The following is a 144,179-nucleotide window of genomic DNA, read 5'->3' on the forward strand; positions in this document are numbered from 1 at the left end:
ATCTATTTGCCTTTTTGGTTTACGGCATGAAGGGAGAGCGAAAACTCAAAGTTTTGATTTATGAAAAAAGTGTACATCTAAAGTAAAAATGCACAGTGCACATATGTAGAGCGAGATAATTCCAAAGAGTTTCTGTAATTTTTAGGGATTGTAAGCTCTTCTTAGTTTTTATATATCAGGTTTTACAATCGTCGGGAAAAAGGGGGAGGCAGGGATATTTAACTCAGTCTTGACTCCCAATCCATAAGTCATTTCTTAGGGTAATATAGCCCATTACGCATGATAAATCACTTTACAATCATCCATGATCTTTGGCTCCGCTTTTCGTAGATGGGCAAAATAATGGCTTGTTTGACTCGAGTAAATATCCCACCGCACGTTCACTTGAGAATTTAATGAGCATTTATTATTCTCTTCAAAATCTTTGGATCCATAGGTGATTTGCATCTTTAACATGTTTAAAACATGCAAATCCTTTTTTTAAGCATGTGTGGAGGAAATCTCTTTCTTATAAAATTCCAAGCTGTTAGGGTTGAACTAGTGGAATTTCCCAAACTTGGACAACAAAACTTTTGTGTTCATTTGTGGTGTGTGAATAAATTTTCTTTACTTACATTTGTTATTTTTTTAAATTTTTTTACGTACATGAACTCTAAAATTTTCTTTTTGTTGTGATCTGTTTGCCTTTTTGGTTTACGAGATGAAGGGAGAGCGAAAACTCAAAGTTTTGATTTATGAAAAAAGTGTACAACTAAAATGAAAATGCACAGTGCAGAAATGTAGAGCGAGAAAATTCCAAAGAGTTTCTGTAATTTTTAGGGATTGTAAGCTCTTCTTAGTTTTTATGTATCAGGTTTTGCAATCGTCGGGAAAAAGGGGGATGCAGGGATTTTTAACTGAGTTTTGACTCCCAATCCATAAGTCATTTCTTAGGGTAATATAGCCCGTTACGCATAATAAATCACTTTACAATCATCCATGATCATTGGGTCAACTTTTTTTATATGGGTAAAATAATTGTTTATTTGACTCTGGTAAATATCCCACTGCACTTTTAGTTGAGAATTTTATGAGCGTTTGTTATTCTCTTCAAAAGCTTTGGATCCATAGGTGATTTGCATCTTTAACATGTTTAAATCATGCATATCCATTTTTAAAGCATGTGTGGAGGAAATCTCTTTCCCATAAAATTCAAAGCTGTTGGGGTTGCACTAGTGGAATTTCCCAAACTTGGACAACAAAACTTTTGTGTTCATTTGTGGTGTGTGAATAAATTTTCTTTACTTACATTTTTTATTTTCTTAAATTTTTTTCGGTACATGAACTCTAAAATTTTCATTTTGTTGTAATCTATTTGGTTTTTTGGTTTACGGGATGAAGGGAGAGAGAAAACTCAAAGTTTTGATTTATGAAAAACGTGTAAATCTAAAATGAAAATGCACAGTGCACAAATGTAGGACGAGATAATTCCAAAGAGTTTCTGTAATATTTAGGGATTGTAAGCTCTTCTTAATTTTTATATATCAGGTTTTGCAATCGCCGGGAAAACGGGGGAGGCACGGATTTTTAACTGAGTCTTGACTCCCAATCCATATGTCATTTATTATGGTAATATAGCCCATTACGCATAAGAAATCACTTTACAATCATCCTTGATCATTGGGTCAGCTTTTTGTAGATGGGCAAAATAATCGGTTGTTTGACTCGGGTAAATATCCCCCCGTACGTTCACTTGAGAATTTAATGAGCGTTTGTTATTTTCTTCAAAAGCTATGGATCCATAGGTGATTTGCATCTTTAACATGTTTAAAACATGCAAATCCATTTTTGAGCATGTGTGGAGGAAATCTCCTTCTTATAAAATTCCAAGCTGTTAGGGTTGAGCTAGTGGAATTTCCCAATCTTGGACAACATAACTTTTGTGTTCATTTTTTGTGTGTGAATAAATTTTCTATACTTACATTTGTTATTTTTTTAAATTTTTTCTGTACTTGAACTCCAAAATTTTTATTTTGTTGTGATCTATTTGCCTTTTTGGTTTACGGGATGAAGGGAGAGCGAAAACTGAAAGTTTTGTTTTAGGAAAAAAGAGTACATGTAGAATGGAAATGCACAATGCACAAAGTAGAGAGAGATAATTCCAAAGAGTTTCTATAATTTTTAGTGATTGTAAGCTCTTCTCAGCTTTTATATATCAGGTTTTGCAATCGTCGGGAAAGAGGGGGGGCAGGGATTTTTAACTGAGACTTGACTCCCAATCCATGAGTCATTTATTAGGGTATTATAGCCCGTTATGCATGATAAATCACTTTACAATCATCCATGATCGTTGGGTCAACTTTTTGTAGATGGGCAAAATAATGGCTTGTTTGACTTGGGTAAATATCCACCGCAGTTTCAGTTGGGAATTTAATGAGTGTTTTTTATTCTCTTCAAACGCTTTGGATCCACAGGTGATTTGCATCTTTCACAAGTTTAAAACATGCATATCTATTTTTAAAGCATGTGTGGAGGAAATCCCTTTCCTATAAAATTCCAAGCTGTTGGGGTTGAACTAGTGGAATTTCCCAAACATGGACAACAAAACTTTTGTGTTCATTTGTGGTGTGTGAATAAATTTTCTTGACTTACATTTGTTATTGTTTTAAATTTTTTCCATACTTGAACTCCAAAACTTTCATTTTGTTGTGATCTATTTGCCTTTTTGGTTTACGGGATGAAGGGAGAGCGAAAAGTCAAACTTTTGTTTTAGGAAAAAAGAGTACATGTAGAATGGAAATGCACAGTGCACAAATATAGAGCGAGAAAATTCCAAAGAGTTTCTTTAATTTTTAGGGACTGTAAGCTCTTCTTAGTTTTTATATATCAGGTTTTGCAATCGTCAGGAAAAAGGGGGAGGCAGGGATTTTTAACTGAGTCTTGACTCCCAATCCATAAGTCATTTCTTAGGGTAATATAGCCCGTTACGCATAATAAATCACTTTACAATCATCCATGATCGTTGGGTCAACTTTTTTTATATGGGCAAAATAATGGTTTATTTGACTCGGGTAAATATCCCACTGCACTTTCAGTTGAGAATTTAATGAGCGTTTGTTATTTTCTTCAAAAGCTTTGGATCCATAGGTGATTTGCATCTTTAACATGTTTAAAACATGCATATCCATTTTTAAAGCATGTGTGGAGGAAATCTCTTTCCTATAAAATTCAAAGGTGTTGGGGTTGCACTAGTGGAATTTCCCAAACTTGGACAACAAAACTTTTGTGTTCATTTGTGGTTGGTGAATAAATTTTCTTTACTTACATTTGTTATTTTCTTAAATTTTTTTCGGTACATGAACTCTAAAATTTTCATTTTGTTGTGATCTATTTGCCTTTTTGGTTTACAGGATGAAGGGAGAGAGAAAACTCAAAGTTTTGATTTATGAAAAACGTGTACATCTAAAATGAAAATGCACAGTGCACAAATGTAGGGCGAGATAATTCCAAAGAGTTTCTGTAATATTTAAGGATTGTAAGCTCTTCTTAATTTTTATATATCAGGTTTTGCAATCGTCGGGAAAAAGGGGAGGCAGGGATTTTTAACTGAGTCTTGACTCCCAATCCATATGTCATTTATTATGGTAATATAGCCTGTTACTCATCATAACTCACTTTACAATCATCCATGATCGTTGGGTTAGCATTTTGTAGATGGGCAAAATAATGGCTTGTTTGACTCGGGTAAATATCCCCTCGCACATTCACTTGAGAATTTAATGAGCGTTTGTTATTCTCTTCAAAAGCTATGGATCCATAGGTGATTTGCATCTTTAACATGTTTAAAACATGCAAATCCATTTTTTAAGCATGTGTGGAGGAAATCTCTTTCTTATAAAATTCCAAGCTGTTAGGTTGGAACGAGTGGAATTTCCCAAACTTGGACAACATAACTTTTGTGTTCATTTGAATTGTGTGAATAAATTTTCTTTACTTACATTTGTTATTTTTTAAAATTTTTTTCCGTACTTGAACTCCAAAATTTTCATTTTGTTGTGATCTATTTGCCTTTTTGGTTTACGGGATGAAGGGAGAGCGAAAACTCAAAGTTTTGTTTTAGGAAAAAAGAGTACATGTAGAATGGAAATGCAAAATGCACAAACGTAGAGACAGAAAATTCCGAAGAGTTTCTATAATTTTTAGTGATTGTAAGCTATTCTTAGTTTTTATATATCAGGTTTTGCAATCATCGGGAAAGAGGGGGGGCCAGGATTTTTAACTGAGACTTGACTCCAAATCCATTAGTCATTTATAAGGGTAATATAGCCCGTTATGCATGATAAATCACTTTACAATCATCCATGATCGTTGGGTCAGCTTTTTCTAGATGGAGAAAATAATGTCTTGTTTGACTCGGGGAAAGATCCCATCGCACGTTCACTTGAGAATTTAACGAGTCTTTGTTATTCTCTTCAAAAGCTTTGGATCCATAGGTGATTTGCATCTTTAACATGTTTAAAACATGCAAATCCATTTTTCAAGCATGTGTGGAGGAAATCACTTTCTTATAAAATTCAAAGGTGTTAGGGTTGAACTAGTGGAATTTCCCAAACTTGAACCAAAAAACTTTTGAGTTCATTTTAGGTATGTGAATAAATTTTCTTTACTTACATTTGTTATGCTTTTAAATTTTTTTCCGTACATGAACTCTAAAATTTTCATTTTGTTGTGATCTATTTGCCTTTTTGGTTTACGGGATGAATGGAGAGCGAAAACTCAAAGTTTTGATTTATGAAAAAAGCATACATCTAAAATAAAAATGCACAGTGCACAAATGTAGAGCGAGATAATTCCAAAGAGTTTCTGTAATATTTAGGGATTGTAAGCTCTTATTAGTTTTTATATATCAGGTTTTGCAATCGTCAGGAAAAAGGGGGAGGCAGGGATTTTTAATTGATTCTTGACTCCCAATCCATCAGTCATTTCTTAGGGTAATATAGCCCGTTACGCATGATAAATCACATAACAATCATCCATGATCGTTGGGTCAGCTTTTTGTAGATGGGCAAAACAATGGCTTGTTTGACTCAGGTAAATATCCACCGCAGGTTCAGTTGTGAATTTAATGAGCGTTTGTTATTCTCTTCAAAAGCTTTGGATCCATAGGTGATTTGCATCTTTAACATGTTCAAAACATGCGTATCCATTTTTAAAGCGTGTGTGGAGGAAATCTCTTTCCTATAAAATTCCTGGCTGTTGGGGTTGAAATAGTGGAATTTCCAAAACTTGGACAACAAAACTTTTGTGTTCATTTGTGGTCTATGAATAAATTTTCTTTACTTAGATTCCTTTTTGTTTAATATTTTTTCCATACTTGAACTCCAAAATTTTCATTTTTTTGTGATCTATTTGCCTTTTTGGTTTACGGGATGAAGGGATAGAGAAAACTCAAGGTTTTGTTTTAAGAAAAAAGAGTAAATGTTGAATGGAAATGCACAATGCACAAACATAGAGAGAGATAATTCCAAAGAGTTTCTGTAATTTTTAGGGATTGTAAGCTCTTCTTAGTTTTTATATATCAGGCATAGCAATCGACGGGAAAAAAGGGGAGGCATGGATTTTTAACTGAGTCTTGACTCCCAATCCATTTGTCATTTGTTATGGTAATATAGCCCGTTACGCATGATAAATCACTTTACAATCATGGCTTGTTTGACTCGGGTAAATATCCCACAGCACGTTCACTTGAGAATTTAATGAGCGTTTGTTATTCTCTTCAAAAGCTATGGATCCATAGGTGATTTGCATCTTTAACATATTTAAAACATGCACATCCATTTTTTAAGCATATGTGGAGGAAATCTCTTTCTTATAAAATGCCAACCTGTTAGGGTTGAACTAGTGGAATTTCCCAAACATGGACAACAAAACTTTTGTGTTCATTTTTGGTGTGTGAATAAATTTTCTTTACTAACATTTGTTATTGTTTTAAATTTTTTCCGTACTTGAATTCCAAAATTTTCATTTTGTTGTGATCTATTTGCCTTTTTGGTTTCCGGGATGAAGGAATAGCGAAAACTCAAAGTTTTGTTTTAAGAAAAAAGAGTACATGTATAATGGAAATGCACAATGCACAAATGTAGAGAGAGATAATTCCAAAGAGTTTCTGTAATTTTTTGGGATTGTAAGCTCTTCTTAGTTTTTATATATCAAGTTTTGCACTCGTCAGGAAAAAGGGGGAGGCATGGATTTTTAACTGAGTCTTGACACCCAATCCATATGTTATTTATTATGGTAATATAGCCCGTTACACATGATAAATCACTTTACAATCATCCATGATCGTTGGGTCAACTTTTTGTACATGGGAAAAATAATGGCTTGTTTGACTTGGGTATATATCCCACCGCACGTTCACTCGAGAATTTAATGAGGGTTTGTTATTCTCTTCAAAAGCTTTGGATCCATAGGTGATTTGCATCTTTAACATGTTTAAAACATGCAAATCCATTTTTCCAGCATGTGTGGAGGAAATCTCTTTCTTATAAAATTCCAAGCTGTTAGGGTTGAACTAGTTGAATTTCCCAAACTTGGACAACAAAACTTTTGTGTTCATTTGAGGTGTGTTAATAAATTTTCTTTACTTACATTTGTTATTGTTTTAAATTTTTTTCCGTACATGAACTCTGAAATTTTCATTTTGTTGTGATCTATTTGCATTTTTGGTTTACGGGTTGAAGGGAGAGCGAAAATTCAAAGTTTTGATATTTGAAAAAAGTGTACATCTAAAATTAAAATGCACAGTGCACAAATGTTGAGAGAGATAATTCCAAGGAGTTTCTGTTTTCTTAGGGATTGCAAGCTCTTCTTAGTTTTTATATATCAGGTTTTGCAATCGTAGGGAAAACGGGGGAGGCAGGGATTTTTAACTCAGTCTTGACTCCCAATCCATAAGTCATTTCTTAGGTAATATAGCCCGTTACGCATGATAAATCACATTACAATCATCCATGATCATTGGGTCAGCTTTTTGTAGATGGGCAAAATAATGGCTTGTTTGACTTGGGTAAATATCCACCACAGGTTCAGTTGAGAATTTAATGAGCATTTGTTATGATCTTCAAAAGCTTTGGATCCATAGGTTATTTGCATCTTTAACATGTTTAAAACATGCAAATCCATTTTTTAAGCATGTGTGGAGGAAATCTCTTTCTTATAAAATTCCAAGCTGTTAGGGTTGAACTAGTGAAATTTCCCAAACTTGGACAACAAAACTTTTGTGTTCATTTGTGGTGTGTGAATAAATTTTCTTTACTTACATTTGTTATTGTTTTAAATTTTTTCCGTACTTGAACTCCAAAATTTTCATTTTGTTGTGATCTACTTGCCTTTTTGGTTTACGGGATGAAGGGAGAGCGAAAACTCAAAGTTTCGTTTTAGGAAAAAATACTACATGTGGAATGTAAATGCACAATGCACAAACCTAAAGAGAGATAATTCAAAAGAGTTTCTGTCATTTTTAGGGATTGTAAGCTCTTCTTAGTTTTTATATATCAGGTTTCGCAATCGTCGGGAAAGAGGGGGGGGAGGGATTTTTAACTGAGTCTTGACTTCCAATCCAAAAGTCATTTATTAGGGTAATATAGCCCGTTACACATGATAAACCACTTTACAATCATCCATTATCGTTTGGTCAGCTTTTTGTAGATGGGCAAAATAATGGCTTGTTTGACTCGGGTAAATATCCACCGCACGTTCACTTGAGAATTTAATGAGCGTTTGTTATTCTCTTCAAAAGCTTTGGATCCATAGGTGATTGGCATCTTTAACATGTTAAAAACATGCAAATCCATTTTTTAAGCATGTGTGGAGGAAATCACTTTCTTAGAAAATTCCAAGCTATTAGGGTTGAACTAGTGGAATTTCCCAAACTTGGACAACAAAACTTTTGTATTCATTTGTGTTCTGTGAATAAATTTTCTTTACTTATATTTTTTATTGTTTTAAATTTTTTTCCGTACATGAACTCTAAAATTTTCATTTTGTTGTGATCAATTTGCCTTTTTGGTTTACGGGATGAACGGAGAGCGACAACTCAAAGTTTTGATTTATGAAAAAAGTGTACATCTAAAATGAAAATGCATAGTGCACAAATGTAGAGCGAGATAATTCCTACGAGTTTTTGTAAGTTTTAGGGATATTAAGCTCTACTTAGCTTTTATCTATCAGGTTTTGCAATCGTCGGGAAAAAGGGGGAGGCAGGGATTTTTAATTGAGTCTTGACTCCCAATCCATCAGTCATTTCTTAGGTAATATAGGCCGTTACGCATGACAAATCACTTTACAATCATCCATGATCATTGGGTCAGCTTTTTGTAGATGGGAAAAATAATGGCTTGTTTGACTCAGGTAAATATCCACCGCAGGTTCAGTTGTGAATTTAATGAGCTTTTGTTATTCTCTTCAAAAGTTTTGGATCTAGAGGTGATTTGCATCTTTAACATGTTTAAGACATGCGTATCCATTTTTAAAGCATGTGTGGAGGAAATCTCTTTCCTATAAAATTCCAAGCTATTGGAGTTGAAATAGTGGAATTTCCCGAACTTGGACAACAAAACTTTTGTGTTCATTTGTGGTCTGTGAATAAATTTTCTTTATTTACATTCCTTAAACTTCTTTCCGTACTTGAACTCCAAAATTTTCATTTTGTTTTGATCTATTTACCTTTTTGGTTTACGGGATGAAGGGATAGCGAAAACTCAAAGTTTTGTTTTCAGAAAAAAGAGTACATGTAGAATGGAAATGCACAATGCACAAACGTAGAGAGCGATAATTCCAATGAGTTTCTGTAATTTTTAGGGATTGTAGGCTATTCTTAGTTTTTATATATCAGGCATTGCAATCGTCGGGAAAAATGGGGAGGCAGGGATTTTTAACTGAGTCTTGTCTCCCAATCCATATGTCATTTATTTTGGTAATATACCCCATTACGCATGATAAATCACTTTACAATCATCTTTAACAGGTGATTTGCATCTTTAATAGGTTTAAAACAAGAGAATCCATTTTTTAAGCATGTGTGGAGGAAATCCCTTTCTTATAAAATTCCAAGCTGTTAGGGTTGAACTAGTGGAATTTTCCAAACTTGAACAACAAAACTTTTGTGTTCATTTGTGGTGTATAAATAAATTTTCTTTACTTACATTTGTTATTGTTTCATATTTTTTCCGTACTTGAACTCCTAAATTTTCATTTTGTTGTGATCTATTTGCCTTTTTGGTTTACGGGATGAAGGGAGAGCGAATACTCAAAGTTTTGTTTGAGGAAAAGAAAGTACATGTACAATTGAAATTCACAATACACAAATGTAGAGAGAGATAATTCCAAAGAGTTTCTGTAATTTTTAGGGATTGTAAGCTCTTCTTAGTTTTTATATATCAGGTTTTGCACTCGTCTGGAAAAAGGGGGAGGCATGGATTTTTAACTGAGTCTTGACTCCCACTCCATATGTCATTTATTATGGTAATATAGCCCATTACGCAAGATAAATCACTTTACAATCATCCATGATCGTTGGGTCAACTTTTTGTAGATGGGCAAAATAATGGCATGTTTGACTCGGGTAAATATCCCACCGCACGTTCACTTGAGAATTTAATGAGCATTTTTTATTCTCTTCAAAAGCTATCGATACATAGGTGATTTGCTTCTTTAACACGTTTAAAACATGCAAATCCATTTTTTAAGCATGTGCTGAGGAAATCTCTTTCTTATAAAATTCCATGCTGTTAGCGTTGAACTAGTGAAATTTCCCAAACTTGGACAACAAAACTTTTGTGTTCATTTGTGGTGTGTGAATAAATATTCTTTACTTACATTTGTTTTTTTTTAAAATTTTTTCTGCACTTGAACTCCAAAATTTTCATTTTGTTGTGATCTATTTGCCTTTTTAGTACACGGGATGAAGGGAGAGCGAAAACTCAAAGTTTTGTTTGAGGAAAAAAGAGTACATGTGGAATGGAAATGCACAATTCACAAACCTAGAGAGAGATAATTCCAAAGAGTTTCTGTCATTTTTAGGGATTGTAAGCTCTTCTTAGTATTTATATATCAGGTTTTGCAATCGTCGAGAAGGAGGGGGGGCAGGGATTTTTAACTGAGTCTTGACTCCCAATCCATAAGTCAATTATTAGGGTAATATAGCCCGTTACGCATGATAAATCACTTTACAATCATCCATTATCGTTTGGTCAGCTTTTTGTAGATGGGCAAAATAATGGCTTGTTTGACTCGGGTAAATATCCCACCGCACGTTCACAATAGAATTTAATGAGCGTTTGTTATTCTCTTCAAAAGCTTTGGATCCATAGGTGATTGGCATCCTTAACATGTTAAAAACATGCAAATCCATTTTTTAAGCATGTGTGGAGGAAATCTCTTTCTTAGAAAATTCCAAGCTGTTAGGGTTGAACAAGTGGAATTTCCCAAATTGGCCAACAAAACTTTTGTGTTCATTTGTGTTGTGTGAATAAATTTTCTTTACTTACATTTGTTATTGTTTTAAATTTTTTTCCGTACATGAACTCTAAAATTTTCATTTTGTTGTGATCTATTTGCCTTTTTGGTTTACGGGATGAAGGGAGAGCGACAACTCAAAGTTTTGATTTATGAAAAAAGTGTACATCTAAAATGAAAATGCATAGTGCACAAATGTAGAGCGAGATAATTCCAAAGAGTTTCTGTAAGTTTTAGCTATTGTAAGCTCTTCTTAGTTTTTATCTATCAGGTTTTGCAATCGTCGGGAAAAAGGGGGAGGCATGGATTTTTAATTGAGTCTTGACTCCCAATCCATCAGTCATTTCTTAGGGTAATATAGCCCGTTACACATGATAAATCACATTACAATCATCCATGATCGTTGGATCAGCTTTTTGTAGATGGGCAAAATAATGGCTTGTTTGACTCGGGTAAATATCCACCGCAGGTTCAGTTGTGAATTTAATGAGCGTTTGTTATTCTCTTCAAAAGCTTTGGATCCATAGGTGATTTGCATCTTTAACATGTTTAAAACATGCATATCCATTTTTAAAGCATGTGTGGAGGAAATCTCTTTCCTATAAAATTCCAAGCTGTTGGGGTTGAAATAGAGGAATTTCCCAAACTTGGACAACAAAACTTTTGAGTTCACTTGTGGTCTATGAATAAATTTTCTTTACTTACATTCCTTATTGTTTAAAATTTTTTCCGTACTTGAACTCCAAATTTTTCATTTTGTTGTGATCTATTTGCCTTTTTGGTTTACGAGATGAAGGGATAGCGAAAACTCAAAGTTTTCTTTTAAGAAAAAAGAGTAAATGTAGAATGGAAATGCACAATGCACAAACTTAGAGAGAGATAATTCCAAAGAGTTTCCGTAATTTTTAGGGATTGGAAGCTCTTCTTAGTTTATATATATCAGGCATTGCAATCATCGCGAAAAAGGGGGAGGCAAGGATTTTTAATTGAGTCTTGACTCCCAATCCATATGTCATTTATTATGGTAATATAGCCCGTTACGCATGATAAATCACTTCACAATCATCCATGATCGTTGGGTCAGCTTTTTGTAGATGGGCAAAATAATGGTTTGTTTGACTCGGGTAGATATCCCACCGCACGTTCACTTGAGAATTTAATGAGCGTTTGTTATTCTCTTCAAAAGCTATGGATCCATAGGTGATTTGCATCTTTAACATGTTTAAAACATGCAAATCCATTTTTTAAGCATGTGTGGAGGAAATCTCTTTCTTATAAAATTCCAACTTGTTAGGGTTGAACTAGTGGAATTTCCCAAACTTGGACAACAAAACTTTTGTGTTCATTTGTGGTGTGTGAATAAATTTTCTTTATTTACATTTGTTATTGTTTTAAATTTTTTCCGTACTTGAAGTCCAAAATTTTCATTTTGTTGTGATCTATTTGCCTTTTTGGTTTACGGGATGAAGGGAGAGCGAAAACTCAAAGTTTTGATTTATGAAAAAAGTGTAAATCTAAAATAAAAATGCACAGTGCACAAATATAGAGCGAGATAATTCCAAAGAGTTTATGTAATTTTTAGGGATTGTAAGCTCTTCTTAGTCTTTATATATCAGGTTTTGCAATCGTCGGGAAAAAGGGGGTGGCAGGGATTTTTAACTGAGTCTTGACTCCCAATCCATATTTCATTTCTTAGGGTAATATAGCCCGCTACGCATGATAAATCACTTTACAATCATCCATGATCTTTGGGTCAGCTTTTTGTGGATGGGCAAAATAATGGATTGATTGACTCGAGTAAATATCCCACCGCACGTTCACTTGAGAATTTAATGAGCGTTTGTTATTCTCTTCAAAAGCTTTGGATCCATAGGTGATTTGAATCTTTAACATCTTTAAAACATGCATATCCATTTTTAAAGCATGTGTGTGGGAAATCTCTTTCCTATAAAATTGCAAGCTGTTGGGGTTGAAGTAGTGGAATTTCCCAAACTTGGACAACAAAACTTTTGTGTTCATTTGTGGCGTGTGAATAAATTTTCTTTACTTAAATTTCTTATTGTTTTAAATTTTTTCCGTACTTGAACTCCAAAATTTTTATTTTCTTGTGATCTATTTGCCATTTTGGTTTACGGGATGAAGGGAGAGTGAAAACTCAAAGTTTTGTTTAAAGAAAAAAGAGTACATGTAGAATGGAAATGCACATTTGCACAAACGTTGAGAGAGATAATTCCAATGAGTTTCTGTAATTTTTAGGGATTGTAAGCTCTTCTTAGTTTTTATATATCAGGTTTTGCAATCGTAGGGAAAAAGGGGGAGGCAAGGATTTTTAACTGAGTCTTGACTCCCACCCCATATGTCATTTATTAGGGTAATATAGCCCGTTACGCATAATAAGTCACTTTACAATCATCCATGATCGTTGGGTCTGCTTTTTTTAGATGGGTAAAATAATGGCTTGTATGACTCGGGTAAATATCCCACTGCACGTTTAATTGAGAATTTAATGAGCGTTTGTTATTCTCTTGAAAAGCTATGGATCGATAGGTGATTTGCATCTTTAACATGTTTAAAACATGCAAATCCATTTTTTAAGCATGAGTGGAGGAAATCTCTTTCTCATAAAATTTCAAGCTATTAGGGTTGAACTAGTGGAATTTCCCAAACTTGGACAACAAAACTTTTGTGTTCATTTGTGGTGTGTGAATAAATTGTCTTTACTTACATTTGTTATTGTTTTAAATTTTTTCCGTACTTGAACTCGAAATTTTTCATTTTGTTGTGATCAATTTGCCTTTTTTGTTTACGGGATTAAGGGAGAGCGAAAACTCAAAGTTTTCTTTTAAGAAAAAAGAGTACATGTAGAATGGACATGCACAATGCACAAACGTAGAGAGAGATAAATCCAAAGAGTTTCTTTAATTTTTAGGGATTTTAAGCTCTTCTTAGTTTTTATATATCAAGTTTTGCAATCGTCGGGAAAGGGGGGGGGGGGGGGGGGGGGGGGGGGGGGGGGGGGGCAGGGATTTTTAACTGAGTCTTGACTCCCAATCCATAAGTCATTTCTTAGGGTAATATAGCCCTGTTACGCATGATAAATCACATTACAATCATCCATGATCGTTGGGTCAGCTTTTGGTCGATGGGCAAAATAATGGCTTGTTTGACTCGGGTAAATATCCACGGCACGTTCAGTTGAGAATTTAATGAGAGTTTGTTATTCTCTTCAAAAGCTTTGGATCCATAGGTGATTTGCATCTTTAACATGTCTAAAACATGCATATCCATTTTTAAAGCATGTGTGGACGTAATCTCTTTCCTATAAAATTCCAAATTGCAGGGGTTGAACTAGTGGAATTTCGCAAACTTGGACAAAAAAACTTTTGTGTTCATTTGGGGTGTATGAATAAATTTTCTTTACTTACATTTGTTATTGTTTTAAATTTTTTTCCATACATGAACTCTAAAATTTTCATTTTGTTGTGATCTATTTGCCTTTTTCGTTTATGGGATGAAGGGAGAGCGAAAACTCAAAGTTTTTATTTATGAAAAAAGTGTACATCTAAAATGAAAACGCACAGTGCACAAATGTAGAGCGAGATAATTCAAAAGAGTTTCTGTAATTTTTAGGGATTGTAAGCTCTTCTTAGTTTTTATATATCAGGTTTTACAATCGTCGGGAAAAAGCGGGAGGCAGGGATTTTTAACTGAGTCTTGACTCCCAATCCATAAGTCTTTTATTAGGGTAATATAGCCCGATACGCATGATAAATCACTTTACAATCATCAGTGAACGTTGGGTCAGCTTTTTGTAGATGGGCAAAAGAATGGCTTGTTTGACTCGGGTAAATATCCCACCGCACGTTCATTTGAGAATTTAATGAGCGTTTGTTATTCTCTTCAAAAGCTTTGGATCCATAGGTGATTTGCATCTTGAACATGTTTAAAACATGCAAATCCATTTTTTAAGCATGTGTCGAGGAAATCTCTTTCTTATAAAATTCCAAGCTCTTGGGGTTGAACTTGTTGAATTTCCCAAACTTGGAGAACAAAACTTTTGTGTTCATTTGTGGTGTGTGAATAAATTTTAATTACTTACATTTATTATTGTTTTATATTTTTTTCCGTACATGAACTCTAAAATTTTCATTTTGTTGTGATCTATTTGCCTTTTTGGTTTACGGGATGAAGGGAGAGCGAAAACTCAAAGTTTTGATTTATGAAAAAAGTGTACATCAAAAATGAAAATGCACAGTGCACGAATGTAGAGCGAGATAATTCCAAAGAGTTTCTGTAATTTTTAGGGATTGTAACCTCTTCTTAGTCTTTATATGTCAGGTTTTGCAATTGTCTGGAAAAAGGGGGAGGCAGGGATTTTTAACTGAGTCTTGACTCCCAATCCATAAGTCATTTCTTAGGGTAATATAGCCCGTTACGCATGATAAATAACATTAAAATCATCCATGATCGTTGGGTCAGCTTTTTTTAGATTGGCAAAATAATGGCTTGTTTGACTTGGGTAAATATCCACCGCACGTTCAGTTGAGAATTTAACGAGCGTTTGCTATTCTCTTCAAAAGCTTTGGATCCATAGGTGATTTGCATCTTTAACATGTTTAAAACATGCATATCCATTTTTAAAGCATGTGTGGGGGAAATCTCTTTCCTATAAAATTCAAAGCTGTTGGGGTTTAATTAGTGGAATTTCCCAAACTTGGACAAAAAAACTTTTGTGTTCATTTGTGGTGTGTGAATAATTTTTTTTTTCTTTCTTACATCTGTTATTGTTTTAAATTTTTTCTGTACTTGAATTCCAAAATTTTCATTTTGTTGTGATCTATTTGCCTTTTTGGTTTTCGGGATGAAGGGTGAGTGAAAACTCAAAGTTTTAATATATGAAAAAATTGTATATCTAAAATGAAAATGCACAGTGCACAAATGTAGAGCGAGATAATTCCAAAGAGTTTCTGTAATTTTTAGGGATTTTAAGGTCTTCTTAGTTTTTATATATCTGGTTTTGGAATTGTCGGGAAAAAGGGGGAGGCAGGGATTTTTAACTGAGTCTTGACTCCCAATCCATAAGTCATTTATTAGGGTAATATAGCCCGTTACACATGATAAATCACTTTACAATCATCCATGATCGTTGGGTCAGCGTTTTGTAGATGGGCAAAATAATGGGTTGTTTCACTCGGGTAAATATCCCAACGCACGTTCACTTGAGAATTTAATGAGTGTTTGTTATTCTCTTCAAAAGCTTTGGGTGCATAGGTGATTAGCATCTTTAACATGTTTAAAACATGCATATCCATTTTTAAAGCATGTGCGGAGTAAATCTCTTTCCTATAAAATTCCAAGCTGTTGGGGTTGAACTAGTGGAATTTCCCAAACTTGGACAACAAAACTTTTGTGTTCATTTGTGATGTGTGAATAAATTTTCTTTACTTACATTTGTTATTGTTTTAAATTTTTTTCCGTACATGAACTCTAAAATTTTTATTTTGTAGTGACCTTTTTGCCTTTTTGGTTTACGGGTTGAAGGGAGAGCGAAAACTCAAAGTTTTGATTTATGAAAAAATGTACATCTAAAATGAAAATGCGCAGTGAACAAATGTAGAGCGAGATAATTCCAAAGAGTTTCTATAATTTTTAGGGATTGTAAGCTCTTCTTATTTTTAATATATCAGGTTTTGCAATTGTCAGGAAAAAGGGGGATGTAGGGATTTTTAACTGAGTCTTGACTCCCAATCCATAACTCATTTCTTAGGGTAATATAGCCCGTTACGCATGATAAATCACATTACAATCATCCATGATCGTTGGGTCAGCGTTTTGTAGATGGGCAAAATAATGGCTTGTTTCACTCGGGTAAATATCCCAGCGCACGTTCACTTGAGAATTTAATGAGTGTTTGTTATTCTCTTCAAAAGCTTTGGGTCCATAGGTGATTAGCATCTTTAACATGTTTAAAACATGCATATCCTTTTTTAAAGCATGTGTGGAGGAAATCTCTTTCCTATAAAATTCCAAGCTGTTGGGGTTGAACTAGTGGAATTTCCCAAACTTGGACAACAAAACTTTTGTGTTCATTTGTGGTGTGTGAATAAATTTTCTTTACTTACATTTGTTATTGTTTTAAATTTTTTTCCATACATGAACTCTAAAATTTTTATTTTGTAGTGACCTATTTGCCTTTTTGGTTTACGGGTTGAAGGGAGAGCGAAAACTCAAAATTTTGATTTATGAAAAAATGTACATCTAAAATGAAAATGCACAGTGCACAAATGTAGAGCGAGATAATTCCAAAGAGTTTCTGTAATTTTTAGGGATTGTAAGCTCTTCTTATTTTTAATATATCAGGTTTTGCAATTGTCAGGAAAAAGGGGGACGTAGGGATTTTTAACTGAGTCTTGACTCCCAATCCATAACTCATTTCTTAGGGTAATATAGCCCGTTACGCATGATAAATCACATTACAATCATCCATGCTCGTTGGGTTAACTTTTTTTAGATGGGCAAAATAATGGCTTGTATGACTCTGGTAAATATCCAACGCACGTTCAGTTGAGAATTTAATTAGATTTTGTTATTCTCTTCAAAATCTTTGGATCCATAGGTGATTTGCATCTTTAACATGTTTAAAACATGCATATCCATTTTTAAAGCATGTGTGGAGGAAATCTCTTTCTATAAAATTCCAAGCTGTTGGGGTTGAACTAGTGGAATTTCCCAAACTTGGACAACAAAACTTTTGTGCTCATTTGTGGTGTGTCAATAAATTTTCTTTGTTTACATTTCTTATTGTTTTAAATTTTTTCGTACTTGAACTGCAAAATTTTCAATTTGTTGTGATCTATTTGGCTTTTTGGTTTACGGGATGAAGGGAGAGTGAAAACTCAAAATTTTGTTTTCAGAAAAAAGAGTACATGTAGAATGGAAATGCACAATCCTCAAATGTAGAGTGAGATACCTCCAAAGAGTTTCTGTAATTTTTAGGGATTGTAAGCTCTTCTTAGCTTTTATATATCTGGTTTTGCCATCGTAGGGATTTTTCACTGAGTCTTGACTCCCAATCCATATTTCATTTATTATGGTAATAGAGGCCGTTATGCATGATAAATCACTTTACAATCATCCATGATCGTTGGGTCAGCTTTTTGTCGATGGGCAAAATAATGGCTTGTTTGACTCGGGTAAATATCCCCCCGCACGTTCATTTGAGAATTTAATGAGCATTTGTTATTTTCTTCAAAAGCTACGGATCCATAGGTGATTTGCATCTTTAACATGTTTAAAACACGCAAATCCATTTTTTAAGCATGTGTGGAGGAAATCTATTTCATATAAAATTCCAAGCTGTTAGGGTTGAACTAGTGGAATTTCCCAAACTTGGACAAAAAAACTTTTGTGTTCATTTGTGGTGTGTGAATAAATTTTCGTTCCTTACATTTGTTATTGTTCTAAATTTATTTCCGTACATGAAGTCTAAAATTTTCATTTTGTTGTGATCTATTTTCCTTTTTGGTTTACGGGATAAAGGGAGAGCGAAATCTCAAAGTTTTGATTTATGAAAAAAGTGTACATTTAAAATGAAAATGCTCAGTGCACAAATGTAGAGCGACATAATTCCAAAGAGTTTCTGTAATTTTTAGGGATTGTAAGCTCTTCTTAGTTTTTATATATCAGGTTTTGCAATCGTTGGTTAAAAGGGGGAGGCAGGGATACTTAACTGAGTCTTGACTCCCAATCCATAAGTCATTTCTTAGGGTAATATAGCCCGTTACGCATGATAAATCACATTACAATAATCCATGATCGTTGGCTCAGCTTTTTGTAGATGGCCAAAATAATGGCTTGTTTGACTCAGGTAAATATCCACCGCACGTTCACTTGAGAATTTAATGAGCGTTTGTTATTCTCTTCAAAAGCTTTGGATCCATAGGTGATTTGCATCTTTAACATGTTTAAAACATGCATATCCAGTTTTTAAGGCATGAGTGGATGAAATCTCTTTCTTATAAAATTCCAAGTTGTTGGGGTTAAACTAGTGGAATTTCCCAAACTTGGACAACAAAACTTTTGTGTTCATTTGTGGTGTGTGAATAAATTTTTTTACTTTCATTTGTTATTGTTTTAAATTTTTTCCGTACTTTAACTCCAAAATTTTCATTTTGTTGTGATCTATTTGCCTTTTTGGTTTACGGGATGAAGGGAGAGCGAAAACTCAAAGTTTTGTTTTAAGAAAAAAGAGTACATGTAGAATGGAAATGCACAATGCACAAACATAGAGAGAGATAATTCCAAAGAGTTTGTGTAATTTTTAGGGATTGTACGGTCTTCTTAGTTTTTATATATCAGGTTTTGCAATCGTCGGGAAAATGGGGGAGGCAGGGATTTTTAACTGAGTCTTGACTCCCAATCCATAAGTCATTTAATAGGGTAATATAGCCCGTTACGCATGATAAATCACTTTACAATCATCCTTGATCGTTGGGTCAGCTTTTTGTAGATGGGCAAAATAATGGCTTGTTTCACTCGGGTAAATATCCCTCCGCACGTTCACTTGAGAATTTATTGAGTGTTTGTTACTGTCTTCAAAAGCTTTGGATCCATAGGTGATTTTCATCTTTAGCATGTTTAAAACATGCAAATCCATTTTTTAAGCATGTGTGGAGGAAATCTCTTTCTTATAAAATTCCAAGCTGTTAGGGTTGAACTAGTGGAATTTCCCAAACTTGGACAACAAAACTTTTGTGTTCATTTGTGGTGTGTGAATAAATTTTCTTTACTTACATTTGTTATTGTTTTAAATTTTTTCCGTACATGAATTCTAAAATTTTGATTTTGTTGTGATCTATTTGCCTTTTTGGTTTACGGGATGAAGGGAGATCGAAAACTCAAAGTTTTGTTTTAAGAAAAAAGTGTACATGTAGAATGGAAATGCACAATGCACAAACGTAGAGAGAGATAATTCCAAAGAGTTCCTGTAATTTTTAGGGATTGTAAGCTCTTCTTAGTTTTTATATGTCAGGTTTTGCAATCGTCGGGAAAAAGGGGGAGGCAGAGATTTTTAACTGAATCTTGACTCCCAATCCATATGTGTTTTATTATGGTAATATAGCCCGTTATGCATGATAAATCACTTTACAATCATCCATGATCGTTGGGTCAGTGTTTTGTAGATGGGCAAAATAATGGCTTGTTAGACTCGGGTAAATATCCCACCGCACGTTCACTTGAGAATTTAATGAGCGTTTGTGATGCTTTTCAAAAGCTATGGATCCGTAGGTGATTTGCATCTTTAACATTTTTAAAACATGCAAATCCATTTTTTAAGCATGTGTGGAGGAAATCTCTTTCTTATAAAATTCCAAGCAGTTAGGGTTGAACTATTGGAATTTCCAAAATTTGCACAAAAAAACTTTTGTGTTCATTTGTGGTGTGTGAATAAATTTTCTTTACTTACATTTGTTATTGTTTTAAAATTTTTTCAATACATGAACTCTAAAATTTTCATTTTGTTGTGATCTATTTGCCTTTTTGGTTTACGGGATGAATGGAGAGTGAAAACTCAAAGTTTTGATTTATGAAAAAAGTGTACATCTAAAATGAAAATGCACAGTGCACAAATGTAGAGAAAGATAATTCCAAAGAGTTTCTATAATTTTTAGGGATTGTAAGCTCTTCTTAGTTCTTATATATCAGGTTTTGCAATCGTCGGGAAAAAGGGGGAGGCAGGGATTTTTAACTGAGTCTTGACTCCCAATCCATAAGTCATTTCTTTGGATAATATAGCCAGTTATGCATGATAAATCACTTTACAATCATCCATTGTCGTTGGGTCAACTTTTTGTAGATGGGCAAAATAATGGCATTTTTGACTCGGGTAAATATCCCTCCGCACTTTCAGTTGAGAATTTAATGTGCGTTTGTTATTCTCTTCAAAAGCTTTGGATCCATAGGTGATTTGCATCTTTAACATGTTTGAAAGATGCATATCCATTTTTAAAGGATGTGTGGAGGAAATCACTTTCCTATAAAATTCCAAGCTGTTGGGGTTGAACTAGTGGAATTTCCCAAACTTGGACAACAAATCTTTTGTGTTCATTTGTGGTGTGTGAATAAATTTTATTTACTTACATTTGTTATTATTTTAAATTGTTTCTGTAGTTGAACTCCAAAATTTTTATTTTGTTGTGATCTATTTGCCATTTTGGTTTACGGGATGAAGGGAGATCGAAAACTCAAAGTTTTGTTTTAAGAAAAAAGAGTACATGTAGAATGGAAATGCACAATGCACAAACGTAGAGAGAGATAATTCCAAAGAGTTCCTATAATTTTTAGGGATTGTAAGCTCTTCTAGTTTTTATATATCAGGATTTGCAATCGTCGGGTAAAAGGGGGAGGCAGGGATTTTTAATTGAGTCATGACTCCCAATCCATAAGTCATTTATTAGGGTAATATATCCTGTTACACATGGTAAATCACTTTACAATCATCCATGATCGTTGGGTCAGGTTTTGTAGATGGGAAATATAATGGCTTGTTTGACTCGGGTAAATATCCCACCGCACGTTTACTTGAGAATTTAATGAGCGTTTGTTATTCTCTTCAAAAGCTTTGGATCCATACGTGATTTGCATCTTTAACATGTTTAAAACATGCAAATCCTTTTTTTAAGCATGTGTGGAGGAAATCTTTTTCTAATAAAATTCGAAGTTGTTAGGGTTGAACTAGTCGAATTTCCAAAACTTGGACAACAAAACTTTTGTGTACATTTGTGGTGTGTAAATAAATTTTCTTTACATACTTTTGTTATTGTTTTAAATTTTTTTCCGTCCATGAACTCTAAAATTTTCATTTTGTTGTGATCTATTTGCCTTTTTGGTGTACGGGATGAAGGGAGAGCGAATACTCATTGTTTTGTTTTTAGAAAAAAGAGTATATGTAGAATGGAAATGCACAATCCACAAACGTAGAGAGAGATAATTCCATAGAGTTTCTGTAATTTTTATTGATTATAAGCTCTTCTTTGTTTTTATAGTTAAGGTTTTGCAATCGTCGGGAAAAATGGGGAGGCAGGGGTTTTTTTTTAACTGAGTCTTGACTCCCAATCCATAAGTCATTTCTTAGGGTAATATTTCCCATTACGCATGATAAATCACATTACAATCATCCATGATCGTTGGGTCAGCTTTTTGTAGTTGGGCAAAATAATGGCTTTTTTGACTCGGGTAAATATCCACCACACGTTTATTTGAGAATTTAATGAGCGTTTGTTATTCTCTTCAAAATCTTCTGATCCATAGGTGAATTGCATCTTTAACATGTTTAAAACATGCATATCCATTTTTAAAGCATGTGTGGAGGAAATCTCTTTCCTATAAAATTCCAAGCTGTTGGGGTTGAACTAGTGGAATTTCCCAAACTTGGACAACAAATTTTTGTGTTCATCTGTGGTGTGTGAATAAATTTTTTTTACTTACATTTGTTATTGTTTTAATTTTTTTCCGTACTTGAACTCCAAAATTTTCATTTTGTTGTGATCTATTTGCCTTTTTGGTTTACGGGATGAAGGAGAGCGAAAACTAAAAGTTTTGTTTTAGGACAAAAGAGTACATGTAGAATGGAAATGCACAATGCATAAATGTAGAGAGAGATAATTCCATAGAGTTTCTGTAATTTTTAGGGATTGTAAGCTCTTCTTAGTTTTTCTATATCAAGTTTTGCAATCGTCGGGAAAAAGGGGGAGGCATGGATTTTTAACTAAGTCTTGACTCCCAATGCATATGTGATTTATTATGGTAATATAGCCCGTTACGTATGATAAATCACTTTACAATCATCCATGATCATTGGGTCAGCTTTTTGTAGATGGGCAAAGTAATGGCTTCTTTGACTCGGGTAAATATCCCACCGCACGTTCACTTGAGAATTTAATGAGCGTTTGTTATTCTTTTCAAAAGCTATGGATCCATACGTGATTTGCATCTTTAACATGTTTAAAACATGCAAATCCATTTTTTATGCATGTGTGGTGGAAATCTCTTTCTTATAAAATTCCAAGTTGTTATGGTTGAACTAGTGGAATTTCCCAAACTTGGAAAAAAAACGTTTTTGTTCATTTGTGGTGTGTGAATAAATTTTCTTTACTTACATTTGTTATTATTTTAATTTTTTTTCCATACATGAACTCTAAAATTTTCATTTTGTTGTAATTTATTTGCCTTTTTGGTTAACGGGATGAAGGGAGAGCGAAAACTTAAAGTTTTGATTTGTGAAAAAAGTGTACATCTAAAATAAAAATGCACAGCGCACAAATGTAGAGCGAGATAATTCCAAAGAGTTTCTATAATTTTTAGGGATTGTAAACACTTCTTAGTTTTTATATATCAGGTTTTGCGATCGTCGGGAAAAAGGGGGAGGCATGGATTTTTAACTGAGTCTTGACTCCCTATCCATAAGTCATTTCTTAGGGTAATATATCCCGTTACGCATGATAAATCACTTTACAATCATTCACGATCGTTGGGTCAGCTTTTTGTAGATGGGCAAAATAATGGCTTGTTTGACTCTGGTAAATATCCCACCGCACGTTCACTTGAGAATTTAATGAGCGTTTGTTATTCTCTTCAAAAGCTATGGATCCATAGGTGATTTGCATCTTTAACATGTTTAAAACATGCAAATCTATTTTTTAAGCATGTGTGGAGGAAATCTCTTTCCTATAAAATTCCAAGCTGTTGGAGTTGAACTAGTGGAATTTCCCAAACTTGGACAAGAAAACTTTTGTGTTCATTTGTGGTGTGTGAATAAATTTTCTTTACTTACATTTGTTATTGTTTTAAATTTTTTCCGTACTTGCACTCCAAAATTTTCATTTTGTTGTGTTCTATTTGCCTTTTTTGTTTACGGGATGAAGGGAGAGCGAAAACTCAAAGTTTTTATTTATGAAAAAAGTGTACATCTAAAATGAAAATGCACATTGCACAAATGTAGTGCGAGATAATTCTAAAGAGTTTCTGTAATTTTTAGGGATTGTAAGCTCATTTTAGTTTTTATATATCGGGTTTTGCAATCGTCGAGAAAAAGGGGGAGGCAGGGATTTTTAACTAAGTCTTGGCACCCAATCCATATGTGATTATTAGTGTAATATAGGCCGTTACACATGATAAGTCACTTTACAATCATCCACGATCGTTGGGTCAGCTTTTTGTAGATGGGCAAAATAATGGCTTGTTTGACTCGTGTAAATATCCCACCGCACGTTCAGTTGAGAATTTAATGAGCGTTTGTTATTCTCTTCAAAAGTTATGGATCAATAGGTGATTTGCATCTTTAACATGCTTAAAAAATGCAAATCCATTTTTAAGCATGTGTGGAGGAAATCTCTTTCTTATAAAATTCCAAGCTGTTAGGGTTGAACTAGTGGAATTTCCCAAACTTGGACAACAAAACTTTTGTGTTCATTAGTGGTGTGTGAATAAATTTTCTTTACTTACATTTGTTATTGTTTTAAATTTTTTTCGTACATGAACTCTAAAATTTTCATTTTGTTGTAATCTATTTGGCTTTTTGGTTTACGATATGAAGGGAGAACGAAAACTCAAAGTTTTGATTTTTGAAAAAAGTATACATCTAAAATAAAAATGCGCAGTGAACAAATGTAGCGCAAGATAATTCCATAGATTTTCTGTAATTTTTAAGGATTGTAAGCTCTTCTTAGATTTTTAATATCAGGTTTTGCAATCGTCGGGAAAAAGGGGGAGGCATGGATTTTTAACTGAGTCTCTACTCCCAATCCATATATGATTTATAATGGTAATATAGCCCGTTACGCATGATAAATCACTTGAAAATCATCCATGATCGTTGGGTCTGCTTTTTGTAGATGGGCAAAGTAATGGCTTCTTTGACTCGAGTAAATATCCCACCACACGTTCACTTGAGAATTTAATGAGCGTTTGTTATTCTCTTTAAAAGCTATGGATCCATAGGTTATTTGCATCTTTAACATGTTTAAAACATGCGAATCCATTTTTTAAGCATGTGTGGAGGAAATGTCTTTCTTATAAAATTCCAAGCTGTTAGGGTTGAACTAGTGGAATTTCCCAAACTTGGAAAACAAAACTTTTGTGTTCATTTGTCGTGTGTGAATAAATTTTCTTTACATACATTTGTTATTGTTTTAAATTTTTTTCCGTACATGAACTCTAAAATTTACATTTAGTTGTGATCTATTTGCCTTTTTGGTTTACGGGATGAAGGGATAGCGAAAACTCAAAGTTTTGATTTATAAAAAAAGTGTACAACTAATGTGAAAATGCACAGTGCACAAATGTAGAGCGAGATAATTCCAAAGAGTTTCTGTAATTTTTAGGGGTTGTAACCACTTCTTAGTTTTTATATATCAGGTTTTGCAATCGTCGGGAAAAAGGGGGAGGCAAGGATTTTTAACGGAGTCTTTACTCCCAATCCATAAGTCATTTCTTAGGGTAAAAATAGCCCATTACCAATGATAAATCACTTTACAATCATCCACGATCGTTGGGTCAGGTTTTTGTAGATGGGCAAAATAATGGCTTGTTTGACTCGGGTAAATATCCTACCGCACGTTCACTTGAGAATTTAATGAGCGTTTGTTATTCTTTTCAAAAGCTATGGATCCATAGGTGATTTGCATCTTTAACATGTTTAAAACATGCAAATCTATTTTTTAAGCATGTGTGGAGGAAATCTCTTTCCTATAAAATTCCAAGCTGTTGGGGTTGAACTAGTGGAATTTCCCAAACTTGGACGACAAAACTTTTGTGTTCATTTGTGGTGTGTGAAAAAAAATTTATTACTTACATTTGTTATTGTTTTAAATTTTTTCCGTACTGGCACTCCAAAATTTTCATTTTGTTGTGATCTATTTGCCTTTTTGGTTTACGGGATGAAGGGAGAGCGAAAACTCAAAGATTTTATTTATGAAAAAAGTGTACATCTACAATGAAAATGCACAGTGCACAAATGTAAAGCAAGATAATTCCAAAGAGTTTCTGTAATTTTTAGGGATTGTAAGCTCTTTTTAGTTTTTATATATCAGGTTTTGCAATCGTCGGGAAAAAGGGGGAGGCAGGGATTTTTAACTAGTCTTGGCACCCAATCCATATGTGATTTATTATGGTAATATAGGCCGTTACACATGATAAGTCACTTTACAATCATCCATGATCGTTGGGTCAGCTTTTTGTAGATGGGCAAAATAATGGCTTGTTTGACTCGTGTAAATATCCCACCGCACGTTCAGTTGAGAATTTAATGAGCGTTTGTTATTCTCTTCAAAAGCTATGGATCAATAGGTGATTTGCATCTTTAACATGCTTAAAACAAGCAAATCCATTTTTAAGCATGTGTGGAGGAAATCTCTTTCTTATAAAATTCCAAGCAGTTAGGGTTGAACTAGTGGAATTTCCCAAACTTGGACAACAAAACTATTGTGGTCATTTGTGGTGTGTGAATAAATTTTCTTTACTTACATTTGTTATTGTTTTAAATTTGTTTTCGTACATGAACTTTAAAATTTTCATTTTGTTGTGATCTATTTGCCTTTTTGTTTTACGGGATGAAGGGAGAGCGAAAACTCAAAGTTTTGTTTTAAGAAAAAAAAGTATATGTAGAATGGAAATGCACAATGCACAAATGTTGAGCGAGATAATTCCAAAGAGTTTCTGTAATTTTTAGGGATTGTAAACTCTTCTTAGTTTTTATATATCAGGTTTTGCAATCGTCGGGAAAAAGGGGGAGGCATGGATTTTTAACTGAGTCTTGACTCCCAATCCATAAGTCATCTCTTAGGGTAATATATCCCGTTACACATGATAAATCACTTTACAATCATCCATGATCGTTGGGCCAGCTTTTTGTTGATGGGCAAAATAATGGCTTGTTTGACTCGGGTAAATATCCCATCGCACGGTCAGTTGAGAATTTAATGAGCGTTTGTTATTCTCTTCAAAAACTTTAGATCCATAGGTGATTTGCATCTTTAACATGTTTAAAACATGCATATCCATTTTTAAAGCATGTGTGGAGGGAATCTCTTTCCTATAAAATTCCAAGCAGTTGGGGTTGAACTAGTGGAATTTCCCAAACTTGGAGAACAAAACTTTTGCGTTCATTTGTGGTGTGTGAATAAATTTTATTTACTTACATTCGTTATTGTTTTAAATTTTTTCCGTACTTGAACTCCAAAATTTTCATTTTGTTGTGATCTATTTGCCTTTTTGGTTTACGGGATGAAGGGAGAGCGAAAACTCAAAGTTTTGATTTATGAAAAAAGTGTACATCTAAAATGAAAACGCATAGTGCACAAATATAGAGCGATATAATTCCAAAGAGTTTCTGTAATTTTTAGGGATTGTAAGGATTTTTTAGTTTTTATATACCAGGTTTTGCAATCGTCGGGAAAAAGGGGGAGGCAGGGATTTTTAACTGAGTGTTGACTCCCAATCCATCAGTCAATTATTAGGGTAATATAGCCCGTTACGCATGATAAATCACTTTACAATCATCCATGATCGTTGGGTCAACTTTTTGTAGATGGGCAAAATAATAGCTTGTTTGACTCGGCTAAATATCCCACCGCACGTTCACTTGAAAATTTAATGGGCGTTTGTTATTCACTTCAAAAGCTTTGGATCCATAGGTGATTTGCATCTTTAACATGTTTAAAACGTGCAAATCCATTTTTTAAGCATGTGTGGAGGAAATCTCTTTCTTATAAAATTCCAAGCTGTTAGGGTTGAGCTAGTGGAATTTCCCAAACTTGGACAACAAAACTTTTGTGTTCATTTGTGGTGTGTGAATAAATATTCTTTACTTACATTTGTTATTGTTTTAAATTTTTTTCAGTACATGAACTCTAAAATTTTCATTTTGTTGTGATCTATTTGCCTTTTTGATTTACGGGATGAAGGGAGAGCGAAAACTCATAGTTTGTATTTATGAAAAAAGTGTACATGTAGAATGAAAATGCACAGTGCACAAATGTAGAGTGAGATAATTCCAAAGAGTTTCTGTAATTTTTTGGGATTGTAAGCTCTTCTTAGTTTTTATATATCAGGTTTTGCAATCTTCGGGAAAAAGGGGGAGGCAGGGATTTTTAACTAAGTCTTGACTCCCAATCCATAAGTCATTTATTAGGGTAATATAGCCCGTTACGAATGATAAATCAATTCAAAATCATCCATGATCTTTGGTCAGCTTTTTGTAGATGGGCAAAATAATGGCTTGTTTGACTCGGGAAAATATCCCACCGAACGTTCGGTTGAGAATTTAATGAGCGTTTGTTATTCTGTCCAAAAGCTATGGATCCATAGGTGATTGGCATCTTTAACAAGTATAAAACATGCAAATCCATTTTTTAAGCATTTGTGGAGGAAATCTCTTTCTTATAAAATTCCAAGATGTTAGGTTGAACTAGTGGAATTTCCCAAACTTTGACAACAAAATTTTTGTCTTTATTTGTGGTGTGTGAATAAATTTTCTTTACTAACTTTTGTTATTGTTTTAATTTTTTTCCGTACATGAACTCTAAAAGTTTCATATTGTTGTGATCTAATTGCCTTTTTGGTTTACGGGATGAAGGGAGAGCGAAAACTCAAAGTTTTGATTTATGAAAAAAGTGTACATGTAGAATGAAAATGCCCAGTGCACAAATGTAGAGCGAGATAATTCCAAAGAGTTTCTATAATTTTTAGGGATTGTACGCTCTTCTTAGTTTTTATATATCAAGTTTTGCAATCGTCGGGAAAAAGGGGGAGGCAAGGATTTTTAAATGAGTCTTGACTCCCAATCCAGAAGTCATTTCTTTGGGTAATATAGCCCGTTACGCATGATAAATCACTCTGCAATCATCCATGATCGTTGGGTCAGCTTTTCGTAGATGGGCAAAATAATGGCTTGTTTGACATGGGTAAATATCCCACTACACGTTCACTTGAGAATTTAATGAGCGTTTGTTATTCTCCTCAAAAGCTATGGATCCATACGTTATTTGCATCTTTAACATGTTTAAAACTTGCAAATCCATTTTTTAAGCATGTGTGGAGGAAATCTCTTTCTTATAAAATTCCAAGCTGTTAGGGTTGAACTAGTGGAATTTCCCAAACTTTGACAACAAAATTTTTGTGTTCATTTGTGGTTTGTGAATAAATTTTCTTTACTTACATTTGCTATTGTTTTAAATTTTTTTCCATACATGAACTCTAAAATTTTCATTTTGTTGTGATCTATTTGCCTTTTTGGTTTACGGGATGAAGGGAGAGCGAAAACTCAAAGTTTTGATTTATGAAAAAAGTGTACATCTAAAATGAAAATGCACAGTGCACAAATGTAGAACGAGATAATTCCAAAGAGTTTCTGTAATTTTTAGGGATTGTAAGCTCTTCTTAGTTTTTATATATCAGGTTTTTCAATCGTCTGGAAAAAAGGGGGCGGCAAGGATTTTTACCTGAGTCTTGACTACCAATCCATCAGTCAATTATTAGCGTAATATAGCCCGTTACGCATGATAAATCACTTTACAATCATCCATGATCGTTGGGTCAGCTTTTTGTAGATGGGCAAAATAATAGCTTGTTTGACTCGGCTAAATATACCACCGCACGTTCACTTGAAAATTTAATGGGCGTTTGTTATTCACTTCAAAAGCTTTGGATCCATAGGTGATTTGCATCTTTAACATGTTTAAAACGTGCAGATCCATTTTTTAAGCATGTGTGGAGGAAATCTCTTTCTTATAAAATTCCAAGCTGTTAGGGTTGAACTAGTGGAATTTCCCAAACTTGGACAACAAAACTTTTGTGTTCATTTGTGGTGTGTGAATAAATTTTCTTTACTAACATTTTTTTTTGTTTTAAATTTTTTTCCGTACATTAACTCTAAAATTTTCATTTTGTTGTGATCTATTTGCCTTTTTGGTTTACGGGATGAAGGGAGAGCGAAAAACTCAAAGTTTTGTTTTATGAAAAAAGTGTACATCTAAAATGAAAATGCACAGTGCACAAATGTTGAGCGAGATAATTCCAAAGAGTTTCTGTAATTTTTAGGGATTGTAAGCTCTTCTTAGTTTTTATATATCAGGTTTTGCAATCGTCGGGAAAAAGGGGGTGGCAGCGATTTTTAACTGAGTCTTGACTACCAATCCAACAGTCATTTCTTAGGGTATTATAGCCCACTACGCATGATAAATCACTTTACAATCATCCATGATCATTAGGTCAGCTTTTGTAGATGGGCAAAATAATGGCTTGTTTGACACGTGTCCAACCGCACGGTCAGTTGAGAATTTAATGAGCGTTTGTTATTCTCTTCAAAAGCTTTAGATCCATAGGTGATTTTCATCTTTAACATGTTTAAAACATGCAAATCCATTTTTTAACCATGTGTGGAGGAAATCTCTTTCTTATAAAATTCCAAGCTGTTAGGGTTGAACTAGTGGAATTTCCCAAACTTGGACAGCAAAACTTTTGTGTTCATTTGTGGTGTGTGAATAAATATTCCTTACTTACATTTGTTATTGTTTTAAATTTTTTTCAGTACATGAACTCTAAAATTTTCATTTTGTTGTGATCTATTTGCCTTTTTGGTTTACGGGATGAAGGGAGAGCGAAAACTTAAAGTTTTGATTTATGAAAAAAGTGTACTTCTAAAATGAAAATGCACAGTGCAGAAATGTAGAGCGAGATAATTCCAAGGAGTTTCTGTAATTTTTAGGGATTGTAAGCTCTTCTTAGTTTTTATATATCAGGTTTTTCAATCGTCCGGAAAAAGGGGGAGGCAGGGATTTTTAACTGAGTCTTGACTCCCAATCCATAAGTCATTTCTTAGGGTAATATAGCCCGTTTCGCATGATAAATCACTTTACATCCATGATCGTTGGGTCAGCTTTTTGTAGATGGGCAAAATAATTGCTTGTTTGACTCGGGTAAATATTCCACTGCACGTTCGCTTGAGAATTTAATGAGCGTTTGTTATTCTCCTCAAAAGCTTTGGATCCATAGGTGATTTGCATCTTGAACATCTTTATAACATGCATATCCATTTTTAAAGCATGTGTGGAGGAAATCTCTTTCCTATAAAATTCCAAGCTGTTGGGGTTGAACTAGTGGAATTTCCCAAACATGGGCAACAAAACTTTTGTGTACATTTGTGGTGTGTGAAAAAAAATTCTTTACTTACATTTGTTATTGTTTTAAATTTTTTCCATACTTGAACTCAAAAATTTTCATTTTGTTGTGATCTATTTGCCTTTTTGGTTTACGGGATGAACGGAGAGCGAAAACTCAAAGTTTTGTTTTAAGACAAAGGAGTACATGTAGAATGGAAATACACAATGTAAAAATGTAGATAGAGATAATTCGAAAGAGTTTCTGTAATTTTTAGGGATTGTAAGATCTTCTTAGTTTTTATATATCAGGTTTTGCAATCGTCGGGAAAAAGGGGGAGATAGGGATTTTTAACTGAGTCTTGACTCCCAATCCATAAGTCATTTATTAGGGTAATATACCCCGATACGGATGATAAATCACTTTACAATCATCCATGATCGTTGGGTCAGCTTTTTGTTGATGGGCAAAATAATGGCTTGTTTGACTCGGGTAAATATCCCACCGCACGTTTAGTTGAGAATTCAATGAGCATTTGTTATTCTCTTCAAAAGCTTCGGATCCATAGGTGATTTGCATATTTAACATGTCTAAAACATGCATATCCATTTTTAAAGCATGTGTGTAGGAAATCTCATTCCTATAAAATTCCAAGCTGTTGGGGTTGAACTAGTGGCATTACCCAAAATTGGACAACAAAACTTTTGTGTTCATTTGTGGTGTGTGAATAAATTTTCTTTACTTACATTTGTTTTTGTTTTAAATTTTTTTATGTACATGAACTCTAAAATTTTCATTTTGTTGTGATCTATATGCCTTTTAGGTTTACGGGATGAAGGGAGAGTGAAAAACTCAAAGTTTTTCTTTAAGAAAAAGTGTACATCTAAAATAAAAATGCACAGTGCACAAATGTAGAGCAAGATAATTCCAAAGAGTTTCTGTAATTTTTAGGGATTGTAAGCTCTTCTTAGTTTTTATATATCAGGTTTTGCAATCGTCGGGAAAAACGGGGAGGCAGGGATTTTTAACTGAGTCTTGACTCCCAATCTATAAGTCAATTATTAGGGTAATATATCCCGTTACGCATGATAAATCACTTTACAATCATCCACGATCGTTGGGTCAGCTTTTTGTAGATGGGCCAAATAATGGCTTGTTTGACTCGGGTAAATATCCCACCGCACGTTCACTTGAGAATTTAATGGGCGTTTGTTATTCTCTTCAAAAGCTTTGGATCCATAGGTGATTTGCATCTTTTGCATGTCTAAAACATGCAAATTCATTTTTTAAGCATGTGTGGAGGAAATCTCTTTCTTATAAAATTCCTAGCTGTTAGGGTTGAACTAGTGGAATTTCCCAATCTTGGACAACAAAACTTTTGTGTTCATTTGTGGTGAATGAATAAATTTTCTTTACTTACATTAGTTATTGTTTTAAATTTTTTTCCGTACATGAAGTCTAAAATTTTCATTTTGTTGTGATCTATTTGCCTTTTCGGTTTACGGGATGAAGGGAAAGCGAAAACTCAAAGTTTTGATTTATGAAAAAAGTGTACATCTAAAATGAAAATGCACTGTTCAAAAACGTAGACCGAGATAATTCCAAAGAGTTTCTGTAATTTTTAGGGATTGTATGCACTTCTTAGTTTTTATATATCAGGTTTTGCAATCGTCGGGAAAAAGGGGGAGGCAGGGATGTTTTACTAGATTCTTGACTCCCAATCCATAAGTCATTTCTTAGGGTAATATAGCCCGTTATGTATGATAAATCAATTTACAATCATCCATGATCTTTCGGTCAGCTTTTTGTAGATGGGCAAAATAATGGCGTGTTTGACTCGGGTAAATATCCCACCGCACGTTCAGTTGAGAATTTATTGAGCGTTTTTTATTCTCTTCAAAAGCTTTGGATCCTTACGTGATTTGCATCTTTAACATGTTTAAAACCTGCATATCCATTTTTAAAGCATGTGTGGAGGAAATCACTTTCCTATAAAATTCCAAGCTGTTGGGGTTGAACTTGTGGAATTTCCCAAACTTGGACAACAAAAATTTTGTGTTCATTTGTGGTGTGTGAATAAATTTGCTTTACTTACATTTGTTTTTTTTTAAAATTTTTTTCCGTACGTGAACTCTAAAATTTTCATTTTCTTGTGATCTATATGCCTTTTCAGCCTACGAGATGAAGGGAGAGCGAAAAACTCAAAATTTTGATTTAAGAAAAAAGTGTACATCTAAAATGAAAATGCATTGTGCACAAATGTAAAGCGAGATAATTCCAAAGAGTTTCTGTAAATTTTAGGGATTGTAAGGTCTTCTTAGTTTTTATATATATGGTTTTGCAATCGTCGGGAAAAAGGGGGAGGCAGGGATTTTTCTCTGAGTCTTGACTCCCAATCCATAAGTCATTTATTAGGGTAATATAGCCCGTTACGGATGATCAATCAATTTAAAATCATCCATGATCATTGGTCAGCTTTTTGTAGATGGGCAAAATAATGGCTTGTTTGACTCGTGTAGATATCCCACCGCACGGTCTGTTGAGAATTTAACGAGCGTTTGTTATTCTCTTCAAAAGCTTTGGATCCATAGGTGATTTTCATCTTTAACATGTTTAAAACATGCAAATCCATTTTTTAACCATGTGTGGAGGAAATCTCTTTCTGATAAAATTCCAAGCTGTTAGGGTTGCACTAGTGGAATTTCCCAAACTTGGACAACAAAACTTTTGTGTTCATTTGCGGTGTGTGAATAAATATTCTTTACTTACATTTGTTATTGTTTTAAATTTTTTTCAGTACATGAACTCTAAAATTTTTATTTTGTTGTGATCTATTTGCCTTTTTGGTTTACGGGATGAAGGGAGAGTGAAAACTTAAAGTTTTGATTTATGAAAAAAGTGTACATCTAAAATGAAAATGCACAGTGCACAAATGTAGAGCGAGATAATTCCAAAGAGTTTCTGTAATTTTTAGGGATTGTAAGCTCTTCTTAGTTTTTATGTATCAGGTTTTTCAATCGTCTGGAAAAAGGGGGAGGCAGGGATTTTTAACTGAGTCTTGACTCCCAATCCATAAGTCATTTCTTAGGGTAATATAGCCCGTTTCGCATGATAAATCACTTTACAATCATCCATGATCGTTGGGTCAGCTTTTTGTAGATGGGCAAAATAATGGCTTGTTTGACTCGGGTAAATATTCCACCGCACGTTCACTTGAGAATTTAATGAGCGTTTGTTATTCTCCTCAAAAGCTTTGGACCCATAGGTGATTTGCATATTTAACATGTTTAAAACATGCATATCCATTTTTAAAGCATGTGTGTAGGAAATCTTTCCTATAAAATTCCAAGCTGTTGGGGTTGAACTAGTGGCATTACCCAAAATTGGACAACAAAACTTTTGTGTTCATTTGTGGTGTGTGAATAAATATTCTTTAGTTACATTTGTTTTTGTTTTAAATTTTTTTCTGTACATGAACTCTAAAATTTTCATTTTGTTGTGATCTATATGCGTTTTAGGTTTACAGGATGAAGGGAGAGCGAAAAACTCAAAGTTTTGCTTTAAGAAAAAGTGTACATCTAAAATAAAAATGCACAATGGACAAATGTAGAGCAAGATAATTCCAAAGAGTTTCTGTAATTTTTAGGGATTGTAAGCTCTTCTTAGTTTTTATATATCAGGTTTTGCAATCGTCGGGAAAAAGGGGGAGGCAGGGATTTTTAACTGAGTCTTGACTCCCAATCTATAAATCAATTATTAGGGTAATATAGCCCGTTACACATGATAAATCACTTTACAATCATCCTTGATTTTTGGGTCAGCTTTTTGTAGATGGGCAAAATAATGGCTTGTTTGACTCAGGTAAATATTCCACCGCACGTTTAGTTGAGAATTTAATGGGCGTTTGTTATTCTCTTCAAAAGATATGGATCCATAGGTGATTTGCATCTTTAACTAGTTTAAAACATGCAAATCCATTTGTTAAGCATGTGTGGAGGAAATCTCTTTTTCTAAAATTCCAAGCTGTTAGGGTTGAATTAGTGGAATTTCCCAAACTTGGACAACAAAACTTTTGTGTTCATTTGTGGTGTGTGAATAAATTTTCTTTACTTACATTTGTTATTGTTTTAAATTTTTTTTCGTACATGAACTCTAAAATTTTCATTTTGTTGTGATCTATTTGGCTTTTTGGTTTACAGGATGAAGGGAGAGCGAAAACTCAAAGTTTTGATTTATGAAAAAAGTGTACATCTAAAATGAAAATGCATAGTGCACAAATGTAGAATGAGATAATTCCAAAGAGTTTCTGTAATTTTTAGGGATTGTAAGCTCTTCTTAGTTTTTATATATCAGGTTTTTCAATCGTCTGGAAAAAAGGGGGAGGCAAGGATTTTTACCTGAGTCTTAACTCCCAATCCATAAGTCACTTTACAATCATCCATGATCGTTGGGTCAGCTTTTTGTAGATGGGCAAAATAATGGCTTGTTTGACTTGGGTGAATATTCCACCGCACGTTCACTTGAGCGTTTGTTATTCTCTTCAAAAGCTTTGGATCCATAGGTGATTTGCATCTTTAACATGCATATCCATTTTTAAAGCATGTTTTAACATGTTTAAAACATGCATATCCATTTTTAAAGCATGTGTGGAGGAAATCTCTTTCCTATAAAATTCCAAGCTGTTGGGGTTGAACTAGTGGAATTTCCCAAACTTGGACAACAAAACTTTTGTGTTCATTTGTTGTGTGTGAATAAATTTTCTTTACTTACATTTGTTATTGTTTAAATTTTTTCCATACTTGAACTCCAAAATTTTCATTTTGTTGTGATCTATTTGCCTTTTTGGTTTACGAGATGAACAGGGAGCGAAAACTCAAAGTTTAGTTTTAAGAAAAAAGAGTAGATGTAGAATGGAAATACACAATGCAAAAATGTAGAGAGAGATAATTCCAAAGAGTTTCTGCAATTTATAGGGATTGTAAGCTCTTCTTAGTTTTTAAATATCAGGTTTTGCAAACGTCGGGAAAAAGGGGGAGGCAGCGATTTTTAACTGAGTCTTGACTCCGAATCCATAAGTAATTAATTAGGGTAATATATCCCGTTAAGCATGATAAATCACTTTACAATCATCCACGATCGTTGGGTCAGCTTTTTGCAGATGGGCAAAATAATGGCTTGTTTGACTCGGGTAAATATCCGACCGCACGTTCACTTGAGAATTTAATGGGCGTTTGTTATTCTCTTCAAATGCTTTGGATCCATAGGTGATTTGCATCTTTAGCATGTCTAAAACATGCAAATTCTTTTTTTAAGCATGTGTGGAGGAAATCTCTTTCTTATAAAATTCCTAGCTGTTAGGGTTGAACTAGTGGAATTTCCCAATCTTGGACAACAAAACTTTTGTGTTCATTTGTGGTGAGTGAATAAATTTTCTTTACTTACATTAGTTATTGTTTCAAATTTTTTTCCGTACATGAAGTCTAAAATTTTCATTTTGTTGTGATCAATTTGCCTTTTCGGTTTACGGGATGAAGGGAGAGCGAAAACTCAAAGTTTTGATTTATGAAAAAAGTGTACATCTAATATGAAAATGCACCATTCACAAATGTAGACCAAGATAATTCCAAAGAGTTTCCGTAATTTTTAGGGATTGTCTGCACTTCTTAGTTTTTATATATCAGGTTTTGCAATCGTCGGGAAAAAGGGGGAGGCAGGGATTTTTTACTAGAGTCTTGACTCCCAATCCATAAGTCATTTCTTAGGGTAATATAGCCCGTTACGTATGATAAATCACTTTACAATCATCCATGATCTTTGGGTCAGATTTTTGTAGATGGGCAAAATAATGGCATGTTTGACTCGGGTAAATATCCCACCGCATGTTTAGTTGAGAATTTATTGAGCGTTTGTTATTCTCTTCAAAAGCTTTGGATCCTTACGTGATTTGCATCTTTAACATGTTTAAAACATGCATATGCATTTTTAAAGCATGTGTGGAGGAAATCACTTTCCTATAAAATTCCATGCTGTTGGGGTTGAACTTGTGGAATTTCCCAAACATGGACAACAAAAATTTTGTGTTCATTTGTGGTGTGTGAATAAATTTGCTTTACTTACATTTGTTATTTTTTTAAATTTTTTTCCGTACGTGAACTCTAAAATTTTCATTTTGTTGTGATCTAGATGCCTTTTCAGTCTACAGGATGAAGGGAGAGCGAAAAACTCAAAGTTTTGATTTAATAAAAAAGTGTACATCTAAAATGAAAATGCATTGTGCACAAATGTAAAGCGAGATAATTCCAAAGAGTTTCTGTAAATTTTAGGGATGGTATGGTCTTCTTAGTTTTTATATATCTGGTTTTGCAATCGTCGGGAAAAAGGGGGAGGCAGGGATTTTTAACTGAGTCTTGACTCCCAATCCATAAGTCATTTATTAGGGTAATATAGCCCGTTACGGATGATCAATCAATTTAAAATCATCCATGATCGTTGGTCAGCTTTTTGTAGATGGGCAAAATAATGGCTTGTTTGACTCTGGTAAATATGCCACCGCACGTTTAGTTGAGAATTTAATGAGCGTTTTTTATTCTCATCGAAAGCTATGGATCCATAGGTGATTTGCGTCTTTAACATGTTTAAAACATGCAAATCCTTTTTTTAGCCTGTGTGGAGGAAATCTCTTTCTTATAAAATTCATAGCTGTTAGGTTGAACTAATGGAATTTCCTAAACTTTGACAACAAAACTTTTGTGTTCATTTGTGGTGTGTGAATAAATTTTCTTTATTTACATTTGTTATTGTTTTAAATTTTTTTCAGTAGTTGAACTCTAAAATTTTCATTTTGTTGTGATCTATTTGCCTTTTTGGTTTACGGGATGAAGGGAGAGCGAAAACACAAAGTTTTGATTTATGAAAAAAGTGTACATGTAGAATGAAAATACACAGTGCACAATTGTAGAGCGATATAATTCCAAAGAGTTTCATTAATTTTTAGGGATTGTAATCTCTTCTTAGTTTTTATATTTCAGGTTTTGCAATCGTCGGGAAAAAGGGGGAGGCTGGGATTTTTAACTGAGTCTTAACTCCCAATCTATAAGTCATTTCTTAGGGTAATATAGCCCGTTACGCATGATAAATCACTTTACAATCATCCATGATCGTTTGGTCAGCTTTTTATAGATGGGCAAAATAATGGCTTGTTTGACTCGGGTAAATATCCCACCGCACGTTCAGTTGAGAATTTAATGAGGGTTTGTTATTCTCCTCAAAAGCTATGGATCCAAAGGTGATTTGCATCTTTAACATGTTAAAAACATGCAAATCCATTTTTTATGCATGTGTGGAGGAAATCTCTTTCTTATAAAATTCCAAGCAGTTAGGGTTGAACTAGTGGAATTTCCCAAACTTTGACAACAAAACTTTTGTGTTCATTTGTGGTGTATGAATAAATTTTATTTACTGATATTTATTATTTTTTTAAATTTTTTTCCGTTCATGAACTCTAAAATTTTCATTTTGTTGTGATCTATTTGCCTTTTTGGTTTACGGGATGAAGGGAGAGCGAAAACTCAAAGTTTTGATTTATGAAAAAAGTGTACATCTAAAATGAAAACGCACAGTGCACAAATGTAGATCGAGATAATTCCAAAGAGTTTCTGTAATTTTTAGGGATTGTATGCTCTTCTTAGTTTTTATATATCAGGTTTTGCTATCGTCGGGAAAAAGGGGGAGGCAAGGATTTTTAACTAAGTCATGACTCCCAATGCATAAGTCATTTCTTAGGGTAATATAGCCTGTTACGCTTGATAAATCACTTTACAATCATCCACGATCGTTGGGTCAGCATTTTGTAGATGGGCAAAATAATAGCTTGTTTGACTTGGGTAAATATCCCACCGCACGGTCAGTTGAGAATTTAGTGAGCGTTTGTTATTCTCTTCAAATGCTTTGGATCCATAAGTGATTTGCATCTTTAACATGTTTAAAACATGCATATCCCTTTTTAAGGCATTGTGTGGAGGGAATCTCTTTCCTATAAAATTCCAAACAGTTGGGGTTGAACTAGTGGAATTTCCCAAACTTGGACAACAAAACTTTTGTGTTCATTTGTGGTGTGTGAATAAATTTTCTTTACTTACTTTTGTTATTGTTTTAAATTTTTTCCGTACTTGAACTCCATAATTTTCATTTTGTTGTGATCTATTTGCCTTTTTGGTTTACGGGATGATGGGAGAGCGAAAGTCAAAGTTTTGATTTATGAAAAAAGTGTACATCTAAAATGAAAATGCACAGTGCACAAATGTAGAGCGAGATAATTCCAAAGAGTTTTTGTAATTTTTAGGGATTGTAAGCTCTTCTTAGTTTTTATATATCAGGTTTTGCAATCGTCGGGAAAAAGGGGGAGGCAGGGATTTTTAACTGAGTCTTGACTCGCAATCCATAAATCAATTATTAGGGTAATATAGCCCGTTACACATGATAAATCACTTTACAATCATCCATGAGCGTTGGGTCAGCCTTTTGTAGATGGGCAAAATAATGGCTTGTTTGACTTGGGTAAATATCCCTCCGCACGTTCACTTGAAAATTTAATGGGCGTTTGTTATTCTCTTCAAAAGCTTTGGATCCATAGCTGATTTGCATCTTTAACATGTTTAAAACCTGCAAATCCCTTTTTTAAGCATGTGTGCAGGAAATCTCTTTCTTATAAAATTCCAAGCTGTTAGGGTTGAACTAGTGGAATTTCCCAAACATGGACAACAAAAATTTTGTGTTCAGTTGTGTGTCTGAATAAATTTTCTTTACTTACATTTTTTATTGTTTTAAATTTTTTTCCATACATTAACTCTAAAATTTTCATTTTGTTGTGATCTATTTGCCTTTTTGGTTTACGGGATGAAGGGAGAACGAAAAACTCAAAGTTTGGTTTTATGAAAAAAGTGTACATCTAAAATGAAAATGCACAGTGCACAAATGTAGAGCGAGATAATTCCAAAGAGTTTCTGTAATTTTTAGGGATTGTAAGCCCTTCTTAGTTTTTATATATTAGGTTTTGCAATCGTAGGGAAAAAGGGAGTGGCAGGGATTTTTAACAAAGTCTTGACTCCCAATCCATAAGTCATTTATTAGGGTAATATAGCCCGTTATGCATGATAAATCACTTTACAATCATCCATGATCGTTGGGTCAACTTTTTGTAGATGGGCAAAATAATGGCTTGTTTGACTAGGGTAAATATCCGACTGCACGTATAGTTGAGAATTTAATGAGCGTTTGTTATTCTCTTCAAAAGCTTTGGATCCATAGGTGATTTGACTCTTTAACATGTTTAAAACATGCAAATCCATTTTTTAAGCATGTGTGGAGGAAATCTCTTTCTTATAAAATTCCAAGCTGTTAGGGTTGAACTAGTGGAATTTCCCAAACTTGGACAACAAAACATTTGTGTTCATTTGTGGTGTGTGAATAAATTTTCTTTACTTACATTTGTTACTGTTTTAAATTTTTTTCCATACATGAACTCTAAAATTTTCATTTTGTTGTGATCTATTTGCCTTTTTGGTTTACGGGATGACGGGAGAGAGAGAACTCAAAGTTTTGTTTTAAGAAAAAACAGTTCATCTAAAATGGAAAGGCACAGTGCACAAATGTAGAGCGATATAATTCCAAAGAGTTTTTGTAATTTTTAGGGATTGTAAGCTCTTCTTAGTTTTATATATCTGGTTTTGCAATCGTCGGGAAAAAGGGGGAGGCAGGGATTTTTAACTGAGTCTTGACTCCCAATCCATAAGTCATTTCTTAGGGTAATATAGCCGTTACACATGATAAATCACTTTACAATCATCCATGATCGTTGGGTCAGCTTTTTGTAGATGGGCAAAATAATGGCTTCTTTGACTCGTGTAAATATCCCACCGCATGGTCAGTTGAGAATTTAATGAGCGTTTGTTATTCTCTTCAAAAGCTTTGGATCCATAGGTGATTTGCATCTTTAACATATTTAAAACATGCATATCTATTTTTAAAGTATCTGCTATAAAATTTCAAGCAGCTGGGGTTGAACTAGTGGAATTTCCCAAACTTGGACAACAAAACTTTAGTGTTCATTTGTTGTGTGTGAATAAATTTTCTTTACTTACATTTGTTAATGTTTTAAATTTTTTCCGTACTTGAACTCCAAAATTTTTATTTTGTTGTGATCTATTTGCCTTTTTGGTTTACGGGATGAAGGGAGTGCGAAAACTCAAAGTTTTGATTTACGAAAAAAGTGTATATCTAAAATGAAAATGCATAGTGCACAAATGTAGAGAGAGATAATTCAAAAGAGTTTCTGTAATTTTTAGGGATTGTAAGCTCTTCTTAGTTTTTATATATCAGGTTTTGCGATCGTCAGGAAAAAGGGGGAGGCAGGGATTTTTAACTGAGTCTTGACTCCCAATCCATAAGTCTTTTATTAGGTAATATAGTCCGTTACGCATGATAAATCACTTTACAATCATCCATGATCGTTGCGTCAACTTTTTGTAGATGGGCAAAATAATGGCTTGTTTGACTCCGGTAAATATCCGACCGCACGTTCAATTGAGAATTTAATGAGCGTTTGTTATTCTCTTCAAAAGCTTTAGATCCATAGGTGATTTGACTCTTTAACATGTTTAAAACATGCAAATCCATTTTTTAAGCATGTGTGGAGGAGATCTCCTTCTTATAAAATTCCATGCTGTTAGGGTTGAACTAGTGGAATTTCCCATACTTTGACAACAAAACTTTTCTGTTCATTTGTGGTGTGTGAATAATTTTTCTTTTCTTACATTTGTTATTGTTTTAAATTGTTTTCCGTAGATGAACTCTAAAATTTTCATTTTGTTATGATCTATTTACCTTTTTGGTTTACGGGATGAAGGGAGAGCGAAAACACAATGTTTTGATTTATGAAAAAAGTGTACATCTAAAATGAAAATGCACAGTGCACAAATGTAGAGCGAGATAATTCCAAAGAGTTTCTGTAATTTTTAGAGATTGTAAGCTCTTCTTAGTTTTTATATATTTGGTTTTGCAATCGTCGGGAAAAAGGGGGAGGCAGGGATTTTTAACTGAGTCTTGACTGCCAATCCATAAGTCATTTCTTAGGGTAATATAGCCCGTTACGCATGATAAATCACTTTACAATCATCCATGATCGTTGAGTCAGCTTTTTGTAGATGGGCATAATAATGGCTTGTTTGACTCGGGTAAATAACCCACCGCACGGTCAGTTGAGAATTTAAAGAGCGTTTGTTATTCTCTTCAAAAGCTTTGGATCCATAGGTGATTTGCATCTTTAACATATTTAAAACATGCATATCCATTTTTAAAGCATCTGTGGAGGGAATCACTTTCCTATAAAATTCCAAGGTGTTGGGGTTGAACTAGTGGAATTTCCAAAACTTGGACAACAATACTTATATGTTCATTTGTGGTTTGTGAATAAATTTTCTTTACTTACATTTTTTATTGTTTTAAATTTTTCCATACTTGAACTGCAAAATTTTTATTTTGTTGTGTTCTATTTGCCTTTTTGGTTTACGGGATGAAGGGAGAGCGATAACTCAAAGTTTTGATTTATGAAAAAAGTGTACATCTAAAATGAAAATGCACAGTTCACAAATGTAGAGCGAGATAATTCCAAAGAGTTTCTATAATTTTTAGGGATTGTAAGCTCTTCTTAGTTTTTATATAACAGGTTTTGCAATCGTTGGGAAAAAGGGGGAGGCAGGGATTTGAGTCCCAATCCATAAGTCAATTATTAGGGTAATATAGCCCGTTACGCATGATAAATCACTTTACAATCATCCATGATCGTTGGGTCAGCTTTTTGTAGATGGGAAAAATAATGACTTGTTTGACTCGGGAAAATATCCCACCGCACGTTTAGTTGAGAATTTAATGGGCGTTTGTGATTCTCTTCAAAAGCTATGGGTCCATAGGTGATTTGCATCTTTAACATGTTCAAAAAATGCAAATCCATTTTTTAAGCATGTGTGGAGGAAATCTCTTTCTTTAAAATTCCAAGCTGTTAGGGATGAACTAGTGGAATTTCCCAAGCTTGGACAACAAAATTTTTTTGTTCATTTGTGGTGTGTGAATAAATTTTCTTTACTTACATTTGTTATTGTTTTAAATTTTTTTCCGTACTTGAACTCTAACATTTTCATTTTGTTGTGTCTATTTGCCATTTTGGTTTACGGGATGACGGGAGAGCGAAAACTCAAAGTTTTATTTTAAGAAAAAACCGTTCATCTAAAATGGAAATGCACAGTGCACAAATGTAGAGCGAGATAATTCCAAAGAGTTTTTTTAATTTTTAGGGATTGTAAGTTCTTCTTAGTTTTTATATATCAGGTTTCGCAATCGTCGGGAAAAAGGGGGAGGCAGGGATTTTTAACTGAGTCTTGACTCCCAATCCATAAGTCATTTATTAGGGTAATATAGCCCATTACGGTTGATAAATCAATTTAAAATCATCCATGATCGTTGGTCAGCTTTTTTGTAGATGGGCAAAATAATGGCTTGTTTCACTCGGGTAAATATCCCACCGCACGTTCAGTTGAGAATTTAATGAGCGTTTGTAATTCTCTTCAAAAGCTATGGATCCATAGGTGATTTGCATCTTTAACATGTTTAAAACATGATAATCCTTTTTTTAAGCAAGTGTGGAGGAAATCTCTTTCTTATAAAATTCATAGTTGTTAGGTTGGACTAGTGGAATTTCCCAAACTTTGACAACAAAATTTTTGTGTTCATTTGTGGTGTGTGAATAAATTTTCTTTACTTACATTCGTTTTGTTTTAAATTTTTTTCCGTAGATGAACTCTAAAATTTTCATTTTGTTGTGATCTATTTGCCTTTTTGGTTTACAGGATGAAGGGAGAGAGAAAACTCAAAGTTTTTATTTATGAAAAAAGTGTACATGTAGAATGAAAATGCACAGTGCACAAATGTAGAGCGAGACAATTCCAAAGAGTTTCTGTAATTTTTAGGGATTGTAAGCTCTGCTTAGTTTTTATATATCAGGTTTTGCAATCGTCGGGAAAAAGGGGGAGGCAGGGATTTTTAACTGAGTATTGACTCCCAATCCATAAGTCATTTCTTAGGGTAATATAGCCGTTACACATGATAAATCACTTTACAATCATCCATGATCGTTGGGTTAGCTTTTTGTAGATGGGCAAAATAATGGCTTGTTTGACTCGTGTAAATATCCCACCGCACGGTCAGTTGAGAATTTAATGAGCGTTTGTTATTCTCTTCAAAAGCTTTGGATCCATAGGTGATTTGCATCTTTAACATGTTTAAAACATGCATATCCATTTTTAAAGCATGTGTGGTGGAAATCTATTTCCTATAAAATTCCACGCAGTAGGGGTTGAACTAGTGGAATTTCCCAAACTTGGACAACAAAAATTTTGTGTTCGTTTGTGGTGTGGGAACAAATTTTCTTTACTTACATTTGTTATTGTTTAAAATTTTTTCCTTACTTGAACTCCAAAAGTTTCAGTTTGTTGTGACCTATTTGCCTTTTTGGTTTACAGGATGAAGGGAGAGCGAAAACTCAAAGTTTTGTTTAAAAAAAAAACAGTACATGTAGAATGGAAATGCCCAATGCACAAATGTAGAGGGAGATAATTCAAAAAAAATTTGCTAATTTTTAGGGATTGTAAGCTCTTCTTAGTTTTTATATATCAGGTTTTGCAATCGTCGGGAAAAAGGGGGAGGCAGGGATTTTTAACTGAGTCTTGACTCCCTATCCATAAGTCAATTATTACGGTAATATAGCCCGTTACGCATGATAAATCACTTTACAATCATCCATGATCGTTGGGTCAGCTTTTTGTAGATGGGCAAAATAATGGCTTGTTTGACTCGGGTTAATATCCCACCGCACGTTCAATGGAGAATTAAATGAGCATTTGTTATTCTCTTCCAAAGTTGTGGATCCATAGGTGATTTGCATCTTTAACATGTTTAAAACATGCAAATCCATTTTTTAAGCATGTGTGGAGGAAATCTCTTTCTTATAAAATTCCATGCTATTAGGGTTGAACTAGTGGAATTTCCCAAACTTGGACATCAAAACTTTTGTTTTTCATTTGTGCTGTGTGAATAAATTTTCTTTTCTTACATTTGTTATTGTTTTAAATATTTTTCCGTACATGAACTCTAAAATTTTCATTTTGTGGTGATCTATTTGCCTTTTTGGTTTGCAGGATGAAGGGAGAGCGAAAACTCGAAGTTTTGACTTCTGAAAAAAGTGTACATCTAAAATGAAAAGGCACAGTGCACAAATGCAGAGCGAGGTAATTCCAAAGACTTTCTGTAATTTTTAGGGATTGTAAGCTCTTCTTAGTTTTTATATATAAGGTTTTGCAATCGTCTGGATAAAAGGGGGAGGCAAGGATTTTTAACTGAGTCTTGACTCCCAATCCATAAGTCATTTCTTAGGGTAATATAGCCAGTTGCGTATGATAAGTCACTTCACAATCATCCATGATTGTTGGGTCAAGTTTTTGTAGATGGGCAAAATAATGGCTTGTTTGACTCGGGTAAATATTCCACCGTACGTTCACTTGAGAATTTAATGAGCATTTGTTATTCTCTTCAAAAGCTTTGGATCCATAGGTGATTTGCATCTTTAACATGTTTAAAACATGCATATCCATTTTTAAAGCATGTGTGGAGGAAATCTCTTTCCTATAAAATTCCAAGCTGTTGGGGTTGAACTAGTGGAATTTCCCAAACTTGGACAACAAAACTTTTGTGTTCATTTGTGGTGTGTGAATAAATTTTCTTTACTTAAATTTGTTATTGTTTTAAATTTATTTCCATACTTGTACTCCAAAATTTTCATTTTGTTGTGATCTATTTGCCTTTTTGGTTTACGGGATGAACAGAGAGCGAAAACTCAAAGTTTTTTTTTAAGAAAAAAGAGTAGATGTAGAATGGAAATACACAACGCAAAAATTTAGAGAGAGATAATTCCAAAGAGTTTCTGTAATTTATAGGGATTGTAAGCTCTTCTTAGTTTTTAAATATCACGTTTTGCAATCGTCGGGAAAAAGGGGGAGGCAGGGATTTTTCACTGAGTCTTGACTCCGAATCCATAAGTAATTTATTAGGGTAATATATCCCATTACGCATGATAAATCACTTTACAATCATCCATGATCGTTGGGTCAGCTTTTTGTAGATGGGCAAAATAATGGCCTGTTTGACTCGGCTAAATATCCCACCGCACGTTCACTTGAGAATTTAATGAGCGTTTGTTATTTTCTTCAAAACCTTTGGATCCATAGGTGATTTGCATCTTTAGCATGTTTAAAACATGCAAATTCATTTTTTAAGCATGTGTGGAGGAAATCTCTTTCTTATAAACTTCCTAGCTGTTAGGGTTGAACTAGTGGAATTTCCCAAACTTGGACAACAAAACTTTTGTGTTCATTTGTGGTGTGTGAATATATTTTCTTTACTTACATTTGTTATTGTTTTAAATTTTTTTCCGTACATGAAGTCTAAAATTTTCATTTTGTTGTGATCTATTTGCCTTTTCGGTTTACGGGATGAAGGGAGAGCGAAAACTCAAAGTTTTGATTTATGAAAAAAGTGTACATCTAAAATGAAAATGCACCGTTCACAAATGTAGAGCGAGATAATTCCAAAGAGTTTCTGTAATTTTTAGAGATTGTAAGCTCTTCTTAGTTTTTATATATCAGGTTTTGCTATCGTCGTGAAAAAGGGGGAGGCCGGGATTTTTTACTAGAGTCTTGACTCCCAATCCATAAGTCAATTATTAGGGTAATATAGCCCGTTACGTATGATAAATCACTTTTCAATCATCCATGATTGTTTTGTAAGTTTTTTGTAGATGGGCAAAATAATGGCTTGTTTGACTCGGGTAAATATCCCACCGCACGTTCAGTTGAGAATTTATTGAGCGTTTGTTATTCTCTTCAAAAGCTTTGGATCCTTACGTGATTTGCATCTTTAACATGTTTAAAACATGCATATCCATTTTTAGAGCATGTGTGGAGGAAATCACTTTCCTATAAAATTCCATGATGTTGGGGTTGAACTTGTGGAATTTCCCAAAACTTGGACAACAAAACTTTTGTGTTCATTTGTGGTGTGTGAATAAATTTTCTTTACTTAAATTTGTTATTTTTTAAAAAAATTTTCCGTACGTGAACTCTAAAATTTTCATTTTGTTGTGATCGATATGGCTTTTTGGTTAACGGGATGAAGGGAGACCGAAAAACTCAAAGTTTTGATTTAAGAAAAAAGTGTACATCTAAAATGAAAATGCACAGTGCACAAATGTAAAGAGAGATAATTCCAAAGAGTTTCTTTAATTTTTAGGGATTGTAAGCTCTTCTTAGTTTTTATATATTAGGTTTTGCAATCGTCGGGAAAAATGGGGAGGCAGAGATTTTTCATTGAGTCTTGACTCCCAATCCATAAATCATTTATTAGGGTAATATAGCCCGTTACGCATGATAAATCACTTTACAATCATCCATGATCGTTGTGTCAACTTTTTGTAGATGGGCAAAATAATGGCTTGTTTGACTTGGGTAGATATCCGACCGCACGTTCAGTTGAGAATTTAATGAGCGTTTGTTATTCTCCTCAAAAGCTTTGGATCCATAGGTGATTTGACTCTTTAACATGTTTAAAACATGCAAATCCATTTTTTAAGCATGTGTGGAGGAAATCTATTTCTTATGAAATTCCAAGCTGTTAGGGTAGAACTACTGTATTTCCCAAACTTGGAAAACAAAACTTTTGTGTTCATTTGTGGTGTGTGAATAAATTTTCTTTACTTACATTTGTTATTGTTTTAAATTTTTTTCCGTAGATGAACTCTAAAATTTTCATTTTGTTGTGATCTATTTGCCTTTTTGGTTTACGGGATGAAGGGAGAGCGAAAACAGAAAGTTCTGATTTATGAAAAAAGTGTAGATCTAAAACGAAAATGCACAGTGCACAAATGTAGAGCGAGATAATTCCAAAGAGTTTCTGTAATTTTTAGGGATTGTAAGCTCTTCTTAGTTTTTATATATCTGGTTTTGCAATCGTTGGGACAAAGGGGGAGGCAGGGATTTTTAACTGAGTCTTGACTCCCAATCCATAAGTCAATTATTAGGGTAATATAGCCCGTTACGCATGATAAATCACTTTACAATCATCCATGATCGTTGGGTTAGCTTTTTGTAGATGGGCAAAATAATGGATTGTTTGACTCGGGTAAATATCCCACCGCACGTTCAGTTGAGAATTTAATGAGCGTTTGTTATTCTCTTCAAAAGCTTTGCATCCATAGGTGATTTGCATCTTTAACTTGTTTAAAACATGCATATCCATTTTTAAAGCATGTGTGGAGGGAATCACTTTCATATAAAATTCCAAGCAGTTGGGGTTGAACTAGTGGAATTTCCCAAACTTGGACAACAAAACTTTTAAGTTCATTTGTGGTGTGTGAATAAATTTTCTTTACTTACATTTGTTATTGTTTTAAATTTTTTCCGTACTTGAACTCCAAAATTTTTATTTTGTAGTGATCTATTTGCCTTTCTGGTTTACGGGAAGAAGGGAGAGCGAAAACTCAAAGTTTTGATTTATGAAAAAAGTGTATATCTAAAATGAAAATGCACAGTGCACAAATGTAGAGCGAGATAATTCCAAAGAGTGTCTGTAATTTTTAGGGATTGTAAGCTCTTCTTAGTTTTTATATATCAGGTTTTGCAATCGTTGGGAAAAAGGGGGAGGCAGGGATTTTTAAATGAGTCTTGACTCCCAATCCATAAGTCAATTATTAGGGTAATATAGCCCGTTACACATGATAAATCACTTTACAATCATCCATGATCGTTGGGTCAGCTTTTTGTAGATGGGCAAAATAATGGCTTGTTTGACTCGGGTAAATATCCCACCGCACGTTTAGTTGAGAATTAAATGGGCGTTTGTTATTCTCTTCAAAAGCTATGGATCCATAGGTGATTTGCATCTTTAACATGTTCAAAACATGCAAATCCATTTTTTAAGCATGTGTAGAGGAAATCTCTTTCTTTAAAATTCCAAGCTGTTAGGGTTGAACTAGTGGAATTTCCCAAACTTGGACAACAAAAGTTTTATGTTCATTTGTGGTGTATGAATAAATTTTCTTTACTTACATTTGTTACTGTTTTAAATTTTTTTCCATACATGAACTCTAAAATTTTCATTTTGTTGTGATCTATTTGCCTTTTTGGTTTACGGGATGACGGGAGAGAGAAAACTCAAAGTTTTGTTTTAATAAAAAACCGTTCATCTAAAATGGAAAGGCACAGTGCACAAATGTAGAGCGATATAATTCCAAAGAGTTTTTGTAATTTTTAGGGATTGTAAGCTCTTCTTAGTTGTATATATCTGGTTTTGCAATCGTCGGGAAAAAGGGGGAGGCAGGGATTTTTAACTGAGTCTTGACTCCCAATCCATAAGTCATTTATTAGGGAAATATAGCCCGTTACGGATGATAAATCAATTTAAAATCATCCATGATCGTTTGTCAGTTTTTGTAGATGGGAAAAATAATGGCTTGTTTGACTCAGGTAAATATCCCACCACACGTTCAGTTGAGAATTTAATGAGCGTTTGTTATTCTCTTCAAAAGCTATGGATGCATAGGTGATTTGCAACTTTAACATGTTTAAAACATGCAAATCCATTTTTTAAGCATGTGTGGCGAAAATCTCTTTCTTATAAAATTCATGGCTGTTAGGTTGAACTAGTGGAATTTCCCAAACTTTGACAACAAAATTTTTGTGTTCATTTGTGGTGTGTGAATAAATTTTCTTTACTTACATTTGTTATTGTTTTAAATTTCTTTCCGTAGATGAACTCTAAAATTTTCATTTTGTTGTGATCTATTTGCCTTTTTGGTTTACGGGATGAAGGGAGAGCGAAACAACAAAGTTTTGATTTATGAAAAAAGTGTACATGTAGAATGAAAATGCATAGTGCACAAATGTAGAGCGAGATAATTCCAAAGAGTTTCTGTAATTTTTAGGGATTGTAAGCTCTTCTTAGTTTTTATATATCAGGTTTTGCAATCATCGGGAAAAAGGGGGAGGCAGGGATTTTTAACTGATTCTTGACTCCCATTCTATAAGTCATTTCTTAGGGTAATATAGCCCGTTACGCATGATAAATCACTTTACACTCATCCATGATCGTTGGGTCAGCCTTTTGTAGATGGGCAAAATAATGGCTTGTTTGACTCAGGTAAATATCCCACCGCACGTTCAGTTGAGAATTTAATGAGCGTTTGTTATTCTCCTCAAAAGCTATGGATCCATTGGTGATTTGCATCTTTAACATGTTAAAAACATGCAAATCCATTTTTTAAGCATGTGTGGAGGAAATCTCTTTCTTATAAAATTCCAAGCAATTAGGGTTGAACTAGTGGAATTTCCCAAACTTTGACAACAAAACTTTTGTGTTCATTTGTGGTGTGTGAATAAATTTTCTTTACTGATATTTGTTATTTTTTAAAAAAAATTTCCGCACATGATCTCTAAAATTTTCATTTTGTTGTGATCTATTTGCCTTTTTGGTTTACGGGATGAAGGGAGAGCGAAAACTCAAAGTTTTGATTTATGAAAAAAGTGTAAATCTAAAATGAAAATGCATAGTGCACAAATGTAGAGCGAAATAATTCCAAAGAGTTTCTGTAATTTTTAGGGATTGTAAGCTCCTCTTAGTTTTTATATATCAGGTTTTGCAATCGTCGGGAAAAAGGGGGAGGCAGGGATTTTTAACTGAGTCTTGACTCCCAATCCATAAGTCATTTCTTAGAGTAATATAGCCCGTTACGCATGATAAATCACTTTAAAATCATCCATAATTGTTGGGTCAGCTTTTTGTAGATGGGCAAAATAATGGCTTGTTTGACTCGGGTAAATATCCCACTGCACGGTCAGTTGAGAATTTAATGAGCGTTTGTTATTCTCTTCAAATGCTTTGGATCCATAGGTGATTCGCATCTTTAACATGTTTAAAACATGCATATCCCTTTTTAAAGCATGTGTGGAGGCAATCTCTTTCCTATAAAATTCCAAGCAGTTGGGGTTGAACTAGTGGAATTTCCCAAACTTGGACAACAAAACTTTTGTGTTCATTTGTGGTGTGTGAATAAATTTTCTTTGCTTACTTTTGTTATTGTTTTAAATTTTTTCCGTACTTGAACTCCAAAATTTTCATTTTGTTGTGATCTATTTGCCTTTTTGGTTTACGGGATGAAGGGAGAGCGAAAACTCAAAGTTTTGATTTATGAAAAAAGTCTATATCTAAAATGAAAATGCACAGTGCACAAATGTAAAGTGAGATAATTCCAAAGAGTTTCTTTAATTTTTAGGGATTTTAAGCTCTTCTTAGTTTTTATGTATCAGGTCTTGCAATCGTCGGGGAAAAGGGGTAGGCAGGGATTTTTAACTGAGTCATGACTCCTAATCCATCAGTCAATTATTAGGGTAATATAGCCCGTTACCCATGATAAATCACTTTACAATCATCCATGATCGTTGGGTCAGCTTTTTGTTAATGGGCAAAATAATGGCTTGTTTGACTCGGGTAAATATCCCTCCGCACGTTCACTTGAAAATTTAATGGGCGTTTGTTATTCTCTTAAAAAGCTTTGGATCCATAGGTGATTTGCATCTTTAACATGTTTAAAACCTGCAAATCCATGTTTTATGGATGTGTGGAGGAAATCTCTTTCTTATAAAATTCCAAGCTGTTAGGGTTGAACTAGTGGAATTTCCCAAACATGGACAACAAAACTTTTGTGTTCAGTTGTGGTGTGTGAATAAATTTTCTTTACTTACATTTTTTATTGTTTTAAATTTTTTTCCGTACATTTACTCTTAAATTTTCATTTTGTTGTGATCTATTTGCATTTTCGGTTTACGGGATGAAGGGAGAGCGAAAAACTCAAAGTTTGGTTTTATGAAAAAGGCGTACATCTAAAATGAAAATGCACAGTACACAAATGTAGAGCGAGATAATTCCAAAGAGTTTCTGTAATTTTTAGGGATTGTAAGCTCTTCTTAGTTTTTATATATCAGGTTTTGCAATCGTAGGGAAAAAGTGGGAGGCAGGGATTTTTAACTGAGTCTTGACTCCCAATCCATAAGTAATTTATTAGGGTAATATATCCCGTTACGCATGATAAATCACTTTACTATCATCCATGATCGTTGGGTCAGCTTTTTGTAGGTGGGCAAAATAATGGCTTGTTTGACTCGGGTAATTATCCTACCGCACGTTCACTTGAGAATTTAATGAGCGTTCGTTATTCTCTTCAAAAGCTTTGGATCCAAAGGTGATTTGCATCTTTAGCATGTTTAAAACATGGAAATTCATTTTTTAAGCATGTGTGGAGGAAATCTCTCTCTTATAAAAATCCTAGCTGTAAGGGTTGAGTGGAATTTCCCAAACTTGGACAACAAACTTTTGTGTTCATTTGTGGTATGTGAATAAATTTTCTTTACTTACATTTGTTATTGTTTTAAATTTTTTTCCGTACATGAAGTCTGAAATTTTCTTTTTGTTGTGATCTATTTGCCTTTTCGTTTTACGTGATGAAGGGAGAGACAAAACTCAAAGTTTTGATTTATGAAAAAAGTGTACATCTAAAATGAAAATGCACCGTTCACAAATGTAGAGCGAAATAATTCCAAAGAGTTTCTGTAATTTTAAGGGATTGTAAGCTCTTCTTAGTTTTTATATATCAGGTTTAGCATTCGTCGGGAAAAAGGGGGTAATATAGCCAGTTACGCATGATAAATCACTTAACAATCATCCATGATCGTTGGGTCAGCTTTTTGTATATGGGCAAAATAATGGCTTGTTTCACTCGGGTAAATATCCCACCGCACGTTCAATTAAGAATTTATTGAGCATTTTTTATTCTCTTCAAAAGCTTTGGATCCATACGTGATTTGCATCTTTAACATGTTTAAAACATGCATATCCATTTTTAAAGCATGTGTGGAGGAAATCACTTTCCTATAAAATTCCATGCCGTTGGGGTAGAACTAGTGGAATTTCCCAAACTTGGACAACAAAACTTTTGTGTTCATTTGTGGTGTGTGAATAAATTTTCTTTACTTACATTTGTTATTTTTTAAAAATTTTTTCCGTACGTGAACTCTAAAATTTTCATTTTGTTGTGATCTATATGCCTTTTTGGTTTATGGGATGAAGGGAGAGCGAAAAACTCAAAGTTTTGATTTAAGAAAAAAGTGTACATCTAAAATGAAAATGCACAATGCACAAATGTAAAGCGAGATAATTCCAAAGAGTTTCTGTAATTTTTAGGGGTTCTAAGCTCTTCTTAGTTTTTATATATTTGGTTTTGCAATCATCGGGAAGAAGAGGGAGGCAGAGATTTTTAACTGAGTCTTGACTCCCAATCCATAAGTCATTTATTAGGGTAATATAGCCCGTTACGCATGATAAATCACTTTACAATCATCCATGATCGTTGGCTCAACTTTTTGTAGATGGGCAAAATAATGGTTGTTTGACTCGGGTAAATATGCGACCACACGTTCAGTTGAGAATTTAATGAGCGTTTGTTATTCTCTTCAAAAGCTTTGGATCCATAGGTGATTTGCCTCTTTAACATGTTTAAAACATTCAAATCCATTTTTTAAGCATGTGTGGAGGAAATCTCTTTCTTATAAAATTCGAAGCTGTTTGGGTTGAACTAGCGGAATTTCCCAAACTTGGATAACAAAACTTTTGTGTCCATTTGTGGTGTGTGAATAAATTTTCTAATTTACATTTTTTAATGTTTTAAATTTTTTTCCGTGCATGAACTCTAAAATTTTCATTTTGTTGTGATCTATTTGCCTTTTTGGTTTACAGGATGAAGGGAGAGCGAAAACTCAATGTTTCGATTTATGAAAAAAGTGTACATCTATAATGAAAATGCACAGTGCACAAATGTAGAGCGAGATAATTCCAAAGAGTTTCTGTAATTTTTAGGGATTGTAAGTTCTTCTTAGTTTTTATATATCAGGTTTTGCAATCGTTGGGAAAAAGGGAGAGGCAGGGATTTTTAACTGAGTCTTCACTCCCATTCCAAAAGTCATTTCTTTGGGTAATATAGCCCGTTACGCATGATAAATCACTTTACAATCATCCACGATCATTGGGTCAGCTTTTTGTAGATGGGCAAAATAATGGCTTGTTTGACTCGCACCACGTTGAGTTGAGAATTTAATGGGCGTTTGTTGTTCTCTTCAAAAGCTATGGATCCATAGGTGATTTGAATCTTTAACTTGTTTAAATCATGCAAATCCATTTTTTAAGCATGTGTGGAGGAATTCTCTTTCTTATAAAATTCCAAGATGTTAGGGTTGAACTAGTGGAATTTCCCAAACTTTGACAACAAAACTTTTGTGTTCATTTCTGGTGTGTGAATAAATTTTCTTTACTTACATTTGTTATTGTTTTAAATTTTTTCCGTACTTGAACTCCAAAATTTTCATTTTGTTGTGATCTATTTGCCTTTTTGGTTTACGGGATGAAGGGATAGTGAAAACTCAAAGTTTTGATTTATGAAAAAAGTGTACATCGAAAATGAAAATGCACAGTGCATAAATGTAGAGCGAGATAATTCCAAAGAGTTTCTGTAATTTTTAGGGATTGTAAGTTCTTCTTAGTTTTTATATATCAGGTTTTGCAATCGTTGGGAAAAAGGGAGAGGCAGGGATTTTTAACTGAGTCTTGACTCCCAATACATAAGTCAATTATTAGGGTAATATAGCCCGTTACACATGATAAATCACTTTACAATCATCCATGATCGTTGGGTCAGCTTTTTGTAGATGGGCAAAATAATGGCTTGTTTGACTCGGGTAAATATCCCACCGCACGTTTAGTTGAGAATTTAATGGGAGTTTGTTATTCTCTTAAAAAGCTATTGATCCATAGGTGATTTGCATCTTTAACATGTTTAAAACATGCAAATCCATTTTTTAAGCTTGTGTGGTGGAAATCTCTTTCTTTAAAATTCCAAGCTATTAGGGTTGAACTAGTGGAATTTCCCAAACTTGGACAACAAAAATTTTGTGTTCATTTGTGGTGTGTGAATAAATTTTCTTTACTTATATTTTTTATTGTTTTAAATTTTTTTTCGTACATAAACTCTAAAATTTTCATTTTGTTGTGATCTATTTGCCTTTTTGGTTTACAGGATGAAGGGGGAGCGAAAAATTCAAAGTTTTGTTTTATGAAAAAAGTGTACATCTAAAATGAAAATGCACAGTGCACAAATGTAGAGCAAGATAATTCCAAAGAGTTTCTGTAATTTTTAGGGATTGTAAGCTCTTCTTAGTTTTTATATATCAGGTTTTGCAATCATCGGGAAAAACGGGGAGGCAGGGATTTTTAACTGAGTCTTGACTCCCAATCCATAAGTCAATTAATGGGGTAATATAGACCGTTACGCATGATAAATCACTTTACAATCATCCATGATCGTTGGGTCAGCTTTTTGTAGAAGATCAAAATAATGGCTTGTTTGACTCGGGTAAATATCCCACCGCACGTTCACTTGAGAATTTAATGAGCGTTTGTTATTCTCTTCAAAAGCTTTTCATCCAAAGATGATTTGCATCTTTAACATGTTTAAAACATGCAAATCCATTTTTTAAGCTTGTGTGGAGGAAATCTCTCTCCTATAAAATTCCAAGCACTAGGGGTTGAACTAGTGGAATTTCCCAAACATGGACAACAAAACTTTTCTGTTCTTTCGTGGTGTGTGAATAAATTTTCTTTACATACATTTGTTATTGTTTTAAATTTTTTCCGTACTTGAATTCAAAAATTTTCACATTTGTTGTGATCTATTTGGCTTTTTGTTTTACGGGATGAGAGGAGAGCGAAAAATCAAAGTTTTGTTTTAAGAAAAAACAGTACATGTAGAATGGAAATGCGCATTGCACAAATGTAGAGAGAGACAATTCCAAAGAGTTTCTGTAATTTTTAGGGATTGGAAGCTCTTCTTAGTTTTATATATCAGGTTTTGCAATCGTCGGGAAAAAGGGGGAGGCAAGGATTTTTAACTGAGTCCTGACTCCAAATCCATAAGTCAATTGTTAGGGTAATGTAGCCCGTTAGACATGATAAATTACATGACAATCATCCATGATCGTTGGGTCAGCTTTTTGTACATGGGCAAAATAATGACTTGTTTGACTCGTGTAAATATCCCACCGCACGTTTAGTTCAGAATTTAAAGTGCGTTTGTTATTCTCTTCAAAAGCTATGGATCCATAGGTGATTTGCATCTTTAACATGTTTAAAACATGCAAATCCATTTTTTAAGCATGTGTGGAGGGAATCTCTTTCCTATAAACTTCCAAGCAGTCGGGGTTGAACTAGTGGAATTTCCCAAACTTGGACAACAAAACATTTCTGTTCATTTCTGGTGTGTGAATAAATTTTCTTTACTTACATTTGTTATTGTTTTAAATTTTTTCCGTACTTGAACTCCAAAATTTTCATTTTGTTGTGATCTATTTGCCATTTTGGTTTACGGGATGAAGGGAGAGCGAAAACTCAAAGTTTAGATTTTTGAAAAAAGTGTACATCTAAAATGAAAATGCACAGTGCACAAATGTAGAGCGAGATAATTCCAAAGAGTTTCTGTAATTTTTAGGGATTGTAAGTTCTTCTTAGTTTTTATATATCAGGTTTTACAATCGTTGGGAAAAAGGGAGAGGCGGGGATTTTTAACTGAGTCTTGACTCCCAATACATAAGTCAATTATTAGGGTAATATAGCCCGTTACACATGATAAATCACTTTACAATCATCCATGATCGTTGGGTCAGCTTTTTGTAGATGGGCAAAATAATGGTTTGTTTGACTCGGGTAAATATCCCACCGCACATTTAGTTGAGAATTTAATGGGCGTTTGTTATTTTCTTCAAAAACTATTGATCCATAGGTGATTTGCATTTTTAACATGTTTAAAACATGCAAATCCATTTTTGAAGCATGTGTGGAGGAAATCTCTTTCTTTAAAATTCCAAGCTGTTAGGGTTGAACTAGTGGAATTTCCCAAACATGGACAACAAAACTTTTGTGTTCATTTGTGGTGTGTGAATAAATTTTCTTTACTTATATTTGTTATTGTTTTAAATTTTTTTTCGTACATGAACTCTAAAATTTTCATTTTGTTGTGATCTATTTGCCTTTTTGGTTTACGGGATAAAGGGGGAGCGAAAAATTCAAAGTTTTGTTTTATGAAAAAAGTCTACATCGAAAATGAAAATGCGCAGTGCACAAATGTAGAGCGAGATAATTCCAAAGAGTTTCTGTAATTTTTAGGGATTGTAAGCTCTTCTTAGTTTTTATATATCAGGTTTTGCAATCGTTGGGAAAAACGGGGAGGCAGGGATTTTTAACTGAGTCTTGACTCCCAATCCATAAGTCAATTATTGGGGTAATATAGACCGTTACGCATTGTAAATCACTTTACAATCATCCATGATCGTTGGGTCAGCTTTTTGTAGATGGTCAAAATAATGGCTTGTTTGACTCGGGTAAATATCCCACCGCACGTTCACTTGAGAATTTAATGAGCGTTTGTTATTCTCTTCAAAAGCTTTGGATCCAAAGGTGATTTGCATCTTTAACATGATTAAAACATGCAAATCCATTTTTTAAGCATGTGTGGAGGAAATCTCTTTCTTATAAAATTCCAAGCTGATAGGGTTGAACTAGTGGAATTTTCCAAACTTGGACAACAAAAGTTTTGTGTTCATTTGTGTGAATAAATTTTCTTTACTTACATTTGATATTGTTTTAAATTTTTTTCCGTACATGAAGTCTAAAATTTTCATTTTGTTGTGATCTATTTGCCTTTTCGGTTTACAGGATGAAGGGAGAGCGAAAACTCAAAGTTTTGATTTATGCAAAAAGTGTACATCTAAAATGAAAATGTACCATTCAAAAATGTAGAGCGAGATAATTCCAAAGAGTTTCTGTAATTTTTAGGGATTATAAGCTCTTCTTAGTTTTTATTTATCTGGTTTTGCAATCGTCGGGAAAAAGGGGGAGGCAGGGATTTTTAACTGAGTCTTGACTCCCAATCCATAAGTCAATTATTAGGGTAATATAGCCCGTTACACATGATAAATCACTTTACATTCATCCATGATCGTTGGGTCAGCTTTTTGTAGATGGGCAAAATAGATGCTTGTTTGACTCGGGTAAATATCTCACCGCACGTTTAGTTGAGAATTTATTGGGCGTTTGTTATTCTCTTCAAAAGCTATGGATCCATTGGTGATTTGCATCTTTAACATGTTTAAAACATGAAATCCATTTTTTAAGCATGTGTGGAGGAAATCTCTTTCTTTAAAATTCCAAGCTGTTAGGGTTGAACTAGTGGAATTTCCAAAACTTGGACAACAAAACTTTTGTGTTCATTTGTGGTGTGTGGATAAATTTTCTTTTCTTACATTTGTTATTGTTTTAAATTTTTTTCCATACGTGAACTCTAAAATTTTTATTTTGTTGTGATGTATTTGCCTTTTTGGTTTACGGGATGAAGGGGGAGCGAAAAACTCAAAGTTTTGTTTTATGAAAAAGGTGTAGATCTAAAATGAAAATGCACAGTGCACAAATGTAGAGCGAGATAATTCCATAGAGTTTCTGTAATTTTTAGGGATTGTAAGCTCTTCTTAGTTTTTATATATCAGGTTTTGCAATCGTCGGGAAAAAGGGGGAGGCAGGGATTTTTAACTGAGTCTTGACTCCCAATCCATAAGTCATTTCTTAAGGTATTATAGCCCGTTACGCATGATAAATCATTTTACAGTCATCCATGATCGTTGGGTCAGCTTTTTGTAGATGGGCAAAAATAATGGCCTATTTGACTCGGGTAAATATCCCACCGCACGGTCAGTTGAGAATTTAATGAGCGATTTTTATTCTCCTCAAAAGCTTTGGATCCATAGGTGATTTGCATCTTTAACATGTTTAAAACATGCATATCCATTTTGAAAGCATGTGTGGAGGAAATCTCTCTCCTATAAAATTCCAAGCACTAGGGGTTGAACTAGTGGAATTTCCCAAACATGGACAACAAAACTTTTGTGTTCATTTCTGGTGTGTGAATAAATTTTATTTCTTACATTTGTTATTGTTTTAAATTTTTTCCATACTTGAACTCCAAAATTTTCATTTTGTTGTGATCTATTTGTCTGTTTGGATTACGGGATGAAGGGAGAGCGAAAACTTAAAGTTTTGTTTTAAGAAAAAACAGTACATGTAGAATGGAAATGCACAATGCACAAATGTAGATATAGATAATTCCAAAGAGTTTCTGTAATTTTTAGGGATTGGAAGCTCTTCTTAGTTTTATATATCAGGTTTTGCAATCGTCGAGAAAAAGGGGGAGGCAATGATTTTTAACTGAGTCCTGAGTCCAAATCCATAAGTCAATTATTAGGGTAATATAGCCTGTTAGACATGATAAATCACTTGACAATCAACCATGATCGTTGGGTCAGCTTTTTGTTGATGGGCAAAATAATGGCTTGTTTGACTCGGGTAAACATCCCACCGCACGTTTAGTTGAGAATTTAATGGGCGTTTGTTATTCTCTACAAAAGCTATGGATCCATGGGTGATTTGCATCTTTAACATGTTTAAAACATGCAAATCCATTTTTTAAGCATGTGTGGAGGAAATCGCTTTCTTATAAAATTCCAAGCTGTTAGGGTTGAACTAGTGGAATTTCCCAAACTTGGACCACATAACTTTTGTGTCCATTTGTGGTGTGTGAATAAATTTTCTTCACTAACATTTGTTATTGTTTTAAATTTTTTTTCATACATGAACTCTAAAATTTTCATTTTGTTGTGATCTATTTGCCTTTTTGGTTTACGGGATGAAGGGGGAGTGAAAAACTCAAAGTTTTGTTTTATGAAAAAAGTGTACATCTAAAATGAAAATGCACAGTGCACAAATGTAGAGCGAGATAATTCCAAAAAGTTTCTGTAATTTTTAGGGATTGTAAGCTCTTCTTAGTTTTTATATATCAGGTTTTGCAATCGTCAGGAAAAAGGGGGAGGCAGGGATTTTTAACTGAGTCTTGACTCCCAATCCATAAGTCATTTCTTAGGGTAATATAGTCCGTTACGCATGATAAATCACTTTAGAATCATCCATGATCGTTGGCTCAACTTTTTGTAGATGGAAAAAATAATGGCTTGTTTGACTCGGGTAAATATCCCACCGCACGGTCAGTTGAGAATTTAATGTGCGTTTGTTATTCTCTTCAAAAGCTTTGGATCCATAGATGATTTGCATCTTTAACATGTTTAAAACAGGCTTATCCATTTTTAAAGCATGTGTGGAGGAAATCTCTTTTGTATAAAATTCCAAGCAGTAGGGGTTGAACTAGTGGAATTTCCCAAACATGGACAACAAAACTTTTGTGTTTATTTGTGGTGTGTGAATAAATTTTCTTTACTTACATTTGTTATTTTTTAAAATTTTTTCCGTACTTGAACTACAATAATTTCATTTTGTTGTGATATATTTGCCTTTTTGGTTTACGGGATGAAAGGAGTGCGAAAACTCAAAGTTTTGTTTTAATAAAAAACAGTACATGTAGAATGGAAATGCGCAATGCAAAAATGTAGAGAGAGATAATTCCAAAGAGTTTCTGTAATTTTTAGGGATTGTAAGCTCTTCTTAGTTTTATATATCAGGTTTTGCAATCGTCGAGAAAAAGGGGGAGGCAAGGATTTTTAACTGAATCCTGACTCCATATCCAGAAGTCAATTATTAGGGTAATATAGCCCATTAGACATGATAAATCACTTGACAATCATCCATGATCGTTGGGTCAGCTTTTTGTAGATGGGCAAAATAATGGCTTGTTTGACTCGGGTAAATATCCCACCACACGTTTCGTTGAGAATTTAATGGGCGTTTGTTATTCTCTTCAAAAGCTATGGATCCATAGGTGATTTGCATCTTTAACATGTTTAAAATATGCAAATCCATTTTTTGAGCATGTGTGGAGGAAATTTCTTTCTTATAAAATTCCAAGCTGTTAGGGTTGTACTAGTGGAATTTCCCAAACTTGGACAACAAAACTTTTGTGTCCATTTGTGGTGTGTGAATAAATTTTATTTACTTACATTTGTTATTGTTTTAAATTTTTTTCCGTACATGAACTCTAAAATTTTCATTTTGTTGTGATCTATTTGCCTTTTTGGTTTTCGGGATGAAGGGAGAGCGAAACCTCAATGTTTCGATTTATGAAAAAAGTGTGCATCTATAATGAAAATTCATAGTGCACAAATGTCAAGCAAGATAATTCTAAAGAGTTTCTGTAATTTTTAGGGATTGTAAGCTCTTCTTAGTTTTTATATATCAGGTTTCTCAATTGTCGGGAAAAAGGGGGAGGTAGGGATTTTTAATTGAGTCTTGACTCCCAATCCATAAGTCATTTCTTAGGGTAATATAACCCGTTACGCATGATAAATCACTTTACAATCATCCATGATCGTTAGGTCAGCTTTTTGTAGATGGGCAAAATAATGGCTTGTTTGACTCGGGTAAATATTCAACTGCACGTTCACTTGAGAATTTAATGAGCGTTTGATATTCCCTTCAAAAGCTTTGGATTCATAGGTGATTTGCATCTTTAACATGTTTAAAACATCCATATCCATTTTGAAAGCATGTGTGGAGGAAATCTCTTTCCTATAAAATTCCAAGCTCTTGGGGTTCAACTAGTGGAATTACCAAACTTGGACAACAAAACTTTTGTGTTCATTTGTGGTGTGTGAATAAATTTTCTTTACTTACATTTGTTATTGTTTTAAATTTTTTCCATACTTGAACTCCAAAATTTTCATTTTTTGTGAACTATTTGCCTTTTTGGTTTTCGGGATGAACGGAGAGCGAAAACTCAAAGTTTTGTTTTAAGAAAAAAGAGTACATGTAGAATGGAAATACACAATGCAAAAATGTAGAGAGAGATAATTCCGAAGAGTTTCTGTAATTTTTAGCGATTGTAAGCTCTTCTTAGTTTTTATATATCAAGTTTTGCAATCGTCGGGAAAAAGGGGGAGGCTGGGATCTTTAACTGAGTCTTGACTCCCAATCCATAAGTCATTTATTAGGGTAATATAGCCCGTTACGGATGATAAATCACTTTACCATCATCCATGATCGTTGGGTCAGCTTTTTGTAAATGGGCAAAATAATGGCTTGTTTGACTCGGGTAAATATCCCACCACACGTTCACTTGAGAATTTAATGAGCGTTTGTTATTCTCTTCAAAAGCTATGGATCCATAGGTGATTTGCATCTTTAACATGTTTAAAACATGCAAATCCATTTTTTAAGCATGTGTGGAGGAAATATCTTTCTTATAAAATTCCATGCTGTTGGGGTTGAGCGAGTGGAATTTCCCAAACTTGGACAACAAAACTTTTGTGCTCATTTGTGGTGTGTGAATAAATTTTCTTTACTTGCATTTATTATTGTTTTAAATTTTTTTCCGTACATAAACTCTAAAATTTTCATTTTGTTGTGATCTATTTACCTTTTTGGTTTACGGGAAGAAGGGAGAGCGAAAACTCAAAGTTTTGTTTTAAGAAAAAACAGTACATGTAGAATGGAAATGCACAATGCACAAATGTAGAGAGAGATAATTCCAAAGAGTTTCTAAAATTTTTAGGGATTGGAGGCTGTTCTTAGTTTTATATATCAGGTTTTGCAATCGTCGGGAAAAAGGGGGAGGCAAGGATTTTTAACTGAGTCCTGACTCCAAATCCATAGGTCAATTATTAGGGTAATATAGCCCGTTAGACATGATAAATCACTTGACAATCAGCCATGATCGTTGGGTCAGCTTTTTGTAGATGGGCAAAATAATGGCTTGTTTGACTCGGGTAATATCCCACCGCACGTTTAGTTGAGAATTTAATGGGAGTTTGTTATTCTCTTCAAAAGCTTTGGATCCATAGGTGATTTGCTTATGTAACATGTTTAAAACATGCAAATCCTTATTTTATGCATGTGTGGAGGAAATCTCTTTCTTATAAAATTCCAAGCTGTTAGGGTTGAACTAGTGGAATTTCTCAAACTTGGACAACAAAACTTTTGTGTCCATTTGTGGTGTGTGAATAAATTTTCTTTACTTACATTTTTTATTGTTTTAAATTTTTTCCGAACATGAACTCTTAAATTTTCATTTTGTTGTGATCTATTTGCCTTTTTGGTTTACAGGATGAAGGGAGAACGAAAACTCAATGTTTCGATTTATGAAAAAAGTGTACATCTATAATGAAAATGCACAGTCCACAAATGTAGAGCGAGATAATTCCATAGAGTTTCCATAATTTTTAGGGATTGTAAGCTCTTCTTAGTTTTTATATATCAGGTTTTGCTATCGTCGGGAAAAAGGGGGAGGCAAGGATTTTTAACTGAGTCTTGACTCCCAATCCATAACTCATTTATTTGGGTAATATAGCCCGTTATGCATGATAAATCACTTTACAATCATCCATGATCGTTGGGTCAGCTTTTTGTAGATGGGCAAAATATTGGCCTTTTTGACTCTGGTAAATATCCCATCGCACGTTCAGTTGAGAATTTAATGAGCGTTTGTTATTCTCTTCAGAAGCTATGGATCCATAGGTGATTTGCTTCTTTAACATGTTTAAAACATGCAAATCATTTTTTTAAGCATGTGTGGAGAAAATCTCTTTCTTATAAAATTGCAAGCTGTTAGGGATGAACTAGTGGAATTTCCCAAACTTTGGCAACAAAACTTTTGTGTTCATTTGTGGTGTGTGAATAAATTTTCTTTACATACATTTGTTATTATTTTAAATTTTTTCCGTACATGAACTCCAAAATTTTCATTTTGTTGTGATCTATTTGCCTTTTTGGTTTACGGGATGAAGGGAGAGTGAAAACTCAAAGTTTTGATTTATGAAAAAAGTGTACATCTAAAATGAAAATGCACAGTGCACAAATGTAGAGCGAGATAATTCCAAAGAGTTTCTGTAATTTTTAGGGATTGTAAGCTCTTCTTAGTTTTTATGGATCAGGTTTTACAATCGTCGGGAAAAAGGGGGAGGCAGGGATTTTTAACTAAGTCTTGACTCCCAATCCATAAGTAATTTCTTAGGGTATTATAGCCCGTTACGCATGATAAATCAGTTTACAATCATCCATGGTCGTATGGTGAGCTTTTTGTAGATGGGCAAAATAATGGCTTGTTTGACTCGGGTAAATATCCCACCACACGGTCAGTTGAGAATTTAATGTGCATTTGTTATTCTCTTCAAAAGCTTTGGATCCATAGGTGATTTGCATCTTTAACATGTTTAAAACATGCATATCCATTTTTAAAGCATGTGTGGAGGAAATCTCTTTCCTATAAAATTCAAAGCAGTAGGGGTTGAACTAGTGGAATTTCCCAAACATGGACAACAAAACTTTTGTGTACATTTGTGGTGTGTGAATAAATTTTCTTTACTTACATTTGTTATTGTTTTAAAATTTTTCCGTACTTGAACTCCAAAATTTTCTTTTTGTTGTGATTTATTTGCCTTTTTGGTTTACGGGATGAAAGGAGAGCGAAAACTCAAAGTTTTGTTTTAAGAAAAAACAGTACATGTAGAATGGAAATGCACGATGCACATATGTAGAGAGAGATAATTCCAAAGAGTTTCTGTAATTTTTAGGGATTGGAAGCTCTTCTTAGTTTTATATATCAGGTTTTGCAATCGTCGGGAAAAGGGGGAGGCAAGCCTTTTTAACTGAGTCCTGACTCCAAATTCATAAGTCAATTATTAGGGAAATATAGCCCGTTAGACATGATAAATCAATTCACAATCATCCATGATCGTTGGGTCAGCTTGTTTTAGATGGGCAAAATAATGGCTTGTTTGACTCGTAAATATCCCACCAAACGTTTAGTTGAGAATTTAATGGGCGTTTGTTATTCTCTTCAAAAGCAATGGATCCATAGGTGATTTTCATCTTTAACATGTTTAAAACATGCAAATCCGTTTTTTAAGCATGTGTGGAGGAAATCTCTTTCTGATAAAATTCCAAGCTGTTTGGGTTGAACTACTCGAATTTCCCTAACTTGGACAACAAAACTTTTGTGTTCATTTGTGGTGTGTGAATAAATTTTCTTTACTTACATTTTTTGTTGTTTTAAATTTTTTTCCGCACATGAACTCTAAAATTTTCATTTTGTTGTGATCTATTCGCCTTTTTGCTTTACGAGATGAAGGGAGAGAGAAAACTCAAAGTTTTGATTTATGAAAAAAGTGTACATCTAAAATGAAAATGCACAATGCACAAATGTAGAGTGAGATAATTCTAAAGAGTTTCTGTAATTTTTAGGGATTGTAAGCTCTTCTTAGTTTTTATATATCAGGTTTTTCAATCGTCAGGAAAAAGGGGGAGGCATGGATTTTTAATTGAGTCTTGACTCCCAATCGATAAGTCATTTCTTAGGGTAATATAGCCCGTTACGCATGATAAATCACTTTACAATCATCCATGATGGTTGGGTCAGCTTTTTGTAGATGGGTAAAATAATGGCTTGTTTGACTCGGATAAATATTCCACCGCACGTTCACTTGAGAATTTAATGAGCGTTTGTTATTCCCTTCAAAAGCTTTGGATCCATAGGTGATTTGAATCTTTAACATGTTTAAAACATGCATATCCATTTTTAAAGCAAGTGTGGAGGAAATCTCTTTCCTTTAAAATTCCAAGTTGTTAGGGTTGAACTAGTGGAATTACCCAAACTTGGACAACAAAACTTTTGTGCTTGTTTGTGGTGTGTGAATAAATTTTCTTTACTTAAATTTGTTATTATTTTAATTTTTTTTCGTACTTGAACTCCAAAATTTTCATTTTGTTGTGAACTATTTGCCTTTTTCGTTTACGGGATGAGCGGAGAGCGAAAACTCAAAGTTTTGTTTTAAGAAAAAAGAGTACATGTAGAATGCAAATCCACAATGCAAAAATGTAGAGAGAGATAATTCCAAAGAGTTTCTATAATTTTTAGGGATTGTAAGTTCTTCTTAGTTTTTATATATCAGGTTTTGCAATCGTCGGGAAAAAGGGGGAGGCAGGGATTTTTAACTGAGTCTTGACTCCCAATCCACAAGTCATTTATTAGGGTTATATAGCCCGTTACGGATGATAAATCACTTTACAATCATCCATGATCGTTGGGTCAGCTTTTTTTAAATGGGCAAGATAATGGCTTGTTTGACTCGGGTAAATAACCCACCGCACGTTCACTTGAGAATTTAATGAGCTTTTGTTATTCTCTTCAAAAGCAATGGATCCAAAGGAGATTTGCATCTTTAACATGTTTAAAACATGCAAATCCATTTTTTAAGCATGTGTGGAGGAAATATCTTTCTTATAAAATTCCAAGCTGTTAGGGTTGAACTAGTGGAATTTCCCAAACTTGGACAACAAAACTTTTGTGCTCGTTTGTGGTGTGCGAATAAATTTTCTTTACTTGCATTTGTTATTGTTTTAAATTTTTTTCCGTACATGAACTCTAAAATTTTCATTTTGTTGTGATCTATTTGCCTTTTTGGTTTCCGGGAAGAAGGGAGAGCGAAAAACTCAAAATTTTGATTTATGAAAAAAGTGTCCTTCAAAAATGAAAATGCATAGTGCACAAATGTAGACCGAGATAACTCCAAAGAGTTTCTGTAATTTTTAGGGATTCTATGCTCTTCTTAGTTTTTATATATTAGGTTTTGTAATCGTCGGGAAAAAGGGGGAGGCAGGGATTTTTAACTGAGTCTTCACTCCCAATGCATCATTCATTTATTAGGGTAATATAGCCCGTTATGCATGATAAATCACTTTACAATCATCCATGATCGTTGGGTCAGCTTTTTGTAGATGGGCAAAATAATGGCTTGTTTAACTCGGGTAAATATCCCACCGCACGTTCACTTGAGAATTTAATGAGCTTTTGTTATTCTCTTCAAATGCTTTGGATCCATAGGTGATTTGCATCTTTAACATGTTTAAAACATGCAAATCTATTTTTTAAGCATGTGTGGAGGAAATCTCTTTCTTATAAAATTCCAAGCTGTTAGAGTTGAACTAGTGGAATTTCCCAAACTTGGACAACATAACTTTTGTGTTCATTTTTGGTGTGTGAATAAATTTTCTTTACTTACATTTGTTATTGTTTTAAATTTTTTTCCGTACATACTCTCTAAAATTTTCATTTTGTTGTGATCTATTTGCCTTTTTGGTTTACGGGATGACGGGACAACGAAAACTCAAAGTTTTGTTTTAAGAAAAAACCGTACATCTAAAATGGAAATACACAGTGCACAAATATAGAGCGAGATAATTCCAAAGAGTTTCAGTAATTTTTAGGGATTGTAAGCTCTTCTTAGTTTTTATATATCAGGTTTTGCAATCGTCAGGAAAAAGGGGGAGGCTGGGATTTTTAACTGAGTCTTGACTCCCAATCCATAAGTCATTTATTAGGGTAATATAGCCGCTTACGGATGATAAATCACTTTACAATCATCCATGATCATTAGTCAGCTTTTTGTAGATGGGCAAAATAATGGCTTGTTTGACTCGGGTAAATATCCCACCGCACGTTCAGTTGAGAATTTAATGAGCGTTTGTTATTCTCATCAAAAGCTATGGATTCATAGGTGATTTGCATCTTTAACATGTTTAAAACATGCAAATCCATTTTTTAAGCATGTGTGGAGGAAATCTCTTTCTTATAAAATTCAAAGCTGTTAGGGTTGAACTAGTGGAATTTCCGAAACTTTGACAACAAAACTTTTGTGTTCATTTGTTGTGTGTGAATAAATTTTCTTTACTTACTTTTGTTATTGTTTTAAATTTTTTTCCATACATGAACTCCTAAATTTTCTTTTTGTTGTGATCTATTTGCCTTTTTGGTTTACTGGATGAAGGGAGAGCGAAAACTCAAAGTTTTGATTTATGAAAAAAGTGTACATGTAGAATGAAAATGCACTGTGCACAAATGTAGAGTGAGATAATTCCAAAGAGTTTCTGTAATTTTTAGGGATTGTAAACTCTTCTTAGTTTTTATATATTAGGTTTTGCAATCGTCGGGAAAAGGGGGACATAGGGATTTTTAACTGAGTCTTGACTCCCAATCCATAAGTCATTTCTTATGGTAATATAGCCCGTTATGCATGATAAATCACTTTACAATCATCCATGATCGTTGGGTCAGCTTTTGGTAGAGGGGCAAAATAATGGCTTGTTTGACTCGGGTAAATATCCCACAGCACGTTCAGTTGAGAATTTAATGAGCGTTTGTTATTCTCCTCAAAAGCTATGGATCCACAGGTGATTTGTATCTTTAACATGTTTAAAACATGCAAATCCATTTTTTAAGCATGTGTGGAGGAAATCTCTTCCGTATAAAATTCCAAGCTGTTAGGGTTTAACTAGTGGAATTTCCCAAACTTCGACAACAAAACTTTTGTGTTCATTTGTGGTGTGTGAATAAATTTTTTTTACTTACATTTATTATTGTTTTAATTTTTTTTCCGTGCATGAACTCTTAAATTTTCATTTCGTTGTGATCTATTTGCCTTTTTGGTTTATGGGATGAAGGAAGAGCGAAAACTCAATGTTTTGATTTATGAAAAAAGTATACATCTAAAATGAAAATGCACAGTGCACAAATGTGGAGCGAGATAATTCCAAAGAGTTTCTGTAATTTTGAGGGATTTTAAGCTCTTCTTAGTTTTTATATATCAGTTTTTGCAATCGTCGGGAAAAAGCGGGAGGCAGGGATTTTTAACTGAGTCTTGACTCCCAATCCATAAGTCATTTATTAGGGTAATATAGCCCGTTACACATGATAAATCACTTTACAATCGTCCATGATCGTTGGGTCAGCTTTTTGTAGATGGGCAAAATAATGGCTTGTTTGACTCGGGTAAATATCCCATCGCACGTTCACTTGAGAATTTAATAAACGTTTGTTATTCTCTTCAAAATCTTTGGATCCATAGGTGATTTGCATCTTTAACATGTTTAAAACATGCATGTCCATTTTTAAAGCATGTGTGGAGGAAATCTCTTTCCTATAAAATTCCAAGCTGTTGGGGTTGAACTAGTGGAATTTCCCAAACTTGGACAACAAAACCTTTGTGTTCATTTGTGGTGTGTGAATAAATTTTCTTTACTTACATTTTTTACTGTTCTAAATTTTTTCCGTACTTGAACTCCTAAATTTTCTTTTTGTTGTGATCTATTTGCCTTTTTGGTTTACGGGATGAAGGGAGCGCAAAAACACAAAGTTTTGTTTTAAGAAAAAAGAGTACATGTGGAATTGAAATGCACAATGCACAAATGTAGAGCGAGATAATTCCAAAGAGTTTCTGTATTTTTTAGGGATTGTAAGCTCTTCTTAGTTTTTATATATCAGGTTTTGCAATCGTCGGTAAAGAGGGGGAGGCAGGGATTTTTAACAGAGTCTTGACTCCCAATCCATAAGTCATTTCTTAGGGTAATATAGCCCGTTACGGATGATAAATTACTTCCCAATCATCCATGATCGTTGGGTCAGCTTTTTGTAGATGGCAAAATAATGGCTTGTGTGACTCGGGTAAATATCCCACCGCACGTTCAGTTGAGAATTTAATAAGCGTTTTTTATTCTCTTCAAAATCTTTGGATCCATAGGTGATTTGCATCTTTAACATGTTTAGAACTTGCATATATATTTTTAAAGCAAGTGTGGAGGAAATCTCTTTCCTATAAAATTGCAAGTTGTTGGGGTCAACTAGTGGAATTTCCCAAACATAGACAACAAAACTTTTGTGTTCATTTGTGGTGTGTGAATAAATTTTATTTACTTACATTTGTTATTGTTTTAAATTTTTTCCGTACTTGAACTCCAAAATTTTCATTTTGTTGTGATCTATTTGCCTTTTTGGTTTACGGGATGAAGGGAGAGTGAAAACGCAAAGTTTAGTTTTAAGAAAAAAGAGTACATCTAAAATGGAAATGCACAGTGCACAAATGTAGAGCGAGATAATTCCAAAGAGTTGTTGTAATTTTTAGGCATTGTAAGCTCTTCTTAGTTTTTATATATCACGTTTTGCAATCGTCGGGAAAAAGGGGGAGACAGGGATTTTTAACTGAGTCTTGACTCCCAATCGTTAAGTCATTTAATAGGGTAATATAGCCTGTTACGCATGATAAATCACTTTACAATCATCCATGACCGTTGGGTCAGCTTTTTGTAGATGGGCAAAATAATGGCTTGTTTCACTCGGGTTAATATCCCACCGTAGGTTCACTTGAGAATTTAATGAGCGTTTATTATTCTCTTCAAAAGCTTTGGATCCATAGGTGATTTGCATCTTTAACATGTTTAAGACATGCATATCAGTTTTTGAAGCATGCGTGGAGGAAATCTCTTCCCTTTAAAATTCCAAGCTGTTATGGTTCAACTAGTGGAATTTCCCAAATTTGGACAACAAAACTTGTGTGTTCATTTGTGGTGTGTGAATAAAATTTCTTTACTTACATTAGTTATTGTTTTAAATTATTTCCGCACTTGAACTCCAAAATTTTCATTTTGTTGTGATCTATTTGCCTTTTTGGTTGACCCGATCAAGGGAGAGCGAAAACTCAAAGTTTTGTTTTAAGAAATAGTACATGTAGAATGGAAATGCACAATGCAAAAATGTAGAGCGAGATAATTCCAAAGAGTTTCTTAAATTTTTAGGTATTGTAAGATCTTCTTAGTTTTTATATATCAGGTTTTGCAATCGTCGGGAAAGAGGGGTATGCAGGGATTTTTAACTGAGTCTTGACTCCCAATCGTTAAGTCATTTAATAGGGTAATATAGCCTGTTACGCATGAGAAATCACTTTAGAATCATCCATGATCGTTCGGTCAGCTTTTTGTAGATGGGCAAAATAATGGCTTGTTTGACTCGGGTAAATATTCCACCGCACAGTCACTTGAGAATTTAATGAGTGTTTGTTATTCTCTTCAAAAGCTTTGGATCCATAGGTGATTTGCATATGTAACATGTTTAAAACATGCAAATCCTTTTTTTATGCATGAGTGGAGGAAATCTCTTTCTTATAAAATTCCAAGCTGTTAGGGTTGAACTAGTGGAATTTCCCAAACTTGGACAACAAAACTTTTGTGTTCATTTGTGGTGTGTGAATAAATTTTCTTTACTTACATTTGTTATTTTTTAAAAAATTTTTCCATACATGAACTCTAAAATTTTCATTTTGCTGTGATCTATTTGCCTTTTTGGTTTACGGGATGATGGCAGAGTGAAAACTCAAAGTTTTGATTTATGAAAAAATTGTATATCTAAAAAGGAAATGCGCAGTGCACAAATGTAAAGCGAGATAAGTCTAAAGAGTTTCTGTAATTTTTAGGGATTGTAAGCTCTTCTTAGTTTTTATATATCAGGTTTTGCAATCGTCGGGAAAAAGGGGGAGGCAGGGATTTTTAACTGAGTCTTGACTCCCAATCCATAAGTCATTTATTAGGGTAATATACCCCGTTACACATGTTAAATCACTTTACAATCATCCATGATCATTGGGTCAGCTTTTTGTAGATGGGCAAAATAATGGCTTGTTTGACTCGGGTAAATATCCCACCGCACGTTCACTTGAGAATTTAATGAGCGTTTGTTATTCTCTTCAAAAGCTATGGATCCATAGATGATTGGCATCTTTAACATGTTTAAAACATGCAAATTCATTTTTTAAGAATGTGTGGAGGAAATCTCTTTCTTATAAAATTCCAACCTGTTAGGGTTGAACTAGTGGAATTTCCCAAACTTGGACAACAAAACTTTTGAGTTCATTTGTGGTGTGTGAATAAATTTTCTTTACTTACATTTGTTATTGTTTTAAATTTTTTCCGTATTTGAACTCCAAAATTTTCATTTTGTTGTGATCTATTTGCCTTTTTGTTTTACGGGATGATGGTGGAGCGAAAACTCAAAGTTTTGATTTATGAAAAAAGTCTATATCTAAAATGGAAATGCGCAGTGCACAAATGTAGAGCGAGATAATTGCAAAGAGTTTCTATAATTTTTAGGGATTGTAAGCTCTTCATAGTTTTTATATATCAGATTTTGCAATCGTCGGGAAAAATGGGAGCCAGGGATTTTTAACTGAGTCTTGACTCCCAATCCATAAGTCATTTATTAGGGTAATATAGCCCGTTACGCATGATAAATCACTCTACAATCATCCATAATTGTTGGGTCAACTTTTTGTTGATGGGCAAAATAAAGGCTTGTTTGACTTGAGTAAATATCCCACCGCACCTTCACTTTAGAATCTAATGAGCGTTTGTTATTCTCTTCAAAAGCAATGGATCCATAGGTGATTTACATCTTTAACATGTTTAAAACATGCAAATCCATTTTCAAAGCATGTGTGGAGGAAATCTCTTTCTGATAAAATTCCAACCTGTTAGGGTTGAACTAGTGGAATTTCCCAAACTTGGACAACAAAACTTTTGAGTTAATTTTTGGAGTGTGAATAAATTTTCTTTATTTACATTTGTTATTGTTTTAAATTTTTTCCGTACTTGAACTCCAAAATTTTCATTTTGTTGTGATCTATTTGCCTTTTTGGTTTACGGGATGATGGTTGAGCGAAATCTCAATGTTTTGATTTATGAAAAAAGTCTATATCTAAAATGGAAATGCGCAGTGCACAAATGTAGAGCGAGATAATTACAAATAATTTCTGTAATTTTTAGGGATTGTGAGCTCTTCTTAGTTTTTATAAATCAGGTTTTACAATCGTCGGGAAAAAAGGGGAGGCAGGGATTTTTAACTGAGTGTTACTCCCAATCCATAAGTTATTTATTAGGGTAATATAGCCCGTTACACATGATAAATCACTTTACAATCATCCATGATCGTTGGGTCAGCTTTTTGTAGATGGGCAAAATAATGGTATGTTTGACTCGGGTAAATATCCCATCGCACGTTCACTTGAGAATAGAATTAGCGCCTGTTATTCTCTTCAAAAGCTATGGATCCATAGGTGATTTGAATCTTTAACATGTTTAAATCATGCAAATCCATTTTGTAAGCATGTGTGGAGGAAATCTCTTTCTTATAAAATTCCAAGCTGTTAGGGTTGAACTAGTGGAATTTCCCAAACTTGGACAACAAAACTTTTGTTTTCATTTGTGGTGTGTGAATAAATTTTCTTTACTTACATTTTTTATTGTTTTAATTTTTTTTTCGTACATGAACTCTAAAATTTTCATTTTGTTGTCATCTATTTGCCTTTTTGGTTTACGGGATGAAGGGAGAGCGAAAACTCAATGTTTTGCTTTATGAAAAAAGTGTACATCGAAAATGAAAATGCGCAGTGCACAAATGTAGAGCGAGATAATTCCAAAGTGTTTCTGTAATTTTTAGGGATTGTAAGCTCTTCTTAGTTTTTATATATCAGGTTTTGCAATCGGCGGGAAAAACGAGGAGGCAGGGATTTTTAACTGAGTCTTGTCTCCCAATCCATAAGTCGTTTATTAGGGTAATAAAGCCCGTTACGCATGATAAATCACTTTACAATCATCCATGATTGTTGGGCCAGCTTTTTGTAGATGGGCAAAATAATGGCTTGTTTGACTCGGGTAAATATCCCACCGCACGTTCACTTGAGAATTTAATGAGCATTTTTTATTCTCTTCAAAAGTTTTGGATCCATAGGTGATTTGCATCTTTTACATGTTTAAAACATGCAAATCCATTTTTTAAGCATGTGTGGAGGTAATCTCTTTTTTATAAAATTCCAACCTGTTAGGGTTGAACTAGTGGAATTTCCCAAACTTGGAAACCAAAACTTTTGTGTTCATTTGTGGTGTGTGAATAAATTTTCTTTACTTACATTTGTTATTGTTTTAAATTTTTTCCGTACTTGAACTTCAAAATTTTCATTTTGTTGTGATCTATTTGCCTTTTTGGTTTGCGGGATGAAGGGAGAGCGAAAACTCATAGTTTTGATTTATGAAAAAAGTGTACATCTAAAATGGAAATGCGCAGTGCACAAATGTAGAGCGAGATAATTCCAAAGAGTTTCTATAATTTTTAGGGATTGTAAGCTCTTCTTAGTTTTTATATATCAGGTTTATCTTCGTCAGGAAAAAGGGGGAGGCAGGGATTTTTAACTGAGTCTCTACTCCCAATCCATAAGTCATTTATTAGGGTCATATAGCCCGTTACACATGATAAATCACTTTACAATCATCCATGATCGTTGGGTAATCTTTTTGTAGATGGGCAAAATAATGGCTTGTCTGACTCGGGTAAATATCCCACCGCACGTTCACTTGAGAATTTAATGAGCGTTTGTTATGCTCTTCAAAAGCTTTGGATCCATAGATGATTTGCATCTTTAACATGTTTAAAACATGCAAATCCATTTTTTAAGCATGTGTGGAGGAAATCTCTTTCTTATAAAATTCCAAGCTGTTAGGGTTGAACTAGTGGAATTTTCCAAACTCTGACCACAAAACTTTTGTGTTAATTTGTGGTGTGTGAATAAAATTTCTTTACTTACATTTTTTATTTTTTTCAATTTTTTTCGTACATGAACTCTAAAATTTTTATTTTGTTGTAATCTATTTGCCTTTTTGGTTTGCAGGATGAAGGGAGAGCGAAAACTCAATGTTTTGATTTATGAAAAAAGTACATCTAAAATGAAAATGCACAATGCACAAATATAGAGCTAGATAATTCCAAAGAGTTTCTGTAATTTTTTAGGGATTGTAAGCTTTTCTTAGTTTTTATATATCAGGTTTTGCAATCGTTGGGAAAAAGGGGGAGGCAGGGATTTTTAACTGAGTCTTGACTCCCAATCCATAAGTCATTTCTTAGGGTAATATAGCCCGTTACACATGCTAAATCACTTTACAATCATCCACGATCGTTGGGTCAGCTTTTTGTAGATGGGCAAAATAATGGCTTGTTTCACTCGGGTAAATATCCCACCGCACGTTCACTTGAGAATTTAATGAGCGTTTGTTATTCTCTTCAAAAGCATTGGATCCATAGGTGATTTGCATCTTTAACATGTTTAAAACATTCAAATCCATTTTTTAAGCATGTGTGGAGGAAATCTCTTTCTTATAAAATTCCAAGATGTTAGGGTTGAACTAGTGGAATTTCCCATACTTGGACAAAAAATCTTTTGTGTTCATTTGTGGTGTGTGAATAAATTTTCTTTACTTACATTTGTTATCGTTTTCAATTTTTTCCGTACTTGAACTCTAAAATTTTTATTTTGTTGTGATCCATTTGCCTTTTTGGTTTACAGGATGAAGGGAGAGCGAAAACTCAAAGTTTTGATTTATGAAAAAATTGTACATCTAAAATGGAAATCCACAGTGCACAAATGTAGAGCGAGATAATTCCAAAGAGTTTCTGTAATTTTTAGGGATTGTAAGCTCTTCTTAGTTTTTATATATCAGGTTTTGCAATAGTCTGGAAAAAGGGGGGGGCAGGGATTTTTAACTGAGTCTTGACTGCCAATCCATAAGTCATTTATTAGGGTAATATAGCCCGTTACACATGATAATTCACTTTACTATCACCCATGATCGTTGGGTCAGCTTTTTGTAGATGGGCAAAATAATGGCTTGTTTGACTCGGGTAAATATCCCACCTCACGTTCACTTGAGAATTTAATGAGCGTTTGTTATTCTCTTTGAAAGCTTTGGATCCATAGGTGATTTGCAACTTTAACATGTTTAATACATGCAAATCCATTTTTTCAGCATGTGTGGAGGAAATCTCTTTCTTATAAAATTCCATGCTATTTGGGTTGAACTAGTGGAATTTCCCAAACTTCGACAACAAAACTTTTGTGTTAATTTGTGGTGTTTGAAAAAAATTTCTTTACTTACATTTGTTATTGTTTTAAATTTTTTTCCGTACATGAACTGTAAAATTTTCATTTTGTTGTGATGTATTTGCCTTTTTTGTTTACGGGATGAAGGGAGAGCGAAAACTCAAAGTTTTGATTTATTAAAAAAGTGTACATCTACAATGAAAAGGCACATTGCACAAATGTAGAGCCAGATAATTCCAAAGAGTTTCTGTAATTTTTAAGGATTGTAAGCTCTTCTTAATTTTTATATATCAGGTTTTGCAATCGTCGGGAAAGAGGGGGAGGCAGGGATTTTTAACTGAGTCTTGACTCCCAATCAATAAGTCATTTTTTAGGGTAATAAAGCCCGTTACACATGATAAATCACTTTACAATCATCCATGATCGTTGGGTCAGCTTTTTGTAGATGGGTAAAATAATGGCTTGTTTGACTCGGGTAAATATCCCACCGCACGTTCACTTGAGAATTTAATGAGCGTTTGTTATTCTCTTCAAAAGCTTTGGATCCATAGGTGATTTGCATCTTTAACATGTTTAAAACATGCAAATCCATTTTTTAAGCATGTGTGGAGGAAATCTCTTTCTTATAAAATTCCAAGATGTTAGGGTTGAACTAGTGGAATTTTCCATACTTGGACAAAAAATCTTTTGTGTTCATTTGGGGTGTGTGAATAAATTTTCTTTACTTACATTTGTTATCGTTTTCAATTTTTTTCGTACTTGAACTCTAAAATTTTTATTTTGTTGTGATCCATTTGCCTTTTTGGTTTATGGGATGAAGGGAGAGCGAAAACTCAAAGTTTTGATTTATGAAAAAATTGTACATCTAAAATGGAAATGCACAGTGCACAAATGTAGAGCGAGATAATTCCAAAGAGTTTCTGTAATTTTTAGGGATTGTAAGCTCTTCTTAGTTTTTATATATCAGGTTTTGCAATCGTCTGGAAAAAGGGGGGGGCAGGGATTTTTAACTGAGTCTTGACTGCCAATCCATAAGTTATTTATTAGGGTAATATAGCCCGTTACACATGATAATTCACTTTACTATCACCCATGATCGTTGGGTCAGCTTTTTGTAGATGGGCAAAATAATGGCTTGTTTGACTCGGGTAAATATCCCACCGCACGTTCACTTGAGAATTTAAAGAGCGTTTGTTATTCTCTTTGAAAGCTTTGGATCCATAGGTGATTTGCAACTTTAACATGTTTAAAACATGCAAATCCATTTTTTCAGCATGTGTGGAGGAAATCTCTTTCTTATAAAATTCCATGCTATTTGGGTTGAACTAGTGGAATTTCCCAAATTTGGACAACAAAACTTTTGTGTTAATTTGTGGTGTTTGAAAAAAATTTCTTTACTTACATTTTTTATTGTTTTAAATTTTTTTCCGTACATGAACTGTAAAATTTTCATTTTGTTGTGATGTATTTGCCTTTTTTGTTGACGGGATGAAGGGAGAGCGAAAACTCAAAGTTTTGATTTATTAAAAAAGTGTACATCTAAAATGAAAAGGCACATTCCACAAATGTAGTGCGAGATAATTCCAAAGAGTTTCTGTAATTTTTAGGGATTGTAAGCTCTTCTTAGTTTTTATATATCAGGTTTTGCAATCGTCGGGAAAGAGGGGGAGGCAGGGATTTTTAACTGGGTCTTGACTCCCAATCAATAAGTCATTTTTTAGGGTAATAAAGCCCGTTACGCATGATAAATCACTTTACAATCATCCATCATCGTTGGGTCAGCTTTTTGTAGATGGGCAAAATAATGGCTTGTTTGACTCGGGTAAATATCCCACCGCACGTTCACTTGAGAATTTAATGAGCGTTTGTTATTCTCTTCAAAAGCTTTGGATCCATAGGTGATTTGCATCTTTAACATGTTTAATACATGCATATCCATTTTTAAAGCATGTGTGGAGGAAATCTCTTTCCTATAAAATTCCAAGCTGTTGGGGTTCAACTAGTGGAATTTCCCAAACTTGGACAACAAAACTTGTGTGTTCATTTGTGGTGTGTGAATAAATTTTCTTTACTTACATTTGTTATTGTTTTAAATTTTTTTCCGTACATGAACTCTAAAATTTTCATTTTGTTGTGATCTTTTTGGCTTTTTGGTTTACGGGATGAAGGGAGAGCGAAAACTCAAAGTTTTGATTTATGAAAAAAGTGTACATCTAAAATGAAAATGCACAGTGCACAAATGTAGAGCAAGATAATTCCAAAGAGTTTCTGTAATTTTTAGGGATTGTAAGCTCTTCTTAGTTTTTATATATCAGGTTTTGGAATAGTCGGGAAAAAGGGGGACACAGGGATTGTTAACTGAGTCTTGACTCCCAATCCATAAGTTATTTATTAGGGTAATATAGCCCGTTACACATGATAAATCACTTTACAATCATCCATGATCTTTGGGTCAGTTTTTTTTTATGGGCAAAATAATGGCTTGTTTGACTCGGGTAAATATCCCATCGCACGTTCACTTGAGAATTTAATGAGCGTTTGTTATTCTCTTCAAAAGCTTTTGATCCATGGGAGATTTGCATCTTTAATATGTTTGAAACATGCATATCCATTTTTAAAGCATGTGCGGAGGAAATCTCTTTCTTATAAAATTCCAAGATGTTGGGGTTGAACTAGTGGAATTTCCCAAACTTGGAAAACAAAACTTTTGTATTAATTTTTGGTGTGTGAATAAATTTTCTTTACTTACACTTGTTATTTTTTTAAATTTTTTCCGTACTTGAACTCCAAAATTTTCATTTTGTTGTGATCTATTTGCCTTTTTGGTTTACGGGATGTAGGGAGAGTGAAAACTCAAAGTTTTTTTTTAAGAAAAAAGAGTACATGTAGAATGAAAATGCACAGTGCACAAATGTAGAGGGAGATAATTCCAAAGAGTTTCTGTAATTTTTAGGGATTGTAAGCTCTTCTTAGTTTTTATATATCAGGTTTTGCAATCGTCGGGAAAAAGGGGGTGGCAAGGATTTTTAACTGAGTTTTCACACCCAATCCATAAGTCATTTCTTAGGGTAATATAGCCCGTTACGCATGATAAATTACTTTACAATCATCCATGATCGTTGGGTCAGCTTTTTTTAGATGGGCAAAATAATGGCTTGTTTGACTCGGGTAAATATCCCACCGCACGTTCACTTGAGAATTTAATGAGCGTTTGTTATTCACTTCAAAAGTTTTGGATCCATAAGTGATTTGCATCTTTAACATTTTTAAAACATGAAAATTCATTTTTTAAGCATGTGTGGAGGAAATCTCTTTCTTATAAAATTCCAAGCTGTTGGGGTTCAACTAGGGGAATTTCCCAAACTTGGACAACAAAACTTTTATGTTCATTTGTGGTGTGTGAATAAATTTTCTTTACTTACATTTGTTATTGTTTTAAATTTTTTCTGTACTTGAACTCCAAAATTTTCATTTTGTTGTGAACTATCAGCCTTTTTGGTTTACGGGATGAAGGGACAGCGAAAACTCAAAGTTTTGATTTATGAAAAAAGAGTACATCTAGAATGGAAATGCACAATGCACAAATGTAGAGAGAGATAATTCCAAAGATTTTCTGTAATTTTTAGGGATTGTAAGCTCTTCTTAGTTTTTATTTATTAGGTTTTGCAAACGTCGGGAAAAACGGGGAGGCAGGGATTCTTATCTGAATCTTGACTCGCAATACATAAGTCATTTATAATGGTAATATAGCCCGTTATGCATGATAAATCACTTTACAATCATCCATGATCGTTGGGTCAGCTTTTTGTAGATGGGCAAAATAATGGCTTGTTTGAATCGGGTAAATATCCCACCGCACGTTCACTTGAGAATTTATTGAGCGTTTGTTATTCACTTCAAAAGCTTTGGATCCATAATTGATTTCCATCTTTAACATGTTTAAAACATGCAAATCCATTTTTTAAGCATGTGTGGAGGAAATCTCTTTCTTATAAAATTCCAAGCAGTTGGGGTTGAACTAGGGGAATTTCCCAAACTTGGACAACAAAACTTTCGTGTTCATTTGTGGTGTGTGAATAAATTTTCTTTACTTACATTTGTTATTGTTTTAAATTTTTTCCATACTAGAGCTCTAAAATTTTTATTTTGTTGTGGTCTACTTGCCATTTTGGTTTACAAGATGAAGGGAGAGCGAAAACTCAAAGTTTTGATTTATGAAAAAAGTGTACATCTAGAATGGAAATGCATAGTTCACAAATGTAGAGCGAGATAATTCCAAAGAGTTTCTGTAATTTTTAGGGTCTATAAGCTCTTCTTAGATTTTATATATCAAGGTTTGCAATCGTCGGGAAAAAGGGGGAGGCAGGGATTTTTAACTGAGTCTTGACTCCCAATCCGTAAGAGATTTATTAGGGTAATATAGCCCGTTACACATGATAAATCACTTTACAATCACCCATGATCGTTGCGTCAGCTTTTTGTAGATGGGCAAAATAATGGCTTGTTTGATTCGGGTAAATATCCCATCGCACGTTCACATCAGAATTTAATGAGCATTTGTTATTCTCTTCAAAAGCTTTGGATCCATAGGTGATTTGCATCTTTAACATGTTTAAACCATGCAAATCCATTTTTTAAGCATGTGTGGAGGAAATCTCTTTCTTATAAAATTCCAAGCTATTACGGTTGAACTAGTTGAATTTCCCAAACTTGGACAACAAAACTTTTGTGTTAATTTGTGGTGTGTGAAAAAAATTTCTTTACTTACATTTATTATTGTTTTAAATTTTTTTCCGTACATGAACTGTAAATTTTTCATTTTGATGTGATCTATTTGGCTTTTTGGTTTACGGGATGAAGGGAGAGCGAAAACTCAAAGTTTTATTATATGAAAAAAGAGTACATGTAGAATGGAAATGCGCAATGCACAAAGGTAGAGCGAGATAATTCCAAAGAGTTTCTGTAATTTTTAGGGATTATAAGCTCTTCTTAGTTTTTATATATCAGGTTTTGCAATAGTCGGGAAAAAGGGAGAGGCAGGGATTTTTAACTGAGTCTTGACTCCCAATCCATAAGTCATTTTTTAGGTAATATAGCCCGTTACGCATGATAAATCACTTTACAATCATCCATGTCCGTTCGGTCAGCTTTTTGTAGATGGGCAAAATGATGGCTTGTTCGACTCTGGTAAATATCCCACCGCACGTTGACTTGAGAATTTAATTAGCGTTTGTTAATCTTTTCAAAAGATTTGGATCCACAGGTGATTTGCATCTTTAACATGTTTAAAACATGCAAATCCATTTTTTAAGCATGTGTGGGGGAAATCTTTTTCTTATAAAATTCCAAGTTGTTAGGATTGAACTAGTGGAATTTCCCAAACTTGGACAACGAAAATTTTGTGTTCATTTGTGGGGTGTGAATAAATTGTCTTTACTTACATTTGTTATTGTTTTAAATTTATTTCCGTACATGGACTCTAAAATTTTCATTTTGTTGTGATCTATTTGCCTTTTTGGTTTACGGGATTATGGGAGAGCGAAAACTCAAAGTTTTGAGTTGTGAAAAAAGTGTACATCTAAAATGAAAATGCACTGTGTAAAAATGTAGAGCGAGATAATTCCAAAGCATTTCTGTAATTTTTAGGGATTGTAAGCTCTTCTTAGTTTTTATATATCAGGTTTTGCAATCATCGGGAAAAAGGGGGAGGCAGGGATTTTTAACTGAGTCTTGACTACCAATCCATAAGTCATTTCTTAGGGTAATATAGCCCGTTACGCATGATAAATTACTTTACAATCATCCATGATTGTTGGGTCAGCTTTTTGTAGATGGGCAAAATAATGGCTTGTTTGACACTGGTAAATATCCCACCAGACGTTCACTTGAGAATTTAATGAGCGTTTGTTATTCTCTTCAAAAGCTATGGATCCATAGGTGATTTGCATCTTGAACATGTTTAAAACATGCAAATCCATTTTTTAAGCATGTGTGGAGGAAATCTCTTTCTTATAAAATTCCAAGCTGTTAGGGTTGAAGTAGAGGAATTTCTGAAACTTGGACAACAAAACTTTCGTTTTCATTTGTGGTGTGTGAATAAATTTTACTTACTTACATTTTTTATTGTTTTAAATTTTTTTCCGTACATGAACTCTAAAATTTTCATTTTGCTGTGACCTATTTGCGTTTTTGGTTTATGGGATGAAGGGAGATCGAAAACTCAAAGTTTTGATTTAAGAAAAAAGAGTACATGTAGAATGGGAATGCACAATTCACAAATGTAGAGAGAGATAATTCCAAAGATTTTCTGTAATTTTTTCGGATTGTAAGCTCTTCTTAGTTTTTATATATCAGGTTTTGCAATCGTCGGGAAAAACGGGGAGGCAGGGACTTTTAACTGTGTCTTGACTCCCAATCCATAAGTCATTTATTACGGTAATATAGCCCGTTGCACATGATAAATCACTTTACAATCATCCATGATCATTGGGTCAGCTTTTTGTAGAACGGCAAAATAATGGCTTGTTTGACTCGGGTAAATATCCCACCGCACGTTTGCTTGAGAATTTAATGAGCGTTTGTTATTCTCTTAAAAAACTATGGATCCAAAGGTGATTTGCATCTTTAACATGTTTAAAACATGCAAATCCATTTTTTAAGCATGTGTGAGGAAATCACTTTCTTATAATATTCAAAGCTGTTAGGGTTGAACTAGTGGAATTTCCCAAACTTGGACAACAAAACTTTTGTGTTCATTTGTGGTGTGTGAATAAATTTTCTTTACTTACATTTGTTATTGCTTTAAATTTTTTCCGTACTTGAACTCTAAAATTTTCATTTTGTTGTGATCTATTTGCCTTTTTGGTTTACTGGATGAAGGAGTGCGAAAACTCAAAGTTTTAATTTATGAAAAAGTGTACATCTAAAATGGAAATGCACAGTGCACAAATGTAGAGCGAGATAATTCCAAAGAGTTTCTGTAATTTTAAGGGTTTGTAAGCTCTTCTTAGTTTTTATATATCAGGTTTTGCAATCGTCGGGAAAAACGGGGAGGCAGGTTTTTTTAACAGAGTCTTGACTCCCAATCTATAAGTCATTTATTAGGGTAATATAGTCTGTTACGCAAGCGAAATCACTTTACAATCATCCATGATCGTTGGGTCTGCTTTTTGTAGATGGGCAAAATAGAGGCTTGTTTGACTCGGGTAAATATCCCACCGTACGTTCACTTGAGAATTTTATGAGCGTTTGTTATTCTCTTCAAAACCTTTGGATCCATAGGTGATTTGCATCTTTAACAAGTTTAAAACATGCAAATCCATTTTTTAAGCAAGTGTGCAGGAAATCTCTTTCTTATAAAATTCCAAGCTGTTAGGGTTGAACTAGTGGAATTTCCCAAACTTGGACAACAAAACTTTTGTGTTCATTTGTGGTGTGTGAATAAATCTCCTTTACTTAAATTTGTTATTGTTTTAAATTTTTTCCGTACTTGAACTCCAAAATTGTCATTTTGTTGTGATCCATTTGCGTTTTTTGTTTACGGGATGAATGGAGAGCGAAAACTCAAAGTTTTGATTTATGAAAAGAGTGTATATCTAAAATGGAAATGCACAGTGCACAAATGTAAAGCGAGATAATTCCAAAGAGTTTCTGCAATTTTTAGGGATTGTAAGCTCTTCTTAGTTTTTAGATACCAGGTTTTGCAATCGTCGGGAAAAAGGGGGAGGCAGGGATTTTTAACTGAGTCTTGACTCCCAATCCATAAGTCATTTTTTAGGGTAATATAGCCCGTTACGCATGATAAATCACTTTACAATCATCCATGATTGTTGGGTCAGCTTTTTGTAGATGGGCAAAATAATGGCTTGTTTGACACTAGTAAATATCCCACCAGACGTTCACTTGAGAATTTAATGAGCGTTTGTTATTCTCTTCAAAAACTATGGATCCATAGGTGATTTGCATCTTTAACATGTTTAAAATATGCAAATTAGTTTTTTAAGCATGTGGGGAGGAAATCTCTTTCTTATAAAATTCCAAGTTGTTAGGGTTGAACGAGTGGAATTTCCAAAACTTGGACTACAAAACTTTTATGCTCATTTGTCGTGTGTGAAAAAATCTCCTTTACTTACATTTGTTATTGTTTTAAATTTTTTCCGTACTTCAACTCCAAAATTTTCATTTTGTTGTAATCTATTTGCGTTTTTTGTTTACGGGAAGAATGGAGAGGGAAAACTCAAAGGTTTGACTTATGAAAAAAGTGTACATCTAAAATGGAAATGCACAGTGCACAAATGTAAAGCGAGATAATTCCAAAGAGTTTCTGCAATTTTTAGGGATTGTAAGCTCTTCTTAGTTTTTATATATCAGGTTTTGCAATCGTCGGGAAAAAGGGGGAGGCAGGGATTTTTAACTGAGTCTTGACTCCCAATCCATAAGTCATTTATTAGGGTAGTATAGCCCGTTACGCATGATAAATCACTTTACAATCATCCATGATCGTTGGGTCAGCTTTTTGTAGATGGGCAAAAGAATGGCTTATTTGATTCGGGTAAATATCCCACCGCACGTTCACTTGAGAATATAATGAGCGTTTGTTATTCTCTTCAAAAGCTTTGGATCCATACGTGATTTGCATATTTAACATGTTTAAAACATGCATATCCATTTTTAAAGCATGTGTGGCGGAAATCTCCTTCCTAAAATTCCAAGCTGTTAGGGTTGAACTATTGGAATTTTCCAAACTTCGACAATAAAACTTTTGTGTTCATTTGTGGTGTGTGAATAAATTTTCTTTACTAACAATTGTTTATTGTGTTAAATTTTTTCGGTACTTGAACTCCAAAATTTTCATTTTGTTGTGATCTATTTGCCTTTTTCCTTTACGGGATGAAGGGAGAGGGAAAACTCAAAGTTTTATTTTAAGAAAAAAGTGTACATCTTAAATGGAAATGCACAGTGCACAAATGTAGAGCGAGATAATTCCAAAGATTTTCTGTAATTTTTAGGGATTATAAGCTCTTCTTAGTTTTTATATATCAGGTTTTGCAATCGTCGGGAAAAAGGGGGAGGCAGGGATTTTTAACTGAGTCTTGACTCCCAATCCATAAGTCATTTTTTAGGGTAATATAGCCCGTTACACATGATAAATCACTTTACAATCATCCATGATAGTTGGGTCAGCTATTTGCAGATGGGCAAAATAATGACTTGTTTGACTCGGGTAAATATCCAACCGCACGTTCACTTGAGAATTTAATGAGCGTTTGTAATTCTCTTCAAAAGCTTTGGATCCATAGGTGATTTGCATCTTTAACATGTTTAAAACATGCATATCCATTTTTAAAGCATGTGTGAAGGAAATCTCTTTCCTAAAATTCCAAGCTGTTGGGGTTGAACTATTGGAATTTCCCAAACTTCGACAACAAAACATTTGTGTTCATTTGTGGTGTGTGAATAAATTTTCTTTACTAACAATTGTTATTGTGTTAAATATTTTCCGTACTTGAACTCAAAAATTTTCATTTTGTTGTGATCTATTTGCCTTTTTGGTTTACGGGATGAAGGGAGAGCGAAAACTCAAAGTTTTGTTTTAAGAAAAAAGAGTACATGTAGAATGGTAATGCATAATGCACAAATGTAGAGAGAGATAATTCCAAAGATGTTCTGTAATTTTCAGGGATTGTAAGCTCTTCTTAGTTTTTATAAATCAGGTTTTATAATCGTCGGGAAAAACGGGGAGGTAGGGATTTTTAATTGAGTCTTGACTCCCAATCCATAAGTCATTTATTAGGGTAATATAGCCCGTTACGCAAGATAAATCACTTTACAATCATCCATGATCGTTGGGTCAGCTTTTTGTCGATGGGCAAAATAATGGCTTGTTTGACTCGGGTAAATATCCCACCGCACGTTCACTTGAGAATTTAATGAGCGTTTGTTATTCTCTTCAAAACCTATGGATCCATAGGTGATTTGCATCTTTAACATGTTTAAAACATGCAAATTAATTTTTTAAGCATGTGGGGAGGAAATCTCTTTCTTATAAAATTCCAAGCTGTTAGGGTTGAACGAGTGGAATTTCCCAAACTTGGACTACAAAACTTTTGTGCTCATTTGTCGTGTGTGAAAAAATCTCCTTTACTTACATTTGTTATTGTTTTAAATTTTTTCCGTACTTGAACTCCAAAATTTTCATTATGTTGTAATCTATTTGTGTTTTTTGTTTACGGGATGAATGGAGAGTGAAAACTCAAACGTTTGATTTATGAAAAAAGTGTACATCTAATATGGAAATGCACAGTGCACAAATGTAAAGCGAGATAATTCCAAAGCGTTTCTGCAATTTTTAGGGATTGTAAGCTCTTCTTAGTTTTTATATATCAGGTTTTGCAATCGTCGGGAAAAAGGGGGAGGCAGGGATTTTTAACTGAGTCTTGACTCCCAATCCATAAGTCTTTTTTTAGTGTAGTATAGCCCGTTACGCATGATAAATCACTTTACAATCATCCATGATCGTTGGGTCAGCTTTTTGTAGATGGGCAAAATAATGGCTGGTTTGATTCGGGTAAATATCCCACCGCACGTTCACTTGAGAATATAATGAGCGTTTGTTATTCTCTTCAAAAGCTTTGGATCCATACATGATTTGCATATTTAACATGTTTAAAACATGCATATCCATTTTTTAAGCATATGTGGCGGAAATCTCCTTCCTAAAATTCCAAGCTGTTGGGGTTGAACTATTGGAATTTTCCAAACTTCGACAATAAAACTTTTGTGTTCATTTGTGGTGTGTGAATAAATTTTATTTACTAACAATTTTTTATTGTGTAAAATTTTTTCCGTACTTGAACTCCAAAATTTTCATTTTGTTGTGATCTATTTGCCTTTTTCCTTTACGGGATGAAGGGAGAGGGAAAACTCAAAGTTTTATTTTAAGAAAAAAGTGTACATCTAAAATGGAAATGCACAGTGCACAAATGTAGAGAGAGATAATTCCAAAGAGTTTCTGTAATTTTTAGGGATTATAAGCTCTTCTTAGTTTTTATATATCAGGTTTTGCAATTGTCGGGAAAAAGGGGGAGGTAAGGATTTTTAACTGAGTCTTGACTCCCAATCCATAAGTCATTTTTTAGGGTAATATAGCCCGTTACACATGATAAAGCACTTTACAATCATCCATATCGTTAGGTCAGCTATTTGCAGATGGGCAAAATAATGACTTGTTTGACTCGAGTAAATATCCAACCGCACGTTCACTTGAGAATTTAATGAGCATTTGTAATTCTCTTCAAAAGCTTTGGGTCCATAGGTGATTTGCATCTTTAACATGTTTAAAACATGCATATCCATTTTTAAAGCATGTGTGAAGGAAATCTCTTTCCTAAAATTCCAAGCTGTTGGGGTTGAACTATTGGAATTTCCCAAACTTCGACAACAAAACTTTTGTGTTCATTTGTGGTGTGTGAATAAATTTTCTTCACTAACAATTGTTATTGTGTTAAATTTTTTCCGTACTTGAACTCAAAAATTTTCATTTTGTTGTGATCTATTTGCCTTTTTGGTTTACGGGATGAAGAGAGAGCGAAAACTCAAAGTTTTGTTTTAAGAAAAAAGAGTACATGTAGAATGGTAATGCATAATGCACAAATGTAGAGAGAGATAATTCCAAAGATGTTCTGTAATTTTCAGGGATTGTAAGCTCTTCTTAGTTTTTATAAATCAGGTTTTGTAATCGTCGGGAAAAACGGGGAGGCAGGGATTTTTAATTGAGTCTTGACTCCCAATCTATAAGTCATTTATTAGGGTAATATAGCCCATTACGCAAGATAAATCACTTTACAATCATCCATGATCGTTGGGTCAGCTTTTTGTAGATGGGCAAAATAATGGCTTGTTTGACTCGGGTAAATATCCCACCGCACGTTCACTTGAGAATTTAATGAGCGTTTGTTATTCTCTTCAAAACCTATGGATCCAGAGGTGATTTGCATCTTTAACATGTTTAAAACATGCAAATTAATTTTTTAAGCATGTGGGGAGGAAATCTCTTTCTTATAAAATTCCAAGCTGTTAGGGTTGAACGAGTGGAATTTCCCAAACTTGGACAACAAAACTTTTGTGCTCATTTGTCGTGTGTGAAAAAATCTCCTTTACTTACATTTGTTATTGTTTTAAATTTTTTCCGTACTTGAACTCCAAAATTTTCATTTTGTTGTAATCTATTTGTGTTTTTTGTTTACGGGATGAATGGAGAGTGAAAACTCAAAGGTTTGATTTATGAAAAAAGTGTACATCTAAAATGGAAATGCACAGTGCACAAATGTAAAGCGAGATAATTCCAAAGAGTTTCTGCAATTTTTAGGGATTGTAAGCTCTTCTGAGTTTTTATATATTAGGTTTTGCAATCATCAGGAAAAAGGGGGAGGCAGGGATTTTTAACTGAGTCTTGACTCCCAATCCATAAGTCATTTATTAGGGTAGTATAGCCCGTTACGCATGATAAATCACTTTACAATCATCCATGATCGTTGGGTCAGCTTTTTGTAGATGGGCAAAATAATGGCTTGTTTGATTCGGGTAAATATCCCACCGCACGTTCACTTGAGAATATAATGAGCGTTTGTTATTCTCTTCAAAAGCTTTGGATCCATACGTGATTTGCATATTTAACATGTTTAAAACATGCATATCCATTTTTAAAGCATGTGTGGCGGAAATCTCCTTCCTAAAATTCCAAGCTGTTGGGGTTGAACTATTGGAATTTTCCAAACTTCGACAATGAAACTTTTGTGTTCATTTGTGGTGTGTGAATAAATTTTCTTTACTAACAATTGTTTATTGTGTAAAATTTTTTCCGTACTTGAACTCCAAAATTTTCATTTTTTTGTGATCTATTTGCCTTTTTCCTTTACGGGATGAAGGGAGAGGGAAAACTCAAAGTTTTATTTAAAGAAAAAATTGAACATCTAATATGGAAATGCACAGTGCACAAATATAGAGCGAGATAATTCCAAGGAGTTTCTGTAATTTTTATGGATTATAAGCTCTTCTTAGTTTTTATATATCAGGTTTTGCAATCGTCGGGAAAAAGGGGGAGGCAGGGATTTTTAACTGAGTCTTGACTCCCAATCCATAAGTCATTTTTTAGGGTAATATAGCCCGTTACACATGATAAATCACTTTACAATCATCCATGATCGTTGGGTCAGCTATTTGCAGATGGGCAAAATAATAACTTGTTTGACTCGGGTAAATATCCAACCGCACGTTCACTTGAGAATTTAATGAGCGTTTGTAATTCTCTTCAAAAGCTTTGGATCCATAGGTGATTTGCATCTTTAACATGTTTAAAACATGCATATCCATTTTTAAAGCATGTGTGAAGGAAATCTCTTTCCTAAAATTCCAAGCTGTTGGGGTTGAACTATTGGAATTTCCCAAACTTCGACAATAAAACTTGTGTTCATTTGTGGTGTGTAAATAGATTTTCTTTACTAACAATTGTTATTGTGTTAAATTTTTTCCGTACTTGAACTCAAAAATTTTCATTTTGTTGTGATCTATTTGCCTTTTTGGTTTACGGGATGAAGGGAGAGCGAAAACTCAAAGTTTTGTTTTAAGAAAAAATAGTACATGTAGAATGGTAATGCATAATGCACAAATGTAGAGAGAGATAATTCCAAAGATGTTCTGTAATTTTCAGGGATTGTAAGCTCTTCTTTGTTTTTATAAATCAGGTTTTGTAATCGTCGGGAAAAACGGGGAGGCAGGGATTTTTAATTGAGTCTTGACTCCCAATCTATAAGTCATTTATTAGGGTAATATAGCCCGTTACGCAAGATAAATCACTTTACAATCATCCATGATCGTTGGGTCATCTTTTTGTAGATGGGCAAAATAATGGCTTGTTTGACTCGGGTAATAATCCCACCGCACGTTCACTTGAGAATTTAATGAGCGTTTGTTATTCTCTTCAAAACCTATGGATCCATAGGTGATTTGCATCTTTAACATGTTTAAAACTTGCAAATTAATTTTTTAAGCATGTGGGGAGGAAATCTTTTTCTTATAAAATTCCAAGCTGTTAGGGTTGAACGAGCGGAATTTCCCAAACATGGACAACGAAACTTTTGTGCTCATTTGTCGTGTGTGAAAAAATCTCCTTTACTTATATTTGTTATTATTTTAAATTTTTTCCGTACTTGAACACAAAAATTTTCATTTTGTTGTAATCTATTTGTGTTTTTTGTTTACGGGATGAATGGAGAGTGAAAACTCAAAGGTTTGATTTATGAAAAAAGTGTACATCTAAAATGGAAATGCACAGTGCACAAATGTAAAGCGAGATAATTCAAAAGAGTTTCTGCAATTTTTAGGGATTGTAATCTCTTCTTAGTTTTTATATATCAGGTTTTGCAATCGTCGGGAAAAAGGGGGAGGCGGGGATTTTTAACTGAGTCTTGACTCCCAATCCATAAGTCATTTATTAGGGTAGTATAGCTCGTTACGCATGATAAATCACTTTACAATCATCCATGATCGTTGGGTCAGCTTTTTGTAGATGGGCAAAATAATGGCTTGTTTGAATCGGGTAAATATCCCACCGCACGTTCACTTGAGAATATAATGAGCGTTTGTTATTCTCTTCAAAAGCTTTGGATCCATACGTGATTTGCATATTTAACATGTTTCAAACATGCATATCCATTTTTAAAGCATGTGTGGCGGAAATCTCCTTCCTAAAATTCCAAGCTGTTGGGGTTGAACTGTTGGAATTTTCCAAACTTCGACAATAAAACTTTTGTGTTCATTTGTGGTGTGTGAATAAATTTTCTTTACTAACAATTGTTTATTGTGTAAAATTTTTTCCGTACTTGAACTCCAAAATTTTCATTTTGTTGTGATCTATTTGCCTTTTTCCTTTACGGGATGAAGGGAGAGGGAAAACTCAAAGTTTTATTTTACGAAAAAAATGTACATCTAAAATGTAAATGCACAGTGCACAAATGTAGAGCGAGATAATTCCAAAGAGTTTCTGTAATTTTTAGGGATTATAAGTTCTTCTTAGTTTTTATATATCAGGTTTTGCAATCGTCGGGAAAAAGGGGGAGGCAGGGATTTTTAACTAAGTCTTGACTCCCAATCCATAAATCATTTACTAGGGTAATATAGCCCGTTACACATGATAGATCACTTTACAATCATCCATGATCGTTGTGTCAGCTTTTTGTAGATGGGCAAAATAATGGCTTGTTTGACTCGGGTAAATATCTCACCGCACGAATTTAATGAGAGTTTGCTATTCTCTTCAAAAGCTTTGGATCCAGAGGTGATTTGCATCGTTAACATGTTTAAAACATGCATATCCACTTTTAAAGCATGTCTGGAGGAAATCTCTTTCTTATAAAATACCAACCTATTGGAGTTGCACTAGTGGAATTTTCCAAACTTGGACAACAAAACTTTTCTTTACTTACATTTGTCATTGTTTTAAATTTTTTTCCGTACATGAACTCTAAAATTTTCCTTTTGCTGTGATCTATTTGCCTTTTTGGTTTACGGGATGAAGGGAGAGCGAAAACTCAAAGTTTTGATTAATGAAAAAAGAGTACATCAAAAATTAAAATGCACAGTGCAAAAATGTAGAGCGAGATAATTCCAAAGAGTTTCTGTAATTTTTAGGGATTGTAAGCTCTTCTTAGTTTTTATATATCAGGTTTGCAATCGTCGGGAAAAAGGGGGAGGCAAGGATTTTTAACTGAGTCTTGACTCCCAATCCATAAGTCATTTCTTAGGGTAATATAGCCCGTTACGGATGACAAATCACTTTACAATCTTCCATGATCGTTTGGTCAGCTTTTTATAGACAGGCAAAATAATTGCTTGTTTGACTCGGGTAAATATCCAACCGCACGTTCACTTGAGAATTTAATGAGCGTTTGTAATTCTCTTCAAAAGCTTTGGATCCATAGGTGATTTGCATCTTTAACATGTTTAAAAAATGCATATCCATTTTTAAAGCATGTGTGAAGGAAATCTCTTTCCTAAAATTCCAAGCTGTTGGGGTTGAACTATTGGAATTTCCCAAACTTCGACAATAAAACTTTTGTGTTCATTTGTGGTGTGTAAATAGATTTTCTTTACTAACAATTGTTATTGTGTTAAATTTTTTCCGTACTTGAACTCAAAAATTTTCATTTTGTTGTGATCTATTTGCCTTTTTGGTTTACGGGATGAAGGGAGAGCGAAAACTCAAAGTTTTGTTTTAAGAAAAAATAGTACATGTAGAATGGTAATGCATAATGCACAAATGTAGAGAGAGATAATTCCAAAGATGTTCTGTAATTTTCAGGGATTGTAAGCTCTTCTTTGTTTTTATAAATCAGGTTTTGTAATCGTCGGGAAAAACGGGGAGGCAGGGATTTTTAATTGAGTCTTGACTCCCAATCTATAAGTCATTTATTAGGGTAATATAGCCCGTTACGCAAGATAAATCACTTTACAATCATCCATGATCGTTGGGTCATCTTTTTGTAGATGGGCAAAATAATGGCTTGTTTGACTCGGGTAATAATCCCACCGCACGTTCACTTGAGAATTTAATGAGCGTTTGTTATTCTCTTCAAAACCTATGGATCCATAGGTGATTTGCATCTTTAACATGTTTAAAACTTGCAAATTAATTTTTTAAGCATGTGGGGAGGAAATCTTTTTCTTATAAAATTCCAAGCTGTTAGGGTTGAACGAGTGGAATTTCCCAAACTTGGACCACAAAACTTTTGTGCTCATTTGTCTTGTGTGAAAAAATCTCCTTTACTTACATTTGTTATTGTTTTAAATTTTTTCCGTACTTGAACTCCAAAATTTTCATTTTGTTGTAATCTATTTGTGTTTTTTGTTTACGGGATGAATGGAGAGTGAAAACTCAAAGGTTTGATTTATGAAAAAAGTGTACATCTAAAATGGAAATGCACAGTGCACAAATGTAAAGCGAGATAATTCCAAAGAGTTTCTGCAATTTTTAGGGATTGTAAGCTCTTCTTAGTTTTTATATATTAGGTTTTGCAATCGTCAGGAAAAAGGGGGAGGCAGGGATTTTTAACTGAGTCTTGACTCCCAATCCATAAGTCATTTATTAGGGTAGTATAGCCCGTTACGCATGATAAATCACTTTACAATCATCCATGATCGTTGGGTCAGCTTTTTGTAGATGGGCAAAATAATGGCTTGTTTGATTCGGGTAAATATCCCATCGCACGTTCACTTGAGAATATAATGAGCGTTTGTTATCCACTTCAAAAGCTTTGGATCCATACGTGATTTGCATATTTAACATGTTTAAAACATGCATATCCATTTTTAAAGCATGTGTGGCGGAAATCTCCTTCCTAAAATTCCAAGCTGTTGGGGTTGAACTATTGGAATTTTCCGAACTTCGACAATGAAACTTTTGTGTTCATTTGTGGTGTGTGAATAAATTTTCTTTACCAACAATTGTTTATTGTGTAAAATTTTTTTCGTACTTGAACTCCAAAATTTTCATTTTTTTGTGATCTATTTGCCTTTTTCCGTTACGGGATGAAGGGAGAGGGAAAACTCAAAGTTTTATTTAAAGAAAAAACTTGAACATCTAATATGGAAATGCACAGTGCACAAATGTAGAGCGAGATAATTCCAAGGAGTTTCTGTAATTTTTAGGGATTATAAGCTCTTCTTAGTTTTTATATATCAGGTTTTGCAATCGTCGGGAAAAAGGGGGAGGCAGGGATTTTTAACTGAGTCTTGACTCCCAATCCATAAGTCATTTTTTAGGGTAATATAGCCCGTTACACATGATAAATCACTTTACAATCATCCATGATCGTTGGGTCAGCTATTTGCAGATGGGCAAAATAATGACTTGTTTGACTCGGGTAAATATCCAACCGCACGTTCACTTGAGAATTTAATGAGCGTTTGTAATTCTCTTCAAAAGCTTTGGATCCATAGGTGATTTGCATCTTTAACATGTTTAAAACATGCATATCCATTTTTAAAGCATGTGTGAAGGAAATCTCTTTCCTAAAATTCCAAGCTGTTGGGGTTGAACTATTGGAATTTCCCAAACTTCGACAACAAAACTTTTGTGTTGATTTGTGGTGTGTGCATAGATTTTCTTTACTAACAATTGTTATTGTGTTAAATTTTTTCCGTACTTGAACTCAAAAATTTTCATTTTGTTGTGATCTATTTGCCTTTTTGGTTTACGGGATGAAGGGAGAGCGAAAACTCAAAGTTTTGTTTTAAGAAAAAAGAGTACATGTAGAATGGTAATGCATAATGCACAAATGTAGAGAGAGATAATTCCAAAGATGTTCTGTAATTTTCAGGGATTGTAAGCTCTTCTTAGTTTTTATAAATCAGGTTTTGTAATCGTCGGGAAAAACGGGGAGGCAGGGATTTTTAATTGAGTCTCGACTCCCAATCTATAAGTCATTTATTAGGGTAATATAGCCCGTTACGCAAGATAAATCACTTTACAATCATCCATGATCGTTGGGTCATCTTTTTGTAGATGGGCAAAATAATGGCTTGTTTGACTCGGGTAAATATCCCACCGCACGTTCACTTGAGAATTTAATGAGCGTTTGTTATTCTCTTCAAAAGCTTTGGATCCATACGTGATTTGCATATTTAACATGTTTAAAACATGCATATCCATTTTTAAAGCATGTGTGGCGGAAATCTCCTTCCTAAAATTCCAAGCTGTTGGGGTTGAACTATTGGAATTTTCCAAACTTCGACAATGAAACTTTTGTGTTCATTTGTGGTGTGTGAATAAATTTTCTTTACTAACAATTGTTTATTGTGTAAAATTTTTTCCGTACTTGAACTCCAAAATTTTCATTTTTTTGTGATCTATTTGCCTTTTTCCTTTACGGGATGAAGGGAGAGGGAAAACTCAAAGTTTTATTTAAAGAAAAAATTGAACATCTAATATGGAAATGCACAGTGCACAAATGTAGAGCGAGATAATTCCAAGGAGTTTCTGTAATTTTTAGGGATTATAAGCTCTTCTTAGTTTTTATATATCAGGTTTTGCAATCATCGGGAAAAAGGGGGAGGCAGGGATTTTTAACTGAGTCTTGACTCCCAATCCATAAGTCATTTTTTAGGGTAATATAGCCCGTTACACATGATAAATCACTTTACAATCATCCATGATCGTTGGGTCAGCTATTTGCAGATGGGCAAAATAATGACTTGTTTGACTCGGGTAAATATCCAACCGCACGTTCACTTGAGAATTTAATGAGCGTTTGTAATTCTCTTCAAAAGCTTTGGATCCATAGGTGATTTGCATCTTTAACATGTTTAAAACATGCATATCCATTTTTAAAGCATGTGTGAAGGAAATCTCTTTCCTAAAATTCCAAGCTGTTGGGGTTGAACTATTGGAATTTCCCAAACTTCGACAACAAAACTTTTGTGTTGATTTGTGGTGTGTGAATAGATTTTCTTTACTAACAATTTTTATTGTGTTAAATTTTTTCCGTACTTGAACTCAAAAATTTTCATTTTGTTGTGATCTATTTGCCTTTTTGGTTTACGGGATGAAGGGAGAGCGAAAACTCAAAGTTTTGTTTTAAGAAAAAAGAGTACATGTAGAATGGTAATGCATAATGCACAAATGTAGAGAGAGATAATTCCAAAGATGTTCTGTAATTTTCAGGGATTGTAAGCTCTTCTTAGTTTTTATAAATCAGGTTTCTTAATCGTCGGGAAAAACGGGGAGGCAGGGATTTTTAATTGAGTCTTGACTCCCAATCTATAAGTCATTTATTAGGGTAATATAGCCCGTTACGCAAGATAAATCACTTTACAGTCATCCATGATCGTTGGGTCATCTTTTTGTAGATGGGCAAAATAATGGCTTGTTTGACTCGGGTAATAATCCCACCGCACGTTCACTTGAGAATTTAATGAGCGTTTGTTATTCTCTTCAAAACCTATGGATCCATAGGTGATTTGCATCTTTAACATGTTTAAAACATGCAAATTAATTTTTTAAGCATGTGGGGAGGAAATCTCTTTCTTATAAAATTCCAAGCTGTTAGGGTTGAACGAGTGGAATTTCCCAAACTTGGACAACGAAACTTTTGTGCTCATTTGTCGTGTGTGAAAAAATCTCCTTTACTTACATTTGTTATTGTTTTAAATTTTTTCCGTACTTGAACTCCAAAATTTTCATTTTGTTGTAATCTATTTGTGTTTTTTGTTTACGGGATGAATGGAGAGTGAAAACTCAAAGGTTTGATTTATGAAAAAAGTGTACATCTAAAATGGAAATGCACAGTGCAAAAATATAAAGCGAGATAATTCCAAAGAGTTTCTACAATTTTTAGGGATTGTAAGCTCTTCTTAGTTTTTATATATCAGGTTTTGCAATCGTCGGGAAAAAGGGGGAAGCGGGGATTTTTAACTGAGTCTTGACTCCCAATCCATAAGTCATTTATTAGGGTAGTATAGCTCGTTACGCATGATAAATCACTTTACAATCATCCATGATCGTTGGGTCAGCTTTTTGTAGATGGGCAAAATAATGGCTTGTTTGAATCGGGTAAATATCCCACCGCACGTTCACTTGAGAATATAATGAGCGTTTGTTATTCTCTTCAAAAGCTTTGGATCCATACGTGATTTGCATATTTAACATGTTTAAAACATGCATATCCATTTTTAAAGCATGTGTGGCGGAAATCTCCTTCCTAAAATTCCAAGCTGTTGGGGTTGAACTGTTGGAATTTTCCAAACTTCGACAATAAAACTTTTGTGTTCATTTGTGGTGTGTGAATAAATTTTCTTTACTAACAATTGTTTATTGTGTAAAATTTTTTCCGTACTTGAACGCCAAAATTTTCATTTTGTTGTGATCTATTTGCCTTTTTCCTTTACGGGATGAAGGGAGAGGGAAAACTCAAAGTTTTATTTTAAGAAAAAAATGTACATCTAAAATGTAAATGCACAGTGCACAAATGTAGAGCGAGATAATTCCAAAGAGTTTCTGTAATTTTTAGGGATTATAAGTTCTTCTTAGTTTTTATATATCAGGTTTTGCAATCGTCGGGAAAAAGGGGGAGGCAGGGATTTTTAACTAAGTCTTGACTCCCAATCCATAAATCATTTACTAGGGTAATATAGCCCGTTACACATGATAGATCACTTTACAATCATCCATGATCGTTGTGTCAGCTTTTTGTAGATGGGCAAAATAATGGCTTGTTTGACTCGGGTAAATATCTCACCGCACGAACTTAATGAGAGTTTGCTATTCTCTTCAAAAGCTTTGGATCCAGAGGTGATTTGCATCTTTAACATGTTTAAAACATGCATATCCACTTTTAAAGCATGTCTGGAGGAAATCTCTTACTTATAAAATACCAACCTGTTGGAGTTGCACTGGTGGAATTTTCCAAACTTGGACAACAAAACTTTTCTTTTAATTGGTGGTGTGTGAAAAAATTTTCTTTACTTACATTTGTCATTGTTTTAAATTTTTTTCCGTACATGAACTCTAAAATTTTCTTTTTGCTGTGATCTATTTGCCTTTTTGGTTTACGGGATGAAGGGAGAGCGAAAACTCAAAGTTTTGATTAATGAAAAAAGAGTACATCAAAAATTAAAATGCACAGTGCAAAAATGTAGAGCGAGATAATTCCAAAGAGTTTCTGTAATTTTTAGGGATTGTAAGCTCTTCTTAGTTTTTATACATCAGGTTTGCAATCGTCGGGAAAAAGGGGGAGGCAAGGATTTTTAACTGAGTCTTGACTCCCAATCCATAAGTCATTTCTTAGGGTAATATAGCCCGTTATGGATGACAAATCACTTTACAATCTTCCATGATCGTTTGGTCAGCTTTTTATAGACAGGCAAAATAATTGCTTGTTTGACTCGGGTAAATATCCAACCGCACGTTCACTTGAGAATTTAATGAGCGTTTGTAATTCTCTTCAAAAGCTTTGGATTCACAGGTGATTTGCATCTTTAACATGTTTAAAACATGCATATCCATTTTTAAAGCATGTGTGAAGGAAATCTCTTTCCTAAAATTCCAAGCTGTTGGGGTTGAACTATTGGAATTTCCCAAACTTCGACAACAAAACTTTTGTGTTCATTTGTGGTGTGTGAATAGATTTTCTTTACTAACAATTGTTATTGTCTTAAATTTTTTCCGTACTTGAACTCAAAAATTTTCATTTTGTTGTGATCTATTTGCCTTTTCGGTTTACGGGATGAAGGGAGAGCGAAAACTCAAAGTTTTGTTTTAAGAAAAAAGAGTACATGTAGAATGGTAATGCATAATGCACAAATGTAGTGAGAGATAATTCCAAAGATGTTCTGTAATTTTCAGGGATTGTAAGCTCTTCATAGTTTTTATAAATCAGGTTTTGTAATCGTCGAGAAAAACGGGGAGGCAGGGATTTTTAATTGAGTCTTGACTCCCAATCTATAAGTCATTTATTAGGGTAATATAACCCGTTACGCAAGATAAATCACTTTACAATCATCCATGATCGTTGGGTCAGCTTTTTGTAGATGGGCAAAATAATGGCTTGTTTGACTCGGGTAAATATCCCACCGTACGTTCACTTGAGAATTTAATGAGAGTTTGTTATTTTCTTCAAAACCTATGGATCCATAGGTTATTTGCATCTTTAACATGTTTAAAACATGCAAATTAATTTTTTAAGCATGTGGGGAGGAAATCTCTTTCTTATAAAATTCCAACAGTTAGGGTTGAATGAGTAGAATTTCCCAAACTTGGACTACAAAACTTTTGTGCTCATTTTTCGTGTGTGAAAAAATCTCCTTTACTTACATTTGTTATTGTTTTAAATTTTTTCCGTACTTGAACTCCAAAATTTTCATTTTGTTGTAATCTATTTGCGTTTTTTGTTTTCGGGATGAATCGAGAGGGAAAACTCAAAGGTTTGATTTATGAAAAAAGTGTACATCTAAAATGGAAATTCACAGTGCACAAATGTAAAACGAGATAATTCCAAAGAGTTTCTGCAATTTTTAGGGATTGTAAGCTCTTCTTAGTTTTTATATATCAGGTTTTGCAATCGTCGGGAAAAAGGGGGAGGCAGGGATTTTTAACTGAGTCTTGACTCCCAATCCATAAGTCATTTATTAGGGTAATATAGACCGTTACGCTTGATAAATCACTTTACAATCATCCATGATTGTTGGGTCAGCTTTTTGTAGATGGGCAAAAATAATGGCATGTTTGACTCGGGTAGTTATCCCACCGCACGTTCACTTGAGAATTTAATGAGCGTTTGTTATTCTCTTCAAAAGCTATGGATCCATAGGTGATTTGCATCTTTAACATGTTTAAAACATGCAAATCAATTTTTTAAGCTTATGTGGAGGAAATCACTTTCTTATAAAATTCCAAGCTGTTAGGGTTGAACTAGTGGAATTTTCCAAACATTGACAACAAAAATTTTGTGTTCATTTGAGGTGTGTGAATAAATTTTCTTTACTTACATTTGTTATTGTTTTAAATTGTGTTCCGTACATGAACTCTAAAATTTTCATTTTGGTGTGATCTATTTGCCATTTTGGTTTGCGGGACGAAGGGAAAGCGAAAACTCAAAATTTTGATTGATGTAAAAAGTGTACATCTAAAATGAAAATGCACAGTGCACAAATGTAGAGTGAGATAATTCCAAAGTGTTTCTGAAATTTTTAGGGATTGTAAGCTCTTCTTAATTTTTATATATCAGGTTTTGCAATCTTCGGGAAAAAGGGGGAGGCAGGGATTTTTAACAGAGTCTTGACTCCCAATCCATAAGTCTTTTATTAGGGTAATATAGACCGTTACACATGATAAATCACTTTACAATCATCCATGATCGTTGGGTCAGCTTTTTGTAGATGGGCAAGATAATGGCTTGTTTGACTCGGGTAAATATCTCACCGCACGTTCACTTGAGAATTTAATGAGGGTTTTCTATTCTCTTCAAAAGCTTTGGATCCATAGGTGATTTGCATCTTTAACATGTTTAAAACATGCGTATCCATTTTTAAAGCATGTGTGGAGGAAATCTCTTTCTTATAAAATTACATGCTGTTGGGGTTGCACTAGTGGAATTTCCCAAACTTGGACAACAAAACTTTTCTTTGAAATTGTGGTGTGTGAAAAAATTTTCCTTACTTACATTTCTCATTGTTTTAAATTTTTTTCCGTACATGAACTCTAAAATTTTCTTTTTGTTGTGATCTATTCGCCTTTTTGGTTTACGGGATGACGGGAGAGCGAAAACTCAAAGTTTTGATTTAAGAAAAAAGAGTACATCTAAAATGAAAATGCACAGTGCTAAAATGTAGAGCGAGATAATTCCAGAGAGTTTCTGTAATTTTTAGGGATTGTAAGCTCTTCTTAGTTTTTATATATCAGGTTTGCAATCGTCGGGAAAATGGGGGAGGCAAGGATTTTTAACTGAGTCTTGACTCCCAATCCATAAGTCATTTCTTAGGGTAATATAGCCCGTTACGGATGACAAATCACTTTAAAATCATCCATGATCGTTGGGTCAGCATTTTGTAGATGGGCAAAATAATTGCTTGTTTGACTCGGGTAAATATCAGACCGCACGTTCACTTGAGAATTTAATGAGCGTTTGTAATTCTCTTCAAAAGCTTTGGATCCATAGGTGATTTGCATCTTTAACATGTTTAAAATATGCATATCCATTTTTAAAGCATGTGTGAAGGAAATCTCTTTCCTAAAATTCCAAGCTATTGGGGTTGAACTATTGGAATTTCCCAAACTTCGACAACAAAACTTTTGTGTTCATTTGTGGTGTGTGAATAGATTTTCTTTACTAACAATTGTTATTGTGTTAAATTTTTTCCGTACTTGAACTCAAAAATTCTCATTTTGTTGTGATCTATTTGCCTTTTCGGTTTACGGGATGAAGGGAGAGCGAAAACTCAAAGTTTTGTTTTAAGAAAAAAGAGTACATGTAGAATGGTAATGCATAATGCACAAATGTAGAGAGAGATAATTCCAAAGATGTTCTGTAATTTTCAGGGATTGTAAGCTCTTCATAGTTTTTATAAATCAGGTTTTGTAATCGTCGGGAAAAACGGGGAGGCAGGGATTTTTAATTGAGTCTTGACTCCCAATCTATAAGTCATTTATTAGGGTAATATAGCCCGTTATGCAAGATAAATCACTTTACAATCATCCATGATCGTTGGGTCAGCTTTTTGTAGATGGGCAAAATAATGGCTTGTTTGACTCGGGTAAATATCCCACCGCACGTTCACTTGAGAATTTAATGAGAGTTTGTTATTTTCTTCAAAACCTATGGATCCATAGGTTATTTGCATCTTTAACATGTTTAAAACATGCAAATTAATTTTTTAAGCATGTGGGGAGGAAATCTCTTTCTTATAAAATTCCAAGCTGTTAGGGTTGAATGAGTGGAATTTCCCAAACTTGGACTACAAAACTTTTGTGCTCATTTGTCATGTGTGAAAAAATCTCCTTTACTTACATTTGTTATTGTTTTAAATTTTTTCCGTACTTGAACTCCAAAATTTTCATTTTGTTGTAATCTATTTGCGTTTTTTGTTTACGGGATGAATCGAGAGGGAAAACTCAAAGGTTTGATTTATGAAAAAAGTGTACATCTAAAATGGAAATGCACAGTGCACAAATGTAAAGCGAGATAATTCCAAAGAGTTTCTGCAATTTTTAGGGATTGTAAGCTCTTCTTAGTTTTTATATATCAGGTTTTGCAATCGTCGGGAAAAAGGGGGAGGCAGGGATTTTTAACTGAGTCTTGACTCCCAATCCATAAGTCATTTATTAGGGTAGTATAGCCCGTTACGCATGATAAATCACTTTACAATCATCCATGATCGTTGGGTCAGCTTTTTGTAGATGGGCAAAATAATGGCTTGTTTGATTCGGGTAAATATCCCACCGCACGTTCACTTGAGAATATAATGAGCGTTTGTTATTCTCTTCAAAAGCTTTGGATCCATACGTGATTTGCATATTTAACATGTTTAAAACATGCATATCCATTTTTAAAGCATGTGTGGCGGAAATCTCCTTCCTAAAATTCCAAGCTGTTGGGGTTGAACTATTGGAATTTTCCAAACTTCGACAATAAAACTTTTGTGTTCATTTGTGGTGTGTGAATATATTATTTTTACTAACAATTGTTTATTGTGTTAAATTTTTCCCGTACTTGAACTCCAAAATTTTCATTTTGTTGTGATCTATTTTCCTTTTTGGTTTACGGGATGAAGGGAGAGCGAAAACTCAAAGTTTTGTTTTAAGAAGAAAGAGTACATGTTGAATTGAAATTGATAATGCAAAAATGTAGAGAGAGATAATTCCAAAGATTTTCTGCAATTTTTAGGGATTGTAAGCTCTTCTTAGTTTTTATAAATCATGTTTTGTAATCGTCGGGAAAAAGGGGGAGGCAGGGATTTTTAACTGAGTCTTGACTCCCAATCCATAAGTCATTTATTAGGGTAATATAGACCGTTACGCTTGATAAATCACTTTACAATCATCCATGATTGTTGGGTCAGCTTTTTGTAGATGGGCAAAAAAAATGGCATGTTTGACTCGGGTAATTATCCCACCGCACGTTCACTTGAGAATTTAATGAGCGTTTGTTATTCTCTTCAAAAGCTATGGATCCATAGGTGATTTGCATCTTTAACATGTTTAAAACATGCAAATCAATTTTTTAAGCTTGTGTGGAGGAAATCACTTTCTTATAAAATTCCAAGCTGTTAGGGTTGAACTAGTGGAATTTTCCAAACTTTGACAACAAAAATTTTGTGTTCATTTGAGGTGTGTGAATAAATTTTCTTTACTTACATTTGTTATTGTTTTAAATTGTGTTCCGTACATGAACTCTAAAATTTTCATTTTGGTGTGATCTATTTGCCTTTTTGGTTTGCGGGTTGAAGGGAAAGCGAAAACTCAAAGTTTTGATTGATGTAAAAAGTGTACATCTAAAATGAAAATGCACAGTGCACAAATGTAGAGTGAGATAATTCCAAAGTGTTTCTGTAATTTTTACGGATTGTAAGCTCTTCTTAATTTTTATATATCAGGTTTTGCAATCTTCGGGAAAAAGGGGGAGGCAGGGATTTTTAACAGTCTTGACTCCCAATCCATAAGTCTTTTATTAGGGTAATATAGACCGTTACACATGATAAATCACTTTACAATCATCCATGATTGTTGGGTCAGCTTTTTGTAGATGGGCAAGATAATGGCTTGTTTGACTCGGGTAAATATCTCACCGCACGTTCACTTGAGAATTTAATGAGGGTTTTCTATTCTCTTCAAAAGCTTTGGATCCATAGGTGATTTGCATCTTTAACATGTTTAAAACATGCGTATCCATTTTTAAAGCATGTGTGGAGGAAATCTCTTTCTTATAAAATTACAAGCTGTTGGGGTTGCACTAGTGGAATTTCCCAAACTTGGACAACAAAACTTTTCTTTGAAATTGTGGTGTGTGAAAAAATTTTCCTTACTTACATTTCTCATTGTTTTAAATTTTTTTCCGTACATAAACTCTAAAATTTTCTTTTTGTTGTGATCTATTCGCCTTTTTGGTTGACGGGATGACGGGAGAGCGAAAACTCAAAGTTTTGATTTAAGAAAAAAGAGTACATCTAAAATGAAAATGCACAGTGCTAAAATGTAGAGCGAGATAATTCCAGAGAGTTTCTGTAATTTTTAGGGATTGTAAGCTCTTCTTAGTTTTTATATATCAGGTTTGCAATCGTCGGGAAAATGGGGGAGGCAAGGATTTTTAACTGAGTCTTGACTCCCAATCCATAAGTCATTTCTTAGGGTAATATAGCCCGTTACGGATGATAAATCACTTTAAAATCATCCATGATCGTTGGGTCAGCTTTTTGTAGACGGGCAAAATAATGGCTTGTTTGACTCGGGTAAATATCCCACCACACGTTCACTTGAGAATTTACTGAGCGTTTCTTATTCTTTTCAAAAGCTATGGATCCATGGGTGATTTGCATCTTTAACATGTTTAAAACATGCAAATCCATTTTTTAAGCCTGTGTGGAGGTAATCTCTTTCTTATAAAATCCAAGCTGTTAGGGTTGAACTAGTGGAATTTCCCGAACTTGGACAACAAAACTTTTGTGTTCATTTGTGGTGTGGTAATAAATTTTCTTTACATACATTTTTTATTGTTTTAAATTTTTCCGTACTTTAACTCCAAAATTTTCATTTTATTGTGATCTATTCGCCTTTTTGGTTCACCGGATGAAGGGAGAGCGAAAACTCAAAGTTTTGAGTTATGAAAAAAGTGTATATCTAAAATGGAAATGCGCAGTGCACATATTTAGAGAGAGATAATTCCAAAGACTTTCTGTAATTTTTAGGGATTGTAAGCTCTTCTTAATTTTTATATATCAGGTTTTCCAATCGTCGGGAAAAGGGGGGACGCAGGGATTTTTAACTGAGTCTTTACTCCCAATCCATAAGTCATTTCTTAGGGTAATATAGCCCGTTACGCATGATAAATCACTTTACAATCATCCATGATCGTTGGGTCGACTTTTTGTAGAAGGGCAAAATAATGGCTTGTTTGACTCTGGTAAATATCCCACTGCACGTTCAGTTGAGAATTTAATGAGCGTTAGTTATTCTCTTCAAAAGCTATGGATGCATAGGTGATTTGCATCTTTAACTTGCTTAAAACATGCATATCCATTTTTAAAGCATGTGTGGAGGAAATCTCTTTGCTATAAAATTCCAAGTTGTTGTGCTTGCACTAGTGGAATTTCCCAAATTTGGACAACAAAACTTTTGTGTTCATTTGTGGTGTGTGAATAAATTTTCTTTACTGACACTTGTTATTGTTTTAAATTTTTTCCGTACTTAAACTCCAAAATTTTCATTTTGTTGTGATCTATTTGCCTTTTTGGTTTACGGGATGAAGGGAGAGTGAAAGCTCAAATTTTTGTTTTAAGAAAAAAGAGTACATGTAAAATGGAAATGCATAATGCACAAATGTAGAGAGAGATAATTCCAAAGATTTTCTGTAATTTTTAGGGATTGTAAGCACTTCTTAGTTTTTATAATGGAGGTTTTGTAATCGTCGGGTAAAACGGGGAGACAGGGATTTTTAACTGAATCTTGACTCCCAATCTATAAGTCATTTATTAGGGTAATATAGCCCGTTACGCAAGATAAATCACTTTACAATCATCCATGATCGTTGGGTCAGCTTTTTGTAGATGGGCAAAATAATGGCTTGTTTGACTCGGGTAAATATCCCACCGCACGTTCACTTGAGAATTTAATGAGCGTTTGTTATTCTCTTCAAAACCTATAGATCCATAGGTGATTTGCATCTTTAACATGTTTAAAACATGCAAATAAATTTTTTAAGCATGTGTGGAGGAAATCTCTTTCTTATAAAATTCAAAGCTGTTGGAGTTGCACTAGTGGAATTTTCCAAACTTGGACAAGAAAATTTTTCTTTTAATTGGAGGTGTGTGAAAAAAATTTCTTTACTTACATTTGTCATTGTTTTAAATTTTTTTCCGTACATGAACTCTAAAATTTTCTTTTTGTTGTGATCTATTTGCCTTTTTGGTTTACGGGATGAAGGGAGAGCGAAAACTCAAAGTTTTGATTAATGAAAAAAGAGTACATCAAAAATTAAAATGCACAATGCAAAAATGTAGAGCGAGATAATTCCAAAGAGTTTCTGTAATTTTTAGGAATTGTAAGCTCTTCTTAGTTTTTATATATCAGGTTTGCAATCGTCGGGAAAAAGGGGGTGGCAAGGATTTTTAACTGAATCTTGACTCCCAATCCATAAGTCATTTCTTAGGGTAATATAGCCCGTTACGGATGACAAATCACTTTACAATCTTCCATGATCGTTTGGTCAGCTTTTTGTAGACAGGCAAAATAATGGCTTGTTTGACTCGGGTAAATATCCCACCGCACGTTCACTTGAGAATTTAATGAGCGTTTCTTATTCTTTTCAAAAGCTATGGATCCATGGGAGATTTGCATCTTTAACATGTTTAAAACATGCAAATCCATTTTTTAAGCATGTGTGGAGGTAATCTCTTTCTTATAAAATTCCAAGCTGTTAGGGTTGAACTAGTGGAATTTCCCAAACTTGGACAACAAAACTATTGTGTTCATTTGTGGTGTGTGAAAAAATTTTCTTTACTTACATTTTTTATTGTTTTAAATTTTTTCTGTACTTTAACTCCAAAATTTTCATTTTATTGTGATCTATTCCCCTTTTTGGTTCACTGGATGAAGGGAGAGTGAAAACTCAAACTTTTGATTTATGAAAAAAGTGTATATCTTAAATGGAAATGCGCAGTGCACAAATTTAGAGTGAGATAATTCCAAAGTGTGTCTGTAATTTTTAGGGATTGTAAGCTCTTCTTAGTTTTTGTATATCAGGTTTTGCAATCGTCAGGAAAAGGGGGAACGCAGGGATTTTTAACTGAGTCTTGACTCCCAATCCATAAGTCATTTCTTAGGGTAATATAGCCCGTTACGGATGATAAATCACTTTACAATCATCCATGATCGTTTGGTCAGCTTTTTGTAGATGGGCAAAATAATGGCTTGTTCGACTCGGGTAAATATCCCACCGCACGTTCACTTGAGAATTTAATGAGCGTTTGTTAATCTCTTCAAAAGCAATGGATCCATAGGTGATTTGCATCTTTAACATGTTTAAAACATGCAAATCCATTTTTTAAGCATGTGTGGAGGAAATCCCTTTCTCATAAAATGCCAAGTTGTTAGGGTTGAACTAGTGGAATTTCCCAAACATGGACAACAAAACTTTTGTGTTCATTTTTTGTGTGTGAATAAATTTTCTTTACTTACCTTTGTTATTGTTTTAAATTTTTTTCTGTACATGAACTCCAAAATTTTCATTTTGTTATGATCTATTTGCCTTTTAGGTTTACGGGATGAAGGGAGAGCGAAAACTCAAAGTTTTGATTGGTGAAAAACGTGTACATCTCAAATGAAAATTCACAGTGCACAAATGTAGAGCGAGATAATTCCAAAGAGTTTCTATAATTTTTAGGGATTATAAGCTCTTCTTAGTCTTTATATATATGGTTTTGCAATCGTCTGGAAAAGGGGGGACGCAGGGATTTTTAACTGAGTCTTGACTCCCAATTTATAAGTCATTTCTTAGGGTAATATAGCCTGTTACGCATGATAAATCACTTTACAATCATCCTTGATCGTTGGCTCAACTTTTTGTAGATGGGCAAAATAACGGCTTGTTTGACTCTGGTAAATATCCCACCGCACGTTCAGTTAAGAATTTAATGAGCGTTTGTTTTTCTCTTCAAAAGCTTTGGATCCATAGGTGATTTGCATCTTTAACATGTTTAAAACATGCATATCCATTTTTAAAGCATGTGTGGAGGAAATCTCTTTCCTATAAAATTCCAAGCTGTTGGGGTTGCTCTAGTGGAATTTCCCAAACTTGGACAACAAAACTTTTGTGTTCATTTGTGGTGTGTGAATAAATTTTCTTTTCTTACATTTGTTATTGTTTTAAATTTTTTCTGTACTTGAACTCCAAAATTTTCATTTTGTTGTGATCTATTTGCCTTTTTGGTTTACGGGATGAAGGGAGAGCGAAAACTCAAAGTTTTGTTTGAAGAAAAAAGAGTACATGTAGAATGGAAATGCACAATGCACAAATGTAGAGAGAGATAATTCCAAAGAGTTTCTGTAATTTTTAGGGATTGTAAGCTCTTCTTTGTTTTTATATATTAGGTTTTGCAATCGTCGGGAAAAACGGGGAGGCAAGGATTTTTAACTGAGTCTTGATTCCCAATCCATAAGTCAATTATTAGGGTAATATAGCCCTTTACGCATGATAAATCACTTTATAATCATCCATGATCGTTGGGTCAGCTTTTTGTAGATGGGCAAAATAATGGTTTGTTTGACTCGGGTAAATATCCCACCGCACGTTCACTTGAAAATTTAATGAGCGTTTGTTATTCTCTTCAAATGCTTTGGATCGATAGGTGATTTGTATCTTTAACATGTTTAAAACATGCATATCCATTTTTAAATCATGTGTGGAGGAAATCTCTTTCCTATAAAATTCCAAGCTGTTGGGGTTGAAGTAGTGGAATTTCCAAAACTTGGACAACAAAACTTTTGTGTTCACTTGTGGTGTGTGAATAAATTTTCTTGGTTTACATTTTTTATTGTTTTAAATTTTTTCCGTACTTGGACTCCAAAATTTTCATTTTGTTGTGATCTATTTGCCTTTTTGGTTTACGAGATGAAGGGAAAGCAAAAACTCAAAGTTTTGTTTTAAGAAAAAAGAGTACATGTAGAATGGAAATGCACAATGCACAAATGTAGAGAGAGATAATTCAAAAGAGTTTTTGTAATTTTTAGAAATTGTAAGATCTTCTTAGTTTTTAAATATCAGGTTTTTCAATCGTCGGGAAAAAGTGGGGGTAGGGATTTTTAACTTAGTCTTGACTCCCAATCCATAAGTCATTTCTTAGGGTAATATAGGCCGTTACGCTTGATAAATCACTTTACAATCATCCATGATCGTTGGGTCAATTTTTGTAGATGGGCAAAATAATGGCTTGTTTGACTCGGGTAAATATCCCACCGCACGTTCACTTGAGAATTTAATGAGCGTTTATTAAGCTCTTCAAAAGCTTTGGATCCATAGGTTATTTGAATCTTTAACATGTTTAAAACATGCAAATCCATTTTTTAAGCATGTGTGGAGGAAATCTCTTTCTAATAAAATTCCAAGTTGTTAGGGTTGAACTAGTGGAATTTCCAAAACTTGGACAACAAAACTTTTGTGTTCATTTGTGGGGTGTGAATAAATTCTCTTTACTTACATTTGTTATTGTTTTAAATTTTTTTCAGTACATGAACTCTAAAATTTTCATTTTGTTGTGATCTATTTGCCTTTTCGGTTTACGGGATGAAGGGAGAGCGAAAACTCAAAGTTTTGATTTATGAAAAAAATGTACATCTAAAATTAAAATGCACAATGCACAAATGTGGAGCGAGATCATTCCAAAGAGTTTCTGTAATTTTTAGGGATTGTACGCTCTTCTTAGTTTTTATATATCAGGTTTTGCAATAGTCGAGAAAAAAGGAGAGGCAGGGATTTTTAACTGAGTCCTGATTCCCAATCTATAAGTCATTTATTTGGGTAATATAGCCCGTTACGCATGATCAATCACTTTACAATCATCCATGATTGTTGGGTTAGCTTTTTGTAGATGGGAAAAATAATGGCTTGTTTGACTCGGGTAAATATCCCACCGCACGTTCACTTGAGAATTTAATGAGCGTTTGTTATTCTCTTCAAAAGCTATGGATCCATAGGTGATTTGCATCTTTAACATGTTTAAAACATGCAAATCCATTTTTTAAGCATGTGTGGAGGAAATCTCTTTCTTATAAAATTCCAAGCTGTTAGGGTTGAACTGGTTGAATTTCCCAAACTTGGACAACAAAACTTTTGTGTTCATGTGTGGTGTGTGAATAAATTTTCTTTACTTACACTTGTTATTGTTTTAAATTTTTTCTGTACTTGAACTCCATAATTTTCATTTTGTTGTGATCTATTTGCCTTTTTGGTTTACGGGATGAAGGGAGAGCGAAAACTCAAAATCTTGATTGATGAAAAAAGTGTACATCTAAAATGAAAATGCACAGTGCACAAATGTAGAGCGAGATAATTCCAAAGGGTTTCTGTAATTTTTAGGGATTGTAAGATCTTCTTTGTTTTATATATCAGGTTTTGCAATCGTCGGGAAAAAGGGGGTGGCAGGTATTTTTAACTGAGTCTTGACTCCCAATCCATAAGTCATTTATTAGGGTAATATAGTCCGTTACGTATGATAAATCACTTTACAATCATCCATGATCTTTGGGTCAGCTTTTTCTAGATGGGCAAGAAAATGGCTTGTTTGACTAGGGTAAATATCTTACCGCACGTTCACTTGAGAATTTATTGAGCGTTTGTTATTCTCTTCAAAAGCTATGGATCCATAGGTGATTTGCATCTTTAACATGTTTAAAACATGCAAATCCATTTTTTAACCATGTGTGGAGGAAATCTCTTTCTTATAAAATTCCAAGTTGTTAGGATTGAACTAGTGGAATTTCCCAAACTTGGACAACAAAACTTTTGTGTTCATTTGTGGTGTGTGAATAAATTTTCATTACTTACATTTGCTTTTGTTTTAAATTTTTTCCATACTTGAACTCTAAAATTTTCATTATGTTGTGATCTATTTGCCTTTTCGATTTACGGGATGAAGGGAGAGCGAAAATTCAAAGTTTTGGTTTATGAAAAAAGTGTACATCTAAAATGGAAATGCACAGTGCACAAATGTAGAGCGAGATAATTACAAAGATTTTCTGTAATTTTTAGGGTTTGTAAGCTCTTCTTAGTTTTTACATATCAGGTTTTGCAATCGTCGGGAAAAAGGGGGAGGCAGGAATTTTTAACTGAGTCTTGACTCCAAACCCATAAGTCATTTATTAGGGTAATATAGCCCATTACACATGATAAATCACTTTAAAATCATCCATGATCGTTGGGTCGACTTTTTGTATATGGGAAAATTAATGTCTTGTTTGACTCGGGTAAATATCCCACCGCACGTTCACTTGAGAATTTAATGAGCATTTGTTATTCTCTTCAAAATATTTGGATCCATAGGTTATTTGCATCTTTAACATTTTGAAAACAAGCAAATCCATTTTTTAAGCATGTGTGGAGGAAAACTCTTTCATATAAAATTCCAAGATGTTGGGGTTGAACTAGTGGAATTTCCCAAACTTGGACAACAAAATTTGTGTTAATTTATGGTGTGTGAATAAATTTTCTTTACTTACATTTGTTATTGTTTTAAATTTTTTTCCCTACATGAACTCTAAAATTTTCATTTTGTTGTGATCTATCTGCCTTTTTGGTTTACGGGATGAAGGGACAGCGAAAACTCGAAGTTTTGATTTATTAAAAAAGTGTGCATCTAAAATGAATATGCACAGTGCACAAATGTAGTGCGAGATAAGTCCAAAGAGTTTCGGTAATTTTTAGGTATTGTAAGCTCTTCTTAGTTTTTATATATCAGGTTTCACAATCGTCGGGAAAAAGGGGGAGGCAGGGATTTTTAACTGAGTCTTGAATCCGAATCACTTTACAATCATCCATGATCGTTGGGTCAGCTTTTTGTCGATGGGCAAAATAATGGCTTGTTTGACTCGGGTAAATATCCCACCGCACGTTCAGTTGAGAATTTAATGAGCGTTTGCTATTCTCTTCAAAAGCTTTGGATCCATAGGTAATTTGCATCTTTAACATGTTTTAAACATGCTTATCCATTTTTAAAGCATGTGTGGAGGAAATCTCTTTCCTATAAAATTCCATCCCATTGGGGTTGAACTAGTGGAATTTCCCAAACTTGGACAACAAAACTTTTGTGTTCATTTGTGATGTGTGAATAAATTTTATTTACATATATTTGTTATTGTTTTGAATTTTTTCCGTACTTGAACTCCAAAATTTTTATTTTGTTGTATCTATTTGCCTTTTTGGTTAACAAGATGAAGGGAGAGCCAAAACTCAAAGTTTTGTTTTAAGAAAAAAAAGTACATGTAGAATGGAAATGCACAATGCACAAATGTAGAGAGAGATAATTCCAAAGAGTTTCTGTAATTTTTAGGCATTGTAAGCTCTTCTAAGTTTTTATATATCAGGTTTTGCAATCGTCAGGAAAAAGGGTGAGGCAGGGATTTTTAACTGAGTCTTGACTCACAATCCATAAGTCATTTATTAGGGTAATATAGCCTGTTACTCATGATAAATCACTTTACAATCATCCATGATCGTTGGGTCAGCTTTTTGTAGATGGGCAAAATAATGGCTTGTTTGACTCGGGTAAATATCCCACCGCACGTTCACTTGAGAATTTAATGAGCGTTTATTATTCTCTTTAAAAGCTATGGATCCATAGGTTATTTGCATCTTTAACATGTTTAAAACATGCAAATCCATTTTTTAAGCATGTGTGGAGGAAATCTCTTTCTTGTAAAATTCCAAGCTGTTAGGGTTGAACTAGTGGAATTTCCCAAACTTGGACAACAAAACTTTTGTGTTTATTTGTGGTGTGTGAATAAATTTTCTTTACTTACATTTGTTTTTGTTTTAAATTTTTTCCGTACTTGAACTCTAAAATTTTCATTTTGTTGTGATCTATTTGCCTTTTTGGTTTACGAGATGAAGGGAGACTGAAAACTCAAAGTTTTGATTTATGAAAAAAGTGTACATCTAAAATGGAAATGCACAGTGCACAAATGTAGAGCGAGATAATTCCAAAGAGTTTCTGTAATATTTAGGGATTGTAAACTCTTCTTAGTTTTTATATATCAGGTTTTGCAATGGTCGGGAAAAAGGGGGAGGCAGGGATTTTTAACTGAGTCTTGACTCCCAAGCCATAAGTCATTTATTAGGGTAATATAGCCCATTACACATGATAAATCACTTTACAATCATCCATGATCGTTGGGTCAACTTTTCGTAGATGGGAAAATTAATGTCTTGTTTGACTCAGGTAAATATCCCACCGCACGTTGACTTGAGACTTTAATGAGCGTTTGTTATTCTCTTCAAAATCTTTGCATCCACAGGTGATTTGCATTTTTAACATGTTGAAAACATGCAAATCCATTTTTTAAGCATGTGTGGAGGAAATCTCTTTCTTATAAAATTCCAAGCTGTTAGGGTTGAACTAGTGGAATTTCCCAAACTTGGACAACAAAACTTTTGTGTTTATTTGTGGTGTGTGAATAAATTTTCTTTACTTATATTTGTTTTTTTTTAAATTTTTTCCGTACTTGAACTTAAAAATTTTCATTTTGTTGTGATCTATTTGCCTTTTTGGTTTACGAGATGAAGGGAGAGCGAAAATTCAAAGTTTTGATTTATGAAAAAAGTGTACATCTAAAATGGAAATGCACAGTGCACAAATGTAGAGCGAGATAATTCCAAAGAGTTTCTATAATATTTAGGGATTGTAAGCTCTTCTTAGTTTTTATATATCAGGTTTTGCAATCGTCAGGAAAAAGGGGGAGGCAGGGATTTTTAACTGAGTCTTGACTCCCAAGCCATAAGTCATTTATTAGGGTAATATAGCCCATTACACATGATAAATCACTTTACAATCATCCATGATCGTTGGGTCAACTTTTCGTAGATGGGAAAATTAATGTCTTGTTTGACTCGGGTAAATATCCCACCGCACGTTGACTTGAGAATTTAATGAGCGTTTGTTATTCTCTTCAAAAGCTTTGGATCCATAGGTGATTTGCATCTTTAACATGTTGAAAACATGCAAATCCATTTTTTAAGCATGTGTGGAGGAAATCTCTTTCTTATAAAATTCCAAGCTGTTAGGGTTGAACTAGTGGAATTTCCCAAACTTGGACAACAAAACTTTTGTGTTTATTTGTGGTGTGTGAATAAATTTTCTTTACTTACATTTGTTTTTGTTTTAAATTTTTTCCGTACTTGAACTCTAAAATTTTCATTTTGTTGTGATCTATTTGCCTTTTTGGTTTACGAGATGAAGGGAGACCGAAAACTCAAAGTTTTGATTTATGAAAAAAGTGTACATCTAAAATGGAAATGCACAGTGCACAAATGTAGAGCGAGATAATTCCAAAGAGTTTCTGTAATATTTAGGGATTGTAAACTCTTCTTAGTTTTTATATATCAGGTTTTGCAATGGTCGGGAAAAAGGGGGAGGCAGGGATTTTTAACTGAGTCTTGACTCCCAAGCCATAAGTCATTTATTAGGGTAATATAGCCCATTACACATGATAAATCACTTTACAATCATCCATGATCGTTGGGTCAACTTTTCGTAGATGGGAAAATTAATGTCTTGTTTGACTCAGGTAAATATCCCACCGCACGTTGACTTGAGACTTTAATGAGCGTTTGTTATTCTCTTCAAAATCTTTGCATCCACAGGTGATTTGCATTTTTAACATGTTGAAAACATGCAAATCCATTTTTTAAGCATGTGTGGAGGAAATCTCTTTCTTATAAAATTCCAAGCTGTTAGGGTTGAACTAGTGGAATTTCCCAAACTTGGACAACAAAACTTTTGTGTTTATTTGTGGTGTGTGAATAAATTTTCTTTACTTATATTTGTTTTTGTTTTAAATTTTTTCCGTACTTGAACTTAAAAATTTTCATTTTGTTGTGATCTATTTGCCTTTTTGGTTTACGAGATGAAGGGAGAGCGAAAATTCAAAGTTTTGATTTATGAAAAAAGTGTACATCTAAAATGGAAATGCACAGTGCACAAATGTAGAGCGAGATAATTCCAAAGAGTTTCTATAATATTTAGGGATTGTAAGCTCTTCTTAGTTTTTATATATCAGGTTTTGCAATCGTCAGGAAAAAGGGGGAGGCAGGGATTTTTAACTGAGTCTTGACTCCCAAGCCATAAGTCATTTATTAGGGTAATATAGCCCATTACACATGATAAATCACTTTACAATCATCCATGATCGTGGGGTCAACTTTTCGTAGATGGGAAAATTAATGTCTTGTTTGACTCGGGTAAATATCCCACCGCACGTTGACTTGAGAATTTAATGAGCGTTTGTTATTCTCTTCAAAAGCTTTGGATCCATAGGTGATTTGCATCTTTAACATGTTGAAAACATGCAAATCCATTTTTTAAGCATGTGTGGAGGAAATCTCTTTCTTATAAAATTCCAAGCTGTTAGGGTTGAACTAGTGGAATTTCCCAAACTTGGACAACAAAAGTTTTGTGTTGATTTGTTGTGTGTGAAAAAAAATTCTTTACTTACATTTTTTATTGTTTTAATTTTTTTTCCGTACATGAACTCTAAAATTTTGATTTTGTTGTCATCTATTTGCCTTTTCTGTTTACTGGATGAAGGGAGAGCGAAAACTCAAAGTTTCGAATTATGAAAAAAGTGTACATCTAAAATGAGAATGCACAATGCACAAATGTAGAGCGAGATAATTCCAAAGAGTTTCTATAATTTTTAGGGATTAAAAGCTCTTCTTAGTTTTTATATATCAGGTTTGGCAATCGTCGGGAAAAAGGGGGAGGCATGGATTTTTAACTGAGTCTTGACTCCCAATCCATAAGTCATTTATTAGGGTAATATAGCCCATTACACATGATAAATCACTTTACAACCATCCATGATCGTTGGGTCAGCTTTTTGTAGATGGGCAAAATAATGGCCTGTTTGACTCGGGTAAATATCCCACCGCACGTTCACTTGAGAATTTAATGAGCGTTTGTTCTTCTCTTCAAAAGCTTTGGATCCATAGGTGATTTGCATCTTTAACATGTTTAAAACATGCAAATCCATTTTTTGAGCATGTGTGCAGGAAGTCTCTTTCATATAAAATTCCAAGTTGTTAGGGTTGAACTAGTGGAATTTCCCAAACTTGGACAACAAAACTTTTGTGTTAATTTGTGGTGTGTGAATAAATTTTCTTTACTTACATTTGTTATTGTTTTAAATTTTTTTCAGTACATCAACTCTAAAATTTTCATTTTGTTGTGATCTATTGGCCTTTTTGATTTACGGGATGAAGGGAGAGCGAAAACTCGAAGTTTTGATATATGAAAAAAGTGTGCATCTAAAATGAAAATGCACAGTGCACAAATGTAGAGCGAGATCATTCCAAAGAGTTTCGGTAATTTTTAAGCATTGTAAGCTCTTCTTAGTTTTTATATATCAGGTTTTGCAATCGTCAGGAAAAAGGGGGAGCGAGGGATTTTTAATTGAGTCTTGACTCCCAATCCATAAGTCATTTCTTAGGGTAATATAGCCCGTTACGCATGATAAATCACTTTACAATTATCCATGATCGTTGGGTCAGCTTTTTGTATATGGGCAAAATAATGGCTTGTTTGACTCTGGTAAATATCCCACCGCACGTTCAGTCGAGAATTTAATGAGCGTTTGTTATTCTCTTCAAAAGCTTTGGATCCATAAGTAATTTGCATCTTTAACATGTTTTAAACATGCATATCCATTTTTAAAGCATGTGTGGAGGAAATCTCTTTCCTATAAAATTCCAAGCCGTTGGGGTTGAACTAGTGGAATTTCCCAAACTTGGACAACAAAACTTTTGTGTTCATTTGTGGTGTGTGAATAAATTTTCTTTACTTATATTTTTATTGTGTTAAATTTTTTCCGTACTTCACCTCCAAAATTTTCATTTTGTTGTGATCTATTTGCCTTTTTGCTTAACAAGATGAAGGGAGAGCGAAAACTCAAAGTTTTTTCTTAAGAAAAAAGAGTACATGTAGAATGGAAATGCACAATGCACAAATGTAGAGAGAGATAATTCCAAAGAGTTTCTGTAATATTTAGGGATTGTAAGCTCTTCTAAGTTTTTATATATCAGGTTTTGCAATCGACAGGAAAAATGGGGAGGCAGGGATTTTTAACTGAGTCTTGACTCACAATCCATAAGTCATTTGTTAGGGTAATATATCCCGTTACGCATGATAAATCAGTTTACAATCATCCATGATCGGTGGGTCAGCTTTTTGTAGATGGGCAAAATATAGGCTTGTTTGACTCGGGTAAATATCCCACCGCACGTTCACTTGAGAATTTAATGAGCATTTATTATTCTCTTTAAAAGCTATGGATCCATAGCTGATTTGAATCTTTAACATGTTTAAAACATGCAAATCCATTTTTTAACCATGTGTGGAGGAAATCTCTTTCTTACAAAATTCCAAGCTGTTACGGTTGAACTAGTGAAATTTCCCAAAATTTCACAACAAAACTTTTGTGTTCATTTCTGGTGTGTGAATAAATTTTCTTTACTTACATTTGTTATTGTTTTAAATTTTTTCCGCACTTGAACTCCAAAATTTTCATTTTGTTGTGATCTATTTGCCTTTTTTGTTTACTGGATGAAGGGAGAGCGAGAATTCAAAGTTTTGTTTTAAGAAAAGGGAGTCCATGTAGAATGGAAATGCACAATGCACAAATGTAGAGAGAGATAATTCCAAAGAGTTTCTGTAATTTTCAGGGATTGTAAGCTCTTCTTAGTTTTTATGTATCAGGTTTTGCAATCGTCGGGAAAAAGGGGGAGGCATGGATTTATAATTGAGTCTTGACTTCTAATCCATAAGTCATTTATTAGGGTAATATAGCCCGTTATGCATGATAAATCACTTTACAATCATCCATGATCGTTAGGTCAGCTTTTTGTAGATGTGCAAAATAATGGCTAATTTGACTCGGGTAAATATCCCACCGCACGTTCAGTTGAGAATTTAGTGAGCGTTTCTTATTCTCTTCTAAATCTATGGATCCATAGGTGATTTGGATCTTGAGCATGTTTAAAACATGCAAATTCATTTTTTAAGCATGTGTGGAGGAAATCTCTTTCTTATAAAATTCCAAGCTGTTAGGGTTGAACTAGTGGAATTTCCCAAACTTGGACAACAAAACTTTTGTGTTCATTTGTGGTGTGTGAATAAATTTTCTTTACTTACATTTGTTATTTTTTTAAATTTTTTCCGCACTTGAACTCAAAAATTTTCATTTTGTTGTGATCTATTTGCCTTTTTGGCTTACGGGATGAAGGGAGAGTGAAAACTCAAAGTTTTGTTTTAAAAAATAGAGTACATGTAGAATGGAAATGCATAATGCACAAATGTAGAGAGAGATAATTCCAAAGAGTTTCTGTAATTTTTAGGGATTGTAAGCTCTTCTTAGTTTGTATATAACGTGTTTTACAATCGTCGGGAAAAAGGGGGAAGCATGGATTTTTAACTGAGTCTTGAATCCCAATCCATAAGTCATTTCTTAGGGTAATATAGCCCGTTACGCATGATAAATCACTTTAAAATCATCCATGATCGTTGGGTCAGCTTTTTGTAGATGGGCAAAATAATGGCTTGTTCGACTCGGGTAAATATCCCACCGCACGTTCACTTGAGAATTTAATGAGCGTTTGTTATTCTCTTCAAAAGCTTTGGATCCATAGGTGATTTGCATCTTTAACATGTTTAAAACATGCAAATCCATTTTTTAAGCATGTGTGGAGGAAATCTCTTTCTTATACAATTCCAAGCTGTTAGGGTTGAACTAGTGGAATTTCCCAAACTTGGACAACAAAACTTTTGTGTTCATTTGTGGTGTGTGAATAAATTTTCTTTACTTACATTTGTTATTGTTTTAAATTTTTTTCCGTACATGAACTCTAAAATTTTCATTTTGTTGTGATCTATTTGCCTTTTTGGTTTACGGGATGATGGGAGAGCGAAAACTCAAAGTTTTGTTTCAAGAAAAAAAAGTACATGTAGAATGGAAATGCACAATGCACTAATGTAGAGAGAGATAATTCCAAAGAGTTTCTGTAACTTTTAGGGATTGTAAGCTTTTCTTAGTTTTTATATATCAGGTTTTGCAATTGTCAGGAAAAAGGGGGAGGCAGGGATTTTTAACTGAGTCTTGACTCCCAATCCATTAGTCATTTATTAGGGTAATATAGCCCGTTACGCATGATAAATCACTTTACAATCATCCGTGATCGTTGGGTCAGCTTTTTGTAGATGGGAAAAATAATGGCTTGTTTGACTCGGGTAAATATCCCACCGTACGTTCACTTGAGAATTTATTGAGCTTTTGTTGTTCTCTTCAAAAGCTATTGATCCATAGGTGATTTGCATCTTTAACATGTTTAAAACATGCAAATCCCTTTTTGAAGCATGTGTGGAGGAAATAATCTTTCTTATAAAATTCCAAACTTTTAGGGTTGAACTAGTGGAATTTCCCAAACTTGGACAACAAACCTTTTGTGTTCATTTGTGGTGTGTGAATAAATTTTCTTTACCTATATTTGTTATTGTTTTAAATTTTTTCCGCACTTGATCTCCAAAATTTTCATTTTGTTCTAATCTATTAGCCTTTTTGGTTTACGGGATGAAGGGAGAGCGAAAACTCAAAGTTTTGTTTTAAGAAAAAAGAGTACAGGTAGAATGGAAATGCACAATGCCCAAATGTAGAGAGAGATAATTCCAAAGAGTTTCTGTAATTTTTCGGGATTGTAAGCTCTTCTTAGTTTTTATATATCAGGTTTTGCAAACGTCGGGAAAAAGGGGGAGGCAGGGATTTTTAACTGAGTCTTGACTCCCAATCCATAAGTCATTTATTAGGGTAATATAGCCCGTTACGCATGAAAAATCACTTTACAATCATCCATGATCGTTGGGTCAGCTTTTTGTAGATGGGCAAAATAATGGCTTGTTTGACTCGGGTAAATATCCCACCGCATGTTCACTTGAGAATTTAATGAGCATTTGTTATTCACTTCAAAAGCTTTGGATCCATAGGTGATTTGCATGTTTAACATGTTTAAAACATGCAAATCCATTTTTTAAGCATGTGAGGAAATCTCTTTCTTATAAAATTCCAATCTGTTAGGGTAGAACTTGTGGAATTTCCCAAACTTGGACAACAAAACTTTTGTGTTCATTTGTGGTGTGTGAATAAATTTTCTTTACTTACATTTGTTATTGTTTTAAGTTTTTTTCCGTACAAGAACTCTAAAATTTTCATTTTGTTGTGATCTATTTGCCTTTTTGGTTGACAGGATGAAGGGAGAACGAAAACTGAAAGTATTGATTTATGAAAAAAGCGTACATCTAAAATGAAAATGGACAGTGCACTAATGTAGACCAAGATAATTCCAAAGAGTTTCTGTAATTTTTAGGGATTGTAAGCTCTTCTTAGTTTTTATATATCAGGTTTTGTAATCGTCGGGAAAAAGGGGGAGGCAGGGATTTTTAACTGAGTCTTGACTCCCAATCCATAAGTTATTTCTAAGGGTAATATAGCCCGTTACGCATGATAAATCACTTTACACTCATCCATGATTGTTAGGTCAGCTTTTTTTAGATGGGAAAAATAATGGCTTGTTTGACTCGGGTAACTATCCCACCGCACGTTCACTTGAGAATTTAATGAGCTTTTGTTATTCTCTACAAAAGCTATGGATCCATAGGTGATTTGCATCTTTAACATGCTTAAAACATGCAAATCCATTTTTTAAGCATGTGTGGAGGAAATCTCTTTCTTATAAATTCCAAGCTTTGAGGGTTGAACTAGTGGTATTTCCCAAACTTGGACAACAAAACTTTTGTGTTCATTTGTGTTGTGTGAATAAATTTTCTTTACTTACATTTGTTATTTTTTAAAAAATTTTTCCGTACATGAACTCTAAAATTTTCATTTTGATATGATCTATTTGGCTTTTTTGTTTACGGGATGAAGGTAGAGCAAAAACTCAAAGTTTTGATTTATGAAAAAAGTGTACATCTAAAATGAAAATACACAGTGCACAAATGTAGAGCGTGATAATTCCAAAGAGTTTTTGTAATTTTTAGGGATTGTAAGCTCTTCTTAGTTTTTATATATCAGGTTTTGCAATCATCGGGAAAACGGGGGAGGTAGGGATTTTTAACTGTCTTCACTCCCAAACGATAAGTCACTTATTAGGGTAATATAGCCCGTTACGCATGATAAATCACTTTACAATCATCCATGATCGTTGGGTCAGCTTTTTGTAGATGGGAAAAATAATGGCTTGTTTGACTCGGGTAAATATCCCACCGCACGTTCACTTGAGAATTTAATGAGCGTTTGTTATTCTCTTCAAAAGCTTTGGAACCATAGGTGATTTGCATCTTTAACATGTTTAAAACATGCAAATCCATTTTTTAAGCATGTGTGAAGGAAATCTCTTTCTTATAAAATTCCAATCTGTTGGGGTTGAACTAGTGGAATTTCCCAAACTTGGACAACAAAACTTTGATTTCATTTGTGCTGTGTGAATAAATTTTCTTTACATACGTTTGTTATTGTTTCATATTTTTCCCGTACTTGAACTCCAAAATTTTTCATTTTGTTGTGATCTATTTGCCTTTTTGGTTTACGGGATGAAGGGAGAGCGAAAACTCAAAGTTTTTTTTTAAGAAAAAAGGGTGCATGTAGAATGGAAATGTACAATGCACAAATGTAGAGAGAGATAAATCCAAAGAGTTTCAATAAGTTTTAGGGATTGTAAGCTCTTCATTGTTTTTATATATAAGGTTTTGCAATCGTCGGGAAAAAGGGGGAGGCAGGGATTTTTAACTGTGTCTTGACTCCCAATCCATAAGTCAGTTATTAGGGTAATATAGCCCGTTACGCATGATAAATCACTTTACAATCATCCATGATCGTTGGGTCAGCTTTTTGTAGATGGGCAAAATAATGGCTAGTTTGACTCGGGTAAATATCCCACCGCACGTTCAGTTGAGAATTTAATGAGCGTTTCTTATTCTCTTCTAAATCTATGGATCCATAGGTGATTTGCATCTTGAGCATGTTTAAAACATGCAAATTCATTTTTTAAGCATGTGTGGAGGAAATCTCTTTCTTATAAAATTCCAAGCTGTTAGGGTTGAAGTAGTGGAATTTCTGAAACTTGGACAACAAAACTTTTGTGTTCATTTGTGGTGTGTGAGTAAATTTTATTTACTTACATTTTTTATTGTTTTAATTTTTTTTCCGTCCCTGAACTCCAAAATTTTCATTTTGTTGTGATCTATTTGCCTTTTCTGTTTACGAGATGAAGGGAGGAAGAAAACTCATTGTTTTGATTTATGAAAAAAGAGTACATGTAGAATGGATATCCACAATGCCCAAATATAGAGAGAGATAATTCCAAAGAGTTTCTGTAATTTTTAGGGATTGTCAGCTCTTCTTAGTTTTTATATATCAGGTTTTGCAATCGTCGGGAAAAATGGGGAGGCAGGGATTTTTAACTGAGTCTTGACTCCCAATCCATAAGTCATTTATTAGGGTAATATAGCCCGTTTTGCATGATAAATTACTTTACAATCATCCATGATCGTTAGGTCAGCTTTTTGTAGATGGGCAAAATAATGGCTAGTTTGACTAGGGTAAATATTCTGCGGCACGTTCACTTGAGAATTTAATGAGCATTTCTTATTCTCTTCAAAAGCTTTGGATCCATAGGTGATTTGCATCTTTAACATGTTTAAAAGATGCAAATCCATTTTTTTGAGCATGTGTTGAAGAAATCTCTTTCTTATAAAATTCCAAGCTGTTGGGGTTGAACTAGTGGAATTTCCCAAACTTGGACAACAAAACTTTTCTGTCCATTTGTGGTGTGTGAATAGATTTTCTTTACTTACATTTGTTATTGTTTTAAATTTTTTCCCTACTTGAACTCCAAAATTTTCATTTTGTTGTGATCTATTTGCCTTTTTGGTTTACGGGATTAAGGGAGAGCGAAAACTAAAAGTTCTGTTTTAACAAAAAAGGGTACATGTAGAATGAAAATGCACAGTGCAAAAATGTAGAGCAAAATAATTCCAAAGAGTTTCTGTAATTTTTAGGGATTGTAAGCTCCTCTTAGTTTTTATATATCAAGTTTTGCAATCGTCGGGAAAAGGGGGGAGGCAGGGATTTTTAACTGTGTCTTGACTCCCAATCCATAAGTCACTTATTAGGGTAATATAGCCCGTTACACATGATAAATCACTTTACAATCATCCATGATCGTTGGGTCATCTTTTTGTGGATGGGCAAAATAAAGGCTTGTTTACCTCGGGTAAATATACGACCGTACGTTCACTTGAGAATTTAATGAGCGTTTGTTATTCACTTAAAAATTTTTGGATCCATAGGTGATTTGCATCTTTAACATGTTTAAAACATGCAAATCCATTTTTCAAGCATGTGTGGAGGAAATCTCTTTCTTATAATATTCCATGCTGTTAGGGTTGAACTAATGGAATTTCCCAAACTTGGACAACAAAACTTTTGTGTTCATTTGTGGTGTATGAATAATTTTTCTTTACTTACATTTGCTATTGTTTTAAATTTTTTTCGTACTTGAACTCCATAATTTTCATTTTGTTGTGTTCTATTTGCCTTTTTGGTTTACGGGATGAAGGGAGAGCGAAAACTTAACGTTTTGATTTATGAAAAAAGTGTACATCTAAAATGAAAATGCACAGTGCACAAATGTAGAGCGAGATAATTCCACAGAGTTTCTGTAATTTTTAGGGATTGTAAGCTCTAATTAGTTTTTATATATCAGGTTTTGCAATCGTCGGGAAAAAGGGGGAGGCAGGGATTTTTAACTGTGTCTTGACTCCCAATCCATAAGTCATTTCCTAGGGTAATATAGCCTGTTACGCATGATAAATCACTTTACAATCATCCATGATCGTTGGGCTAGCTTTTTGTAGATGGGCAAAACAATGGCTTGTTTTATTCGGGTAAATATCCCACCGCACGTTCACTTGAAAATTTAATGAGCGTTTGTTGTTCTTTTCAAAAACTTTGCATCCATAGGTGATTTGCATCTTTAACATGTTTAAAACATGGAAATCCATTTTTTAAGCATGTGCGGTGGAAATCTCTTTCTTATAAAATTCCAAGCTGTTGGGGTTGAACTAGTGGAATTTCCAAAACTTGGACAACAAAACTTTTGTGTTCATTTGTGGTGTGTGAATAAATTTTCATTACTAAAATTTGTTATTGTTTTAAATTTTTTTCCGAACATGAACTCTAAAATTTTCATTTTGTTGTGATTTATTATCCTTTTTGGTTTATGGGATGAAGGGAGAGCGAAAACTCAAAGTTTTGATTTATGAAAAAAGTGTACATCTAAAATGAAAATGCACAGTACACAAATGTAGTGCGAGATAATTCCAAAAAATTTCTATAATTTTTAGGGATTGTAAGCTGTTCTTAGTTTTTATATATCAGGTTTTGCAATCGTCGAGAAAAACGGGGAGGCATGGATTTTTAACTGAGTCTCGACTCCCAATCCATAAGTCATTTATTAGGGTAATATAGCCCGTTATGCATGATAAATCACTTTACAATCATCCATGATCGTTGGGTCAGCTTTTTGTAGATGGGCAAAATAATGGCTTGTTTGACTCGGGTAAATATCCCATTGCACGTTCAGTTGAGAATTTATTGAGCGTTTGTCATTCTCTTCAAAAGTTTTGGATCCATAGGTGATTTGCATCTTTAACATGTTTAAAACATGCAAATCCATTTTTTAAGCATGTGTGGAGGAAATCTCTTTCTTATAAAATTCCATGCTGTTAGGGTTGAACTAGTGGAATTTCCCAAACTTGGACAACAGAACTTTTTTGTTCATTTGTGGTGTGTGAATAATTTTTCTTTACTTACATTTGCTATTGTTTTAAATTTTTTCCGTACTTGAACTCCATAATTTTCATTTTGTTGTGTTCTATTTGCCTTTTTGGTTTACGGGAAGAAGGCAAAGCGAAAACTCAAAGTTTTGATTTATGAAAAAAGTGTATATCTAAAATGAAATTGCACGGTGCACAAATGTAGAGCGAGATAATTCCACAGAGTTTCTGTAATTTTTAGGGATTGTAAGCTCTTCTTAGTTTTTATATATCAGGTTTTGCAATCGTCGGGAAAAAGGGGGAGGCAGGGATTTTTAACTGTGTCTTGACTCCCAATCCATAAGTCATTTCCTAGGGTAATATAGCCCGTTACGCATGATAAATCACTTTACAATCATCCATGATCATTGGGTTAGCTTTTTGTAGATGGGCAAAATAATGGCTTGTTTGACTCGGTAAAATATCCCACCGCACGTTCACTTCAGAATTTAATGAGCGTTTGTTATTCTCTTCAAAAGCTTTGGATCCACAGGTGATTTGCATCTTCAACATGTTTAAAACATGCAAATCCATTTTTTAAGCATGTGCGGTGGAAATCTCTTTCCTATAAAATTCCAAGCAGTTAGGGTTGAACTAGTGGAATTTCCCAAACTTGGACAACAAAACTTTTGTGTTCATTTGTGGTGTGTGAATAAATTTTCTTTTCTTACATTTTTTATTGTTTTAAATTTTTTTCCGTACTTGAACTCTAAAATTTTCATTTTGTTGTGATTTATTTGTCTTTTTGGTTACGGGATGAAGGAAGAGTGAAAACTCAAAGTTTTGATTGATGAAAAACGTGTACATCTAAAATTAAAATGCACAGTGCATTAATGTAGAGCGAGATAATTCCAAAGAGTTTCTTTAATTTTTAGGGATTGTAAGCTCTTCTTAGTTTTTATGTATCGGGTTTTGCAATCTTTGGGAAAAAGGGGGAGCCAGGGATTTTTAACTGAGTCTTGACTCCCAATCCATAAGTGATTTCTTAGGGTAATATAACCCTTTACGCATGATAAATCACTTTACAATCATCCATGATCGTTGGGTCAACTTTTTGTAGATGGGCAAAATAATGGATTGTTTGACTCGGGTAAATATCCCACCGCACGTTCACTTGAGAATTTAATGAGCATTTGTTATTCTCTTCAAAAGATATGGATCCATAGGTGATTTGCATCTTTAACATGTTTAAAACATGCAAATCCATTTTTTAAGCATGTATGGAGGAAATCTCTTTCTTATAAAATTCCAAGCTGTTAAGGTTGAACTAGTGGAATTTTCCAAACTTGGACAACAGAACTTTTGTGTTCACTTGTGGTGTGTGAATAAATTTTCTTTACTTACATTTTTTATTGTTTTAAATTTTTTTCCGTACATGAACTCTAAAATTTTCATTTTGTTGTGATCTAATTGCCTTTTCCGTTTACGGGATGAAGGGAGAGCTAAAACTCAAAGCTTTCATTTATGAAAAAAGTGTACACCTAAAATCAAAAGGCACAGTGCACAAATGTAGAGCGAGATAATTCCAAGTAGTTTCTGTAATTTTTAGGGATTGTAAGCTCTTCTTAGTTTTTATATATGAGATTTTGCAATCGTCGGGAAAAAGGGGGAGGCAGGGATTTTTAACTGAGTCTTTACTCCCAATCCATAGGTCATTTATTAGGGTAATATAGCCCGTTACGCATGATAAATCACTTTACAATCATCCATGATTGTTGGGTCAGCTTTTTGTAGATGGGCAAAATAATGGCTAGTTTAACTCGGCTAAATATCCGACCGCACGTTCACTTGAGAATTTAATGAGGGTTTGTTATTCTATTTAAAAGTTATGGATCCATAGGTGATTGGCATCTTTAACATGTTTAAAACATGCAAATCCATTTTTTAAGCATGTGTGGAGGAAATGTCTTTCTTATAAAATTCCAAGCTGTTAGGGTTGAACGAGTGGAATGTCCCAAACTTGGACAACAAAACTTTTGTGTTCATTTGTGGTGTGTGAATAAATTTTCTTTACTTACATTTTTTATTGTTTTAAATTTTTTTCCGTACATGAACTCCAAAATTTTCATTTTGTTGTGATCTATTTGCCTTTTCTGTTTACGGGATGAAGGGAGGGCGAAAACTCAATGTTTTGATTTATGAAAAAAGAGTACATGTAGAATGGAAATGCACAGTGCCCAAATGTAGAGAGAGATAATTCCAAAGAGTTTCTGCAATTTTTAGGTATTGTCAGCTCTTCTTAGATTTTATATATCAGGTTTTGCAATCGTCGGGAAAAACGGGGAGGAAGGGATTTTTAACTGAGTCTTGACTCCCAATCCATAAGTCATTTATTAGGGTAATATAGCCCGTTACACATGATAAATCACTTTACAATCATCCATGATCGTTGGGTCAGCTTTTTGTAGATGGGCAAAATAATGGCTAGTTTGACTAGGGTAAATATCCCGCCCGCACGTTCACTTGAGAATTTAATGAGCGTTTCTTATTCTCTTCAAAAGCTTTGGATCCATAGGTGATTTGCATCTTTAACATCTTTAAAACATGCAAATCCATTTTTTAAGCATGTGTGGAAGAAATCTCTTTCTTATAAAATTCCAAGCTGTTGGGGTTGAACTAGTGGAATTTCCCAAACTTGGACAACAAAACTTTTGTGTTAATTTGTGGTGTGTGAATAAATTTTCTTTACTTACATTTGTTATTGTTTTAAATTTTTTCCGTACTTGAACTCCCAAATTTTCATTTTGTTGTGATCTATTTGCCTTTTTGGTTTACGAGATGAAGGGAGAGCGAAAACTCAAAGCTTTGTTTTAAGAAAAAAGAGTACATGTAGAATGAACATGCACAATGTAAAAATTTAGAGAGAGATAATTCCAAAGAGTTTCTATAATTTTTAGGGATTGTAAGCTCTTCTTATTTTTTATATATCAGGTTTTGCAATTGTCGGAAAAAGGGGGGAGGCAGGGATTTTTAACTGTGTCTTGACTCCAAATCCATAAGTCACTTATTAGGGTAATATAGCCAGTTACACATGATAAATCACTTTACAATCATCCATGATCGTTGGGTCATCTTTTTGTGGATGGGAAAAATAAAGGCTTGTTTGACTCGGGTAAATATACCACCGTACGTTCACTTGAGAATTTAATGAGCGTTTGTTATTCACTTCAAAAGTTTTGCATCCATAGGTGATTTGCATCTTTAACATGTTTAAAACATGCAAATCCATTTTTTAAGCATGTGTGGAGGAAATCTCTTTCTTATAAAATTCCATGCTGTTAGGGTTGAACTAGTGGAATTTCCCAATCTTGGACACAAAAACTTTTGTGTTCATTTGTGGTGTGTTAATAATTTTTCTTTACTTACATTTGCTATTGTTTTAAATTTTTTCCGTACTTGAACTCCATAATTTTCATTTTGTTGTGTTCTATTTGCCTTTTTGGTTTACGGGATGAAGGGAGAGCGAAAACTCAAAGTTTTGATTTATGAAAAAAGTGTACACCTAAAATGAAAATGCACAGTGCACAAATGTAGAACGAGATAATTCCATGCAGTTTCTGTAATTTTTAGGGATTGTAAGCTCTTATTAGTTTTTATATATCAGGTTTTGCAATCGTCGGGAGAAAGGGGGAGGCAGGGATTTTTAACTGTGTCTTGACTCCCAATCCATAGGTCATTTCCTAGGGTAATATAGCCCGTTACGCATGATAAATCATTTTACAATCATCCATGATCATTGGGCTAGCTTTTTGTAGATGGGCAAAATAATGGCTTGTTTGATTCAGGTAAATATCCCACCGCACGTTCACTTGAGAATTTAATGAGCATTTGTTATTCTCTTCAAAAGCTTTGGATCCATAGGTGATATGCATCTTTAACATGTTTAAAACATGGAAATCCATTTTTTAAGCATGTGCGGTGGAAATCTCTTTCTTATAAAATTCCAAGCTGTTAGGGTTGAACTAGTGGAATTTCCCAAACTTGGACAACAAAACTTTTGTGTTCATTTGTGGTGTATGAATAAATTTTCATTACTTAAATTTAGTATTTTTTTAAACTTTTTTCCGTACATGAACTCTAAAATTTTCATTTTGTTGTGATTTATTTGCCTTTTTGGTTTACGGGATGAAGGGAGAGCGAAAACTCAAAGTTTTGATTTATGAAAAAAGTGTACATCTAAAATGAAAATGCACAATGCACAAATGTAGAGCGAGATAATTCCAAAGAGTTTCTATAATTTTTAGGGATTGTAAGCTCTTCTTAGTTTTATATATCAAGTTTTGCAATCGTCGGGAAAAACGGGGAGGCAGGGATTTTTAACTGAGTCTTGACTCCCAATCAATAAGTCATTTATTAGGGTAACATAGCCCGTTATGCATGATAAATCACTTTAAAATTATCCATGATCGTTGGGTCAACTTTTTGTAGTTGGGCAAAATAATGGCTTGTTTGACTCAGGTAAATATCCCACCACACGTTCACTTGAGAATTTAATGAGTGTTTTTTATTGACTTCAAAAGCTTTGGATCCATAGGTGATTTGCATCTTTAACATGTTTAAAACATGCAAATCCTTTTTTTAAGCATGTGGAGGAAATCTGTTTCTTATAAAATTCCAAGCTGTTAGGGTTGAACTAGTGGAATTTCCCAAACTTGGAGAACAAAACTTGTGTTTATTTGTGGTGTGTGAATAAATTTTCATTACTTACATTTGATATTTTTTAAAATTGTTTTCCGTGCAAGAGCTCTAAAATTTTCATTTTGTTGTGATCTATTTGCCTTTTTGGTTGACAGGATGAAGGGAGAGCAAAAACTCAAAGTTTTGATATATGAAAAAAGCGTACATCTAAAATAAAAATGCACACTGCATTAATGTAGAGCGAGATAATTCCAAAGAGTTTCGGTAATTTTTAGGGATTGTAAGCTCTTCTTAGTTTTTACGTATCAGGTTTTGCAATCGTCGGGAAAAAGAGGAAGGCAGGGATTTTAAACTGAGTCTTGACTCCCAATCCATAAGTCATTTCTTAGGGTAATATAGCCCGTTACGCATGATAAATCACTTTACAATCATCCATGACCGTTGGGTCAGCTTTTTGTAAATGGGCAAAATAAAGGCTTGTTTAACTCGGGTAATTATCCCACAGCACGTTCACTTGAGAATTTATTGAGCGTTTGTTATTCTCTTCAAAAGCTATAGATCCATAGATGATTTGCGTCTTTAACATGTCTAAAACATGCAAATCCATTTTATAAGCATGTGTGGAGGAAATGTCTTTCTTATAAAATTCTAAGCAGTTAGGGTTGAACTAGTGGAATTTCCCAAACTTGGACAACAAAACTTTTGTTTTCATTTGTGGTGTGACAATAAATTTTCTTTACTTGCATTTGTTATTGTTTTAAATTTTTTTTCTTACATGAACTCTAAAATTTTCATTTTGTTGTGATCTATTTGCCTTTTTGATTTACGGGATGAAGGGAGAACGAAAACTCAAAGTTTTGATTTATGAAAAAAGTGTATATCTAAAACGAAAATGCACAGTGCACAAATGTACAGCGAGATAATTCCAAAGCTTTTCTGTAATTTTTAGGGATTGTAAGCTCTTCTTAGTTTTTATATATCAGGTTATGCAATCGTTGGGAAAAATGGGGAGGCAGGGATTTTTAACTGAGTCTTGACTCCCAATCCATAAGTCATTTCTTAGGGTAATATAACCAGTTACGCATGATAAATCACTTTACAATCATCCATGATCGTTGGGTCAGCTTTTTGTTGATGGGCAAAATAATGGCTTGTTCGACTCTGGTAAATATCCCACCGCACGTTCACTTGAGAATTTAATGAGCGTTTGTTATTCTCTTCAAAAGCTTTTGATCCATAGGTGATTTGCATCTTTAACATGTTTAAAACATGCATCTCCATTTTTAAAGCAAGTGTGTAGGAAATCTCTTTCCTATGAAATTCCTAGCTGTTGGGGTTGAACTAGTGGAATTTCCCAAACTTTGACAACAAAACTTCTGTGTTCATTTGTGTTGTGTGAATAAATTTTCTTTACTTACATTTTTTATTGTTTTTAATTTTTTCCGTACTTGCACTCCAAAATTTTCATTTTGTTGTGATCTATTTGCCTTTTTGGTTTACGGGATGAAGGTAGAACGAAAACTCAAAGTTTTGTTTTAAGAAAAAAGTGTACATGTAGAACGGAAATGCACAATGCACAAATGTAGAGAGAGATAATTCCAAAGAGTTTCTGTAATTTTTAGGGATTGTAAGCTCTTCTTAGTTTTTATATATCAGGTTTTGTTATTGTCGGGAAAAAGGGGGAGGCAGGGATTTTTAACTGTTTCTTGACTCCCAATCCATAAGTCATTTATTAGGGTAATATAGCCCGTTACGCATGATAAATCACTTTACAATCATCCATGATCGTTGGGTTAGCTTTTTCTAAATGGGCAAAATAATGGCTTGTTTGACTCGGGTAAATATTCCACCGCACGTTCACTTGAGAATTTAATGAGCGTATGTTATTCACTTCAAAAGTTTTGGATCCATAGGTGATTTGCATCTTTAACATGTTTAAAACATGCAAATCCATTTTTTAAGCATTTGTGGAGGAAATCTCTTTCTTCTAAAATTCCAAGCTGTTAGGGTTGAACTAGTGGAATTTCCGAAACTTGGACAGCAAAACTTTTGTGTTCATTTGTGTGTGTGAATAAATTTTCTTTACTTACATTTGTTATTGTTTTAAATTTTTTTCCGTACATGAACTCTAAAATTTTCATTTTGTTGTGATCTATTTGCCTTTTTGGATCACAGGATGAAGGGAGAGCGAAAACTTAATGATTTGTTTTAAGAAAAAAGAGTACAAGTAGAATGAAAATGCACAATGCCCAAACGTAGAGAGAGATAATTCCAAAGAGTTTCTGTAATTTTTAGGGATTGTAAGCTCTTCTTAGTTTTTATATATCATGTTTTGCAATCGTCGGGAAAAATGGGGAGGCAAGGATTTTTAACTGTGACTTTGCTCCCAATCCATAAGTCATTTATTAGGGTAATATAGCTCGTTACGCATGATAAATCACTTTACAATCATCCATGACCGTTGGGTCAGCTTTTTGTAAATAGGCAAAACAATGGCTGTTTAACTCGGGTAATTATCCCACAGCATGTTCACTTGAGAATTTATTGAGCGTTTGTTATTCTCTTCAAAAGCTATAGATCCATAGATGATTTGCGTCTTTAACATGTCTAAAACATGCAAATCCATTTTATAAGCATGTGTGGAGGAAATGTCTTTCTTATAAAATTCTAAGCAGTTAGGGTTGAACTAGTGGAATTTCCCAAACTTGGACAACAAAACTTTTGTTTTCATTTGTGGTGTGACAATAAATTTTCGTTACTTGCATTTGTTATTGTTTTAAATTTTTTTTCTTACATGAACTCTAAAATTTTCATTTTGTTGTGATCTATTTGCCTTTTTGGTTTACGGGATGAAGGGAGAACGAAAACTCAAAGTTTTGATTTATGAAAAAAGTGTATATCTAAAATGAAAATGCACAGTGCACAAATGTAGAGCGAGATAATTCCAAAGCTTTTCTGTAATTTTTAGGGATTGTAAGGTCTTCTTAGTTTTTATATATCAGGTTATGCAATCGTTGGGAAAAATGGGGAGGCAGGGATTTTTAACTGAGTCTTGACTCCCAATCCATAAGTCATTTCTTAGGGTAATATAACCAGTTACGCATGATAAATCACTTTACAATCATCCATGATCGTTGGGTCAGCTTTTTGTTGATGGGCAAAATAATGGCTTGTTCGACTCGGGTAAATATCCCACCGCACGTTCACTTGAGAATTTAATGAGCATTTGTTATTCTCTTCAAAAGCTTTGGATCCATAGGTGATTTGCATCTTTAACATGTTTAAAACATGCATCTCCATTTTTAAAGCAAGTGTGTAGGAAATCTCTTTCCTATGAAATTCCAAGCTGTTGGGGTTGAACTAGTGGAATTTCCCAAACTTTGAAAACAAAACTTCTGTGTTCATTTGTGGTGTGTGAATAAATTTTCTTTACTTACATTTTTTATTGTTTTAAATTTTTTCCATACTTGAACTCCAAAATTTTCATTTTGTTGTGATCTATTTGCCTTTTTGGTTTATGGGATGAAGGGAGAGCGAAAACTCAAAGTTTTGTTTTAAGAAAAAAGAATACATGTAGAATGGAAATACACAATGCACAAATGTAGAGAGAGATAATTCCAAAGAGTTTCTGTAATTTTTAGGGATAGTAAGCTCTTATTAGATTTTATATATCAGGTTTTGCAATCGTCAGGAAATAGGGGGAGGAAATCTCTTTCTTATAAATTTCCAAGCTGTTAGGGTTGAACTAGTTGAATTTCCAGAACCTGGAGAACAAAACTTTTGTGTTTATTCGTGGTGTGTGAATAAATTTTAATTAATTACATTTGTTACTTTTTTGAATTTTTTTCCGTACAAGAACTCATAAATTTTTATTTTGTTGTGATCTATTTGCATTTTTGGTTGACAGGATGAAGGGAGAGTGAAAACTCAAAGTTTTGATATATGAAAAAACGTACATCTAAAATGAAAATGCACAGTGCACTAATGTAGAGCGAGATAATTGCAAAGAGTTTCTGTAATTTTTAGGGATTGTAAGCTCTTCTTAGTTTTTATGTATCAGGTTTTGCAATCGTCGGGAAAAATGGGGAGGCAGGGATTTTTAACTGAGTCTTGACTCCCAATCCATAAGTCATTCTTAGGGTAATATAGCCCATTACGCATGATAAATCACTTTACAATCATCCATGACTGTTGGGTCAGATTTTTATAGATGGGCAAAATAATGGCTTGTTTGACTCGGGTAATTATCCCACTGCACGTTCACTTGAGAATTTAATGAGCGTTTATTATTCACTTCAAAATCTTTGGATCCATAGGTGATTTGCATCTTTAACATGTTTAAAACATGCAAATCCATTTTTTAAGCATGTGTGGAGGAAATCTCTTTCTTATAAAATTCCAAGTTGTTACGGCTGAACTAGTGGAATTTTCCAAACTTGGACAACAATACTTTTGTGTTCATTTGTGGTGTGTGAATAAATTTTCTTTACTTACATTTGTTATAGTTTAAAATTTTTTTCTGCACAAGAACTCAAAAATTTTTATTTTGTTGTGATTTATTTGCCTTTTTGGTTGACAGGATGAAGGGAGACCGCAAACTCAAAGTTTTGATTTATGAAAAAAGTGTACCTCTAAAATGAAAATCCACAGTGCACTAATGTAGAGCGAGATAATTCCAAAGAGTTTCTGTAATTTTTAGGGATTGTAAGCTCTTCTTAGTTTTTATGTATCAGGTCTTGCAATCGCCGGGAAAAAGGGGGAGGCAGGGATTTTTAACTGAGTCTTGACTCCCAATCCATAAGTCATTTCTTAGGGTAATATAGCCCGTTACACATGATAAATAACTTTACAATCATCAATGATCGTTGGGTCAGCTTTTTGTAGATTGGCAAAATAATGGCTTGTTTGACTCGGGTAAATATCCCACCACACGTTCAGTTGAGAATTTAATGAGCGTTTGTTATTCTCTTCAAAAGCTTTGGATCCATAGGTGATTTGCATCTTTAACATGTTTAAAACATGCAAATACATTTTTTAAGCATGTGTGGAGGAAATCTCTTTCTTATAAAATTTGAAGCTTAAGGGTTGAACTAGTGGAATTTCCCAAACTTGGACAACAAAAATTTTGTGTTCTTTTGTGGTGTGTGAATAAATTTCTTTACTTACATTTGTTATTGTTTTAAATTTTTTTCCTTACAAGAACTCTAAAATTTTCATTTTGTTGTGATCTATTTGCCTTTTTGGTTGACAGGATGAAGGGAGAGCGAAAACTCAAAGTTTTGATATATGAAAAAACGTACATCTAAAATGAAAATGCACAGTGCACTAATGTAGAGTGAGATAATTCCAAAGAGTTTCTGTAATTTTTAGGGATTGTAAGCTCTTCTTAGTTTTTATGTATCAGGTTTCGCAATCGTCTGGAAAAAGCAGGAGGCAGGGATTTTTAACTGAGTCTTGACTCTCAATCCATAAGTCATTTCTAAGGGTAATATAGCCTGTTACGCATGATAAATCACTTTACAATAATCCATGATCGTTGGGTCAGCTTTTTGTAGATGGGCAAAATAATGGCTTGTTTGACTCGGGTAAATATCCCACTGCATGTGCACTTGATAATTTAATGAGCGTTTGTTATTCTCTTCAAAAGCTTTGGATCCATAGGTGATTTGCATCTTCAACATGTTTAAAACATGCAAATCCATTTTTAAAACATGTGAGGTGGAAATCTCTTTCTTATAAAATTCTAAGCTGCTTGGGTTCAACTAGTGGAATTTCCCAAACTTGGACAACAAAACTTTTGTGTTCATTTGTGGTGTGCGAATGAATTTTCCTTACTTACATTTGTTATTGTTTTAAATTTTTACCGTAATTGAACACCAAAATTTTCACTTTGTTGTGATCTATTTGCCTTTTTGGTTTACGGGATGAAGGGAGAGCGAAAATTCAATGTTTTGTTTTAAGAAAAAAGAGTACATGTAGAATGGTAATGCACAATGCACAATGCACAAATTTAGAGAGAGATAATTCCAAAGAGTTTCTATAATTTTTTTGGATTGTAAGCTCTTCTTAGCTTTTATATATCAGGTTTTGCAATCGTCGGGAAAAAGGGGGAGGCAGGGATTTTTAACTGTGTCTTGATTCCCAATCCATAAGTCATTTTTTAGGGTAATATAGCCTGTTACGCATGATCAATTACTTTACAATCATCCATGATCGTTGGGTTAACTTTTTGTAGATGGGCAAAATAATGGCTTGTTTGACTCGGGTAAATATCCCACCGCACGTTCACTTGAGAATTTAATGAGCGTTTGTTATTCACTTCGAAAGCTTTGGATCCATATGTGATTTGTATCTTTAACATGTTTAAAACATGCAAATCCATTTTTTAAGCATGTGTGGAGGAAATCTCTTTCTTATAAAATTCCAAGCTGTTAGGGTTGAACTAGTGAAATTTCCCAAACTTGGACAACAAAACTTTTGTGTTCATTTGTTTTGTGATAATAAATTTTCTTTACTTACATTTTTATTGTTTTAAATTTTTTTCCGTACGAGAACTCTAAAATTTTCCTTTTGTTGTGATCTATTTGCCTTTTTGGTTGACAGGATGAAGGGAGAGGGAAAACTCAAAGTTTTGATATATGAAAAAAGTGTACATCTAAAATGAAAATGCATAGTGCACTAATGTAGAGCGAGATGATTCCAAAGAGTTTCTGTAATTTTTAGGGATTGTAAGCTCTTCTTAGTTTTTATATATCAGGTTTTGCAATCGTCAGGAAAAAGGGGGAGGCATGGATTTTTAACTAAGTCTTGACTAACAATCCATAAGTCATTTCTTAGGGTAATATAGCCCGTTATGCAAGATCAATCACTTTACAATCATCCATGATTGTTGGGTCAGCTTTTTGTAGATGGGCAAAATAATGGCATGTTTGACTCGTGTAAAATATCCCACCGCACGTTCACTTGAGAATTTAATGAGCGTTTGTTATTCTCTTCAAAACCTTTGGATCCATAGGTGATTTGCATCTTTAACATGTTTAAAACATGAAAATCCATTTTTTAAGCATGTGTGGAGGAAATCTCTTTCTTATAAAATTCCAAGCTGTTAGGGTTGAACTAGTGGAATTTCCCAAACTTGGACAACAAAACTTTTGTGTTCATTTGTGGTGTGTGAATAAATTTTCTTTACTTACATTTGTTATTGTTTTAAATTTTTTTCCGTACATGAACTCTAAAATTTTAATTTTGTTGTGATCTATTTGCCTTTTTGGTTTATGGGATAATGGGAGAGCGAAAACTCAAAGTTTTGATTTATGAAAAAAGTGTAAATCTAAAATGAAAATGCACAGTGCACAAATGTTGAGCGAGATAATTCCAAAGAGTTTCTGTAATTTTTAGGGATTGTAAGCTCTTCTTAGCTTTTATATATCAGGTTTTGCAATCGTCGGGAAAAAGGGGGAGGTAGTGATTTTTAATTGAGTCTTGACTCCCAATCCATAAGTCATTACTTAGGGTAATATAGCCCATTACGCATGATAATTCACTTTACAATCATCCATGATCGTTGGTTTTAAGAAAAAAGAGTACATGTTGATTGAAAATGCACAATGCACAAATGTAGAGAGAGATAATTCCAAAGAGTTTTTGTAATTTTTAGGGATTGTAAGCTCTTCTTAGTTATTATATATGAGGTTTTGCAATCGTCGGGAAAAAGGGGGAGGCATGGATTTTTAACTGAGTCTTGACTCCCAATCCATAAGTCATTTCTTAGGGTAATATAACCCGTTACTCATGATAAATCACTTTGCAATCATCCATGATCATTGGGTCAGCTTTTTGTAGAAGGGCAAAATAATGGCTTGTTTGACTCAGGTAAATATCCTACCGCACGTTCCGTTGAGAATTTAATGAGGGTCTGTTACTCTCTTCAAAAGCTTTGGATCCATAGGTGATTTGCATCTTTAACATATTTAAAACATTCAAATCCATTTTTAAAGTATGTGTGGAGGAAATCTCTTTCCTACAAAATTCCAAGCTGTTAGGGTTGAACTAGTGGAATTTCCCAAACATGGACAACAAAAATTTTGTGTTCATTTGTGGTGTGTGAAGAAATTTTCTTTACTTAAATTTGTTATTGTTTTAAATTTTTTTCCGTACATGAACTCTAAAATTTTAATTTTGTTGTGATCTGTTTGCCTGTTTGGTTAATGGGATAAAGGGAGAGCGAAAACTCAAAGATTTGATTTATGAAAAAAGTGTAAATCTAAAATGAAAATGCAGAGTGCACAAATGTTGAGCGAGTTAATTCCAAAGAGTTTCTGTAATTTTTAGTTATTGTAAGCTCTTCGTAGTTATTATATATCAGGTTTTGCAATCGTCGGGAAAAAGGGGGAGGCAGGGATTTTTAACTGAGTCTTGATTCCCAATCCATAAGTCATTTCTTAGGGTAATATAGCCCGTTACTCATGATAAATCACTTTGGAATCATCCATGATCATTGGGTCAGCTTTTTGTAGATGGGCAAAAGAATGTCTTGTTTGACTCAGGTAAATATCCTACCGCACGTTCCGTTGAGAATTTAATGAGGGTTTGTTACTCTCTTCAAAATTTTTGGATCCATAGGTGATTTGCATCTTTAACATGTTTAAAACATTCAAATCCATTTTTATAGCATGTGTGGAGGAAATCTCTTTCCCACAAAATTCCAAGCTGTTAGGGTTGAACTAGTGGAATTTCCCAAACATGGACAACAAAACTTTTGTGTTCATTTGTGGTGTGTGAAGAAATTTTCTTTACTTACATTTGTTATTGTTTTAAATTTTTATCCGTACATGAACTCGAAAATTTTAATTTTGTTGTGATCTATTTGCCTTTTTGTTTTATGGGATAAAGGGAGAGCGAAAACTCAAAGTTTTGATTTATGAAAAAATTGTAAATCTAAAATGAAAATGCAGAGTGCACAAATGTTGAGCGAGATAATTCCAAAGAGTTTCTGTAATTTTCAGGGATTGTAAGCTCTTCTTAGTTTTTATATATCAGGTTTTTCAATCGTCGGGAAAAAGGGGGAGGCAACGATTTTTAATTGAGTCTTGACTCCCAATCCATAAGTCATTACTTAGGGTAATATAGCCCGTTACGCATGATAATTCACTTTACAATCATCCATGATCGTTGGGTCAGCTTTTTGTTGATGGGCAAAATAATGGCTTGTTTGACTTGGGTAAATATCCCACCGCACGTTCACTTGGGAATTTAATGAGCCTTTGTTGTTCTCTTCAAAAGCTATGGATCCATAGGTGACTTGCATCTTTAACATGCTTAATACATGCATATCCATTTTTAAAGCATGTGTGGAGGAAAAGTCTTTCCTATAAAATTCCAAGCTGTTGGGGTTGAACTAGTGGAATTTCCCAAACTTGGACAACAAAACTTTTGTGTTCATTTGTGATTGTAAATAAATTTTCCTTACTTACATTTGTTATTGTTTTAAATTTTTTCCGTACTTGAACTCCAAAATATTCTTTTTGTTGTGATCTATTTGCCTTTTTGGTTTACGGGATGAAAGGGAGAGCAAAAACTCATAGTTTTGTTGTAAGAAAAAAGAGTACATGTAGAATGGAAATGCACAATGCACAAATGTAGAGAGAGATAATTCCAAAGAGTTTCTGTAATTTTTAGGGATTGTAAGCTCTTCTTAGTTTTTATATATCAGGTTTTGCAATCATAGGGAAAAAGGGGGAGGCAGGGATTTTTAACTGAGTCTTGACTACCAATCCATAAGTCATTTATTAGGGTAATATAGCCAGTTACGCATGATAAATCACTTTACAATCATCCATGATCGTTGGGTCAGCTTTTTGTAAATGGGCAAAATAATGGTTTGTTTGACTCGGGTAAATATCCCACCGCACTTTCACTTGAGAATTTAATGAACGTTTGTTATTCTCTGCAAATCCATTTTTTAAGCATGTGTGGAGGAAATGTCTTTCTTATAAAATTCCAAGCTGTTAGGGTTGAACTAGTGGAATTTCCCAAACTTGGACAATAAAACTTTTGTGTTCATTTGTGGTGTGTGAATAAATTTTCTTTACTTATATTTGTTGTTGTTTTTAATTATTTTCCGTACATGAACTCTAAAATTTTCATTTTGTTGTGATCTATTTGCCTTTTTGGATTACGGAATGAAGGGAGAGCGAAAACTCAAAGTTTTGATTTATGCAAAAAGTGTTCATCTAAAGTGAAAATGCACAGTGCACAAATGTAGAGAGAGATAATTCCAAAGAGTTTCACTAATTTTTAGGGATTGTAAGCTCTTCTTAGTTTTTATATATCAGGTTTTGCAATCGCCGGGAAAAAGGTGAAGGCAGGGATTTTTAACTGAGTCTTGACTCCCAATCCATAAGTCATTTCTTGGGGTAATATAGCCCGTTATGCATGATAAATCACTTTACAATCATCCATGATCGTTGGGTCAGCTTTTTGTAGATGGGCAAAATAATGGCTTGCTTGACTTGGGTAAATATCCCACCGCACTTTCAGTTGAGAATTTAATGAGCGTTTGTTATTCTCTTCAAAAGCTTTGGATCCATAGGTGATTTGCATCTTTAACATGTTTAAAACATGCATATCCATTTTTAAAGAATGTGTGGAGGAAATCTCTTCCCTATAAAATTCCAAGCTATTGGGGTTGAACTAGTGGTGTGTGAATAAAATTTCTTTACTTACATTTGTTGTTTTGTTAAAATTTTTCCGTACTTGAACTCATAAATAGTCATTTTGTTGTGATCTATTTGCCTTTTTGGTTTACGGGATGAAGGGAGAGTGAAAACTCAAAGCTAAGTTTTAAGAAAAAAGAGTACATGTAGAATGGAAATGCAAAATGCACAAATGTAGAAAGAGATAATTTCAAAGAGTTTCTGTAATTTTTAGGGATTGTAAGCTTTTCTTAGTTTTTATATATCAGGTTTTGCAATCGTCGGGAAAAAGGGGGAGGCAGGGATTTTTAACTGAGTCTTGACTACCAATCCATAAGTCATTTATTAGGGCAATATAGCCCATTAAGCATGATAAATCACTTTACAATCATCCATGATCGTAGGGTCAGCTTTTTGTAGATGGGCAAAATAATGGCTTGTTTGACTCGAGTAAATATCCCACCACACATTCACTTGAGAATTTAATGAGCGTTTGTTATTCTCTTCAAAAGCTTTGGATCCATAGGTGATTGGCATCTTTAACATGTTTAAAACATGCAAATCCATTTTTTAAGCATCTGTGGAGGAAAACACTTCTTATAAAATTCCAAGTTGTTAGGGTTGAACTAGTGCAATTTCCCAAACTTGGACAACAAAATTTTTGTGTTCATTTGTGGTGAGTGAATAAATTTTCTTTACTTACATATTTTATTTCTTTTTATTTTTTTCCCGTACATGAACTCTAAAATTTTCATTTTGTTGTGATCTATTTGCCTTTTTGGTTTACGGGATGAAGGGAGAGCGAAAACTCAAAGTCTTGATTTATGAAAAAAGTGTACATCTAAAATGAAAATGCAGAGTGCACAAATGTAGAGCGAGATAATTCCAAAGATTTTCTGTAATTTTTGGGGATTGTAAGCTCTTCTTAGTTTTTATATATCAGGTTTTGCAATCGTCGGGAAAAAGGGGGAGGCAGGGATTTTTAACTGAGTCTTGACTCCCAATCCATAAGTCATTTCTTAGGGTTATATAGCCCGTTATGCATGATAAATCACTTTACAATCATCCATGATCGTTGGGTCAGCTTTTTGTAGATGGGCAAAATAATGGATTGTTTGACACGGGAAAATATCCCACCGCATGTTTACTTGAGAATTTAATGATTGTTTGTTATTCTCTTCAAAAGCTTTGGATCCATAGGTGATTTGCATCTTTAACATGTTTAAAACATGCAAATCCATTTTTTAAGCATGTGTGGAGGAAATCTCTTTCTTCTAAAATTCCAAGTTGTTAGGGTTGAACTAGTGGAATTTCCCAAACTTGGACAACAAAACTTTTGTGTTCATTTGTGGTGTGTGAATAAATTTTCTTTACTTACATTTTTTATTGCTTTTAATTTTTTCTGTACTTGAATCCAAAATTTTCATTTTGTTGTGATCTATTTGCCTTTTTGGTTTACGGGATGAAAGGGAGAGTGAAAACTCAAATTTTTGATTTATGAATAATTTGAACATCTAAAATGAAAATGCACAGTGCACTAATGTAGAGCGAGATAATTCCAAAGAGTTTCTATAATTTTTAGGGATTGTAAGCTCTTCTTAGTTTTTATATATCAGGTTTTGCAATCGTCGGAAAAAAGGGGGAGGCAGGGATTTTTAACTGAGTCTTGACTCCCAATCCATAAGTCATTTATTAGGGTAATATAGCCCGTTATGCGTGATAAATCACTTTAAAATCATCCATGATCGTAGGGTCAACTTTTTGTAGATGGGTAAAATAATGGCTTGTTTTAGTCGGGTAAATATCCCACCGCACGTTCACTTGAGAATTTAATGAGCATTTGTTATTCTCTTCAAAAGCTTTGGATCCATAGGTGATATGCATCTTTAACATGTTTAAAACATGGAAATCCATTTTTTAAGCATGTGCGGTGGAAATCTCTTTCTTATAAAATTCCAAGCTGTTAGGGTTGAACTAGTGGAATTTCCCAAACTTGGACAACAAAACTTTTGTGTTCATTTGTGGTGTGTGAATAAATTTTATTTACTTACAATTGTTATTGTTTTAGATTTTTTTCCATACATGAACTCTAAAATTTTCATTTTGTTGTGATCAATTTGCCTTTTTGGTTTACGGGATGAAGGGAGAGCGAAAGCTCAAAGTTTTGTTTTAAGCGAAAAGAGTACATGTAGAATGGAAATTCACAATGCACAAATGTAGAGAGAGATAATTCCAAAGAGTTTCTATAATTTTTAGGGATTGTAAGCTCTTCTTAGTTTTTATATACAAAGTTTTGCAATTGTCGGGAAAAAGGGGAGGCAGGGATTTTTAACTGAGTCTTGACTCGCAATCCATAAGTCATTTCTTAGGGTAATATAGCCCGTTACACATGATAAATCACTTTACAATCATCCATGATCGTTGGGTCAGCTTTTTGTAGATAGGCAAAATAATGGCTTGTTTGACTCGGGTAAATATCCTACCGCACGTTCACTTGAGAATTTAATGAGCGTTTGTTATTCTCTTCAAAAGCTATGGATCCATAGGTGATTTGCTTCTTCAACATGTTTAAAACATGCAAATCGATTTTTTAAGTATGTGTGGAGGAAATCTCTTTCTTATAAAATTCCAAGCTGTTAGGGTTGAACTAGTGGAATTTCCCAAACATGGACAACAAAACTTTTGTGTTCATTTGTGGTGTGTGAATAAATTTCCTTTACTTACATTTGTTATTGTTTTAAATTTTTTCCGTACTTTAATCCAAAAATTTCATTTTGTTGTGATCTATTTGCCTTTTTGGTTTACGGGAAGAAAGGGAGAGCGAAAACTCAAAGTTTTGTTTTAAGAAAAAAGAGTACATATGGAATGGAAATGCACAATGCACAAATGTAGAGAGAGATAATTCCAAAGAGTTTCTGTAATTTTTAGGGATTGTGAGCTCTTCTTAGTTTTTATATATCAGGTTTTGCAATCGTCAGGAAAAAGGGGGAGGCAGGGATTTTTTACTGAGTCTTGACTCCCAATCCATAAGTCATTTATTAGGGTAATATAGCCCGTTACGCATGATAAATCACTTTACAATCATCCATGATCGTTGGGTCAGCTTTTTGTAGATGGGCAAAATAATGGCTTGTTTGACTCGGGTAAATATCCCACCGCACGACACTTGAGAATTTAATGAGCGTTTGTTATTCTCTTCAAAACCTATGGATCCATAGGTGATTTGCCTCTTTAACATGTTTAAAACATGCAAATCCATTTTTTAAGTATGTGTGGAGGAAATCACTTTCTTACAAAATTCCAGGCTGTTAGGGTTGAATTAGTGGAATTTCCCAAACTTGGACAACAAAACTTTTGTGTTCATTTGTGGTGTGTGAATAAATTTTCTTTACTTACATTTGTTATTGTTTTAAATTTTTTTCCGTACATGAACTCTAAAATTTTAATTTTGTTGTGATCTATTTGCGTTTTTGGTTTATGGGATAATGGGAGAGCGAAAACTCAAAGTTTTGATTTATGAAAAAAGTGAAAATCTAAAATGAAAATGCACAGTGCACAAATGTTGAGCGAGATAATTCCAAAGAGTTTCTGTATTTTTTAGGGATTGTAAGCTCTTCTTAGTTTTTATATATCAGGTTTTGCAATCGTCGGGAAAAAGGGGGAGGTAGCGATTTTTAATTGAGTCTTGACTCCCAAACCATAAGTCATTACTTAGGGTAATATAGCCCGTTACGCATGATAATTCACTTTACAATCATCCATGATCGTTGGTTTTAAGAAAAAAGAGTACATGTAGAATGAAAATGCACAATGCACAAATATAGAGAGAGATAATTCCAAAGAGTTTCTGTAATTTTTAGGGATTGTAAGCTCTTCTTAGTTATTATATATCAGGTTTTGCAATCATCGGGAAAAAGGGGGAGGCATGGATTTTTAACTGAGTCTTGACTCCCAATCCATAAGTCATTTCTTAGGGTAATATAACCCGTTACTCATGATAAATCACTTTGCAATCATCCATGATCATTGGGTCAGCTTTTTGTAGATGGGCAAAATAATGGCTTGTTTGACTCAGGTAAATATCCTACCGCACGTTCCGTTGAGAATTTAATGAGGGTCTGTTACTCTCTTCAAAAGCTTTGGATCCATAGGTGATTTGTATCTTTTACATGTTTAAAACATTCAAATCCATTTTTAATGCATGCTTCGAGGAAATCTCTTTCCTACAAAATTCCAAGCTGTTAGGGTTGAACTAGTGGAATTTCCCAAACATGGACAACAAAACTTTTGTGTTCATTTGTGGTGTGTGAAGAAATTTTCTTTACTTACATTTGTTATTGTTTTAAATTTTTTTCCGTACATGAACTCTAAAATTTTAATTTTGTTGTGATCTATTTGCCTTTTTGGTTTATGGGATAAAGGGAGAGCGAAAACTCAAAGATTTGATTTATGAAAAAAGTGTAAATCTAAAATGAAAATGCAGAGTGCACAAATGTTGAGCGAGTTAATTCCAAAGAGTTTCTGTAATTTTAACTTATTGTAAGCTCTTCTTAGTTATTATATATCAGGTTTTGCAATCGTCGGGAAAAAGGGGGAGGCAGGGATTTTTATTTGAGTCTTGACTCCCAATCCATAAGTCATTTCTTAGGGTAATATAGCCCGTTACTCATGATAAATCACTTTGGAATCATCCATGATCATTGGGTCAGCTTTTTGTAGATGGGCAAAAGAATGGCTTGTTTGACTCAGGTAAATATCCTACCGCACGTTCCGTTGAGAATTTAATGAGGGTTTGTTACACTCTTCAAAAGCTCTGAATCCA

The sequence above is a fragment of the Aristolochia californica genome, unplaced genomic scaffold (genome assembly GCF_029961685.1).
Source record: "Aristolochia californica isolate CCGP_79_NKW_82.1479 unplaced genomic scaffold, dmAriCali1.0.hap1 SCAF_1, whole genome shotgun sequence".
Lineage (NCBI taxonomy): Eukaryota > Viridiplantae > Streptophyta > Magnoliopsida > Piperales > Aristolochiaceae > Aristolochia > Aristolochia californica.